At 48.2% G+C, this 127,696-nt stretch overlaps 2 protein-coding genes across 3 annotated transcripts; one reads left to right on the top strand and one right to left on the bottom strand.

Moving 5' to 3' along the window:
- The first annotated feature begins 7,437 nt into the window (after positions 1-7,437).
- Cmtr1 (cap methyltransferase 1) lies at positions 7,438-54,749 on the top strand. 2 transcript variants are annotated; one of them, XM_090355750.1, is made up of 24 exons: positions 7,438-7,617; positions 10,342-10,479; positions 21,222-21,373; positions 22,701-22,859; positions 25,624-25,716; positions 26,804-26,875; positions 28,630-28,724; positions 28,828-28,900; positions 33,046-33,244; positions 33,823-33,941; positions 36,197-36,293; positions 36,609-36,741; positions 37,352-37,531; positions 45,789-45,845; positions 46,504-46,561; positions 46,961-47,029; positions 47,818-47,949; positions 48,988-49,110; positions 49,724-49,815; positions 50,339-50,407; positions 51,424-51,471; positions 52,142-52,254; positions 52,909-53,017; positions 53,583-54,749. In XM_090355750.1, the coding sequence occupies exons 2-24, from the start codon at positions 10,347-10,349 to the stop codon at positions 53,713-53,715; spliced, it is 2,508 nt and encodes an 835-aa protein (XP_090211876.1). In that variant the 5' UTR covers positions 7,438-7,617; positions 10,342-10,346; the 3' UTR covers positions 53,716-54,749. The 2 variants fall into 2 exon arrangements, with proteins under 2 accessions (XP_090211876.1, XP_090211877.1); XM_090355751.1 differs by lacking the exon at positions 7,438-7,617 and adding an exon at positions 18,197-19,046 and having other exon boundaries at positions 10,394-10,479.
- Positions 54,750-55,787: 1,038 nt separating this feature from the next.
- Positions 55,788-69,850, bottom strand: Ccdc167 (coiled-coil domain containing 167). Its single transcript, XM_090355316.1, has 4 exons — positions 69,758-69,850; positions 56,975-57,069; positions 56,757-56,809; positions 55,788-56,107 (listed from the first exon to the last, which is right to left on the bottom strand). Exons 1-4 carry the CDS (start codon positions 69,797-69,799, stop codon positions 56,004-56,006), a joined length of 294 nt encoding a protein of 97 aa, XP_090211442.1. The 5' UTR covers positions 69,800-69,850; the 3' UTR covers positions 55,788-56,003.
- Between the last annotated feature and the right edge of the window lie 57,846 nt (positions 69,851-127,696).

Below are 127,696 nucleotides of genomic sequence, written 5' to 3'. Positions count from 1 at the left end.
GGTCTTAAGTAAACAGTTCAGTGAGTTTTGATAATGTTAGTACCTGTGTAATCACCAGGTCAATCAAGATGCAAAACATTTCCAGCTTCCAGGAAGTTCTTTCATGCTTTTTTCCTCCAGTAAATTCCTGTGTTTCTGAGCCAACCACACTATTCTGAGACAACAATAGATTAGGTTGCTGTTCTTAAGCTAGCTAGCTTGCTTGTTTTTTGCCAGTCCTGGGGCTTGAACTCAGAGCCTGGGCACTGTCCTTGGATACTTCTTACTCAAGGCTAGTGCTCTGCCACTTGAGCCACAGCTCCACTTCCAGCTTTTTCTGTTGTGTATGTGGTACCAGGAATCAAACCCAGGGCTTCATGCATGCTAGGCAAGCACTCTACCACTAGGCTATGCTCCTGGCCCATGCTTTATATTAATGAATCATAAAGTATACCCTTGTAGGCCAACCTTTTTTTTTGTACAGTATTGTATTTTTGAGGTGATTGTGAGTCAAGTTTTGTTACAAGCACTCGCATACAAGGGGTATATGTACATTCTCATTCTCATAGTGCTAGATTATTACTAAATTTGATTGGCTGTATCTTGTTTAGGATTTTTGGTTTCTGATCTGAATTCTGATCAGAATTTTTCATTAAACTCTGTTTTTAGTAGGGTAATGCTGGCTTCATAAATGTTGGAATATGTTCTTAATGCATTTTCTGGAAGAGATTGTATAGAATTGATATTATTTCTCTTTATTTGGTTGGTTAGAATTAATCAGTGAAATCATCTAGACTTCAATTTTTTTTTGCAGGGGAAGAGAGAGGGCATGCATGCATAAAAGGTCTAATTCTAGGACTTGAACTCAGGGTCTGAGTTATTTATTTTTGGTCAGTCATAGTGCTTGAACTGATTCTTAGCCCTAGACCTCAATATTTTATTTTATTTTATTTTTTTTGACAATCCTGGAGCTTGAACTCAGGGCCTGAGCACTGTCGTTGGGCTTTCTCAAGGCAAGTAGTCTGCCACTTGAGCCACAGCACCACTTCCAGCTTTTTCTATGTATGTGGTATGAGGAACTGAACCCGGGTCTTCATGCATGCTAGGCAAGCACTCTACCACTAGGCCAAACTCTCAGCCCTGAACCTCAGTATTTAAAAAAATTACTTTTAAAGTATGAATTAGCCCTATGACTGACAAAAAAAAGTATAAATTAGATTTCTTTAATAGTTGTTATCTAGTTAATCTTGGGTGATTTTTTGATTGTAGATTTTTGGGAATTGGCCCTTATCTACTTAGTCTTCCTATATATGTGGGGTTGTTCTCAGTACTCCTTTACTATCTTTCTAATATCCATAGGTACTGAGAAGATACTCCTCTTTCATTTCTGATATTGACAATTTGTATTTTTTTCTGTCACCTTGGCAAGAATTTTTTACTAATCTTTTTAGAGAACAAAACTGAGTTCTGTGTCTTATGTTTTTGTTTTTAATTCATTAATTTATGCTTATTTATTTATTTTTTTTGCCAGTCCTTGGGCCTTTTCAAGGCTAAGGCTTTACCACTTGAGTCACAGCACCACTTCCAGCTTTTTCTGTGTATGTGGTACTGAGGAATTGAACCTGAGGCTTGGTACATGCTAGGTCACACTCCCAGTTCCTATGCTTTTATTTTATTTATTTATTTATTTATTTATTTTTTGCCAGTCCTGGGCTTGAGCTCAGGGCCTGAGTAATGTCCTTGGACTTTCTCAAGGCTAGAGCTCTACCACTTGAGCCTCAGCACCACTTCCGGCTTTTTTGTATGTATGTGGTACCAAGGAATCGAACCCAGGTCTTCATGCATGCTAGGCAAGCACTTTAACCACTAGGCTAAACTCCCGGCCCTCCTATGCTTTTATTTTTATATTTCTTTCCTTCACTTGCTTTGGGTTTACTAAATCTTCCTTTACTTCTTCAACTAGAGCTGTTGTTTTGTTTTGATTTGTTTTAAATTGTTGCTGGTCCTGGGGCTTGAATTCAGCCTGTACACTGTCTCTGAGCTTTTATGCTCAAGGCCAACTAGCACACCATTGTTTACACATTGCTCCACTTATAGCTCTTTCAGTGGTTAATTGGAAATAAGAAACTCACAAAATTTCCTACCTGGGCTGGCTTTAAAGCTTGATCCTGGCCAGGAGTTTGGCCTAGTGGTTAAAGTGCTTGCCTAGCATGCATGAAGACCTAGGTTCGATTCCATGGTACCACATATAGAAAAAAAGCCAGAAGTGGTGCTGAGGCTCAAGTGGTAGAGCTCTAGCCTTGAGAAAGTCCAAGGACAGTGCTCAGGCCCTGAGCTCAAGCACAGGACTGGCAAAAAAAAAAAAAAAAAAAAAAAAAAAAGCTTGATCCTGAGATCTCAGCTTCTTGATTAGTTAGCATTACAAACTTGAACCACCAGCTCCCATCTTAGAACTGTTTTAAAGTCTTTGTCTAGTATATCTATTTTCATATCTTTTCCAGATATAGTTTGAGTGTATTTTTTTCCTTTGAATTACAACTTCCTTTGCATGTATCTCTATTGAAATTGGACCTTTGAGCTCTAGAAGGAAGTTTCTCCCCCTTCCAAACGAGCTACTGTTTACTGGTTGTTATTCTTGATGATGATCATGAAAATCAGTATCCAGATTAGCCTGAGAGGTTAAGGTCTTAACAGATCTTTTCCAATTCCTTTCTAATTTTCTCCACATAAGCAATTGCTTTTGAATTTTCTTTTTTTTTTTTTTTTTTTGCCAGGCCTGGACTTTGAAATTTGGGCCTGGGTTCTGTCCCCTAAGCTCCTTTTGCTCAAGGCTGCTGCTCTAGGCCAGCACTCTACCTCTAGGCCACACTTCCAGTAGGCTACTGCTCTAGTTTGTGCTTGAGCTACAACGTTATCTTCAGATGTCAAGTGTCCTCAGTAGCTGGATTATAGATGTTAGCCACTGACATAGGGATGAAATTTCTATTCTTTACTGTCTGGTTCCCAGAAAAGTAAATAAAAAAATGAATAAAAGTAAAAGTTGAACAGTAAATTTAAAAATGTGCTAGCCCTTGAAATCTCCTGGAAGTCACCTTTAGCCAGAGGGGAAGAGGCTTGGAACAAACTACAATGGTTGCTCTTTTTCCACACCTCTGTGATCAGAAGCACCAATCAGACGCTCTGTCAAAGCATAGACACCCTACCTGTGGAGGACAAGGCCATGTTTGCCTGCCTAGTATCCTTCAAGTTGATTACAAGCTGCCAGGAACATTATGCATAGATGTCTGCCCATAGCTGAATGCTAGAGAAGGGCTAGCTGGTACTGTGCTAAAGAGCTGTAATTAATAGATAAGCAAACAAATGAAGAAGGAAGGGAAAGAAAAAGTCACTATCTACTCCCTTTCCTGGATGGGCTGTATAGTCTCAAAAAACAGTTAGATCACACATGTTCTGTTCAGTTGTGTAGATGGGAGAGAATTCCCTGGTGTTTCTACTTGGCCATTTTTACTCTCCTTGTTTGGGGAGTTTTGATATTTTTTTCATTGTTTTTGTAAATTGTACTGTGAGAAGTGCCATTTCAAAAAACTGCTGTTCTGGAACCCCCCCCCTTTTTTTTAAATATGCTTGTATTAGTTATGAGATTTTTTTTGTTGTTGTTTTTTTTTTGCCAGTCCTGGGGCTTGAACTCAGGGCCCAAGCACTGTCCTTAGGCTTTCTCAAGGCTAGAGCTCTACCACTTGAGCCACAGCACCACTTCTGGCTTTTTTTCTATGTATGTGGTATGGAGGAATCAAACCCAGGTCTTTGTGCATGCTAGGCAAGTACTCTACCACTAGGCCAAATGCCTGGCCCTGGAATAGTTATTTTTGTTTTGTGCTGATTCTGGGGTTTGAACTCAGGGCCTGGGCACTGTTCCTCAGCTTTTATGCTCTAGGCTAGTGCTCTACCACTGGAGCCATAGCTCCACTTCTTTTTGGTGGTTAATTAGGAGAATTTCGGAGACATTCATGCCTGTGAACTGGCTTTGAATTTTGGTCTTCAGATCTCAGCCTGATTAGCTAGGATTACAGGCATGAGCCAACAGCACTTGACAGATATTTATTATTTTATTTTTTTTCAAATTCTTTTTTTTTTTGCCAGTCCTGGGCTTGAGCTCAGGACCTAAGCACTGTCCTTGGACTTTCTCAAAGCTAGAGCTCTACCACTTGAACCTCAGCACCACTTCTGGCTTTTTCTATGTATGTGGTACCAAGGAATCAAACCCAGGTCTTTGTGCATGCTAGGCAAGCACGCCACCTCTAGGCCAAACTCCTGGCCCTCAAATTCTTATTTTATGATCAGGGAAATAAATTCCTCAAGATAACCAAATATGCCCATGTCACAATCTGTTGAGAGGGGGTGTGGCTCTATAGAAGTGCATTTACCTCACATATGAGAAGCATTAGCTTCTATCCCCAGAGAACTGGTGAAATGGAAAGACACTCAGCTTTAGTGATAGAGACTAGAATTAAATGCTTATTTACTACTTTCTAGCTCTATGATTTTAGACACATCACTCAACTTACATTCATCTTCTGTATGTTATAGATTCATTAAAGTCTATTATGGGACCCACCATGTTAGCCCTTGTGGATCTAATTGAAAGAAAAAATAACATTTCAGAGTTCACAGTGAGTAAGGAGTCAAAAGGTCTTTATACAACACTTCGTTGATAGAGGAATTATGCAGGCAGGGAGATGAACCTTTAAAGAGACACAGCATGTCTGAGAAACAAAACCAGGATGAGACTTAGAAACTGGCAGTAAAAGACATGACTGCAGGGTGGGGGAGGGAAATGGGTACCAAGACATGTGAAAGGGTATCAATGTACGTGAATTAATGCACCTTCTATCTGGCAAATATCATGTAACCCTTTTACTAATTACAATAAAAAATGCAAAAAAACAATAACAAAAAGAATAGAAGGATTGAGAGTCATAGGTTGGTGGGGGGGGAGGGGAGATGATCATTTGATTTCTTCAAGTGAAAAACAAGGCCAATAAAGATCAAATTGCAATGACAAAAAAAAAAAAAAGACATGACTGCAGAAGAGGTCAAACTGAGGGTGGTACAGGCCTTCTGGAGGATATTTGCTTTACGCTAATAGTGGGAAGTCACTGACACATTTTAATTACTGATGGCTATGAAAGAATCACCTATAGCCTTGTTTCTTTTCTGTGTGTGTGTGAGTCTTGGGGACTGAGCACTGTCCTTGGGCTTTCTCAAGGCTAGATAGAACCCTACCACTTGAGCCACAGCACTACTTCTGGCTTTTCTATGTATGTAGTACCAAGGAATCAAACCTGGGTCTTCCTGCATGCTAGGCAAGCACTCTACCACTAAGCCAGACTCCCAGCCACCAGTTTTGTTGTTTCTTCTTGTCCTCCTCCTTCTCCTCCTCTTCTTCTTCTTCTTCTTCATCTTCTATCACGCTACCCCTGGGCCTGGGCGTTGTCTCTGAGCTCTTCAGCTCAAGGCTACCACCCTACCCCTGATCCATAGCCCCACTTGTGTTTTCTAGTCATTAATTGGACATAATATTCTCATAGTCTTTAGTGCCTGGGCTGGCTTTGAACCGAGATCCTCAGATCTCAGCATCCTGAGCAGCCATGCCTGGCTCAGTTTTGTTTCTTTAAATCACTTTGGCTTGTGGTAAATGTATTAGGATTACAACTGTAAACAAGCACCAAGAGTTGGAAATTACTGAGAAAAAAATCCCCGGAGATGGGGAGGAGAATAAATGGTGATGACAAGGAAGGGGACAAATGGATAGATTGGACAGACAAATGCAAGGTAAATTCAATTAACTATTGGAAGCTCCAGAGAAGAAGGGAGACTTCTTGTGATCTGGTGGAATCAGCAGGATGAACTGTGGTGCCATTCGCTTGGAACAGAATCAGACCTGTGGGAGAAAAATATAAGGTGAAACTTCAAACCACAGGATTTAAGGTGAGTCAGGTGGCTGAGACTGTCCAACAAACTTGATTAGCCTGAAAACTGCAAAAGGACTTTGGGGATGGAAAACCATCTGTGTCTTACTGGTAAAATGCTATTATAAGCAGTATTTCTTCTGTCCTCCCATTCCCTTTACATTTTTTTTTTTTTTTTTTTTTTGTGGGTCATGGGGCTTGAACTCGGCCTGTGCTATCCCTGAGCTTTTCAGCTCAAGGCCACCACCCTACCCTTGAAGCCAAGCCCCACTTCCCATTTTCTGGAGGTTAACTGAAGATAAGAATCTCAGGTCCTTTTGTGCTCTGGCTGGCTTTGAACCTTGATCCTTAGATCTCAGGCTCCTGAGTAGCTAGGATTACAGGTGTGATCCACCGCGCCTGGCTCCGTCCCCTTTCCTTCTGTCTCTTTTTCTTTTCTTTTCTTTTTTCTTTTAATGATAAATTTATTTTGTTAGTTCTTGTTTCATATATTTTTATTGTAATTAATAGAAGGGTTACATTATGGGGCCGGGAGTTTGGCCTAGTGGTTAAAGTGCTTGCCTAGCATGCATGAAGACCCGGGTTCGATTCCTCGGTACCACATACATACAAAAAAGCCGGAAGTGGTGCTGAGGCTCAAGTGGTAGAGCTCTAGCCTTGAGAAAGGCTCAGGCCCTGAGCTCAAGCCCAGGACTGGCAAAAAAAAAAAAAGAAGGGTTACATTATATTCACCAGATAGCAGGTGCAATACTTAACATACATTGATACCCTTTCTCATGTCTTGGTCCTTATTTCCCTCCTCCCACCCCACCCCTTCTTTTCTTTTTGTTAGGTGGTCCTGGGACTTGAACTCAGGGCCTGGGCGCTATTCCTGAGCTGCTTTTGCTAGTGCTCTACCACTTTTCTTTTCTCTGGCTCCTAGTTTATTGGAAATGAGTCTTAGAGACTTCCTGCCGGGGCTGGCTTCCAACTGCGATCCCCAGATCTCAGCCTTTTGAGTAGTTAGGATTACAGGCGTGAGCTGCCAGCTCCAGGCTTTCCCAGCTCATCTACCCCCCACCTCCTTTCTCTTCAGTGTGGGGATGGAATCCAGTGCCTCACACATGCTAGGCAAAGACTGGGCCACAAAGCCCCAGCCCAGGGCCCCTCAACCACGCCAAGTGTGTGGACCTGCGGGTTCCTGCCTTCAACCACTTCTATAAGAATGTTCCTCTATAAAATGATGAGGCCGAGATCTGGTGGCGTGAGGGCATCAGGTCCCTTTACCTTTGTGTCAGATTCCCTCCTCTGGCTGGGGGAAACGCTTAGTGACTGCCTTCTGCTTCTGTTCCCTGGCGGCTCTACTGCGCAGGTGCATTGGGCCCTGGGACCCGCGTGGGGCGGGCCGAAACCTGCTCAGCCTCTTCCCAGCTATTTGCCTGGGGACTGGAGGGGGCGGGGGCTGGCGCGCGCTCCTGACGTCATCACCCCGCGCGGCCCGTAAGGGCGGGACCTGAGCGCGCCGTCGCGGCCAGCGGACGGGGATCGCAGGTCTGGGAATCGAAACTTGAGGGACACGGCCGAGGCCCTGCCGGTGACCGGACCGGGCCGGGCCAGACGGTGGCGACGGCGACAGTATCGGCCTGACGCCCCCTCTTCGATCCCGGGCAGCTCGCCCTCTCCCCTCAGCGTGAGTGCGGACGCGCGGCCCGGGGGAAGCGGGCGGGCGGGCGCGCGGGTCCCGCATCCCCTCCCTCCACCGCGGCGGGGCTACCCTCGCCCTCAGGCCGAGCCTCCCCCCACGGCTGCTCCCCTCCACGGGCCTCCTGGAGCCTCAGCCGCCGCAGAAACACGTCCTTGCGCACACTCACACCCTCAGTGGTACCCCAGATGTAGAGACTGGGTCGCGGGAGGCGGGAGCCCGTGTTTTTCCCTCCATGAATACGAGGGCAGTGCGAAATCGAGGCGCAGAGGGAAAACCGCACAGGGGTTTGGAACCTCTTCGGTTGGCGGGCAGCAAGTAAAACCAGGCCTCTTGCTTTCCACTTAAGATGTTCTTGGCCAGAGCCCATCTTCAGGCATGTGCAGATCGCTTGACCAGGCACTGGTTAACTGTGGCCTTTCCCCACTGGAAAATAAGATGGATGGATGGCTTGGAAGGCCCAAATCTAAGCTGATGCTGTTTGAGGAGCATCAGCATCTCCTTTCACACCACAATTTCTTTTTCATGCACCTGTCTGGATAGAGTCCATATTGACTTTTTTATGCTTCCAGTAGTCTTAAGAATCAAAAAATCATTTTTTTGGTTTTTATTTTTGCGTTGGATGTGGACTACCAGCAGGCTCTGATGGGTTTTCCTACAGTTCAGCTTGTGGGCTTTTTTGAGGGGATTTTAGCTGGTAATTTAAAGTGACCATGGCTCAGTGTGGCCTTGCTTTCTATATGCTTTTGTTTCCTTTATATTTCCTTGGATAGGCCCGGTCTGTGGCAGTTAATTTATCTCCTGCTGGAACTTGGCTCAGGTGATAGAGAGCCTACCTAACAAGCATAAGTTCTGAGTTCAAACCCCAAAACTTGCACACAAAAAAACAAAAACCCAATCTGGAAACTCCTTCAGTATGTGATTGTGCTTTGGGTCTTTCATATTTTCAAAAATTGTGAAGTTTTGTGCAGTTGTGGGGATCAGTGGCCCCTTTGAATTTCATTGCTTTCTTGCTGTGGCTGCTTTAACCCAAGTATAAGACCACTGTTGTTAACTCCGCACCTCCTCTTCCACAGGGACAGCAGACAAGCTGTCACCCTGTTTGTGCCTATTTTGAGTTCTTTCTCTTTTTCTGGGTTCACTATAGCCCGTCCGTTGTGGATAAGCCCTTTTGTGTTCACTACTTTCCCTTAAGATTTCAGAGTCCCAGGCGATGTTGGTAAAGAGGCACTCTATTCATAAACTGCTTTGTTGAGTGAATGGCATCTCCTTTGTACAACTCCTTAAAGCATAATAAAAATATTTTTAAAGAAATTACACAAAAAAAATTTCAGAGTCTCCTAATTACTTCATTCCATCCCATGTTTTCTTCATGTTTTTCTGGCATGTACCTACATACTGTCATGGATGATAGGAACACGGTGCTTGGGTCTTTTTCATAGTGAAGGGGCTCAAACTCAAGGCTTTGTGTATGCTAGGCAAACACTGCCATTAAGCTACATCCTGGCACCTGATTTTTATATTATCTTTACATAGGCATTTATTCTTAGTCTTAAGAGGGATTTCGATTCAACATGTTGGTTTATGGGGGGGGGTTGTTTTTTCAGTCCTGGGCCTTGAACTCTGGGTCAAGGGTCTTGACACTGTACCTAAGCTTCTTTTGTTCAAGGCTAGCACTCTACCACTTGAGCCACAGCACCACTACTGGCTTTTTCTTTTTTTTTTTTTTGTTTGTTTTGTATATCTTGGACATTTTTTATTTTTATTTTTTTTATTGTAATTAGTAAAAGGGTTACATGACATTTGCCAGATAGAAGGTGCATTAATTCACATACATTGATACCCTTTCACATGTCTTGGTAATGACATAAGTCTCGTGGAATTTCCTGTCTAGGCTGGCTTTGAACTGCGATCCTCGGATTGGTTTTTTGAGACAAGATCATTATGTAGCCTAGACTGGCTCTTGCCTTTACCTCTCAAGTGCCCGGGATTACAGGTCTGTACCACCATGCCTGGCACTACCTTCTTTTGTGGAAGTGGATTCCTATTCTTAAAATTATTGTTCCTCATCAGTTCAGTGATGTAGATGCCAGCAGCACCAATATTTTTTCCTACTCTTCTTTCCTCAACCTTAATCTAACCATTGCTTCCATCCCATGCTCTGGTTAAAAACTTGACATTCTTTCATATTTTCAGACATTAGGAGGTGAACCAAAAACTCTGTACCATACTGTGTAATCACTTAATTGTTTGGTAAGCTAATGATAGAAAAATCACTGTGGAACAGTCCTGTCAACTTGTACTTACTGGTTTATAGTAAACTTCATAATTCATTTCCAGCATGTATTGTCAGGCATACCCAGTGTTGTATCAAAAATATAGAATAACTGTTACTGAAGGCCTTTTTTACTTTGTGGCTTGTGGCATTGATGCATGCATGACTTTTTAGTATCTGATACCACTGGTCAGGGACTCTAGATCTGTGATCACATCACATTTTCCAGTAAAACTAATAGCTGTTATTGAAAACCCAAGCTTGGCTAGACTTCTTCCTAGACTGCATTCTGAGGAAGAGCTATTCAAGTGCTGGCACTGGAAGATGTTTGGAGTTGCCAAATCTTGTCCCATTGATGGTTTATGCTTTGGAATCCTTCCTTCAATCCTAATGGCTTTAACCCAAGGGCAGCTGATGGTCTGGCTTTATGATTTCAGTAACAATGAAGAGGAGAACAGACCCAGAATGCACTGCTCCCATCAAGAAACAGAAAAAAAGAGTTGCAGAGTTTGCCTTGAACCTCAGCTCCACGCCTGATGATCAGCCTCCCTCCTCTGTCAATCATGCAGTGAAAGGTATGCTAGTGTGTATGGGGTGAGGCCACTGGCTTTCTGGTTATTGAATCCTGGTGCTTGAGTTAACAAGAATATAATTCATTGCCCTTTGGTCAAAATAAGGCCAATTTTAAAGAAAGAAGTTGGAGCCAGGCACAGTGGCTCACATCTAAAATCCTAGCTACTCAGGAGGCTGAGATCTGAGGATTGCAGTTCAAAGCCAGCCCAAGCACTAAAGAATCTGAGACTCTTATCTCCAATTAATTACTGGAAAAAGGGAAGTGGGGCCATGGCTCATGCGGTAGCCTTGATCTAAAGAGCTCAGGGACAGCACCCAGGTCCAGAGTTCAAGCCCCCTGACCCGCTATAGCTGCTTTCTGAGAAATTGTAGCATCTGGGAGTTTGCTTCAAAACCAAGCAAGTAAGAGTAGCTTTATTTGCATTAACTGACTTGCCAGCTGTATTTGTTTCCCAGTGCTACTATAACACATTAAAACACTGCATTGCTTAAACAACAAATATTTATTCTCTCAGTTCTGAAGGCTAGAAGTCTGAAATTAAGGTGTCAATAGGGCCATATGCTGTTGAGAAGGCTTTGAGGAAGACCCAACTTACCTCATGTAGTTACTAGTGGCTTCTGAAAATCCTTGGTGTCCTTCAGACATCTTGTTTCCAATGTCTGCCTCTGCCTTCTCTTTTTGTCTGTGCTCCCATTTCCTTCTTCTCACAAGGACATCAGTGACTGGGTCAGGACCACCTTAATCTGGCATTACCTCATCTTGAGGTAAGAAGCTATTCCTGGGTTCTTGAAGGGAAGACTATTTGACCAATTCATCAGCAGGCTTACATTTTTGCATCCTCTGCTGGATTGCTGATAAACTGGACTGGAAGGTATTAACAGCTTGGTGACAAAGTGTGAAGTTTCCTTTGAGGGTGGTAGGAATTTAGACTCTTCACAGGTGGTAGATTCATTACCTGTCACTGGGAAGCTGATCCATAGATAGGCGTGACAGGTGGCATACTTCATGGATCATTGACTCATAACTGTGTGTGAAGGATGTGTTCCTTTCAAGTCACAGCGGAGCTGGGTATGTGGTACATGCCTTGCTTCCCAGCTATTTGGGAGGTTGAGGCAGGAGAATCACTTGAGCCATGAGTTTGAGCAACAGAGCTCAAACTCTGTTGCTGGAGCAACAGATCAAGGTCCCATCAAACAAAGAAATGAACACAAAGGCAGTCATGATGGATCTCAGGGTAGGAGGTAAGAAAATTGCTATGTAAATGGCTTCTAAATTGTAAGACAAAAACATTGAGTACATTGGTTGTACATAGTGTTGAGAAAAGAGGACTTTGTTCCCCACTTGGGATTTGAGGAGCTTGGTGAAGGTGGGTGTCCTTGAGCAGGGCTCTGGTTTATGGGAACAGTAAAGCATGTCTGGGATACTGTGTGTGGCTTTTATCATGGGGAACATTCACTCTCAACATCACTCTGTGAATGAAGGTAAATATATAAGGTTAATGTCCCTTAAAGGATATAAATTTCGGTTTTTAAAAATGAATGTAAGTAGGGAGCAGTGGCTCATGCCTGTAATCCTAGCTATTCAGGAGGCTGAGATCTCAGGATCACGGTTCAAAGCCAGCCAGGGTACTAAAGAAGATGAAATTCTTATCTCCAATGAATCACTAGAAAACCTGAAGTGGCACTGTGTCTCAAAGGGTAAGGTGGTAGCCTTGTGCTGAAGAGCTCAGGGACAACACCCAGGCCCAGAGTTCAAGCCCAATGACCCACCAAAAAAAAAAAAAAAAAATGTGATTGTGAGCTGGGAGTTTGGCCTTGTTGTAGGAGTGCTTACCTAGCATGCATGAAGACTCAGGTTCAATTCCTTGCTACCACATACATAGAAAAAGCTGGAACTGGTGCTGTGGCTCAAGTAGTAGAGCTCTAGCTTCAGAAAACCCAAAGATAGTGCTCAGGTCCTGAGTTTAAGCTCCAAGACTGGCAAAATAAAATAAAGTAAGAATGTGACTGAGCCAGTTGTGACTCACACCTGTAATCCCAGCTACTTTACTCAGGAGGCTGAGACCTGAGGATCATGGTTTGAAGCCAGCCTGTGCAGAAAAGTCTATGGGACTTTTTTTTTTTTTTTTTTTTGGTTGGGCTTGAGAAAGGCCAAGGATAGTGCTCGGGTCCTGAGTTCATGCTCCAGGACAGGTGGGGAGGGTGGGGGGGAGGGGGTAGAATAGTTTTATTTCTGGAAGTAGGACCATATGATTCAGTCAAATTGCCTGTAGCTGTTGTGTGCACAGAATGGGAATTGATGGGTGGCCAGTGCCTCAGATATGTCTAACAATAGGCTATTTGGTCCCTTTTATTTGCACAAAAGGAGGTAGGGAATAGAGGCACACTGACATAGCTAGATTTCCTCAGGCTTGCTACTTTAGGAGGCGCGGCCTCACAATGGCACAAAAACTGAGGACTGGAGTTAACATGGCTATCTTTAGCTCTGGTAAATGCCCACTTAATAGTTGAGCAGAATAGATAGAAGGTAACAATAGTGTCTTCTGAGACTCTTAAAATACTTCACTTCTTTTTTTCATCTTACCTATTCCTCCTTCAGTGTGCATGTCATTTTATTAAGCACTTTGCCTTCATCTCATGTTTTATATCAGCATCTCTTAGACCCCCCTGCACAGTGGGCCTGGTAGTTTGCTGTCTTGCCGGAAACTACATGTCCTGGAGGATGTATATGTATCACTTTATTTATTTATTTTTTTGGAGAGACTATGGATTTTTATTGTGCAGGAAAATAATTTAATAAAGAAAAATTGGAAACAACCCTTATTCTGCCTTTTTTTGTTCCTCATAATGTTTTTGTATATGTATTATTTTAAAGTATGAATATTTTTGTGTGCCCCAATCTTTTGTACCTGTGGATTTTATTCAGAAATGATTGAAAAATGCTCTTTATAGGGAGGACAGTGAGAAAAGGAGAAAAACAGTAGTCACTATTTCTGTCTGGGCCTTGTTTTTTCTTTCCTTGCTAGATCATTGCAGTGACTGAGTAGATGCATTTAGTTTAATCAGTTTGTTGGTTTTACATTATTCACAACTCAACAACTTGACATTTGGCCAGAGTAAACTAAAGAAAAGGCGAGGGGTTTGGGGAGGGTGGAGGATGCTGTTATCTTAGAGACTTGGTATCATGGTTCTTTTGAGTATTCTAAGAGGAGTTTGAACGTATTTTCAAGTGGAAATTGTCAAATAACTTTTTAAAGTGAATGGCAGATGAGGCCATTTTGTTTTCGTTTTTTGTTTTTTTGGTTGTTCCTCACAAGGGAAATGGGTCTCTAGACTCAAAGAAAATTCACTTTTTTTTTTTCCCCTGGCTGTACATCCAATGTAGGCTTCTGGCTCTTGAAGCATGTTGGTCTGGAAGTTTGCAAGGCTTCCTCACTAGCATCACATTGAAAGTATCTTTTCCTCCACCAGGCTTAATTCTTCCTAAATAGGCTGTTTGCCTTGGTACACCATCCCTTTTCTGCCAGCCCAGATTCATGATCTTAATCAAAAACTCTCTCTATCAGTATCTGTTTAAATTGCTCTAATGAGTTACCATTTGTCTGGCACGAAGAAGAAATGGAGTCTTCAAACAGATAGGAGTGTATTCCTCAGCAGCAGTTGTAGGGTAGGATGGGATCTTTATTAAAGTTCCTAATTTATTTTTCACCGAGACCACGCACGGTTGGAGGCCCTTTGTGTGGTCACTGTGTTTTCAGTGTTGACATGTTTGCCCTACTGCTTTCTTGCCATCTGAACATTTTGGCCAACAACTTCCCTGTGAGGTGAACCTTCTTTTTTTTTTTTTTTTTTTTGCCAGTCCTGGGCTTGAGCTCAGGGCCTGAGCCCTGTCCTTGGGCTTTCTCAAGGCTAGAACTCTACCACTTGAGCCTTAGCACCACTTCTGGCTTTTTTTTCCTATGTATGTGGTACTGAGGAATCGAACCCGAGTCTTCGTGCATGTTAAGCAAGCACTCTACCACTAGGCCAAACTCCCAGCCGAGGTGAACCTTCTTTAAGATGACTTAATGTGGATTTCTGTCAAGTGGAGAAGAAATTTGAAATGAAAACCCTAAATAATGTTTTGGGCTCTCGTAGACTTTAGAAGGTAAACTCCTTGAGAGGTAAATGGGGATGTCACCTCGCTTTGGCAAGTTCCTAATGAAACTGATGGTTTTAGTAGCCTGGCCTTATTAGTCCTGCTAATTTATATCCTCATTACTAAATTCTCTGTTCTTGTTTGCTAAATTCTCACCGGCCTTGGGAGCAAAAGCTCCCCATTAATTCCTGTGGCAGCCATGCAGTTTTCATTTCATCTCAGCAGAGCAGGCCCAAAGGCCTAGAGGCAAAAACAAGTAGTGGCCATGGCAGTCTTGGGTCATTAAGAGTAATCTATGGAACTTTTTCTTAAATCATGTCAAACTAAGAATTGGCCTCATCTGTCACAGGAACAAATGAAAGAGGAAAAGATTTCTTTGCTTTTCTTATGTCCTTGTTGACATTACAAGGAATTGCCTAGAAGGATGATACTTTACTCCCTTCCCCTTTACTCTTAGAACTCGTACTAGACAGTGTATAGTCAAGAAGGTTGGAGCACAAAAATTGTTGTGTCTGAGCCTGGTGTCAGAGTTTCCAATCACAGTCGCCACCGATCATCTGTAACTGAACAGTGCAGTTGGAAGGCATGGACACACCTAGAGATGAGAACTGGCTCCTGGAGCACCGTTCTTTCAGCATGTGGGCACCCTGCTGCAGAGGGCAACTCCTCTGCAAGACACTAGATGAGCAGCCTGGGGGAGTCTTGAGCCACTCAGGAGGCTTTGTCCATCGGGTCTGTTGCTCTCAGAAGATATCTGTGGGAAGGAACCAATCTCAAGGCTTAGAATAATCTTCTTTATACCTGCATTTTTTTTTACTCTTAATTTCCAGATTTAATATTTCTCACAAATGTGGAAAAGTGCAAAACAGAAAATAAATATCACCTCACCTCTCAGTTTCCATGGTTACTCATTGCTAATGCTTTCTCTGAGTGGCACTCTGGCACTCACTGATGTTGGTCTCTATAAGCAAGACATGTCTTCATTAAGGGAATTGGACAGCCACCTTACCCTGAAAGGGTGGATTCTGTGCTTCTTTTGCAGGGATATTCTCAACCAAGACTCCTACCTAATTAGAAGTCAGAATTTTGGTTTGAGGTTTATTTTGATTCCCTATCTTTTATACTCTTTCTCTTTTACAGAATGTAGTATTCTTAAAATTTTCATATTGTCTTTTTTTCAATCTTATAGCCAGCCTAATTATTACTAGTATAAGAGTTTCATTGTGGTAATTCAAACAAGCTTTTTCTTTTTTCTTTTTTTTTTGGTGCCAGGTCTGGCTGCTATCCCACTGAGCTTTTTTGATCAAGTCTAGCATTCTGCCACTTGATTCAAAGCTCTACTTTCAGCTTTTTAGTAGTTCATTGGAGATAAGAATGTCACAGACTTTGCTGCTTGGACTGGCTTTGAACCTTGATCCTCAGATCTCAGTCTCCTGAGTAACTAGGATTACAGGCATGGGTCACTGGCTCCCAGCAACAAGTTTTTCAGAAACACATAGGGCTAGTTTATATTCAGTGTCATCTGAGACTGTGTCTGCCTGGCTTATTTCTTCAGTCATGATCCACAGAACTCTGAAAAGTTGTAGTAATATTCAGGTGCAAACTTGAGGCCTAGTTTCTTCAACATTGTGGGAAAAGGCTTTACATCTTGGGGCAAAAAAAACCCCAACAACCACAAAAAAAAACCAAACATTTTTAACTTAACTGTTAGATTTCTAAACTCTCTGAAAATTATTACTTTTGCATAGTACCCTATTGTGTATAGTATGGACCTTTTACGGAACAGATCTTAAATGAAAGCAGTTATCTGATCTGTTAGTTGGGCAGTATCAGCATTCTGAGCTCTGGCATACACTCATATTTTTTTTTTGCCAGTCCTGGGCTTGAGCTCAGGGCCTGAGCACTGTCCTTGGACTTTCTCAAGGCTAGAGCTCTACCACTTGAGCTTTAGCACCACTTCTGGCTTTTTTCTATGTATGTGGTACCGAGGAATCAAACCCGGGCCTCCGTGCATGCTAGGCAAGCACTCTACCACTAGGCCAAACTCCCGGCCTCACACTCCATTTATTCTGACATATACTCGAGGATGGAACTAAATCACTTCTCAAGGAGGACCCAGTTCTCTTTTAGGATATAGAGACTTTTCATCAGACTTTTGAAGAATGACATTCTTGTACTACTCGTATGAGAAAATAACTTAGAGACCTGTACAGTCATTGGGTCTTCAGAAAAGGTAGCACTTGGATGATAAATACTTAAATTCACTACAGTAAGTATTTAATGCATTAAATACAAAACCTTTATCTAGGAGTTGGGATATAAAATTGATGATGACAAAGTTCCTGCTGTCTTAGAACGACCCCATAGAGTTGGGGTAGCATGAAGCACGCATAACCTCAGAGCAACGTTTGTGAGTACATTGCTGTGGTGTGAATACTAGTGTTATTGGGGCACAGTGGACAGAGGGATCAAGTAGGCCAGAAAACTGGGAAAGGCATTCTTGTTAGCATGGTTGTGTTCTAGCAAAGAAAGAGATGGATCAGTACAAGTAGGCTTTAAAATCATGAAGTACACACACACACCTATACAAGTCTGTTTCTTTGTTGACATTCTGGTTGTTTAATAGCTTAACTATGGATTGTTTAAATTGTTTATCTGAACTATGGATTACCCCCCTCCCATATCAGAGATAGGTCATCTACTTTTAGTTTTTATGTTTTAGTAAAGGCTGTTTACTCGTATTTTCTCTTTAAAAAAATTCTTTAAGTAGTTATACAAAGGGGTTTCAGTTCCACAGGTCATATGAGTACAATGCCGTTTCAATCAGTGCCATCCCTTCTATTGTTTTCCCTTTCTGTTTTCTCTAGTGCCGTTTCATCTTTCCTTACTTTCCTTTGGAGTCATCATATCTGATCATATTTTTGTCTTCTTGCCTGACTCCGTTTATACTTTCCTGTTATCTGTAATCAGAGCTGTTCTTTTGCTCATATTTTCTGCTACCCCTGCTCCCTAATCTCTAATCCTTCCTCATTACCTACCCTAAAACAGATAAATTACCGGAACATCATTCTCTTTTTTCTTTTTTTTTTTTTTGTTTCTTGTTAGCTATTTTGAGTTTTGGTTCTTTTTTCTTTTTTGTCATTGTTGCTGCTGTGTGTGTGTTCTCTTCATTTTGTCTTTTCCCCTCAATTCAGCATTAGCTAGATTTTTTCCCTACTACTTCACTTTTCTCAGTAACCTCTTCTAGCTCCTATCCCCTTCTTCCCTATGTAACTAAGTACTTGACATTATTCCCACCATTTCTCTCCTATTAACCACTCTGGTTAACTAAGATCTTCTTAGATCACTAAGATATATCTTTGCTTCTATATTCATAGAATATGAAACTTGAAAAGATGTTGGAGTAGTAGTGGTGATTAGTCTTCATTAAGTATTGCCACAAACACAAGTTTGTGGTTTAACTCTAATAGTTTTCATAGCCAAATTTCCTCATCTGAGTGGAGAAGAGTTCTATACACGTGTCTTGAGCATTGAAATTGATTATTTGACAACTGAGATGCACCCCTCTAATCTCGTAACAGGAAAACACATCAAAATCCAGCCATTACCCAGGCATAAGTAATCTGCAAGAAATCACCAACCAAAAGGACACAGGAGATTGAAATCTCCATCAAAACTTGGTCCCAGATGCATAAATCTCAGCAGGAAAAAAAAAACAAAACACTAAATTTATGAATAAATAAGGCAACATGTTTACAACTCCACAATAAAGGACGTAAGTGAAAAGGAAGAGGAAGAAAGTTCAAAAAAAATATGAGCTCAATAAAGCCATGAAAAGAATGGTCAGTGAAATCAAGGAGGATCTGATGATTGAATATCTGAACCAATTCAAACAATACAGACAACTAGAAAATTTAAACAAACAACAAAATAAAGAAAATAATGCAGGTTATGAAAGCAATTCAGTGAAGATACAGAATTCCTGAAAGTCAAATTGAAATCTTGGAAATGGAAGAGTTCAATAGCACAAATACAAACTCAATTGAAAGTGATAGAAACAAGTTGAAAATAAGGGTGTCGGGGGTTGAAGATAAAGCAGAGGAATGTCTCAGACACTGCCAAATCACTTAGGAGAAGATGCAAATGGAATCTACACGATTACTCAAACTCCATCAATAGATCAAACCTACATATCATGGGTATAGAAGAAGAAATTCAAACCAAAGGCATTGAGAGTCAATTCAATAGAATAATAGCAGAAAACTTCTCTAACCTCAAGAAGCAATCCAGGTGGAGGAGGCCTACAGAATATGACATGTACTAGCAGAGAAGAAATACCTTTTAGACGTATATAATAGGTAAAACAATTAAACATACAGAATTAAAGAAAGAATATTGAAGGCTGCAAAAGAGAGGAGACAAGTTACAATGGTAAGCCCATTAAAATAACAGCATATTTCTCAACACAAACTAAATACAAGGAGAGTATGGAATAATTCAAGCCCTCAATAGTGACTACCCTGATTTGGTACAAGGTCGTATTATGGGGTGTCATCTGCCCCTTTTCTGAATACTTTTGAAGACAGCCAGGCTTTGAGTTAGTCTCTTCTAAGCAGCTTCCCTTCATCCTCAAAGGAATTGTGCTACATTGCAAAGTTATTTTTCATTTTTTTCTTATTTTTAAATACTATTTTGGTATTCTCTCTAAACCCCTGCATATGTGGTCATATATACTTTATCCCCCAAAGCTCATTTATAGTACAATTTGTATTTTCACTCACAAGTCAGGATATCATGCCCTATTTATGGTTTTACTTTTCTAACTTTTTTTTTTTGTCAGTCATGGGCTTTGGGCACTGTCTTTGTGTTTTTGTGCTCAAGGATAGCACTCTACTATCTGAGCCACAGCTACAGTTAGGCATAAATTTCTCACAGATTTTTCTTGCTCAGGTTGGCTTTAAACTGTGATCCTGAGTAGGTAGCTGAGTAGTTATAGGCATGAGCCACCACACTTGGCTATCTCTTTTTTAGACCGTCTGTTTTCAGATTGATCTGTTTTGAAGTAGGTAGAGGGTGTTCTTAGGCTTTGGGCTTTCTTGGCAACAAATTCTTAGTGTTGCTCTAACTTTTTTTTTTTTTTTTTACACGATGTTGATAGGTGAAAAGGAAATTTCACAATGCAAATTATTTTTAAATTCAAATGATAAGCATGTTTATCCTGCTAATATTAAAACACTCGAAAGAATGACACACAAAAAATTGAAAAAAATCATATCTTTGGAAAGCTTTACTTGCATATTAGTGAGCAGTGTGCTGTGAGTTAGTTCAGCTTCTCAAGCCTTGGAATCAAAGACCACCCCTTCCTTCTTCTACTTCATCCTGGTGTACAATTCTTCCAGTTGCAATGGGAATATGTAGAAATTGTGCATCAAACTTTTGAAATAGTCTTATTTCCAAATCCAGACTGGCTATCTGAAAAACTTCCTGAATGAAATTACATTGGGTTGGTAGGCATTGGTGGTTCATGCCTAGACTCCTAGCTACTCAACCTACTAGATTGAGATCTAAGGATCAATGATTGAAGCTACTGGGGCAGAAAATCCCATGAGACTCTTATCTCTTCAATTAGCCATCAAAATGCCAGGTGTGGAAAATGGCTCAAGTGGTAGTCCATCAGCCTTGAAGGAAAAAAGTGCAGGGAGCATGCTAAGTTAAACCCCAATACCAGCACAAAGGATTACACTGGGTTGAAGTAGCTTTCAGGTTAGTAGATTCATTTATCTACATAGAAGAGGGAAAGAGGTTGACATAGACCTAGGGACATGTGTAGCAGCTGCTGAGGTATGTCTTATTTGCTTTGTTTTTAAACTAGCTTATTGACAATGAAGACAGTACTGCTTGCTCGGGCTGCCAGCTCTTCTGGACTATTTAGCTACATCTCTTCTACTCCCTACTCCAATTGGTGGATCTTTTGGAATCTTCTGTTCTCCTGTCCTTCCTTTCCTGTATTCCTTTCTCTTTCACTGCCTTGTCTTCTTTCCTCTTCTATCTGCATGTTTCTCTCTATGAGCTAGCTTTTCTGTGCAATTGCAAGGTTCAGTCACTCTCTGGACTATATGTTTGCAGGACTATAGAGCAAAAAGAACTAATTGGGAGATCAAACAACCAGAAACCAGTAGTCTGCTGATGGAAATGTTGAAAATGAAGCTAGGAATGAATATTTAGAAACTAATGTTTAGGTAATAAACAGCATTCAAAATGACTGTATGTTCAGTAAGTCAATGATACTTGACATTCTACTTTTACAGACATTATTAAATCTTTAAACAACCCTGTTAAGTATTATCATCCCAATTTTATAATGGAGGAAGTTGAAAGATGGGGAAGAAAAACTTATTTTTGAACTCTCATCGTCAGGTGCCCTTAAGAACTCTTAGTGACATCCCTAAGGTTACATAGCCAGTAGACAGTAGATGGACCCGTGGTCATTGCCTTCATTCAGAGCAGTTCATGTACTTGAGTAAGTTGAGTAAGTGAAACTTGGACTTCTAGAGACTGTTTTGTGTTATAAACTCATCAAAGTGTTTTTCTTTTCTCTTTTCCCAGCATCTATCACAAGCCTTAGTGAGTCTGACAGTGAGACTGAAGGAAAGCAGCCCGGCTCTGCCTCTTCGGATGATGCATTCAAAGCAGACTCACTTGTGGAGGGAACGTCTTCCCGCTACTCCATGTATAATAGTTTTTCCCAGAAGCTCATGGTATGTTAGTGTTAGATTGTCCTTCTATAGCAACCCGGAGGATGAGAGAAAAGGAAAGCTAGAGCCTAGATATTTTTGTCTCTGCTTAGTAGCTGCCAAAATTTAGTAGGAAGTATATAGTTTCCTTCTTGATAGAAGTATCTGTCACAGTGGGATGATCCATGTAAAGTGCCTGTTTCTCCAGGTCTGTCCAGGAATAGATCATTTTTCGGTCTTCTTATTAAGGAATTGTTCATTCAAACATGTGAAATACTCTCCTAAGCATGGATGTGTATCGAGGCTCATGCTGTGAGATTTTGCTCTAATGACTTTTGCTATCAAAAGAAATAACTAGATTGTTCTTTCTTAAGTAAATGGGAGCAGCAGCCCTCTGTCTCAACAATCACACCCATTGATCTAGCACAAGTAGGAAAAGGAATAGGGAAAACATTCACTTTCATATCAGAATTTAGTGAGTTGGCCTAGTGGGGTGGCTCACACCTGAAATCCTAGTTACTCTTGGGGCTGAGATTTGAGGATCTCGGTTCAAAGCCAGTCCGGGCACTAAAGAATGTGAGACTCTTTTATTTCCAATTACTCACTAGAAAATGGGAAGTGGGGCTATGGCTCAAGGATAGGGTGGTAGCCTTGAGCTAAAAGCTTAGGGACAATGCCCAGGCCCAGAGTTCAAACCCCATGACCCACAAAAAAAAAAAAAAGAAGAAAAGAGTTTAGTGGTTGTGCGCTTTAGGGTCATCCAAGTTTTCTTCCATCTACTTTCCTGAATATCACAGTTGATTCCTCTATTTTCTCTTGGATTTGAGAATGTGAATTGCCACTGCCAAAGCTGTAGGTCACATACCTGCTTTGGGGTCACAAGGTTTGGGAAGGTGGTAGATGGGGAGCCTCTGAGTTGAAAGAAGGATTTATGGCTACTTATGGATCCCTTCCAACTCACAGCTGACATACAGCTGATTTCTAAGAGAATCTAGACCCTCCAGGAGGAATTAGATATCTGCATTGGAGGTCTTTGATTAAGTAAGAGTCTGTGGGATTTGAGATTTGGGTTTCATTCTTAGGTTATGTACCTGGACCCCATAATTCCAGAGTTGAGTGTGAACTTGTAGACAATTGTGACTTTTTAAAAAGTGCTGCTAGCAACTTGTGTCCATAATCCTAGCTATTCAGGAGACTGAGAGCTAAGGATCGAGGTTTGAAGTCAGTCTAGGCAGGAAAGTCAGTGAGACTCATCTGCATTTCTCATAGTTTATTGCAATGTCTAGTCTGTGGTAGAGGCTAAATAATGCTCTGTTGTATTGAACTAATTGTGTTCTGTTTTCTTTTTCAGGCCAAGATGGGCTTCAGGGAAGGCGAAGGATTGGGCAAATACAGTCAAGGTCGGAAGGACATTGTCGAGGCCTCTAATCAGAAAGGTCGAAGAGGCTTGGGTCTGACACTGCAGGGCTTTGATCAGGAACTGAATGTGGACTGGCGGGATGAGCCTGAGGTAGCTGGTGAGGCAGGGGAGATGGGAAAGCACTGGTGTATTTGGATGTGTAGCTTTATGAAAGTAATAGCCCCAGGCAGAATGAATAGGGTGATTATTGGGGGTTGGAACTGGTTCTTTAAATGGAAGGTGCTAGAAGACCAGGACATAGGCTAGGTTGTCTTTGCATTCGAGGATTCTCTTAGGTAAAAGATACTAGAAGACAGAGTTTAAGTTTAATTCCATGGAGAAGTTTAATAAATAGGTACAACTTTCCACTAATAGAATAGGAAGCTGACAAGGTGAACTCTCTGCTGAAAAGATTCAAGTGGGCCAAGTGAGCACCCACTTATTGTATTAGAAATCTTCTGAGATCTTTCTGCCTCCACAAGTTCTGTTTTGTTTTGTTTTGTTTTCCTTGGGGGGGGGAGGTGGTGAGTCAGGTGTTAGTCATAGGGCTTGAACTCGGTCTGGGCACTGTCCCTGAGCTCTTTTGTTCAAAGCTAGAGCTCTACCACATTGAGCCACAGTGCCAATTCCAGTTTTCTGATGGTCCTTTTGTGCCCAGGCTGGCTTTGAACCTTGACCCTCAGATCTCAGCCTTTTGAATAGCTAGGATTACAGGTGTGAGCCACCGCACGGCTAAAATCTTCCTTCTTAATGGGGATAAGCTATTGAAATTCATTTTTGTGGTGAGGCTGTTTCTGTTAGAAAAGATGCCTGAGAGGTCAAAGTTTGGTTCTGCCAGTAGTTGGAAGCTACTTCTTTAAGGCAGATGAGTCTGGTGGGTTGAGGTGATTGTCCACTCCTGGAATCACTGTAGGGAAAGTATTGGGTGGCTGCTTGCGCCCACAGTATTGCAGAGTTCAAGATCTGAGCCTTTGGTCAAGGTCTGCTTTGCAGGTAGCCTTAGTGAACAGCCTTTGATGGGTAGATTGAACCTGCTTTTGCTCAATAAAATAACATCTGTTGTGTATATGAATATGAACATCTTGTTTTCTACAATTTATCATTTACATTTATGCCTAATGGTGATAGATTTGGCCAGGAGAAGAAACCATGATTTACTGTCAGATTCATGGACAAAAGCCTTCAGTAATTTTTCTTTTCAACTTTTTCTTTGGTGATGGTGGATGGCTTCCCTCGAGACCTTACATTATTATACTGTTTTATTCCTTTTCGAGCATATAATATTACCTTGAATCACATTGCTTCAATTTGCAATGGTGAATCTCTTTTCTACACTTGCTCTGGAGACATTCTGTGAAGTTACCATGCAGTTTAGTCACCTGGTTAGGTTTTATAATCCATGTTTTTTTAGCCCAGTAGTACTTAGTCTGAATGTACAGTAGTCAGCTAGGGACTTTTTTTTTTTTGGTAGAGGCTGGGGGATAGGGCGGTGATGCTGGTACTGACACTTTAAATCAGGATGTGTTTGTTTTTTGGTGCTGGTTCTGGGGCTTGAAGTCTGGGCCTGGGTTCTGTCCCTGAGCCTTTGCTCAAGGCTAGCCCTCTATCACTTGAGCCAAAGCACCACTTCTAGCCTTTTCTGAGTAGTTTGTTGGCAGTAAGAGTCTCACAGCCTTGGGCTGGGAATGGGGGTTAGTGGTAGAGTACTTGTCCAGCATGCATGAAGCCCTGGGTTTAATTCCTCAGTACACATACACAGAAATAGCCAAAAGTGGTGCTGTGGCTCAAGTGATAAAGCACTAGCCTTGAATAAAAAGAAGCTCAGGGATAGCACCTACGCCCTGATTCAAGCCTCAGGACCACTGTGGGGAGGGGGAGCGGAAAAAAGAGTTTGACAGCTTTTTCTTTCCTGGGCTGGCTTTGAACCATGATCTTAGCCTCTTGAGTAGTTAGGATTTCAGGCGAGAGTCACCAGTGTCCAGCAGAGCTATATTATTTTAATTTGGTATTCTAAGCACTTACACATAGTATGTATCCATTAAATAAGTCAATGTATATACTACAAAATTAGCAAAGTGAGGGAAGATTGTATTGAAGAGATATCAAGATTGGGGAGATATCACGATGCATTGTATTCATAAACTGCTTTGTTAATTAGCAGCCCCTTTGTACAACTACTTATTGATAATATTGTAATAAGAAGAAGAAAAGATTGAAACAAATGAAAGCAATCTTAATGATTAAGGAAATTTCTAAAGAATTCAGGCATTGGAGGCTGAAATTTGAGGATTATAGTTTGAAGTCAGCCCAGGCAGAAAAATCCAGGAGACTCTTCTGATTAACCACCAGAAAGCCAGAAGTGGAGCTGTGGCTCAGATTACAGGTGGCTCACATCTGTAATCCTAGCCATTCAGAAGGCTGAGATCTGAATATTGTGATTTGAAGCCAGCTAGGGCAGGAAAGTCCATGAGACTCTTATCTCCAGTTAATCACCAGAAAACTGGGAGTAGCATTGTTGCCCAAAGTGGTAAAGCACTAGCCTTGAATAAAAAACACTCAAGGATAGTGCACAGGCCTTGAATTCAAGCCTCACAACCACTACCACCATTAACAACAAAGCAAAGGGACAGTATCCCTGGCTGTTAGTTCAAATCCTGTTACCAGCACACACATTCACAAAGGATGCAGCAGAATTGAAGCTGGTCTTCAGAAGTCATACTACAGAATTGGAGCTCTCACATCTCATGTTTGACTACAGCTTCCGCAACTAGGACACATCTCTGAGTCCCTCTTGGATTGTTTTGGGGAGGTTCTGGTGAGTTGGGGGTCCCATGGGTCTGTCCTATTTGACTTTTTTGCTTCTCTTTTTTTGTAGCCGAGTGCCTGTGAACAGGTATCATGGTTCCCAGAATGTACCACTGAAATTCCTGACACTCAAGAAATGAGCAATTGGATGATTGTGGGAGAGGTAAGATTTCAGGAAAATGTACCCCAATTTCTTGGCACTTTCTTGACTTTTCTCCTTGAGTCCAGTGTATATGTAGATTTGTAGGGGTTTGTTTTTGTTTTTGTTTGTTTGTTTTGTTTTTGCCAGTCCTGGGGCTTGAACTCGGGGGCTGAGCATTGTCCTTGGACACTTTGCTAAAGGCTCTGCTACTTGAGCCACATTGCCACTTCTGGCTTTTTCTGCATATGTGGTACTCGAGAACCAAACCCAGGTCTTCATGCACGCTAGGTGAGCACTGCACAGCTAGACTACACTCCCAGCCTAGTTTTAACAAAATGTAAAACAGACCACCGTGGAAGGAGTAGAGTTATGTCATGAGGATGTGTCAAGGGCTTTACAATTGTGCACCTGGGAGTTGTGGCAGACTGGTTTTTCCCGTAGACATCCACTTGAAAGGCAGGCAAAATCTTTAACCTCTATCTCTTCCTTATGGAGTCACTCTTCTTGGAGTGACTTATTATATATATTGTGGATATTCTGGTCATTGCTGGGCACAGTTCCAACTGAAGTAGAAGTGTGTTAAAGGAGAGTGAGCATCCTGGTCTTGAGAAACAAACAAATAAAACCCCTTAATTCTGAGAGCCCAGTGGATGGGCATTGGTTCACAGGTAATGGAGGTAGTCACGCCTGATGTAGGGCTGGATCTAACATTCCACAAGTCCCTTTGAATCCCAGTATCAAGCATTTGTACTCCTCGCAGTGGGAGGCTTCCTAGCTGAAGGACAGGCTTATGTCATTTGGGAGACGCCCATCCTTCTGCCTCCCTGCTTTCAGGGCAGACAGCTTGCAAGTCTCCTTCCTGTTTGCTTTTCCCAGGCTCAGCATTCATGAGTCTTGTTACCATATGGTGCTCTACTCAGAGCTCCCAGGGGCCTGCTTCATCTCACAGCCATCTGGAGTATAGCCAGAGGGATTTAGAATTGTCTCTTTCCCGCCCTTCAGGGATTGATGTTTCTTGGCAGGGACTCCAGCTTCTTCTTGCTCTGCTCACCCCCACCCTATACACAGTCACACTTGGACATTGTTTTCTTTTTTCTTCCCCCTGTAGAGAAAGATGATTATTGAAGATGAAACAGAGTTTTGTGGAGAAGAGCTGCTTCACAGTGTGCTGCAGTGTAAGGTGAGGCCTGTGGCTGGAGCCAGTGGTCAAACCCCTGTGCGAGATGATTAGCTGGGCTTTCCCAGCTCACCTTTTGAGTCAGTGTGATGAGGCTGAAGTTAAGGTTTTTTTGGTTTTTTGGGATTTTTTTTTTCCAGTCCTGGGCTTGAGCTCAGGGCCTGAGCACTGTCTTGGACTTTCTCAAGGCTAGAGCTCTACCACTTGAGCCTCAGCACCACTCTGGCTTTTTTCTATGTATGTGGTATGGAGTTTAACCGGGTCTTTGTGCATGCTAGGTAAGCACTCTACCACTAGGCCAAACTCCCATCCCTGAAGTTAAGTTTTTTTTGTTTGTTTGTTTTGTTTTTTTTTTTAAATCAGGGATCAGATTGGTAAATTAGAATGTATTTTTGAGATTGTGTGGTTACTTTTCCCTGATGACTATTTGGCTTTGTAATGGTATTATTATCCCCATTAAATTAGTTGTACAAGGGAAGTTTCCTTGTGGCATTTCCACACATGTGTGAACAATTGTCCTCACCAGCTCTATTACTCCCCCCTGCCTGCTCCCCTTTCTTAAACCAATTTCAGAAAGGTTCATTTTCATATATGCAACTAAACTACATGGGTCATATTCATCCTTGTTCATCCTCTTTTTTTTTTTAGCTCTCTCACCTCTCATTGGTACCCTCTATATCTGAGCCTGTTTTACCTAAATGTCTCTCTCTCTCTCTCTCTCTCTCTCTCTCTCTCTCTCTCTCTCTCTCTCTCTCTCTCTCTCTCTCTTTTTTTTTTTAATGGTCCTTAGGCTTGAACTCAGGGCCTGGGCACTGTCCCTGAGCCTTTTTGTGCTCAAGGATAGTGCTCTACTACTTGAGTCACAGCCCCACTTCTCAGGTTTCTAGTGATTAATTGGAAATAAGAGTCTCATAGTTTTTAGTGCTGAAACTGGTTTTGAACTGCGATACTCAGATTTCAGCCTCCTGAGTAGCTACGATTACAGGCGTGAGCCACTGCACCCGGCCAAAGGTTTTTTTTTTGTGCAACTTACAGCCAGTTGTTTCAGAGTCTTGGAGTTTGTTTCTGTATCTATAAAATGGGAGAAAATACTTCTGTGGATTCTGTGAGAGTTAAGGGATATAAAAGATATAGTAGCTGGATAAATATTAGCCACCCCTTGACATTTTTCTGGCCTGATTGCTAATTGTGAAACATTTTTGAGGTAGAATGAGCCAGGGAAACTGAGGAGGAAATGGATTAAGGGAGAATGAAAGCTTCACAGCAATTTTACAACACTAATTTTTGTTAGAGTTGAGACTTATCTACAAGGTGACTGGACCCCAGGTTAAGTGAGGAAGTTGGAGAAGGTTATATAGGCAGAAGGGTCTCTGTGTGTGTGCATAAGTTCACTTTAGATTCTGCTCTTGGTGTATCTCCTCTGTGTGTGAGCCTAGGTTGAGATGTCAGAACTGCATCTGCTGGAAAGTTGCTGATGGTGTGGGAAAACATTGTAAGGACTAGCAATGTCAGAAAAGGGGCTGTATGCAGCAAGGTGTGCAATGTTTTAAGTCTCTTCCTGCATGGCAGGCACCATATAGTACCAGACAGGTAAGGTAGTTGAGGATTATAGTGACTGAGCACCTTGTCTAGGGTAACATCCACTGGTCCTGAGTAGGAGCCTGACTTCTCAGAGGGCTGTGTATCTTGAAACCCCCCCATCCTGTCTCAGGTGTAGAGATAGCACTTACCTGGAAATTCTGGATCTCTTTGGGCAGAGCGTGTTTGACATCCTGGATGGAGAAGAGATGCGACGAGCTCGGACCAGGGCCAATCCCTATGAGATGATCCGAGGAGTCTTCTTTCTCAACAGGTTTGCTTGTCTTTTCCCTTCCCTCCCAGCATGCCCTGTTTCACCTTTCCTTTGGTCCTCACGTAGAACTCAAATCACACTTTTCTATCTTGCTGTGTTATAGGGCAGCGATGAAGATGGCTAACATGGATTTTGTGTTCGATCGCATGTTTACAAATCCACGGGACTCTTCTGGGGTGAGAATTTGTGGTGCTGAGTGGACTTAAGCTTCAACTCAGAAATTACAATTTGTTTGGTGTGAGAGTATTTCTCCTAGGCAGTGGAGATGTATTTTACTCTGGGCTCCCCTGATGGAGTCCCTCTGGGCTCCACATGGTCCCAAGAGTTTTCTGGTTTGCGGTTTGCTCTACAACTGGATTAGCACTAAGAATGGTAGTTTCAGTGGGGCCATGTTCCCTCTCTGAACCTCTGAATACGCTTTGTGTAGGATTATAATGTGAGCTTTTGGCCCTTTTTAAGAAGTAGTAAAGCAAAATGATCTTCTTTCTTTCTTTTTTTTTTTTTTTTGCCAGTCCTGGGCTTGAGCTCAGGGCCTGAGCACTGTCCTTGGGCTTTCTCAAGGCTAGAATTCTACCTCTTCAGCCACAGCACCACTTCTGGCTTTTTCTATGTATGTTGTGCCGAGGAATTGAGCCTGGGTCTTCATGCATGCTAGGCAAGCACTCTTCCACTAGGCCAAACTCCCTGCCCCATGATCTTCTTTCTTTAAAAATTATTATTGTTGCCATGCACAGTGACTCAGGGCTCTAATCCTAGCTACTCAGGAGGCTGAGATATGAGGATCGTGGTTCAAAGCCAGCCTGAGCACTAAAGACTGTGAGACTCTTCTCTCCAATTAACCACTAGAAAACCAGAAGTGGCGCTGTGGCTCCAGGAGTAGGGTGGTAGCCTTGAGCTGAAGAGCTCGGGGACAGTGCCCAGGCCCCAAGTTCAAGCCCTACCATGGACAAAAAGAAATGTTGTTATTTAAGTCGTTATACAAAGAGGTTTCAATCCAACAAATCAGTTCATAAGTACAATGCATCTCCGGACAGTGTCACCTCTTTTCTCATTAAGATGATTTTCTGTTCTGCTGAGTATCCAATAATGACAGCAAGCAAAAATAGAGATTTCATTCTGCAGTTCCCTTTAGAATCTCAGAGCATTTTACCTAGTTCTAGAAAGTTAGTTTTCACAGTAACAGACCGGAGCTAGCTTTTTCCCCAAACCTGTTCTGCTTTACTCACCCTCATTCCACCAGAACCTCCAATTACCTACCAGCCAAAGAAACTTGATTCCAAGTTTCTCATTGTTTCGGCTCCCTCTGTCTAGCAACTTATTCCATGCTGGCAACACTAGCATGGAGGCCCCTCCAACCGTTACTCGTTTTTATCTCCTAGGGCTCTCTCCCATTTTCCAGGACCAACACGCAGCATAAAAGGGCTTTGGAATTAGCATCTTGAGAAAATTAGGTTGATATAATGTTGATTTAATTTTCTGAGCTCCCAATGATCGTCTTTAAACCCCTGCACAGAGAGGAGCTCTGTTAAGCTGATGGGAAGTCTCGGAGTCATTTTCAGCTATTGAATGTAAATGCCTCCAGCATCTGCTATCTGGTTATTGTCTTTGGCTGTCATGAAAATGAAGTAGACATCAGGACTGTACCATTCAGGTGTCAGGGGGAGGTGGAGTTAGCTACATAGGAAAAGACAGCCATGTTTGTAATTGCCTTCTTCAGGCAGCCTCTTGACCTGAATTGATAGTGGCCATGGAGAATTGCCCTTTCAGAGGTGTTTCTCTGCACTTCCACTATAAAAAGTGATTTCTCTTGAGTCCCTGGTGTTTTCTTCTTTTTCCTCTCCATTTTCCCCTGAGGACCAGAGTGACAGCCAAGCCCAGTGTGATTTTTTTTCAGGCTAACAGAGAGAGGTGCCAGAGCAGACACCCAGCAGAGGTAGGAGTGCCCAGAGGCCTCAGCACCATTCAAACTTGGTAGGGTCTTGGAACTCTTAGATCAGGCAAATTATAGGCTAAGAAGAACTTGAAGCTTGAGATATTGTGGAGAAGGGTGTGCATGGGCACATGCATGCATGGGCATATAGGCATGTGTGTATGTAAAATAGGCCTCTGGTGCTATAGGTTACTGTGAAAAGGAGACAAGGAAAAGAAGATGAGAATGAAATTGGAAGCAACAGAGAAAAGAGAGATTTTATCTCCTTGGTATATGGAAGCATTATAAACTATCACATTATGAGAGAGATTTGTGTCCCAGGAATGTTTCTGAGGTAAGAAAACATTGTGAAGTGTAACATAGGAAAAAAACCTATAGATCTTTGTTTCAGTCCTGTCTTAGGGAAAATTGGGCAGCATGTATAGTATACTGTGTATGGAATACTATACTTGGCAAAGGAAGATATGGAGAAGACAAGGATTTGGACCCCAGGGAAGTGGATCTAGTTGACTATAATATCATCTTACATTTGTGTATATTTTCTGGTTTAAAAAGACATTCGCCATAGGATACTTTATGTAATCCTCAACAGCCTTGAGAAATAAATCCCTTTTTAGGAAGCTTGAGCTAACTGATTTAAATCAGCCAGTAAGTGACAGCATTGGCTGTCCTCTATGAACAGACTTGTAGCTACTGCTCAGGAAGGCTATCATTTTGAAATCATGCAGTATTTAGACATTGGTAGAAGAGATGAGAAGCTCTCATTCAATCACTGCCCTTCCAGGCTTCCTTAGTCTGGAGCCAGGACCCTGGCTTTCCAAGGCAAGAACATTGTTCTTCTTTGCAGTATGTGTAGGTCTTGAACTTGTGACCTCTGTTTCTGTACCACTGTGATGAAATGCCATTAGGTCTTTGTGTGTGTGCAAATTAATATAATCCAAAAGTAGGAATAATTAGTGGATTAGAATCAAAGACTGTTGAGGCGGAATGGAATAGTAAGAAAGCTGGGAAAGAACCCCAGCATACCTGGAGTGGGCTTGTCATAGGATGATTAAGTTTATTTTTAGCCACAGTCACTGTTTTGATAAAATTGAATAGCTATCATCAGAGCAAGATCCTTGTCACCTAGAAGTGACTGAATTTGAGTATGTTGTGAGTATGTCTCTTTCTTATAGCTTGAAGCTTCTTGCTCTTTATCTAGCAGTTGCAGAATTCTAGATGAGCTGTCAGTCATAGTGAGCTTCTAGAGAGGGAAGGCAGGGGCCCTGGGCATCTTCATTCTCTGTGGTCATCCACTTCTGGAGCTCACCTTCTTGTCCCAGTGCAGATGGTATGGCTTTTGTGATGAGACGGTGGAGTTCACTGTCTGGGTTCAAGAGTAAATCAGAGCAGCAGTAGCATTTGTGTTCTAGAGAAGTACAGCCTGTGGTATAGGCCGGTGCAGGGAAGGACGGGGAGATCCCAGGTGTTGTGGGGCCTTGGATCAGATTCTGCAATGGAAAAAAGATGCTAGTAAAATCTGATTTAAGTTGGAATTGTCCTGGGGCTTGAACTCTGGGCCTGGGCACTTTCCCTGAACTCTTGAGCACAAGGCTACCACTCTACCCCAGAGCCTGGGCATTGGCCTTGAGCTTTTTAGTTCAAGGTTACTGCCCTACCCCTTGAGCGCATGCATATATATATATATATATATATATATATATATATATATATATATATATATATATGGGTTTTTTATTGTTTTGGCGGGGGGAGGTTATTTTTTGGTGGGTCATGGGGTTTGAGCTCTTGGCCTGGGCCTTGTCCCTGTGTTCTTCAGCTCATGTCTACCTCCCTACCTCTTAAGCCACAGCCCCACTTCAAGTGAGCCACTGTGCCCAGCTACTTGCAGTTTTGTCCATGTATGTGGTACCAAGGAATCAAATCCAGGGCTTCATACATGCTAGGCAAGCATTCTACCACTAGGCCACATCCTGGCCTGGCCTTGAACTTTTTGTTTTCTCTTTTTTTTTTTTTTTTTTTTTTTTTTTGCTCAAGGCTAATACTCTACCTCTTCAGTTGCAGCTTTTTGGTGATTAGTTGAAGATAAGGATCTCAAAAGATTTGTCTGCCAGGGCCAGGTTTGAACTTCCATCCTCAAGTCTCAACCTCCTGAGCAGTTAAGGTTTTAGGTGTAAGCCTCCAGCTCCTGATCCTAGGAGATGTTTTTATTAATAATCTGAGCTAGGCCTAGGGATTGAGGGTTTACTAGAAGACTCAGGAGAACAGTGCTCACAGAAGATAGGTACCTGGGGTGTTGTGGCTTAATTTGTTCCCCCCTCTTTTCTCCCTCCCCCTTTATCTCCTTCCCTATCTTTCCCCCCATCCCTCTGTCTTCCACCACCCTTACAGAAACAACTGGTGAAGGACCGGGACCCTGAGCTTCTATACTTTGCTGACGTCTGTGCAGGCCCGGGAGGCTTCTCAGAGTATGTGCTGTGGAGGAAGAAGTGGCATGCAAAGGGCTTTGGGATGACTCTGAAAGGCCCTAATGACTTCAAACTGGAGGACTTCTACTCGGCCTCCAGTGAGCTCTTCGAGCCCTATTATGGTAGGAGTACTGAATAAAAGGGGGATTAGGAGGTTCAAGGGGCAGCACAGGGCAAAAGGAGTTGTTACCCAGGTACCATGTATTCCTCCCTAGGTGTCTTAGCCTGGGGCTCACAGTTTCTTCTGTGAGAGTCTTAGTTCCCTCTGGAGAAATCAGGCTAAACACTCCACTAGGCAAACTCATCAAAGCCATATTAATTCCTCCTTGCAGGAGCACTTTTCTCATGTGGTAACAACAGATAATGAAACTGGCTGATCGCTGGCTGAGAACTGGCACGGTTATTAACAAATAGCGACCACACGCCCATCCCCGTCCTGTGTGTGGGGCGTGGAATGCACTGGGGAGCAGACAGCCCAGCAGGCCAGCAGGCCCTCTGCTCTGTCTGCTTTAGCTTGATTGTTGTTATTTGGGAACAAATCTAAGCCCTGCTGTCCTTTCCCCTCCCCTTCCCCCCTCCTTCCCCCTCTCTTTTTCCTAGACTTAATGGGTATCTGCATTCACTGCCCCCAAAGGTTCATGCTCTAGCTCTTGGTGTATTTAGGGTGGGTGAATTCATGAGGAATCTTATGTCCTGCCAGGTGAGGGTGGGATCGATGGAGATGGAGATATCACCCGTCCAGAGAACATCACTGCATTTCGGAATTTTGTCCTGGATAACACAGATCGAAAGGGAGTCCACTTTCTGATGGCTGATGGGGTAGGTGACCTCTCTCCATAGAGTGGTACTTTAGGGGTTTGTTCATTAGGGTAGGGGTGGGAAATGTCCAGCCCACAGGCAATATGATACCTGTGAAATCATTTCATGCGTGGTGGGGCTCCTCATTGGCTATTTGTGGCCAACGACTTATATCAGTAATTTTGTGTGACCTGCAAATGATGTTGTAAATATTCAAGTAGGGGGCCAGGAGCATAGCCTAGTGGTCGAGTGCTCGTCACACATGCATGAAGCCCTGGGTTCGATTCCTTGGTACCACCTACACAGAAAAAGTTGGTAGTGGTGCTGTGACTCAAGTGGCAGAGAGCAAACGTGTCCAAGAACAAGTGCCGAAGCCCTGAGTTCAAGCCCCAGGACTGGGGAAAAAAAAATATCCAACTAACCCTTCACAGAAAAAAAGGCTCCCCATTCCATCTTTAGAGGTTTGAGTGTTGTTTTTGTTTGGTTTGGTTCTTAAGCAGCTGCTTGATCCACTGAAGGAGCCTGCTGTAGCTTCATCTAGCAGTTTTCATCTGCTGGTCACGTACTTTAAGCAGTCCTCACAGGAATGAGCTATGTCTGAACTATGGAGGAAGGACAGACTCTGTGGCTGTCCCCTGGGCCATGTGATTAGAGAAGAGTGTTGAGAGCTCTTTGCATGGCCTTTGAGAAGAAGGCACACCCTAGAGTGTGGTGCATGGCAGAGAACAGCGGGAGAGTGGTAGAGCGCTAGCCTTGAGATGAAGAGCTCAGGGACAGCACCCAGGCCCAGAGGTCAATCCCCACAACCGACTATATATATATATATACACACACACATATATATACATATACATATACACACACACACATATATATATATGCATATATATGTATATATATATGCGCTAAACTTTTTCTTTTTCTGCTCCTAGGGCTTAAACTCAGGGCCTGAACACTGTCCTTGAGCTTTCTCAAGGCTAGTACTCTACCACTTGACTTATAGCACCACTTCCAGCTTTTATTATGTACTTGGTACTGAGGAACTGAGCCCAGGAATTTTACCTGCTAGGCAAGCACTCTACCACTAGGCCAAACTCCCAGCTCTTTAAACATTTTTGATTCTGGGTTGTTTAGCTATTTCTTTTGTAAGACTGAGAGGGAGACATGACATGACCGGCGGGCCCAGCTTCCTTTTTATTTTATTTTTTTGCTTTCTTTTTAATTTTAAAAAATATGGAACAAAATATCATCTGAATCTTTTTTTTTTTTTTTGAGTCATTCACGGGGCTTGACCTCTGGGCGTGGGTGCTGTCCCTGAGCTCTTCACCTCAAGGCTAGCCGCTGTACCACTTGAGCCATAGCACTTCCAGTTTTCATGGACTTTCCTGCCCAAGCTGACTTTGAACCTCGATCCTCAGATCTTAGCTTTCTGAGGAGTTAGGATTACAGATGTGAGCCACTGGCACCCAACTATCCCCTGAACTATTTTTAGGTGTACAGTTCAGTAGTGTTAAATATATTTACACTGTTGTGTAGCAAATTCCCAGAACTTCTAATTTTGCAAAACTGAAACTATACCCTGTTAAATGATTTTCCTTTTCCCGCTCTCCCTGACTCCTGGCTGCCTGTTTCCTACCATAGTACAACAAAGAATAGCAATACTTGTTCTTAGAGCAGATACCCATGGGGTTGGCTCGATGGCCTTAGGACAGGGTAAGGGGGTATAGTAGAGAAATAATCCTTGGTGGAAAGTGAGAGGTCAAGAATAAAACAGAAGAAGGTGGAGGGCAAAGCAGAAGAGAAGTGATGGAAAAGAGAAAGTGGGGTGTGGGGGAGGAGAGATATTACTGTGATTATTAAAACTTTAACCTTTCTCCATTTACTAGCTGTAACCCAAGCAGAGTCTTCTTGACGCTGTGTCTCTGGGTCTTGCTAGGGTCAGGCACACTGGGCAATTTTATTTTCTGTTCATGGTTGTCTTGTAACTACCTGATACTTGAGTTTGTGTTCTGCCTTGATTTCCACGTGAGTTCACAATGTTTTGGACCATCTTGAGAAAGTGGACTTGCTCTTTTCCCCTAGGAGGGATAGAGCAGGAAGCAGCACGGGCCCAGCAGTCCGTCAGGCCCTTGTCCCTGTGCCACCTGTCACTCTTACCAAAAGAAGATGGTGGCAGGCAGTGCAGACATTTACCAAGCAGCTGATGGAGATGAGGTGGGTTGCTGCACTCATTCTTACTTCTCCGTCGCACCCCAATCCTGGTGCTCTTGTTTCAGGGTTTCTCCGTGGAGGGGCAGGAGAACCTGCAGGAGATCCTTAGCAAGCAGCTGCTGCTGTGTCAGTTCCTCATGGCACTGTCTGTTGTCCGTACAGGTGACACTTCCTCAACTATCCCCTCACCCCAAGCCCACTTAAAGACCCTAGTGGAAAAGCGAATGTACAGGGTTTGGGTGGGAAGTTTCAGTAGAACCAGCCCTTGTGTCAGGTGACAGGTAGATGAATGAGGAATTTGGGGAAGAAAAGATGGCTGGATTCCTAAGTCCCTTTAAGGGCAATTCTCCCATCCGTTGTTTCTGACTGGATGAACCTAGGTGTGGCTCCTGTCTTAACCATTTTTACTGGCCCTGAGTACCTCCCTGCCCCTAGAGGGCTCCACTGACTGCCATGGCTGTGTTCTCTCTAATCTAGGAGGCCACTTCATCTGTAAAACCTTCGACCTCTTCACACCATTCAGTGTGGGGCTCGTCTACCTGCTCTACTGCTGCTTTGAACGAGTATGTCTCTTCAAGCCCATTACGAGCCGTCCTGCCAACTCAGAACGGTGAGGCCTTTCTCGCTCTGTTATCCAGACTAGCTTGATACCATGGCTAACAATCAGAAGAGCAGATCCTAGTGGATTCCACACTGGCATGACCTCCATGCAATGACTTCGATGGCAGAGTCATGAGTAGAGCTCTAGAAGCCTTCTTCCATGTAACTGATCATGAGGTGGACTGGTTCAGTCTCTGCCTCCTTCCTGACAAGCCTTATTCTCCATGTGGTCGTTCTCAGCTTGGTCCAGGAGAGAAGACCACTAATAGGGACACTTGAAGGAACAAGAGCTGGGGACAGGCAGGAGAGCTGCTGTTCAGAGGCCCTGCTAGCAGCTCATTTGGGACAGTTCCAATCAGAATTGGCTGGTTAAAACCACAGATTTCTTCCCCTGTTCTTGGAGAGTAGTGTTTTAGAGCTGCCCATCTAGTGCAGGGCAGTTGGGAGACATCCCTTCTACCTCCCATGAAAGAGAAGGGTTTGAGGCCAACGTTTGCAGCAAAGCATAGACATAAGACCAGAAAGCTGTTCATTCAGCTTTGTGACTATGGGGGCTAGAGGGAAAAGGATGTGTGGGGAGGAAGCATTGCTCCAGGCAGTAATGGGGTCTCTCCTGTCAGGTATGTGGTGTGCAAAGGCTTGAAGGTGGGCATAGATGATGTGCGGGAATACCTCTTCTCAGTGAATATTAAACTCAACCAGCTGCGGAATACTGACTCTGATGTCAACTTTGTGGTCCCCTTAATGGTGATCAAGAGAGACCATGAATTCACTGACTACATGATCCGGTCGAACGAGAGGTAAGCCATTCAGCTGTTTGTCCTGGCACCCCTGAAGTACTAAGGAAGACCAAAGAAGGAAGGACTTGATGTCTCTTCATTGTATGGGTTTGCTCTGCTGGTTCCAGGTTCATGTCCTTCCCCAAAAGTGTCAGGATGGAGGCCTGGCTGCAGAAGCCTGAGTCTCACCACGGAACGAGATCAGCCTGTGTCTGAAGGTGGGGAGTTGATGCTGTTTGCAAAAGGCTGTCATGGCAATAGCTTGTGAAGGCTTTGAAAAATGCCAAAACTTTAGCCAGTTATGGGTGATATGTTTGCTGGCGCGCGCACATGCGCGCGCGCGCGCGCGCGCGTGTGTGTGTGTGTGTGTGTGTGTGTGTGTGTGTGTGTGTGTGTATCAATTGTAGGGCTTGAACTCTGGGCCTGGGCACTCCTTGGGCACTCCTTGAGCTCTTCAGCTCGACGCTAGTGCTCTACCACTTGAGCCACTACATCACTTCCTGTTTTCTGGTGGTTAATTGGAGATAAGAGTCTCACAGACTTTAGTGCTCAGACTGGCTTTGAACTGAGATCCTAAGGTCTTAGCCTCCTGAGTAGCTAGGATTACAGGTGTGAGCCACTGATGCCCAGCTTGTTGCTGACTTTTTTTTTTTTTTTTTTTGGCCAGTCCTGGGCCTGAGCTCAGGGCCTGGGCACTGTCCTGGACTTTCTCAAGGCTAGAGCTCTACCATCGAATCCAGGCCTTTGTGCACACTAGGCAAGCACTCTACCACTAGGCCAAACTCCCGGCCCTGTTGCTGACTCTTTTAATTTTCTCCCATAAGTCCGTAAGTAGTAATAATTTTAAGTTGTAATAGTTGGATTAGTGTTCTTAGTGGACAGGCCTTAGAAAAAAGTTTTGGGGTAGATTTGCAGGTTGTACTGTAGCAGTGATGTGGTAGAAAATACTCTCCAAGGGGCCAAACAGGTGTTAGAAAGGCTTTATTGAGTGTCCTATAGGGTATGCACCCCTGAAGAGCCATAGAAGGCATGAAGTCTTTGTCTTCAGCATAACATGTTGCTTTATCTTTCCAGTACTGCCATAATGAGCAGTCTCAGCTGGATTGTAACATTCTCTGTAAGTAGGGCAGGCACACTCCAGATGAGGCAAGAAGCCCAGAGAATCAGCAATGCAGGAGCTTTGTAATATGCTGGGCTATACCATGCTTTCCTCTGCCTGCCACCAGTGAGTGTGGATGTGGGCAGAGCTAGGTTTCTGCTCAGCACTGTCCTCAGCAGTGTGTTTAAAAAGTGTATACTTTATACATGTATGGTGAACAACCCTCCCCCCACCCGTACAATGAGTACAATGCTAGTGGCAAGGCTTGCACTTCAGCCAGGTTAGACCACCATACCCTATTAAGAAAATACCTGCAACCAGCTGACCCCCAAAATAACCATTTTTCTTTCTTTAAACTTGCTACTTCAGGTTAGGTTTGTCTGTTCTAAAACTTTGTTTAAATGGATCCATAGACTATACATTTTTGTATCAGGGTCTCTCTTCACTATCATTGAGTGAGTGAGTGTGTGTGTATGTGTGTGTTTTACTGAGATTTGAACTTAGGCTTTGTGCTTGTTATGCAAGCATTCCACCATTTGAGCCTTGCCTCCAGCCTGTGTTTTGCTTTTTACATAGGTGCTTTGTAATTTTGCCTAAGCTAGCCTTCAACTGTTGATTCTGCCTCCCTGCTGCCCAAGAATTGAGATTTCAGGCACATGACACTCTACCTGGCTTCTTCACCATTATATATATATATATTTTTTTATTTTATTTATTTTTTTATTTTTTTACTTATTGCTAGTTGTGGGGTTTGAACTCAGGGCCTGAGCACTGTCCTTGGACTTTCTCAAAGCTAGAGCTCTACCACTTGAGCCTCAGCACCATTTCCAGCTTTTTTCTATGTATGTGGTACCGAGGAATGGAATCTGGATCTTCGTGTATGCTAGGCAAGCACTCTACCATCAGGCCAAACTCCCAGCCCCTATTTATTTATTCATTTATTTATTTAGGTTGGTGGTGGGACTTGGACTCTGGGCCTAGGCACTGTTCTTGAGCTCTTCAGCCCAAGGCTACCATCCTACCCCTTGAGCCACAGCTCCACTTCCAGTTTTCTGGTGGTCAATTGAAGATAAGAGTCTCACTTACTTTAGTGCCTTTTGGCTTTGAACTGCAATCCTTAGATCTTAGACTTCTGAGTAGGTAGGATTACAAGCATTAGCCACTGTGCCCAGCTCCACCATAATATTTTTGAGGAATATTTTGAGGTTTATTGATACTGCATTAGGTTTGTTCCTTTTTACTGCTGAGTAGCATTCCGGTCTGTGAAGATTGCATGATTTATTCCTTACTACTTGAGGTATTTCCAGCTTGGGACCATTGTGAAAGGGCAATAAGATACCCTGTACAAGGATTTGGGGAGGATGAATATTTTATTTCTCCTGAATAAACAACAGTGAAAATTCTGAGTCAGTGCATTTATGTTTAACTACATAAAAATGCCATTCAAATGTGGTTGTGCCATTTTATACTCTCCAGCAAAGTCTGAAGGATGATTGCTGGGCATCTTGTTACCATTTGGTTCTGTCAGTCTTGTTATTTTAGGCATTCTAGTGGGGTGGAGTGTTAGATCATTGTGATTTTAATTTGTATTTCTGCAGTGACTACTAATGTTGAATCCTTTTTAAAATGTGTTTTTATATATCTTTTTTTATAATGTCTCCTCATTTTCCTTCCTTCTCCCCTCCATCCCTCCCCTTTCCTTCTTCTCCCTCTTTCTTTCCTCTTTTCTTGTAGTTTTAGGATTGAACCTGGGATCTCAAGCATGCTAGGCAACCCACTAGTACCTTCAATCCTTTTTCATGTCTTTTTTAAAGATGTTTATGTTTTTATGAACTTGTAATTGCATTAATTACATATTTTGGGTACAAGTTCTTTGTCACTATGTATGTTATGAATACTTTCCCCTAGGATTTTATATATTCTTTAAAATATATTTTTAGCAATACTTGGGACCTTGTGCTTACTAGACATAATGTTTTCAAGTTTTATCACGTTGCAACATGTATTATAATTTTTGGGGTTGTGAGCCTTGAACTCAAGGCCTGAGCACTGTCCCTCCCTGAGCTCTTCTGCTCAAGGTTAGTGCTTTACCAGTTTGAACCACAGCTCCACCTCCACTTTTTGAGTGGTTAATAGGAGATAAGACTCTCCTGGGGACTTTGAACTGAGACCTTCAGATCTCAGCCTCCTGAGTAGGATGACAGGCATGGGCCACTGTGCCCAGCCACAATTTCATTGTGTTTAAAGGCTGAGTATTGTTCATCGTATGCCTCTACCACACTGTGTCTGTTCCCCTGCTGAACATTACTGGGGTGGTTTCACCTTTGAGCTCTGTTGCTGCTAGTGCTGTGAGAACTGGTATGCAGGCATCAGTTGGAGTCCCTGCTTTGGGAGCTTCTGGGTTATGTGGTGTTTGTTTTGAGTAATGCTGTGCTGCAGTTTCCCCACTTTCTGGCTAGCACTCGTCATTCTCCTTTGTGGTGTTCTGATAATGGCCATCCTGATGGGCCCAGTGTGGTTTTGATTTGTCTTTCCCTAGTAACTAGTGATAGTTGAACATTTTTTCATGTGCTTATGGATTATTTTTTTGAAGAAATGTCTGCTCAAGGCCTTTGTGTACTTTTTAAGCAGTTTTCTTTTTTTATTGTTGACTTCTCACTGTGTGCTTTTGCACAGAAGTGTTTATTAATATTGCCAGGCACGGTTGCTTATGCCTGTAATCCTAGCTACTCAGGAGGCTGAGATCTGAGGATCACCATTCAAAGCCAGCCCAGGCACTAAAATCCGTAACACTTATCTCCAGTTAACCACCAGAAAACTGGAAGTGGCACTGTGACTCAAGGGGTAGGGCAGTAGCCTTGAGCTGAAAAGCTCAGAGACAATGTCCAGGCCCAGAGTTCAAGTCCCACAGCCGACAGAAGTATTTAATACTTATGAAGCTTAGTTTGCCCATTGCGTGAGCTTTTGTTGTTATATCCGGGAAATCGTTGCTAAACCCAATGTTATAAACCCCTTTCCCTCTGTTTTCCTCTAAGAGTTTTATATTTTACCCATATATTTAGGTCTTTGATTCGTTTTGAGTTTTGGGGTTTCTTTGGTACTGCTGTGGGGTTTGAATTCAAGGACTTGAGCTTTTGCTTGTGTTAGTCACTCAAGGCTAGTTGTGCTGTTTCTTGAGCCACACATCCACTTTTGACTTTTTGCTGTTTTTTTGAGGATAGAGTCTCTTAGATTTAAGTGCTAAGATGCTTGAAACCTTAATCCTCAGATCTCAGTCTACTGAATAGCTTGGATTAGAAGGTGAGCCACCAGTGTCCAGTCTAATTTTGAGTTAGTTTTATATGTAGTGGTAAAGGTCTAATTTAACTCTTTTGCAGTAGATACCCAATTTTCCCTAGCACCATTTGTTGAAAAGACTGTGCTTTGCCAATGAATTGTCTTGTTACACTTGTAAAAATCATTTGATCCATATATATGAGGATTTGTTTCTAGGCTTTCCATTCTGCCTCTGTTGGAGTGTCTGTTTTTATGCTGGTTTCACACTGTTTTTGATTACTGTTATTTTGAAAGTAAGTTTTGAAATCAAGAAGTTTGAATTTTCCAACTTTGCTTGTCATTTTCAAGATTGTTCTATGCTGGGAATAGTGGCTCGAGCTTGTAATTCTAGTTATTTGGGAGGCAGAAATTGGAGATTTTGATTCAAGGCCAGTCTGGGTACAAAGAAATTTGTGAAAATAACCAGTGTAAAAAGGATCTGGAAAGGCCGGGAGTTTGACCTAGTGGTAGAGTGCTTGCCTAGCATGCACGAAGACCAGGGTTTGATTCCTCGGTACCACATACATAGAAAAAAGCCAGAAGTGGTGCTGAGGCTTAGGTAGTAGAGCTCTAGCCTTGAGAAAGTCCAAGGACAGTGCTCAGGCCCTGAGCTCAAGCCCAAGACTGGTTTAAAAAAAAAAAAAAAAAGGGTTTGGAGCCAGGTGCCAGTGGCTCACAACTATAATCCCAGCTATTCAGGTGGCTGAGATCTGAGAATCATGGTTCGAAGTCAACCTGGGCAGAAAAGTCCCCTTGAAACTCTTATCTCCAGTTAGCCCCTCAGAAACCATAAGTGGAGCTGTGGCTTCTAGAGTGCTAGCCTTGAGCAAAAAAGCCTAGGGACAACATCTAGTGTGTGACCAGCCAGGGGGGTGAAAAAAGTCAGCTGGAGATGTCAGCAAGGCCTTGAGTTAAATTCTAGTACTTCCCTCTTTCTACCCAAAAATAGTTTTACCTACTTGGGGGGATCCTCTGAAACATCTAGGCAAGTGCTCTACTATGCAGCTACATCCCTAGCCCTAACCGGCCTTTAAAATTTTTCCCAGACTTGTCTCAAATTCCTTACCTTAGCCTCCAAACAGCTGGGACTACTGTGCTCCATGCTTGCCTTGTTTCATATGAATATTACATGTCTGCAAAAACCGCCATTGGAATTTTAACAGGGATTGCATTGAATCTGTAAATTATTTTGAGTTGTATTGCTGTCTAAATGGTCTTCCAGTCCTAGAATGTAGGTATTTCCATTTACTTTTGTCTTCTTTAATTTCTTTTAATTCAGGTTTTTGTTATCTTTAAGTAGCTGTACAAAGGAGTTTCACTTTTAACGTGTGAATTATGCAGGCACTGCATCTAGATCAGTGGCAGCCCTTTCATCATTCTCCCTCCATCCAACACAGCTCTGCCATCTCTCAAGTTATCCTGGCTCCACTGTCACATATGTACATTATTGAGTATTATTGTATTTGCCCACTATTTTTTTTTTCTTGTTTTGCCAGTCCTGAGGCTTGAACTCAGGGCTTGGGTACTGTCCTTGGGCTTTCTCATGGCTAGTGCTCTACCACTTGAGCCACAGCATCACTTCCAGTTTTCTACTGGTTAATTGGAGATTAGAGTCTCACAGTCTTTAGTGCCTGGGCTGGCTTTGAACTGTGTTCTTCAAATCTCAGCTTCCTGAGATTTGAATCTTAGCGAGGATTACAGGCATGAGCCACTATTCTTATTCTTTAATTTCTCTCTTGTATTTCTCAGGGTAAAGTCTTTACAATTTGGTTTAACTCATTAAATATTTTATTCTTTTTGATATTATTGTGTATTATTTTCTTTATTTCCTTTGTTATTATTATTTATTGTTGGTGTACAGGATACTTATGACTAATTTTTGTCATGATATTATGTCTTGAAAGTTGCCTAAGTCATTCAATAGTTACAAGTAAATCATTACTTATATTTTTGTAGAATTTTCAGGATTTTCTCATTCTTGTCACCTATGAAGTAAAATACTTTTACTTATATTTTTGTAACTTAGATACCTACAAGCTTTAATTTTGATTATGGAATTCAGTTTATCAGTTTTTCTTTTGGGTAATGATTTGTTTTTGCTCCAGAGTTTCCTTATACAAATCACATAACCTGTACTCTCCAAGTGCTGGGATTACAGGTGTGCATCACCACACTGGCCTTGTTTTTAGTATACACCGACATATTTACCACTTCAGTGTTCCTCATTCCTTCCTTCTGAGCCAGGTTTCTGTTTGTAGTCATTTCCCTTATTTCCCTTAAGCTAAGAATGTCTTTTGTAGTGCACGTCTGCTAGAGACTTAGTTCTTCATCTTTTGTTTATTAAAAATTATTATTTTCCTTCCATTTTTGAATTGTTTTATTGGATGTAGAATGTGAAGTTGACATTTCTCTAAAAAACCACATTCCATTTTTAAAGACTTTATTCTGTGTTTTCTGTTTTGTTCCTATGAGAAGTCCGTCTTATCCTTACTTTATCCTTTTTTTAAACAACTGTAGGGTTTTTTTTCCCCCTTTTGCCAGTCCTGAGGCTTGAACTCAGGGCCTCAGCACTGTCCTTGGGTTTTCTTTTCTTTTTTTTTTTTTCTTTTTTTTTGCCAGTCCTGGGCTTGAGCTCAGGGCCTGAACACTGTCGTTGGATTTTCTCAAGGCTAGAGCTCTACCACTTGAGCCTCAGCACCACTTCTGGCTTTTATCTATGTATGTGGTACCGAGGAATCGAACCTGGGTCTTCATGCATGCTAGGCAAGCACTTTAACCACTAGGCCAAACTCCCGGCCCTTGGGTTTTCTTAAGGCCAGAACTCTACCACTTGAGCCAAAGCACCACTCCTAGCTTTTTCTATATATGTGGTATCCAGGAATCAAAGGAATCAAACCCTTCGTGCATGCTGGGCAAGCACTCTACCACTAGGCCAAAGTTTTGTTTTTGTTTTTTGTCTTTTTTTGTTACCAGGGATCAAACCCAGGACATTAGACTTGCTAAGCAATCGATTTGCCACTGAGTTAATCCCATCCCTTTTTGTCCTCATTATTTCCTGGTTGTCATTTGTGTTTTGTTGATCTTGATAAAGTGTCATGTTGCTTTCTTTGTGTCTATTCTGCTTAAGGTTCACTGACCTTGGAATTATGAATGGATCTCCTTCATGATGTCATGATCTCATTTATAATCATTATCTTGTCAGTACTTGTCCCATTTTTACTACTACTACTACTACTACTATTATTATTATTATTATTATCATCATCATCATTATTTTGCCAATCCTGGAGCTTGAACTCAGGGCCTGGGTACCATCTTTGGATTTTCTCAAGGCTAGCCTTCTACCTTTTGAGCCACAGCACCACTTCAGCTTTTTCTGTGTATGTCGTACTGAGGAATCAAACCCAGGGCTTTGTGCATGCTAGGTGAGCACTCTACCACTAGCCTATATTCTGGCTCTGTCACATAAACCATGCCTCTAGTCTGGCGTTTTGCTGGTTCACTGGAAATGGGAATCTTACAGACTTTTATTTGCCTAGGCTGGCTTTAACCGCCATCCTTTAGGTCTCAGCCTCTTGAATAGCCAGGATTATGGGAATGAGCCACTAGTGCCCATCCTGTGCTTTCAGAGTCTTTTAAGGTTCAGGTGAGAATTTATTTATTTATTTATTTATTTATTTATTGGGATCTATGTGCCTGGGGATTTGACCAGTTCTGCTGTGCTCTCAGCCAGTCCTCTTTTGTCTCTCACCTTCCTCGAATATAAATGAGCACTGCTCTGTTTAGACTTCTCTGTGTTGATGCCACTTGTCTTTCTCAGCAGTCTTTCTGAATTCAACTTTTTTTTTTTTTCCTCCCTCCTAGCCACTGTAGTCTGCAGATAAAAGCCCTGGCCAAAATCCATGCCTTTGTTCAAGACTCGTGAGTATTGCCCACTTTTCAGAACTCACTTCTTTCAAAGGCAGATCTTTCAAAGGCTCCTCCCCATGTGCCTTTCATTATTTTGCTTAAACTCACTCTTGTACCTCATGCTCTGTCTCTGTGGTCTGCGAAAGATGGCAGAGAAGCCCTCCTGATGGTGCCCTCCCAGACTTGACATTGTCTGCAGCTAATGAGAGTAACTGGGAAGAAGGTACAGGGAAGTTAGGAAGTACCCAGAGGCTGTGCGTGGACCTGCACAGGTGGAACACATGTGTTGAGGTACACAGAGCAGAGAGTGAGCTAGAGAAAACACAGGACTAGCCAGGAACTCCTGAGCTGGCTTAACCCAGCCCTGGGAGATACTAGCCTAGTGACATCTGCCAGGGCAGGGTTAGCATATGCTGAATGGCTCCAACAGAGCTACACAGAGGGCCTGGCTGGGGGTGGGGGGTCTAGGATTGGGAGACAGTCTCCTTCCTTCCCATGAGTGGAAGGGGAGATAGTCTAACTGCACGAATTGTGGACATTCAGAAGAGCCATTGCACAGGCACTTGTGCATTCATTTGTGCCTGTTCCCCCACTGTGCAACCCAGGGAGCACAGGGGCCCACTGCCGGACCTTGTAGAAGTCTCATCACCTTCTGGTTTGCTTCCCTCAGGACCTTGAGTGAGCCTCGGCAAGCAGAGATCCGGAAAGAATGCCTCAGACTGTGGGATGTGAGTTTCCCCAGCCAGGGTTGCTGCAGGCAGGGAAACTGTAGCTTGTCACTTCAGTCTTCTTGCCTACCTGAAAACAACAGCGCCCAGAGTGTGTTGTATTGTTTCAGCTCTGTTGGGAACTGGCTCCTGCCCTCACTGCCAGTTTGGCCTGCAGCTGGGTCAGCAGGGGTGGTGGGCAAGATTTCACCTGGGTAACAAAAGCAATTCAAAAAGCCCCTGGGAAAAGTGGCTTTGGGGTGTGCTGCCACAGGAAGCAGCGGGTTACACGCCCCACCTCCCTTTCCAGCCCCCTTTCCTGCATGGCATGTCCTCTCCCCCAGGTTGGACCTGCCCCTCGCCCTCACACCTGGGCAGCAGGGCACTTGGAAGTCAAAGCCCTTGATTCTCTCCTTTCAGATCCCGGACCAGGCTCGAGTTGCTCCTTCTTCCTCAGACCCCAAATCCAAGTTCTTTGAGTTGATTCAGGTAACTCTGGCTTGAGCAATAAGTTGGAGGCTTGAGTGTAAAAGTGTTGGACACTCAGATGCCCAGCCTCCAGGAGGCTGTAGGCACTCTCCGCCTGGGCTCCTGAAGCGTGACACCCTACAGATTCCTGTCTGAGGTGTGCTTGTGCTGGCATTCCTTTTGAGCAGAGAGGGTTCTGACCAGCCTGCCCTGACCCTTGCAGGCCTTGTGGGATTTGCCTGTGGAGATGTGGAGTGTTGGCAGAGCGATCCAGAGGAGCCCGCTTTGGAGCTGGGCTCATCCCAGGGGTCCTGGCATGTTCTTGGTGAACTACACATCAGAGACCTTTGGCCTGCTTTTCTTTTTTACTACCAACCTCCTGCTTCTTGTGGTACTGAATTTGTGGGTGTCCGGGACAGAATGAGGCTCAAGATGGCCCTACAATAATGTTGTGCACAATTTTTGAATGGGATAGAGCGATCATGTCTCTCTGCTCCCAAACCAACTGGAGAATCCTTGCTTTCAGGCAGCATTTATATTCCAGTGACATTTCCTCATGTCTCTGGTAGATCGATTTGTAGTTGGGACTCAGTGTTCTTTTCTTTCCCAGCCTTTCCTAATAGGTCCTAGAGGAATACTCCAAACAGATGGAAATAGAGCCCATTTAGTGCTTGGCTAGGTGAAGAAGCAGGCGTAGGGGAATGTGTTTGCGAGAGCAAGTGCTCCCCGCCTGCCTGGCTGGCTCACAGGGGTGTGGACTGCCGGGCCCTCCCGTAGTCCTGTGGTGTTTCCTCTTGCCCACACTGCAGGGCACTGAGATTGACATCTTCAGCTACAAGCCCACAATGCTCACCTCCAAAACCCTGGAGAGGATCCGGCCTGTGCTTGACTACCGCTGCATGGTGTCTGGCAGTGAGCAGAAGTTCCTCCTTGGCCTGGGGGTAAGTCTGCAGTGCCCTCTCTCTGGTGTGCTGTGCTGGCACCAAGGAGCTGGGGCTTACTTTAGAGAAGCATTTCTTTTCCTTCTTTCTTTTCTTTCTTTCATTTAGCCTATTTTTATTGTTATACAGGTGCCAAACAGTAGCTCTGTTTCTGTCTCTGCATTCACCAAATAGCACTCGTTCATTTACCTCATTTATTCACATGTTTTTCAACCCTGCCTCGCTCAGGGGACTGCTGTGGTGTTTTTTGAGATGCAGAACTTTCCAGGCCAGTAGCTGGGTCAGCAGACTCATCTGGATAAACCTATGCAGCAGCCAGTTAACTTTTCTACCCTGCCACCACCCTGTGCTCTTTCCTGCTTTGCAGTGACATCCCTCTCCTTCCCTGGGCCCCTGGAAGCTAAAGGGAGGGGAGGGGAGAGCCAGGGAATGTCCTGCATCTCATCTAACTCATAGCATCACTGCTCTTTCACATGTGCAGTCTCCTTCCACAGTCACTTCTGTGTCCTCACACTCTTTTTCTCCTTTTACTTTCTCCTCTTCCTTAACATATATCAAGCTGGAATATTTTTGAGGGACCATGGACTAAGGTTGTTTGAGAAGTTCCCCTAGGTCTGTTTTTTGTTTGTTTGTTTGTTTTTGTCATAGGGCTGGAACTCTGGGCCTAGGTGTTGTTCCTGAGCTCTTCAGCTCAAGGCTAGCACTCTACCACTCGAGCTATAATGCCACTTCTGGTTTTCTGATGGTTAATTGGAGATAAGAGTCTCATGGACTTTCTGGCCTCAGGCTGCCTTTGAACCAACATCCTCAGTTCTCAGCCTCTTGAGTAGCTAGGATTACAGATGTGAGCCATCAGACCGTTTTCTACCCACAGGTCTGAGCCCAATCACCTTACTTTCTGCAGAGGCAGCAGAGAGAAGTTTAACAAACTTTCTATCCTAGACATCTGCCATTTCCCAGCTGGTAGCTGCCAAGTAAAAGCCCTTGAGAACTGGCCTCTCACCTCTAGCCCATGCTCACCCTGTGTTTTGCCTATAGAAGTCCCAGATCTATACGTGGGATGGCCGCCAGTCAGACCGCTGGGTGAAACTAGACCTGAAGACAGAGCTACCTCGGGACACCCTGCTCTCAGTGGAAATCGTGCATGAGTTGAAAGGGGAGGTCAGTGCTGCCTCCCTCTGTTTACTTGTTAGTTGTGGGGCTGGAGTGGGGACACTGGGCACTGCTGAAACCTGGCTGGCACTAGACCTCCCAGTCCAAGGCTGGGAAAGGTTTGCTGATGATTCCTTCTTGAGTAGTTGCCCTGAGCCAGGTAGGAAGAATGACTTCAGATGTGCCACAGGTGACTGTGGTCAGCTTGGTACATCCAGGGCTCTGGATGTGAGCCATTTCTAGCAGCTAGTTTAGGTGTTTTTGGTTTTTTACTATCAGAAATCCTCTGAGAAAGAAGAGGCCTGCTAGAGAGCCTGCTCTTTCCTGGGGTATTTGAGCTGTAGGGACAGCATTCAGCACATTGGGAGCAGATGGCCTGGAGTAAACAGGTGGCCTGGAGTAAAAGCCTGGTCTGGTTGGGGCAGTGTGGCAGGCAGTAGCCTGGCCGGCTTTGAGTTTCCTGGGGGTTCAAAGCTACAGATTGTCCCCTATTCAGAAGTCCAGTGTGGTGTTTAGGATCAGCCAGGAAGGAAACAAGGAAAGCTCTGCGGCTAAGGGCCCTTCCCTTCCCCATGAGCCACATGGCAGAGTAGGCAGTGTTGGCAGTGTTCTGTCCTCCTAGGGGAAGGCCCAGCGGAAGATCAGCGCCATCCACATTCTTGACGTCCTCGTGCTGAACGGCAGTGATGTTCGAGAGCAGCACTTCAACCAACGGTCTGACCCAGGCCCCAGCAGAGGAGGATGGGGTGGAGGCGGGGCTCTGGGCAGCCACTTCCTTAGGCTCTGCCCCTGGCCGCCTCTGCTGACCATGTTCTGAGTTTCCCTTCCCACACACCGGCTGATCCCAAGTACAGGATTAAAAATGGGGAGTGGGCAAATTGCCACAGCTGGTCCTCTGGAGGGCCGCTCAGTTCCTGGGTGGCCCTGTTTAAGTTGGTGCCTCTGGTACGGGGTGACAGTGAAGAGGACTCTTAAAGCTCTCGTGGAAATGACTCAATGGAAGCCACCTGGGGACATCCAGCAAGACACAGTGAAATTGGAGCCTGGGATGCAGAGAGGGGAGGGCATGTGAAGTGGCATAGAATGGGCAGGGTGGGCCTCTGGGGGACATGGTGCCACTTGGGACAGTTTTGTGCAGGTTCATGTCCCCTTACTAGGACTGTGGAAATTTCTCAGGGCCCGGGTGCTGGGAAAGGCCTCTAAGGGCTGCCTCTAAGGGACTCTGTTTGGATTCTAGAATTCAGCTTGCTGAGAAATTTGTGAAAGCTGTGTCCAAGCCCAGTCGCCCGGACATGAATCCCATCAGGTGAGTGTGTGGTCCCATGTCCTGTCCAGTCACCTCTCCCCCCTCCACCTGCTTCTCCTAACCCCAGGGGCATAGGAGAGCTCAGCAGCTTGGGTGGATCAGGCAGGCTCGGTGCTAGAAATGATGTCTTTGATGAATGATTAGTTTGGAGGTCTTACGCTTTTACCCTAGACTATGTTGTATCTGGTGTGGTGTGCAGACTTCCACAGGTAGATTCATTCTGGGGGGCAAGGTACCCCTTTAAGACGTACGTGCTTCTGAACACTCCTTCTGGTGCCCCCATTCTCACTTGTATATTGGTAGCATATCAACCTGGCCTTAGATTTTTCTTTTTTTGTCACATAAGAACAGGGAATGGGAGTTGGATTATGAGAAGAGAAGAATAGATGGGCTTCAAGCCTGGGGAGAGGCCTGGGTTTGTGGTCATTTTAGGTAGTGTGAAGGTCAGATGTGGAAGAGAGGAGGGGAGAAGAATAGCCAGGGAGAAAACAGATGGAAAACAGATTTCTACAGTTATTACTAAGAAGTAATAACTGCTAAGCCCTGCCCTGAGGCTGCATGTCACTAGAGACTGTGGTATCTATTTATACCAAAATTATTGTTATTCATTTGAATGTAAATCTACCTAAAATTAAACCCAGCATTGAGAATGTGCTTCTTAGATGTCCTGTGAAAGTCTTGAAGCAAGCTCTGTTTGCACAGGGTGATACCTGGGCCGCCTCCATTGTTGCTTGCTGGGTGGGTCTCTGAGCACCTCTCCCAGGAGCAAGTCCAGAGACAGGTTCAGATTTGGGGATCAGGCATGGAGCCAGAGCCCGATCCTTGGTCCTGGCCTTTCACCCCATCTTTAGGACCACTGCCTTGCGGCAGGCCTGAGGAGCTAGGTGACCTTGCTGGGCTGGTAGTTTCAGCGAAGACTTGAGGCTGAGGGTGAGAGCAGATAAGACACCTCCTGCCACCTGTTCCCTGGATGAATGGGTCCTCAAGAACTCATGTCTCCCCCTCTCCCTGCACAGGGTGAAGGAGGTCTACAGGCTGGAGGAGATGGAGAAGATTTTTGTCAGGTGATTTGAGGGGAAGTGGGAGGGGGCATGGCTGTCAGGGTTTACTCTTAATTCCACTGTGGTGGGGAGGAGAGTTGGCCCTGGTGCCCCCTCAACCCCCTCGCCCATGTGGCCCAGAGCCCTGGCCATAAGCTGACTCAGCATCTAACGGGAGCAGGCAAGGCAGGTGCATTGGGCAGAAATACAAGGTCATTGATGCTCTAATGGTTACGATTGTCCCTGCAAGGGGCAGAGTGGTGAGCAGCTTGAGATGCTATAAATCCAGCTCACAGTGCCAAGAGAGAAATTGAGCCTGGAGGGGGCAAAGGGGCATAAATATGGCTCTGGACTCTTTGCAGCATGGGGTGCTAAAACCAAGAGTCTTGTGTGGCCACAGCAATGCCATGGGTGATAGACTAAAGACCCAGTGACAGGCATGGTCTCAGGTATCCCCCATACCAGATTACTTTTCACTTTCTGTCTCTACTTCTTGGCTTGAGGTGTAAGCCAAGCACGGCCAGACTGTCCCTGTGTCGCTTAGAGCAATTCCCTTAAGTCTGTGCGTCCATTTCTTCTGTCAAACCAAGACAGAGCACTGTGGTCGGTAAAAATGTGACATTAGCCAGATGGTGCTGGATCTTCTCTCTCACTGTCCCTTCACTCCTGTGTGCACACTGCTTGGGGAAATCAGGTTAGAAATGAAGATCATCAAGGGCTCCAGCGGCACACCAAGGCTCAGCTACACAGGGCGGGACGACCGGCACTTCGTGCCCACAGGCCTCTACATCGTCAGGACTGTGAACGGTGGGTGATGAGTGGCTGCCTCCCATGCCCTCCCCTTCCCAGCCAGGCTGGTTGGCCCAGACCCTGCCAGAGCCAGTGCTCTCTGGGCTCTCTACTGAGGTGGGCAGAGCCAAGCTGGCACTTTCCTGAGGAGCATGTCATGGGCACTGTGTGTCTTGGGTCTCTTCTATTCTTCCCAGGGGAGGGGGTTGGTAGGGGAGGTGAGCTTGTAGGCAGAGCCTGTGTGGTGCTCTCGGCAGGCGGCAGCAGGTCCAGGAAGACAAGCTTAGTCGCTGTTCCCTGTGGCCCTCATGGGTGGAGACACTGAGGAGTCGTCCTCCTCATGGCTGTTCCCTGCCTTGCCGGGTTCCCCTTTTTTTTTTTTTTTTTTTTGCCAGTCCTGGGCTTGAGCTCAGGGCCTGAGCACTGTCCTTGGACTTTCTCAAGGTTAGAGCTCTACCACTTGAGCCTCAGCACCACTTCCGGCTTTTTCTAAGTATGTGATACCGAGGAATCGAACCAGGGTCTTCGTGCATGCTAGGCAAGCACTTTAACCACTAGGCCAAACTCCCGGCCGCCGGTTCCCTTTCTGCGGGGTGGGCTTGCCCGCTTTTTGCTCAGCCCCTGGATCGTGCGTCCTTCATCCTTCCTGAGCTCTTATCTTCCTCCTCACAGAGCCATGGACTATGGCATTCAGCAAAAGCTCCAAGAGGAAGTTCTTCTACAACAAGAAAACCAGGATATCCACCTTCGACCTCCCGGCAGACTCCATTGCCCCATTTCAGTGAGTAGCTCCCCCGAGCCAGCCCTCCTGGGTCCACCCATAGCCGAATCGGAAATCCCTGGACCTGCCTGCTAGGAAGTGTGGTGTCCTGGGCTGAAGGGCCCACAGAGCAGCCGCTGCTCATGTGACATCTGACACTGATCTGGGGGTGGGATATGTCGAGGGTCCCTGCCCTGTCCAGCTGTGTCAGGAGCAGCATCTGTTTGCCAGGTTGCTAGTCACAGGTTTTGATGGCAGCTCCAGTGTGCCTAACATGAGCCACAGACCTTTGCTGGTCACCACACTAAGGCTGCTCTGGGGTAAACGGGTGGACGGTAAACGAGGGCTCCCAGGACACATGTGTTGTCTGTTGGATGCAGTTAGCTCTAGCAGTTGGTTGGGGAATGTAGGTTCCGGGAGGAACTGGAGAAATATGGGGCTTGCACAGAAGACCCTCGTCTGCAGTCATAGACCTCCCCACCGCATACACGCACTTCAAAACATCCCTCCTGTAAGTCCCGGTTGCCAGGGGTGAGCTAACATCCATCTCTTGGTCCCAAGTGACCTCTCCTCACACTTCTTCTAGTGTCTGCTACTATGGCCGGCTCTTCTGGGAGTGGGGAGATGGCATCCGTGTGCACGACTCCCAGAAGCCCCAGGACCCAGACAAGCTGTCCAAGGAGGACGTCCTTTCCTTCATCCAGAGGCACAATGCCTGAGGCCCTGGGATCGCTGTGCCCCTGCCGAGTGCCTGGCATGGGGCCTGTGGCACTGGTTCCTTCTCGGCCTGGCCACAGGGAGGGTGGCCTCCTCCCCACACATTCCCTGGGAACCATTTCCCCACCAGGACTCAGCCTGAAGTGCTCCTAAGGCAGCTTTGAGGGCAGTGCCCAGGGCATGTGGGCTCTGGCCCATGGCAGAGGGGTAGGCTTGGGCTCTGCATTCCCTCTGGAATCCTGTAGACTCACTTTTCTGAGTTCCATGCACTGCCCCTGAGGGGGGCCAGGCCCCTGATCTGCCCAACTTGTGTTGGGCCACCCCTGCCTGAGTGGGCTGGGGCCACTGTTGTGAGCTGGCCAGGAGTAGCTGTTGTACAAATCAAGGTTTTGTCTCTTGCTGTTTTGATGCTCATTCGTGTCCTCTCCGCCCCTCCTGGGGTCCTCCTCAGCCTGGACCTCTGATAGTTCCGGCAGGCCGGGAAGGAGGCTTTCAGGCCCTCGTCAGGATCCAGGTGTGTGGTCTTTGGCACTAGGTGTGGCTAGAATCCTCCTGGGCCCACCAGACGTCAGGCAGCCCTGGGAAGGCAGGAGGCAGCCTTGAAGACCTGCCTTTTACTCCTGCGGCAGCAGTGATCCCACAAGTAAGGGGGTACCTCTGGTAGTCACATGGCCTCTGCCCTGCTCCCCTCATCTCAGCAGCCATTAGGAGATCCAGTCAGCTTGCAGACACACACCAGTCCATCTCCAGAGTGAGGAGGGAAGCTGGGCAGCGGCGGTGGGCAGGGGAGAGCACCTGTGCTTGTTTTTAATGGGAAATGCCTCAGAGATGTGGTGTCAGCTCCCCGAGGCCTCATCCGAGTCAGACTGGTTTCCATGGAGATATGGCACTGAGGCTCCTGTGGGGTTGGAATGGATTCCATATGGGGTCCTCCAGCCTGTCCCGCCCCCTGAGATGCTCCCTTTCCACCCAGTTCTGGGTATATCAGTGTCTTGCAGAATCTTGGATTATTAAAGATAAACGTATTTTTAATGCGTATGTGTCTGTGCCGGGGCTATTCTGGTGTCTCGGTGCTTTGTGATCGGGGAACTGGTGCAGATAACACGGCTTGGGCACGAGGTGAAGGAGAGGAAGCTCTGCTCAAGAGGGGAGGGAGGACGGTTGGCTTAGCAGCCTGTTCCGCCTTGGGGCCCCCAGGCCACTGCTTGTGCTGGAGTCCCAAGGTGGAAGAATGACTGATGTCAGCCCCTTGGGGGGAGGGAGGCACCTTCCCCTCCCCCAGTCTATCTCCATCACAAGGCTCGCCCCTAGTGGCGCGGAGATAGTCCAGGATCAGTTTGTGTGAATGAAATAACATGCCATACCAGTTAAGTGTCATGGACCAGGGATGAGGGAGGGGGAACATTTTGTTGGTCCTGTCAGTGACCCCTAAGACTGGGGCCCCCCCGTTCTGCCTGTGCTGGGGCTGCCCTTGTGCTGTGGGGGAAGATGTGCAGGAGCTGGCTGGGCTTCCTCCAGGCTGGACCTTTTCCACTGCCTGTACCCAGAGCCGGTTCCCCCAGTGCCTACCCTTGGCAGGCTCACTTCGGCCCCAGGCCCCCCAAGTGTTCTCTTCACTCAGCCTTTCCCCTCCCTCACCCCCACATCCGCCAGAGTTGCCCAGACACTGTTGTGTCTACTTCTCCCCCCCCACCTTTGCGGACCCACCTGATTTACTGGCCACTGTCACTGTAAGTCAGTCTGGTCATTCCCGTGGCTCTTGCTGCCTGCGGAGGCCTCCCCGCCCTGCCTGCCTCCTGAAGACAGATGAACTCTCAGCTCCCCGGGGACCCTCATGACCACTTCAAGTCCCTGAGTTGCCCTTCAGTGCACAGGCTGCATTTTTTTTCTGTATAATTACAGAGCATGGCACTGACTGGAGGGCACGCCGTGTGTTTGGCAGGCAGCATGCTGTCTGGGAAGGTCCTGGGGACCACTTTCTCTCCATTCGGAATTCTACACCAGGAACTTGTGGACATCCCAACAGCAGCTGCTTCCCTGCAGCTCCGCACCGCACTCACTCACAGACCAGAGTGACCCGTTCTTTATTGCCTCTCCCTTGGGCTCCAGCAAGAGCCAGTACCGCGTCCTTCCAGACACAGGGCCCATGGCAGGCCAGGGCCCTGGGGGCTGAGTACACGGGTCCCTTCAAGCGCTAGTCAAGGAGAAGAATGCCCCACACCTTGATCCACTGATCTGGGGCCTGAGCAGACAGCGAGGGCAAAGCTGGTGCTGGTGGAGAATTCCAGACTCACATGGTCCAGTGTGCATAGAGCAGGGTCAAGAGGATGAAGATGGCCACCGAAAGCATGGTATTCTTTCTGTTCTCATGCCGGAGCAACTTGAGCTCTTTCTCTGGGAGGAAAGGGGAGGTGGGATAGTTTGGGCTCATTGCTCATTCAAGTGCAGTGGGGTGGGTAGAGTCACCAGAAAGGCTATGCTTAAAGGTCAAAGTGTACCAGTGGTGTGACATCCAGGGGGAACTGTCGCTTTCTGAGGGCTCAGGTATCTGTCTTTCCAGGAGAAATTGAGGGCAGCAGAGACCACATGGGCCTCTCCAGTCCCTGGCTCCTTAGCCTGGTGCAACAGGACTCACGACTCAAAAAGGAGGCAGAGGCTGGGGGCATGGCCTAGTGACAGCTGAAATCCTGCAGACCATTTCCCTCCACCTCCCAGGGAAGGGCTGCTCAGTCAGGGCTCTCCTTGCTCTGCCCCTGGTACCCAGAAGATGGCAGCATCACTCCACCCACAGGAGCCTTGCCTGTGCCCACAGGGGGCTGCCCTGCTCCCGCTGCAGGGGGTTCCCCATGACAGATGGGGGCGCAGGGATGGAAGGGCAGACAGCCCCAGCGTGTGAACATGAGCTCTGGACCTGGCTGCAGCCACGCCTCCCCACCCCCCCCCCCCCCCCCATACAGAGCAGTCACAGAGCCTCCTGATCCCTTACAGCAAAGAACCAACCCTCCTCAGACCCTGGGGCTGGAAGGGAAAGGAACTTCCTTACCGAAGTTGGAGGCTTTGCTCATGAGGCTGCTCTTCTCCTTCTCCAGAGACCGCCTGTGGGAGGGCAGTGTTTTATGGCGTGAGTCCCTCAGGAGAGGTTGGGGAGGGGGTTGGTCTGAAGGTCAGGCCCGGGACCCACACATACCCTGTGCCTCAGGCACAGCCCACGCTGGGTGCCCAGGGTAGAGAGCAGGCAGGGAGGGGTGTGGAGGGTGTTACCTGTCCTCTGGGCTCAGCTCTGCCCCATCCAGCCTGGAGTTGACCACCTCTAACTCCTTCCGACACCGGGTCAGCTTCTCCTCCAGCCCATCAATCTGAAATACATGGCGGGCACTGTGCTGTGACACCTCCAAACATGTCTGCTGGGCAGCACCTCCGACTTGCCTTGCTCCCTGCATGGCAGCAGGACAGAGCGTGCTGCTCTGGGCCTCCCCATTGTCCTGGTCCTCTGGGCTGGGTGGGGGCTTGGGGTGGGGAGGACAGCACCAGTCCACCTGGCACAGTGCCCAGTCGGAACCACAACAGGGGCCTCCAGAGGCACCTGTACAGTGGGACCCACCCCATACACAGAGCCTAGAATGACACGCGTGTTGTGGGAGGCTCCGGGTACGCCATCGCGAGGTGTGGAGACATCACGAGGACACAGGCAGAGGTGTTTATACTTCTCACTGACAGGCTTCATCTTAGCAGCCCGGTGTAAGTAGTAAACATTTCATAAAAATGAGTGAAAATCATTTCCAAACCACTCCTTTTTCTAACTTGTTTCTAGTACCAAAAACATTGCTCTGGGGCTGGGGGTTTGGCCCAGGTTTGATTCCTTGGTACCACATATATAGAAAAAGCCAGAAGTGGTGCTGTGTCTCAAGAGGTAGAGCCGTAGCCTTGAGAAAGCCCAAGGACAGTGCTCAGGCCCTGGGTTCAAGCCACAGGACTGGCAGAAAACAAAACCACTGTTCTTTGCCAAGGTCTATATAACTTTTGAAGCAAAATAGCTTCATTAAGACTTAGGATGCCAAAAATATTTTTTTCATTTTTCTTTTTTTTATGCTGAAACTGGTGCTTGAACTCAAGGCCTCAGTCTCGGCTTGTTTGCTCTCCACTAGTGTCTGCCACTTAAGCCATGCCTAGTCTGGCTTTTTGCTGGCTAATAAAAATGAGAATTTCACAGAACTTTCTGCCAGAGTTGGGTTTGAATATGGTCGTCCAGGTCCTAGCCTCCTGGGAGGGCTGAGCATCTGGAGAGCTGTCTTCCAAGTGTCTGAACCTCTGCCCCAGCCCTGCCAACCCCCTAGCCACTTCTGGGCCAGTCACTGTCCTTCCTGAGCCCCAGTCCAGAGGACACAGCGCCCACCCTTCCCTGCAGCCTGGCCACTGCCAACTCCAGCTCGGTAAGCAAGGCCCTGTGGGAGGGAGCCACTGCAGAGTTTTGAGTTAATTGCCTGGGTGGTTGTGCTGTTTCTCTGCAAAAGATCACCCAAAGGAGGGTCTGTCCTGGGCAGAAACCCCAGGCAGGAGCTGGGGAGTCCACAGAAAGGCCTGAGGCCTTGCTGGAGCTACGCTTCAAGGACAGGAACACTGGAGCTGGACTTGGGGACAGCGCAAGTCTGATGCTACTGGTCCAGGCCACCATATAGCCTGCCTTTGGCACAATGCTCCCCAAACAATCCAGTCCTCAAGACTTCCTGTCATTTATGGCTGGGGATTTGGCTTAAGAGGGAGTGTTTGCACAGGAAGTATGGGGCAGTGAGTTCAATCCCCAGTACTGACACACAAAACAAGAAAGCACAAAAGAACAGAGGGAGGGAGGGAGGGAGGACAAAACCAAATTTCAGGCTGGAACCCAAGTAAAGATAAATTCATGACGTCTGCCCCCTCTCCTGCCCCGCCGCTGGCAGGAGGGGACCACTCTCCCTGGCACTTACCCTTTGGGAGGCTGAGTTGATGAGCACCTCCTACCTCCTGTGGGTATCCAAATCCCATCTTTTTGGACTGTGGCCCCACTCCACTAGTGTCTGTGACCTGCCAGGCCTCTAAGGATGCCTGAGTCTACGGCTCCCATCCTGGAGGGAAATACCACCCATCTCTTCTTGGTGTCAAGGCCTAGCAACCCAGTCTCTGCTTCTGGAATGAATGGGGGCTGGGCATGGATTGAGGACATAGTTCAGGTCTCAGGGAATGAGTGGCAGTTCGGCCCAACTATTGTGCCACACCACAGAAATTGGCAGCTGTGAGGAGGAACGGCTGTGCTTGCTAACTTAGGCATAACCCGGTCCCAACTCGGCTCTCAGTTCCCAGCCTTGTCCCCTGGGCCAGGCCCAGGTTTGCAAGTCATTCTAAAAAGGGGAGGGCACAGGCTGGGAATTTCTGCCCATCTGTAAACCCCTGGAAGGCCCCCAGCTGCCCAAACAAGTAGTAATTGCTTCAGAGCAAGTCCGGAACTCCTGCTAAGCAAAACTTTACAACTGAGCCTGGCAAACCCCAAGTGGCCAAGCCAATCTGCCATCAAGCTCCGGACAGGGCCTGAGGAACTGGCGGTGGGGGGCCTTTATCTGAACAAGCCCAATTTATTTTCAGTTCCACTGAATATCCCCACTTTCAATTGCCACTTGTTAATGAGGCTTAAATAGGCGAACACAAATCAAGGTTTTAGGGCAACTTCTAACCTCCTTGTATGAATGTACACTCCCTGCTGCCCTTTTTTTTTCCCCTGCTGACTTCTGATTCCTTTCAAAACAAGCAGGTTCCTCCGGCGAGGGAGGCTGGGGATGTGACAGGCCCATCAGGCCACAGACCCAAGCTTAGGAGATGCATCAGGGTCCCCAGCTCTGCCTGGCTGAGAAAGCATTTGAGAACTGGAGGCCACTCCCAGGGACTTGTGCTTCTTTTCATTGTTCCTGGGGTCTGAAGTGGTAGCTAGAAAAGGGGAGGGCACAGCCATGGGCTGTAAAGAAAGGGAGTTCGGTCAACTCCCCACTCCACGTACAGGGGTTACCAGATTGCAGACAGTCTGGTTCATTCTGCCCCAGGCTACAGGCAATCCAGGTCAGGACAGTCAGGCAAATGCTAGGAAGATGCTAGAAGTATAAGGTTAAGGCCTGGGCAAGCAGTTAGGAGCCCAAATGCCTGGACGCCTGGGAACATGGCTGTGCACCTGCGCCACGATCAGCGCCGTCATTCACTGGGGGTGACAGGTGAGCTCTTCCCTCCTGTACGACAGTCATGTTTCCCGTGTCAGTGTGAGGGCCACGCGGTATGGCGCGCGTACTTCACAGGGGGTTGCTAGGCTCGGGCATGCCTTTCACTGGATCTACCAGCCCATTGGTAGAAGTGGGGGTGTGGTAGGAAGTCCCTCTGGCTGGACCTGGCCATTCCCCAAGTCTATGGGGCTGGGCCTGTGGGGTGACCAGGACAGCAGCGCCTCCTGTGGTCAGCCTGCTAGTTGGCTCAGCATGTGGTGCCCAGCGGAGCTCAGATCCAGCCCAGGAGGTGGCAGTGCTGGCGAGGCTCTGGAAGGGGGTATTGTGGCTGGGTGGTCCTGCAGATGACAGGACGGGGTGGTGTGGAGGCAGAAGGCAGCTGAGACCAGGGCACCAGCGGACACCTGAGGGGATGTAGATGGACCTGCAACCAGCTTGGCAGGGGACAGTCATATGAAGTCCACAGACCAGGGCAGAAAGAGGCCCAGAGACCCTGAGCAACTCCTGGGGGAAACGAGGGGAGGAAGGGAAGGGCAGGGAGGGAAGGGAGGACTCTGAAGGCCGAGTATCTCAGGCACCTGGCTGGCGGCTGGTGGGCTCTAGTGCTGGGACTTACCCAGAGTTGGTCTTGACTGTCACAAACCATGCACAATTCAGTGCATAGCAGAGTGGTTCCCCGATGGACACCCCATCTTGTGTGTATACCATTACAAAGGGAGAAGGGCACTGCAGCCAGGGCATGGAGCCACATGTGAAGTGTGGCTGTGGTGTGCAGTGCAGCACAGGGGCCCTGAGGAATGAACTGCAAATGTGATGGTGGGGTCCCTTAGGTAACCTTCTGGGCCCCCACATGGACTGAAGCCTCAAAGGAGTACAGGGGGCTCAGGGTACCAAGCCAGGCACAGGCAGGTGAGCAGACGTGGAAATGGAGGCTCCTTTCTTCACCCAGAGCAACACTGGCTAAAAACTGCCCTGGGGACAGCTGGAGAGGAGAAGATTGGTGGGGGAGGGGAGGGAGCTGGGGTGGGAGGGGGAGGTAGAGAGGGAAAGCTGGGAAACAGGGAGAAGGCGCACCACTCAGAAAGGTGCTCAAGGGGAAGCCCTGGACAAGAGGCCCCAGGACATGTGCAGCTTCACAGAGAAGGCTCAGGAGTAAAGCAGGCAGGTGGCAGCATACGGCAGCTGCCTCTCGTCATCTGAGCAGGACTTGAACTCACAGCCAGGGCATGACTACTAGTGTGGAGCCCTGGAAATACCCAGCAGGCTGTGAGGTGGGCCAACTAGAGCCTTAGCTCCTCCCAGCAGCTGCCAGGGAAGAAAGGCATTCTTCCTGCCAGCCCTGGGGGCAGAGGCTCCTCCTGAAGTCCAGCAGAGGCTATTGGCTCCAGGCCACAGCTGGCAGTTCCATAGCCCCAGGCCAGATAAACTCAATCCCCTCTGCTGGGGAATATCACCTCACTCTCGGAGCTTTAGGCAAGTATCCCTGGGGTCCCATAGGCCATAAAACCACTGTGTTAAGAGAAACTGTAAAATTCATCTGAAATCCCCAAGAGGCATGTTTTCAATGTGGAGCCTCCAGGAATGAGGCCTGGGATGAGACTCCTTGGAGTCAGGGAACCTGGTATCACCCTCATGGAGAAAGTGGTTCACAGCTTCCCAGGGCCAGCGCTGAGGGGCCCCCGCTCCTGGTCTGGCTGCTGGTCAGGCACAGGCAGCTCCACTCCACACAGGGTGCCCAGAGCATCTAGACTCTGCCCATGGCTTCAGAGCCTCTGGGAGGGCTGGGCCTTCTGGAGAGACAAGGCTCTGGGCTCCATCCAGGAAGTCATTTCTTGTCCCCCGGGGACTTGCTCCTAGGAACTAACACAAGGCAGTGGAGGGTGCTGGAAGCTAGCTGGCCCCCAGGGTTGGGTCAAGGTCATGAGCTCTCCTGCACCTGCCTGGCCAGATCTTGCAGTCACTGACAGCATCTAATGAAGAGCCAGGTGGTGGATCCCTGAGCGCAGCTCAGCATGGGGTCTCTGGAGTCTGGATGACACAATGTGCATCAAAGCAGGCTCTGGAAACCAAAAGTCCAACCCCAACAAAAGCACATAGTAACAACGGCCAACAACCCGGCAGCATGTTCACAGAGCAGGCCCTGTTCCAGATGCTCCCAGGAGACTCAGCAGCTCACACCTAGGGGAGGAAGTGAATTGCCCAGGGCCACACAGGTCGTCTGGGCCCTTCACCATCAACCCCATTAGAAAGAGAGCAACATCAGCCCTGAACGAGTCCAAGCCCCTGCCCATGACCTGCATGCCCTCTACTCCAGGATGGGCCGGGTGTGGGCAGCTGCAGTCTGTAATCTGTCCATACACTCTGCAAGGAGGGGGCTATGGCTGCCCCCCACACACACACAGGAAACTCCACAGAAACCTAAGGTGCCAAATGATGCGCTGCCACTGAGTCCAGGTCTCTCTGCTTCTGAGTTCACCCTCCTTCCACCACACTAAGCCTTTTTTTTTTTTTTTTTTTTTTTCCAGTCCTGGCTTGGGCTCAGGGCCTGAGCACTGTCCCTGGATTTTCTCAAGGCTGGGGCTCTACCACTTGAGCCTCAGCACCACTTCTGGCTTTTTGCTACGTATGTGGTACCGAGGAATGGAACCAGGGTCTTCGTGCATGCTAGGCAAGCACTCTACCACTAGGCCAAACTCCCGGCCCCACACTAAGCCTTGTTGTCACCATCTCTCAGGCAAACATTCCTGACCAAGGAGGTTCTGGAAAGTCATTCCAACACCACAAATGAAGCCCATGAACCGCACTGGTCTGTCTCCAGCAGCTCGTCCACTCAGAATGACCTTGTGCTGAGCTTGCTTGCTCTCTGTCTACACAACAGATGTGCAATGTGCTGTCAGAGGCCTGGCCTGGCATCTGTGAGCTTTGAAACACAGGGGCCAGGAGCTGTGCATCTGTCCTCCCACTGAGCCTATGCTCCCTTCACAGGCACCCCAGGAACCCTCCTCCAAACCACCAAACTGTCAAAGCTGCTCCAAAGGCACACAAAACACATCCAGTTGGGAAAGGGAGAGCCAGGCTCAGAGCCTGATAAGCCCTCCCTCTCCCCCACACCCCCCTCAGAGGTATCAAAGCCTTCTTCTGCCTGCTAATCCACAGCACAGTGGCCTCACCGTTTCATCTCCAGCCACAGCAGCCTGGGGACCGTTGGGAGCAGGGTTTCTGGAAATGTGCTGTTTTTTCACACATCGGGAGGCCCCAGGACACTTATTATAATGGGTAAATCAGCCAGAGCACAGGCCCAGATGGTTCCTGGCAGGAGTGCTGGAGTTTTCCATCTGGGCCATCCAGGCCACATATGGGGGCGAGAGGGGCTTCAATTTTCCAGGTGATCGGCCTCAGACCCCAAAGGGCCAGTCAAAACCCCACAGGGCCCATTCCTCCGACATGTCTTGGTGTTTTTTCTGAGGAAGAGGGGCCTCAGGCTCTGCAGGCAGGAAGTTCCCAAATCAACAGGCCTCGAAAGTTTCCCTCCTGGTGCGGGGCACGGGACGTCCAGCCTCCAGAATCAGTAACCACGTGTCAAGGAAGAACAGAGCAAGCCAGCAGAGTTTATCCCTTCCTAGACGCTTGTTCCATCCAGGTCAGGGGCCACTCAAGCTCTGAGCCTCAGCCACAGACAGGAGACTTAGATGCCCTGGAAAGTTCCCCCACAAGTCAGTCCTAGCCTGAAGCCTTCAGCTACCCCTGGGCCTAAGCGTTGCTGGGGGTTTGTTTTCTCTTCATTCTCCCAATATATGTTTCTTGATAAATTAGCAAAAAGCTCCTGCATCGCTGAAAGGCTCCAAGCACTTTTCAAGAACTGGCATCTACTTCGAGCCTTATGAATTCATTAATTAAGATGCTGGCAAACTGCCACCCCACACACGCCGGCATCCAGCCGCGTTAGGTAATGAGGTTTTAGTCTCCTGACCCCCGTCAGGTGGAACAGAGCCAGACGCGGGCTGCCGGGAGAAATCACCTGCCCGCCAGCGACCTGTGGCTCTCGCCTGCAGCAGGTAAGGCTCATTTAATGGTCAGTGGGCCCTGAAGAGCCAGCACACTGCCAGCCTCTCCCCAGCGCCTGGCCTAGGCTCTAACCACCAGTTCCTTAACCTTGGCACACTCAACACCCAGCCAGAGCAGCCAGGGTGGCAGGTTCAAGGGCCTCCTCTTGCCACTCAGGCCAGCTGAGTGAACATTTAATAGCAGCCTCTAACTGGTTCTAGCCTTTGTCTGAGGAAGGTGCTAAGCCTTATGCAGAGAACCCACCTAAGGCAGAGGCTGGTGGTGATTGGGTCCCAGGCTCAACACTCCGGGTACTCCGGCTGGCTGGCTCCCTTAGCTACTACCTCTCCTCAGTTCAACTCCAGAAACACATACACCACTCCCGTTAACATGCGTGTGTGTATGCACGAGTGCACACACCAGTACTAGGGCTTGAACTCAGGGCCTTAGCTTGCTCATGCGAGGCTGGAGCCATAGCTCCTTTTCTAGCTTTTTAAAATTTTCCTTTTGGTGCTTATTTAGAGATGAAGTCTCATGGGCTTTGCTGCCTGCACAGGCTTTGAACTGTGACCCACAGACCTCAGCCTCTTGCGTAGCTGTGATGGTAACTGGCATCCAGCTTCCTGTTAACTTTTGTTGCAGATACTAGCAGTTGGCCAATGCGGCGCTGATTCCCAGCCTCTCCTCCTTTGCTCATTTCCCCTGCAGAAGCTGGAAAAGCACAACAGAGGCTTCCCCAGACTCACTGCAATGACAGCCAGACAGGCATGACCCACTTCCGACCAATGAGTGGTTCCAGAAATCAGCCAGGAGAGTCCTGGGAGGACTTAGACTCTGCTAATAAACAGAAGGACAAATAGCAGGGCCATTTCATTCTCCTTCTTGATGCAAAAAAAAAAAAAAAAATTGAATATGGCCGCTGGAACTGTGGCAGCTATCCTGTGCTTATGAGGACAGACCATGTGCAGAAACATTAAGCTTGGTACTAGGTACTAGGGGCTGGATAAGAGCTGCGCTTCTGAAGCCATGTGAACATCCATAGGGTAATCAGTATGCACTGCTGAGGCCACTTTTCTGAAACTTGTAGACAAAAGCTTCCCAAATGGACATTGTTAATACTAGGGACCAAATCCAGCCAAGTTATGCCCTTTAAGACATCGGCTAACACACCTGGAAATTTCAGATCAACTAGTCAGGGAGAACACTAAGGATACCACGTCAGTGTAGCTACAGAAGAAAAGTGCAATGGCAAAATCACAGCTCAGTACTCTCAGAGGTTAAAAAAAATGAGTTTTCTATCAACCCTGAACGTACTGTCCATTCAGACTGAATGACATTAAATAACATTAAAGTCAGGGGCAAGCCAAACCACCGGTGGCTCACAACTATATCCTAGCTACCCAGGAGGCTAAAATCTGAGGATTATAGTTCCAACCAGGTCTGAGGGGAAATGTCTGTGAGACACTCACCATCAACTAACCCGCAAAAAGCTGGAAGTAGAGCTGTGGCTCAAGTGGTGGAATGTCAGCTTTGAGTGGAAAAAAAACAAGTGAGAACTTAAGGTCCTGAGAGTTCAAACCCTAGTGCCAACACACACACACACACACACAAGGTTAGTGATTTTCCTTTGGGAAATAAATCATTCTCAGAACCTACAAGTTGCTTCCAATTCTGAGATCTCACCAGGTGGCAAATGAGTGGGAGAAAGAGGCCTCAAAAGGAGTGAGAAGTGCAGGAGGCTGGAAGGTGCCTCAGTGGTCCGAGAGCTGATTGCAGCTGGCCTGCTCAGCCTCGGGGTGAGTGCTGCCTGCTTGGTAATTGCTTCATTACAACAAGTGCAGTCTGTTTGCAGGTGCTGAGATCACTCACTTGTGGGGTTTTATTGCACTCGTCAGATTAACAAACATTTTTGATTAAATCACCACTTCATTGGCTCCGAGCACACGACTTTTAATAAGAGGACAATATCTACTGCTCCTGAGCATCAGAGCACATTCAATACTCAGCCCCGCTGGGGGTGACTGAGGAGCAAAAAGGAGACATAGCCAGATGCCAGCCTTTTCCTAAGGCACAGAGTGGCAGATTTCAAAACTGTGAGTAACCAAGCAAAAAGTACTATTAGAGACTAAGATGGCAAACATCTCTGTGTTCTATGTATTTAAAGTAGCTACAAAAACACATCAAGGAATCCTTGATGGGCACTTGTAAGCTTAGCTACTTAGGAGGCTGAGATCTTAGGATCACGGTTCATAGCCAGCCCAGGCACTAAAGTCCATGAGACTCCAATTAACCAATAGAAAATGGGAAGTGGCATTGTGGTTCAAGGGGTGGGGCAGTAGCCTTAAGCTGAAGAGCTCAGGAACAATGCCCAGACCATAGTTCATAGTTCAAGCCCCATGACCACCCCCACCCCCACCCCCACCCCCAACTACACATCAAGGAATATCAAGATTTTTAAATCTTGTTTTTAAAGAAACAAGCATTGGTGTCTCATGTCTGTGATCCTAGCTACTCAGAAGGCTGAGATCTGAGGGTCATGGTTAAAAGCTAGATCTCCAATTAACCATTAAAAAGCCAGAACTGGAGGTATGGCTTGAATGATAGAGCTCTAGCTGTGAGCAAAAAAGCAAACCCACAGCTTGAGGCCTGGAGTTCAAGCCTGGCACAAAAGAAGAGATACAGGTCCTATCAAACTCCAAACACTTGAAAAATCTAAATGGAAGTCATGCTCAATCCATATCTGGGCACAATTTGTAATCCCGAGTACAAATCCTGCCCTTCACATTGCAGATACTGAAACTAAGGCCCAAGTAAATGAGCTGACACACTCATGGGCGAAAGATGTGAAAGAATCACAAAGGTCGAGGAGAAAGACTACAGCTTCTCAGTTACCCATCCTGTATCAGGCTCACACTGAACACTTTCAACACTTTCCTCATATCTACCATCTCATTTAATGGTCACAGCCACACTGTACAAGAGGTGCTGTTTGCAACGGAGACAGCAGACTGTCTAGTCAACATACCAGCTGAGCATGTCTTCCTGACTGATGAATGGATTTTCCAGCCTCCCTTGCAGCTAAGCGTGGGTCACTGCATATTAGTTCTTGCCAAGGAAAGTGAGCAGTTTGGGTCTAGGATTCTTTTTTTTTATTATTTTTTTCAGTCCTGGGGCTTGAACTCGGGGCCTGAGCACTGTCCTTGGACTTTTCCCTCAAGGCTAGCATTCTTCCACTTGAGCCATAGCACCATTTCTGGCTTTTTCTATATATGTGGTACTGAGGAATCGAACCCAGGTCTTTGTGCATGCTAGGCAAGCACCCTACCACAAGGCCAAACTTTTGGTTCCTAGGGTCTAGGATTCTTCAGACAGTGAGTACTGCCTCTACTCTTTCCCTGCTAGGGAACATGGCAATGGATTGTGTCCTGGTTTCACTGATAAGGTGGTAACAAGCCCTAGGAGATGGCAGAGCCACAAGATGGTAAATCTCTGACAAAGTACCAGTCCCGGTACTCTAGACCAGGGGTTGGCAAACTGAGGCCTTAGGAGCCAAACATACCTACCGTCTGGTTTTCTGTTTTTTTAATGAAGTTTTTGTTTTGTTTGAGGAAGGGTCTCACTATGTAGTCCAGGCTGATTTGGAACTTAAGATCCTTCTGCCTCCCCCTCCTGAGTGTGTCACCATGCTCGCTATCAATATAGTTTTATTGGAACACCATCAGAAATACTCTCATATCACCCACGGTTGCCTTTGTGTTAATACATCTGATCTGAATGCAGGTGGCTCTTATTTGTGGTACTTACGTTTTTTCATTTGAGCTCAGGGTCTGAGCACAGTCCTTGGACTTTCTCAAGGCTAGCACTCTACCACTTGAGCCCCAGCACCACTTCATGCCTCTTCTGTGTATGTGGTCGAGGAATTGAACCCAGAGCTTTGTGTATGCTAGGCAAGCACTCTACCACTAGGCCACACTCCTGGCCCCTAATTTTTTTTTTTTTAACTGCACTTTTTGTGTTTTCCTTTTTGGTACTGGGAACAAACCCAGGACATTGCGCTTGCTAGGCAAGTGCTTTGCCTCTGAGCTACATACTAGCCCAGGTTCTTTCAAATTTGATACCAATACTGAACTAGCAAATATTGAATCGAGCTGAGTTCTCATGAAGTTCTGGTCACATTTTCATCAACAGATCCATACAAAACTTTGTTTTGTGTGTGTTTCTATATAGGTATCTTATTTCTTGTTGCTTCATTACTACCAGAACCACAGCCAATGGCACCTTACAGTACTGAGCATATCATGCCTGAAAATAAGTTTATCTAACAAGCCTATCTATCTTAATGTGGCCCAACACAGCCTTTGAACACTTGACAGCACTTCAGTGGCATGCTTAGGGGCCACTTAAAGCAGCAAAATCACCGATAAAATGCACAAAAACGCAAAAACCATGGTATTAAATAGACCATAAAAAAGACATTCGTTTACAGTATGATGGTTCAAATAAAGGCAGAGCATCAATGATTCAACCTTAGCTGGAAATGTGGAACTCGGTTGACTCCATTTTTTTTTCTTCTGCTCTTAATTTGCCTATGAATGGTCACCGAGATGATGCAAGAATTGAGTTGGGGGAAAAGAAATACATTTCAGCTAGGAAGGAAATTTTGGAACCTATGAATACGATAGTTATAGCAGAGACCACTACTCTACCCACAAGGCCCAAAGTACAGACAAGATTTATTCTAATCTGCTTGAGAGGATGATAAGCATTCTTGTTCTTGAAGATACTGAGTTTGTGGGCTTCTCTCTTCCAGTAGTTCACTGCCTTCTAATACAGGCTACAAAGTCTATCTTCTTCCTACCACAGAGAGCCGCCTCTTTCCACCACTTTGTGTGTGTGTGTGTGCAGGCACCAGTCCTACAGTTTTATTTAACTCAGGGCCTGAATGCTCTTTTTGTTCAAAACTAGTACCACCACTTGTGCCACAGCTCCACTTCTGGCTTCTTGGTGGTCAAGTGGAGATGTCTCACAGACTTTGTCCTCAGATCTCAGCCTCCCGGGTGTCTAGGATTACCGGTGTGAGTCACCAGCTCTCCGGGTGGCCCTCCGCCTTCTCGGACCCAAGAATCGCTTTCTAGGTAGTAGACTGATGAGCACCATTCCCGGAGGCACCTCTCTGGCAAGCTCTGGGAGGATGCTCCGGGGAGCTGGCCTGGGCTGCCCTCCTCCTGCCTTCGGGCTCCCTCGAGCCTGGTGGTGGGGCTTCGTCGGGAGGGCGAGCGAGGGCACAGCGCTCACTCCGTGTGCTTCCTTTGGTAACATGGCTAGTTCTGGAATTCTCGTTACCACGACCCCTAGGTTCTCCAAGTCATTTGTGAGCTGTGTAGGTGGATGGCGCAGACCCGCCCCGGGGGGCTCCCCGTCCCCGGGGGCCCCCACCTCCGCGTCCTCCCCTCGGGCGCCCCATCTCCACGCCCCGCACGCCCGGGCCTGGCCTTCTTTGGGGATCCCCTCGGACTTCCGTCGAGCACCCCCGCCCCCGGGAGCATCCGGGCCTCAGGTTCCCCGGTCCCACCCTCGGACCTCCGGGCCACGACCCTCCCCTGGCCCCACAGGCCCTCCCTCCCCCACCCTCCCTTAAACCCACGTTGCCCTCGCTTCCTTCCTGTGGCCCCTCCTCCAACATGGCAGCCGGGCCGACCCGTTACCGTGCGGCCAAAGAAGTCAACCAAGCACTCGGCCTCACCCCGACTTCTCTCCTCACCTCTTGAGCGACGCCCAGATTCTCCCGCTTCTTTTTAGTCATGTCGCTAGCCGGGATCCCCCCTCCCTCCGTCCCTGCCTCCCACCCAGTCAGGACGGGGCACGCCCACCTAGGCCTACTGCGCACGCGCCCTTCCTCGTGCTTCCTTTCATTGGCCGCCGAGGGAGGGAGGGGCGGGGCTACGCGGTCGCCATCTTGGTGAGGGGCGCGGACGCCTTGCGGCGGCCATGTTTGTGAGGGGCAGCTTCCTGGAGGTGAGGAGCAGGCGGTTTGAGGCCCATGGACGTCGCTAGGAGCGCTTTTAAAACCCCACCTTCTCCCTGTGTGCCCTTCATCCTTCAGCGAGGACCCCCCTCCTCCCATTCACACTCTGCCCATCCTTCAAGGCCGGACCTGTTCCCCGGTCCTTCCTGCAGTCCCACCTGGCGCTCCCCCTGAGCCCCGGGGGTCTTCATGGCCTTCTGTCGTTCACGTCCCTTTTGCTTTGTCCCGTGTCTGCTCTGAGTTTTTATGGTTCCGGGAAGCCTACAGTCCTCACAGAAACCATAAAAGCAGCCGCGTGTTCTGTGCTGCCGTTCCTGGCGGTTGCCCCTCCTTTCCGGGAATTCACCGGCATGGCCTCGCCACCGGCACAGGGAGTTGTTTAGATCTGCGGCCTTAGACGGTCTGACCCAACACAGACCTGCCACACCTGTAATCCCAGCTCCTCAGGTGGCTGAGATCTGGAGGATCATGGCTCAAAGCCCGCCTGGGAAGACGAGTAACCAGGAAAAGAGCAGGCTGCAAGTAGGGCTCAGGTGATAGAATGCCAGCTGAAGTCCTGAGTTCAAAACTCCAGTACAGCCAAAGAAACCACAGAAACCAAAGTGTCACAGTAAGTTTACCTTTACCACCTGATCTGTGGTGCACTGTGATGTTACTGTCGTCCTTGTTTAGTGGCAACCAGGAGTGGTGGCTCATACCTGTAGTTTCAGTTAATTCAAAGGCTGAGATGGGAGGATTACAGAAACCCATGAATTTGAGACTAGCAACAACAATGAGTTGTTGTTTTTTTTTGTTTTTTTTTGCTAGTCCTGGGTCTTGAACTTAGATCGTGGGTGCTGTGCTTGAGCTTTGTCAAGACTAACACTCTACCACTTGAGCCACAGTACCACTTCTGGCCCTTTCTGTGTATGTGGCACCAAGGAATCAAACCCAGGGCTTTGAGCATACTAGACAAGCACTCTACCAACAACAAATCTTTTTTTTTTTTTTTGGTGATGGAACTTGAACTCTGGGCCTGGGTGTTGTCCCTGAGCTCTTCAGCTCAAGGCCACTGCCCTACCCCTTGAGCCACAGTGCTACTTCTGGGTTTCTAGTGGTTAAATGGAAACAAGAGTCTCACATATGTACTTTTTAGTGCCTAGGCTGGTTTTGAACTGCGATCCTCAGATCTCAGCCTCCTGGATTATAAGCAACAAATCTTAAAAAAGAATTTTTTTTTTAAAAAGAGACCTAATAAATAGATGTTATTAATGGAGACTGAAGTACAACTTGAAATAGATGCTTTCCCATGTCTTTGAGATGATTATTGTGATCATGATATCCCATTTTTGTATTAAATATTATAGGCCAGAACCTCCAAAGCAACCATGTCTTGGGCACAGAATTTTGTTCTTCTGAGTTCTTTAATTCAGATAAATTCACAAAGTAGAATTTACCAGGTCAGAGATTGTGACACCAAAACAAAATCCCCTTGCTTCCTGACCAGTTATCCATCTTTCTGTTGGAGCTTGTGTTTCTCTATGTGAATAATAAAGTGTTTAGGGAAAACTATTTTCAGACCGATCTTCTCTTCCTGACAGAGTCTCTGAGCAATGCAGCTGGGAGGGACCTGAGGTTTCATCTTGCTTGGCCATTTGACTGCAGCCCATGGAGAGAAGGGTAGTAAATTTTGTCTGAACAGGATACAGGCTGTTGGGCAGCTGTTCAGTATCGTTCTCAGCTTCACACCCAGCACAGGGAAAACTTACTCAAGAACTTTGTTCATCAACTGTCAATCAACAACACTTATTGTCAGAACACTTTGCAGCATTGGTTCCCATCCCAGAAAAACCAGACTCTGTGCTTCCCAATTATCACAGGCACCGGCCCAGGGGAGGTGAGAAGAGGAGGAAGAACACTATGTTCTTTTAGAAGGGGGCTCCTTCTGCGCATTTTGTTTGGCACCAAGAAGAAGCTGAAAAGATCTGGGTGTGCCTCATGCCAGTCCCCTCTCTTCCTCCCATTTCCGTGAAAGGATGGGCAAGCTGTTGTCTTTCCCTAAGCAGCCAGCCTCACAGTTCTCCCAACCAAACTTTGTCCCACAGTCTGGTGCTAGAACACTTGATACGGGGCTGGCCTGAAAGGCTCTGTGCATTATAGTGAAAGGTGCACTTCCAGAGTAAGACCAGCTTGGGCTCCAGTCTCACCTCTGCCACATAGCAATTGTGTGATGCAGTGTGTGGCAGTTCAGCTCTCTGTGCCTGCCTCATTTTCCACAGGTAACAAGTGCTTATCACACCAAACGTGGAGAGTATTTGTAAGAATCACTAAGGCAGTGAGTGATCAAGGGAGAACAGAATGGATGAGTCTACCATCTTGTTACAGGGCTTTGCTGACCAATTTTGTGTTGTCTAGACACTGGTTTCTGTTGGCCTTCATGTGATTGTAGAATATCAGTTGTTAGGGCCTTGGGGCAAATCCTTGGGATGTGTTGTTCACTGCAAAAGGCTGTCCCCCCTTAAAAAAACAATATACAGACATCTTTGTGCAGAAACGAGCACCTTCTCTGTCTACTACCTTTACTAGTCCTTGAGCTGAGATCATCAAACACGGTTTCATATTTCCGGCCAATACGGAGGAGGTGACCTCCATGACACAGGGGAGCTGCAGGATCCCTGGTAGCGCACAGGGACCTTCTGTCTCCCTTGAACACGCAAAGACCATCTTTGATTCCCATGGGAACTATCTGCCAAGTCTTACACAGCCTGACCTTGCCCTAGGTCCCACGTGCTGCTCATGAGCAAATGGATTCCTGGGGGACAGTGGTCTGTGTCTGTGTGTGTTCCCCAATGAGCTATGGTCCACAACCATCTATTTGGGGCAAGGGGGCGGAAATAAGTGATGGAGTGAGGGAGCTCTGTATTGGCAGGCAGGAGACTGGAGCCATTCCTGGCCACTTCTCATTGTATGACCTTGGGCCTATCATGCTTCCTCTTGGCTCTCAATTTCTTCCCCTGTGAAATGGGCAGAGCAGAGAGAATTGGATGACTTCCATTCTCCCAAAGTCTATTTCCCATCCTTGTTTTACTTGTAAGCTGCCCAGACATAAGATACCATCATTAGCTGTATGGTAGTCATAGGAAATAAGAGCTAATCATTATCCTCAAGATATCTTTAATCTAGTTAGAGAGACAGACTGACAACATGAAATAGTGAATGCCAGACATCATATAATTAAATGCCAGTTGTCTGGTACTTACACTTGATGCATTAGGAAGTCCAAAAGCAGAGAATGCTGGTTATTGGGAGGTGGCTTTGGGGAGGCTCTGGGTGGGAGAAGACAGCTGAGACTGGGTTGGTTAGAGATGGCCCAGAGGGCATCAGAGAGGACCCAGGGGCTCCGATGCTGGCAGAGGGGTGCACAAAAGCACTCCATTCCTGGATTACCTGTTCTGGAGACAGGCTGTTTCTTTTGCCCCTTGCCTCATCCTGGGCTGGCCTAATTATGAGATGCAGCCTTAGGTACACTGCCATGCCCTGAGAGAGCATTTACAGACCATGGGTGAGGGACAGTGGCTCGGTTCACTGTCAGAAGCATTTCAGGGAGGAAATGAAGAATTTCGTAGGTGGTTAAAAAATACAGTGGGAGCTGATTTATGTTTGAATTTTGTTCCAGGGCAGCAGATTATAGCCCAAGTTCTGAGGCAAAGGCAGCGGTGTCTTTATGGCTTGCTTGGATCAGTTTTATATCTTAGCAGTTTTTATATGTTTCAGCTAAGCCAAGATGCTAGAACTTTTTTCTGTTGTTATTGTTCACATACTTTACTGGGGAAAAGTCGTATTTGCCACACCTTGTATTCAACCTCATTTTACTATAGAAAGGAAACAAAATAGATGAAAGGATTTTTGTGTGTGGGGGGGTCATGGAGCTTGAACTCTGCCTGGGCACTGTCCCTGAGCTCTTCAGCTCAAGGCTACTACCCTACCTCTGGGCCTGGGCGCTGTCCCTGAGCTCTTCAGCTCAAGGCTATCACCCTACCCTGGAGCCAAGCCCCACTTCCCATTTTCTAGAGGTTAATTGGAGATAAGAGTCTCAGGTCCTTTTGTGCCCAGGCTCACTTTGACCATTCGTCATCAGATCTCAGCCTCCTGAGTATCTAGGATTACAGGCGTGAACCACCATGCCAGTCTTGGGCTTGAGATCAGGGCCTGAGCCCTATCCTTGGACTTTCTCAAGGCTAGAACTCTACCGCTTGAGCCTCAGCATCACTTTCTGGCTTTTTTCTATATATGTGGCATGGAGGACTCAAACCCGGGTCTTCGTGCATGCTAGGCAAGCACTCTACCAGTAGGCCAAACTTCTGGCCCCAGGAATTGGTCCAGGGTCTTGAACTCATGTCCTGAACACGATGTCCCTGAGCCTTTTTGCTCAAGACTAGTGCTCTGCCACCTTGAGCCATGGAGGCACTTCTGGTTTTCTGGTGATTAACTGGACTTAAGAGTCTCACACGCTTTCCTGCCTGGGCTGGCTTCGAACCTCCATCCTCAGATCTCAGCCTTTTGTTTAATTAGTATTAGAGGTATGAGCCACTGGTGCTGGTATTGTTTTTTTGTGTGTACGTGCCCAAGCACGCAAATCCTAAGGCTTGAACTCAGAGCCTTAGTACTGTTCCTGAACTTTTTTTTTGCTCAAGGATAGTATTCTACCACTTAATTACTAATTGGTTAATTGGAGATAAGAGTCTCAGGGACTTTCCTGCCTAGGCTGGCTTTGAACCACCATCTTTAGATCTCAGCCCCTTGAAGAGTTAGTGTTACAGGAGCCAGCAGAAGGAATATTTTTAATTTACTGCTGAATTGGTGTCCATTTTCTCCTTAGATTAAACCAAATTCTAGGCAATCCAAGCAGGATGGTGAAGTAAATATGAGATGATATTGTGAAATCTGAAAGGAGAGGGATCTAAATATTGTTGAGAATGCAGATCACTTGATCCTACAGGAACCCTTGAGAAGAAGGTTCTTTCAGACATTAGTGACAAGATGGTGGTTTCTCCTGGCTTGCCGACAGGCCTTTCTTGTATAGCTTCTGTGCCTTTTATAGCAGGCCATGCTTTCTGCCGGGCTTTCTTTGTACCCAAGGACCTTGTTTCCCTCTGCCCTATCACTTTTCCTATTTTTATTCCACTGCATTGTGGGTACTTTGGTGAGCTCCCTCAAATCTATTTTTGGAGCACAATGAGAATGAATAAATCAATAGATGCATCCCGTGTTTGTAAACATGGCACTTCGTACTTTCTAAAGCAATTTTCATACTCATCAGTTCTGAAGGAAGGTGCAGCCGACTCGGTCACCTCCATCTTGAGACCCAGGAAGCTGAGGTAAGTCTGTGAGTGAAGGGCATTATAGAACAGGACATTGAGGGCCACACACACTCCTCTGAAGAAGATAACAGGAAGCTAACAGTGGGAGGGGGGGTTAAGGAGGTGAGAAATCAAGTGTGGTGTTGTCAGAAGGAGGAAATGCAAATTGTGACCCTGACATCAGTGATCCCCCAGATGTTTACCTCTCCCAAGTTTTGAAAACAAGCAGAGTAGCTAATTGTAGAACCACATGCTCCTGGCCATTGTGATTGGTTCAGATAGAGGATCACATGACCTCAGCTGACCCAATAACAACTCTTCCTTGAGATTTTTCCATCTGCACCTGGAAAATAAACTGTCATCCCTGCTTTGATCAAAACTGCCAAACTGTGATACTGAAATTGCTGGAAGATGTGTCCCCTTTTGTGCACAGCACTTACAGGGCATCGGGGATAACAAAGGAGAAGAAAGAAAGGCAAGGTAAGGTTTAAAACCTGGGTTCCAGGTGCCTGCATCTCACCTTTGCCCTTCCTAGAATACAGACAAATAAATCCTTTTTATAAGTAATACAACTTGAACTAGGGCTCTTTCATTTACTACCCAGAGATTTCATCATTCATGCAATTTTTAGAATAGGGTTGGTTTGTGGGTTTTCCCTCCTTTTTTTGGTCAGTTGTGGGGCTTGAACTCTGGCCTGGGTGTTGTCCCTGAGCTCTTCAGCTCAAGGCTACCACCCTACCCCTTGGCCTGGGTGTTGTCCCTGAGCTTTTCAGTTCAAGGCTATCACTCTACCCTGTGAGCCACAGCACTATTTCCGGTTTTCTGGTGGTTAATTGGAGATAAGAGTCTCATGGACTTTAGTGGGGGGCTGGCTTTGAACAGGGATCCTCAGATCTCAGCCTCTTGAGTAACTAGGGTTACAGGTGAGAGCATTGTACCTGGCTTTTTCCTCCTCTTCTTCTTTTCTTTTTTTTCCAACAGTTCTATGTCTCTTGAGCTCAAGAATCAGTCTCCAGACTCCACAACTCTGAAGCCTTGATGTATAGCTTTTTCCGGAGGGGTTAGGCTTTAGGAAATAATAGCCATATATCTGTGTAAGGACTATAAACAAAGGCAGTAAGACTCAGTGGTTTGGAAGGTCGCATCTGTCTCTTGTTGTTCATCAACTGTGTGATTGTGGGAAAGTTATTTGATTTCTAAGCCTCAGTTTTCTCATCTGTAAAGTGGGGATAATACCTTACAAAGGTTCATGTTAGGACTGCATCAAATAATCTGGTGCTGTGCCTGGCACCAAGTTATCACACCACAGATGTGTTCAATTATGTGAGGTGATTCTGTGCCCAAGTCCCTGAGACATTCCTGTTAATGAGGCAGGACAAATAGTCTCACATGTGTCTTTGAAAGCTGTGACATTCTGAGGGGCTGAGTGACTTACCCAGGTCACACGTGTGAGAATCTGGAGTCTGGATGTGAACGCAGGAGCCAAACCCAGGCCAAACCAAATGCTTTCCTTTTTGGACCACGTTTCCCAGATGACACTGTGCTAGCAATAGTGAGAAAGCTGATTTCACAGCTCAGAAAGGACACCATCCCTCCAGAAACAGAGTCCATCAGAGAAACCACACTGTGGCCAGAGGGCCATTTGGCCAAGACAGAGGAGGAACACTGGACAGCAGCCGAGAGCAAAGGCTGTTTAAGCTGACATCCTGGGAGCCTACAGCCAGATCTATCAGCCGTCCTTTCCTCTTCCTTTCTGCCACCTCCACATCTCACACATTAAACTTCCAGAAGACAGCGTGTCAGAACCAGAAGCTAATAAAGACAGCATGCTAGTCCACACACCACTCAACACACAGCAATTAAACACCTACTGTGTGCCTGGCATAGAAAATATACCAGGTAAATACGGATCAAATCTGTCCTTTTACAGAGGGAAGCCTGGGTGTCCCAGGGAGGAAGAAAAATGGCTTTGCTATTGGCTACAGTAAATTATTAACTTCATGAAGCACCTCCTTGGGCAGGGCGAATCTGTTGCCCTCACAATGGCCTCCCTCTCCAATCTCCTGTTCCTCACCTTCCTGATCACAAGTGATTGGACCAGAGGGAAGCCTCTGACAGAAGCTGGGCCAGCGTTTACCTTCCCGGACTTCTGTTCAGGAATGGGGTGTTAGATTTATCCCGGAGAGGGGAGAGATACAGGATGACTGCTGCATGATCCCACCATTCGTCCAGTTGTTCATCCTGTGTGCCCACCAGCGCCACACATCCTTTGTTATTCACTGCTTCTCTTTAGTAGAGTCAGCCTCTCCCTCTCCCCTCCCCCCCATCCAGCTGTGGGCTCGGGCTCAGGCCTGAGCACTGTCCTTGGGTTTTCTCAAGGCTAGCACTCTACCACTTAAGCCATAGCACCACTTCTGGCTTTTTTTTTTTTTTTCTGTGCGTATGGTACCAATGAATCAAATCTGGGTCTTCCTGCATGCTAGATGAGCACTCTGCTACCACTAGACCAAAATCCCAGCCCGGGGTGTTTTTCTCTTAGGAAAAAAAAAGTACTCTAGGTTAAGACTGTAGTCTAGATTTGATTAAAACCCAGGTTCCCCAAAATCCAAGACTTTGTTTGTCCAACACACTGACAGCAGCAATGGTCTCCCCGACCATCTCTCAGGACTCTGCCCCTTTGGTATGAGTGCAGAGACAATCCCCAAACATACTCATCAAAGGTGCTTAGCCCTTCAGGGGCAGGATCTCTGGGAGGTGCCAAGTTCTTAGGTCCCTTAAGCAGTTGCCCCAAGGGGGTGTGTGTGTGTTGATCCCAGAAAAATGGCAGAGAGGCTGGCTACATGTGCAGGCCCTGGCACTGGCATGTTCTTCCACTCACTGGGCATAGTAGGCAAGACATTTCCGGTTCTTCCTCTGCTGTCCATTCTGGAGGATTGTTGGAATGTAACTTCCAGACAGTAGTGTGAGACAAATGCTATTTGCTATGTGAGCAGCCACTGTTTGTTTGTCTTTTTAAAGATGGAACTTGCCAACAGAACCCACCTAGACCTTAGGGTTTAGCTTTCCCTCACATCTCTCTCACCACTTCAAGTCCTCTGACACCCACCCCAGACTGATCACATTTTCAGCATGAAAACAAGTTGTATTCAAAGCCCTCGTGTGTGAGCCACATGAAAAGCAATCCATCTCTGCTTTTCGACAAATCTTGATGTGTGTCGCAGCCCTTTGATGAGGCATCCTGTCTGAGTTTATGAGCTTCTGGGGCAGGGGAGCTGGCCCGCCTGATTACATTTCTCAGCAGACTTTCACTGAGTGTCCACTATGTGCTGGGCTCTAAACTAGGGCTAGGGGTGGGGGGATCAGGGGCTGTCCATACAGTGACATTCTAGCAGACCAATGCAACATGGTGTTAGAGTGAAAACAGAGGCACAAGGAGGCACAGCACATGGCAGATGGGAATCTGGGAAGAGAAACATCAGTTGGACAGAGTTGGGCAGGCAATGTAATTTCACACCCTTTAGATCATAGACATCTGCTAAAGCCAAGTGTTGACAAGGAAGCAGAGCCATGAAAACTCTGAGACATTGCAGCCAGCAGTGTAAATTGAGACACACAACTTTGGAAAACAAGCCAGTATTACAAAGCATGAATATAACTTTAATGCTCTCGTATAGTAGTTAGCCATTGCTGCAATGGTGCTGGGTAACAAATAATCCTAAAAATATTAGTGGTAGTACGATAAACATTTACTTGCACAGAGGACTGCTGGGATGTTTCTTCTCAAGTTCTTTTTGGGTCCGTATAACTCTCATTTTGTTACTCAGGTGAAAAAACAAGAACATGCCAAGAGCATGCTTTTCTCACAGAAAATGCTTCCTAGAAGTCAAGCTAAACCCATGTGAGAACATTTGAACCCTGTATTCATGGCACAGTATTTGGTTGATTTCATTCCTTTAGTCCAAACTCAAAGGTAACAGGGTGAGAAGGTCTTCTCCCACTCTTCACATCAAAGGCTGTCCAATGGATATTTGTCTTCCCAGATTCCCATCTGCCATGTGCTGTGCCTCCTTTTGCCTCTGTTTTCACTCTAACACCATGTTGCATTGGTCTGCTAGTCATAGAATAAAATTGGGAAGAATTATTTAATGGAGTTAAACATGTGCATGTCTAGAATCCCAGAACTCAGAGATAGGAGGATGGAGAGTTCCATGATAACACGAACTATATAGCAAGACTTCATCACTAATATAATCATATAAAATGGCTATTTTTTTTAATTGACTACACTGCTGATAGAAGACTAGATCAATACATTGTAACTGATTCCTCTATTATACTGCAATGGAAATGAGTAGTCTAAATCAGCAAGCTACAGCTTCTGGGCCAAGGCTTGCTCTTATTTTATGTCAAGTTTCTATGGGAGCCTGCCACACTGCTCATTTATGTATCATCTGTGTCTGCCTCCACACCACGATGACAGCGTGACAGCGTTGGGCAGTGACACTGGACTGTTGAGTCTGCACAACTTGAAATATGTATTGTCTGTCCCTTTGCAGAAGTTTACTGACCTTTGGTCTCTAGCTATGCCTACCAGTGTGGCCATATTTCACAAGCATTGTTGCAGCAATGAACAAATCAAGGATGGTGGGCTTGGAGAGGGAATGGACAGGAATGAATGAACAAGGATTTGGATGCTAGAGATGCAAGATGCTTGTGGAGGGAGAAATGGGGACGGCAGGCTAGGGGGGCTTCTGTCGAAGGCATTGGTTCTCTGTCAAGGTAGATGGGGGTTCTGGATGCTTCTTGGTAGAAGAAGCCAGATTGGTCATCACATTGGTATTTTAGGAACTGCAAGAAGCAGAGGACAGCATGAGGTGATGCAATGGAGGTGGTAGAGGGGATTGTGGGAGCTGCACTGTGGCTCATAGAGAGAGCCTAGGTAGTGTAGAGGCAGAGATCAGGAGGATTGTATTTTGAGGCCAGCCCTGGTACAATGTCTGGTTGAGACTCCTTCTCAACCAGTGGCTAAGCTCAGTGGTCCAATGTCTGCTGTCTATACAGGAAGCTGCCACAAAGGTGGTAATTCTATGCCAGCCCTGGGGACAAAAGTTTAGAGACTCCCTCTCAAATGAAATGAGCCAGGTATGGTGGCAGCCACTTGTCTCCTGAGGACACTAAGGAGAACAGAAAAGACTGGACTGTTGAGGAAGATGGAGTAGGAAAGAGAGAGACTGAGGTCATGGTTTAGGGAAGAGTTGCAGCCAGTTGTGTTTTCCAAAGATGGCTGAAATGGAATCCTCCACCTCCTGTGCTCTTGGAAGTGCAACATTGCCTCTCCACAGACAGATTGACTCTGGGCTGTGATTTGACTAGGATGTGGTAGGAAAGCTTTGCCTTTTGGTTGGAGAAGGCCTTTGGGCTCACAGGTCCTGAAGGTGTCCCTCCCACACTGTAAATGCGGGCTCCTAAAACAGTCCTCTTGGAACTAGTGCAGACTGAGCAGAGAAGCCACAGCAGGTGCTTAGGTACCAGTCCCAGCGGGCATGGTGGCCTCCGGGACCTCCCAGCCCAGGGGCCTGACCTGTAATGAGGAATCCTTTAGTGGAATCCAGGTTCTGGTCAGTGGATGGTGTCTTCCAGACTTTTGTGTCTTTTGGACTAAGAAAAGTTTCGCAAGTTTTTTTTTTCCTTTTTGTTATTGTTGATGTTTTCTTTGGAATTGTGTGGCAAAGAAAAGTCATCCTTGCTGGATTCTGTGAACAAAATAAAATGATGACTATAAGAGACACTCACTGTGTGGGAGGTTTATGATGGGTTCCCTGAGGCCGGGAGCCCAGGCCGCCAGAACAACCCAGAGATGGAGTGGGAAGACAGCAGGGGCAGGAGAGCAATGGAGGACAGCCTGACCTGAAGGTCTGTGTTCCAGAAGAGGAGCCCCCTGCAGACATTGTCCATTTACACACCAGCAAGCCTCCTTCCTCCCGAGGAGGGCTCAAGGTTCCTTCGGGGCAACAGGCCCAGCCCCGAGATGAATCGTGATTGGGGTAAGCCCATTATAACCCTCTATTCCCTCTGCCTCTGATTGGCTGGAGAGTATACACGTGACCCCATTCTAGCCAGTGACACACAAGAGCGAGTCTGCTGGGTCCAGCTGGTTATTTTCCTCCATCCTAACAGAGGGGTGTGGGGAGGAAGTCTCTCGGATTCTTTCTTCCAGATATGCATTATTATCTCTCTGCTCCCACTCATTTCAACGCAGGGAGGCATTGGGAAGGGAAGAAGAAGATCTTGTCTTTTACACATGGGGGGTCAGAAACCCAATCCATGGCCTCTATTTCTTTCAGCCAGATGAACTAGGAGTGGGATAGGCTTGGAAGAGAGACCTAAGCTAGTATGAGGGTGGGGGAAGGGTGAGGAGGTTCTCACTGGCCCTCGAGTTCATCCACTGCCAGGCCCTCTTCTCCTCTCTGACGTCTCTCCCTTTGTCTCCACCATTCCACCTCCACTCCAGCTGACCCTGAGCTGTTGTTGTAACATGCCAGGCATAGTGCCTTTACATGTGGTAGTTGCTTTCCAGGGCTGTGATAAAGTACCTGATACAAACAACCGAAGGGTGGGCAGATTTATGTGGGCGCCTGTGTTCTGCCCAATGGTGTCTGGACACCTTTGTGTGGATCTGTGACGAGGCAGAGCTCCATGGCACAGAGGTGGTGTCAAGGAACAGAACTGCTTTCCTTGAAGTGGCCAGGTAGCAGAAAGAGCGGAAGGGGCTGGGGACAAGGTCTACCTTTCACAGGTATGTCCCCTATTAACTTACCTTCTCAAACCAGGCCTTACTTCCTATTTTCCATCGCCTCCCAATAACACTATCAGGAGTGTGTGTGTGTGTGTGTGTGTGTGTGTGTGTGTGTGTGTATGCCAGGCTTTAACTCAGGGCCTGGGTGCTGTCCTTGAGCTTTTTTTGCTGATCATGGAGCTTGGACTGTGGGCCTGGGCAGTGTCCCTGAGCTCTTCAGCTCAAGGCTACCACCCTACCCCTAAAGCCACAGCATCATTTCTGCTTTTCTAGTGGTTAACTGGAGATAAGAGTCCCCATGGACTTGAATGTCCAGGCTGGCTTTGAACCTTGATCCTCAGATCTCAGTCTCCTGAATAGCTAGGATTACAGGCATGAGCCACTGTGCTCGGCACCCCTGAGTTTTTGTGTTCAAGGCTAGTGCTGTACCACTTTGAACCACAGCACCATTTCCAGCTTTTTACTGGTTAATTGAGATAAGTTTCATGACTTTTCTGCCAGGCTGGCTTTGAACTATCATCCTCAGATCTCAACCTCTCCAAGCAGCTAGGATCACAGGTGTGAGCCTGGCTGCTGTCAGATTTTGACTACGTGAATGGATCTGTCCATTATGGAGTGAGAAACCCTTGTGGTCCAATCACTTCCATGAAGTGATGAGCTTTGCTTACTCTGGGCCCAAGCCTTCCATCCATGTGCCTTTGAGAGACATTTCCCATCCAAACTGCAGCTCCTCTGTTCTCATTGCCTGGAATGCTCTCTGGATTTCTACATGGCTTCCCCGTTACCTCCTGAGTTCTTCTAATTTAAAAGCTGCCTTCTCCATGAGGCCCTCTCTGCCCAAATCTCTGAACTTCTCTTCCTTTTCCTCAGCAGTGTTTACCATGTATCTTGCGTATTTATTTTGTTGATAGTCTCCTTGCACTAGAATGTTGTTCCATTTCATTCACCGATGTAACCCTAGGGCCCAGCATGCTGGATGATGATACTAAATGTTCACTACATCTTTGCTGAATGAAGGAATGAATTTGCAGGAACTCCAGGACGGATAGGGGGGTTCCTTCCCTGCCACCTGCTACCAGTAACCCCCCAACAGCCTAAGTATGCTGCCTCGGGACTCCAAACCTTGTTCTGCATGCATCTGTACCGTCTGCAGCCCAGTTTGCCTCTGAGCCCAGCCCCTCCAAGCCACAGAGCTCACAGAAGGAGGGAGTGAGGGACAGGTGCACCATTTCCTTCAGATCCAGATCCAGATCCAGATCAAGTGCTCCTTTTGTGCTCCTGTGGGGTTCTGGTGAAATGTTGTCCTCATCTCCCCTGGGGGAGGGTCACATCTGCTTCCACACATGCTGGCACCTTCTCAGCGGCAAGAACCCTGAGGAGTGGCACGTTGTTGCTGCTTTCCAGATGAAGACAGGTGGGATCAGAGGTGTAAGAGTCTGCCTGGAGCCCTGAGACCCCAGATGCAAAGGGGCCGCCAGGTGTGACATTCCCTCCTTCCCGCCTCCCAACACTCTTGGCCAGTTCCAGCACCACCACTGCCACACCAGCCTCCATTCTTTTTTTTTTCTTTTCTTTTCTTTCTTTCTTTTTTTTTTTTTTTAATGGGTCATAGAGCTTGAACTTAGCCTGGGCGCTGTCCCTGAGCTCTTCAGCTCAAGGCTACCACCTTACCCTTGAGCCAAGCCCTACTTCCTGTTTTCTAGAGGTTAATTAGAGATAAGAATCTCAGGTCCTTTTATGTCTGGGCTGGCTTTGAACCTGGATCCTCAGATCTCAGCCTCCTGAGTAGCTAGGATTACAGGCGTGAACTGCTGGTGTGAACACCCTGGCATCAGCTTCCATTCTGTGGATAATTTGAACTCAGGACCTAGCTCTTGCTCAGCTTGCTTGCTCACAGCCAGTGCATTACCACTTAAACAATGCCTCCTGCAGGGCATTTTGCTGATTCATTGGAGGTGGAGTCTCTTGGACTTTGCTACCTGAACTGGCATCAAATCACAGTCCTCTGGATCTGGACCTCCTGAGTAGTTAGGATTACAGGCGTGGGCCTCTGGTGCCTGGCTCATACTGTGCTGTAACAGTGAGCTCCAAATGTTTTGATCACACGCCCCGTGGGCAGAACACTTGAGGCTGTCATTTTGAGGATCTGTCAGGATCCCAGCAAGCAAGCAACAGATGCCACTTTAAGTTGGGGTAATGCAAGGAAACACACAATGGATTCTATAGAGGTGTGAGTGCAGGAAGCCATGTGTGTCCACCAAGGCAGGCTGTGACGGCCCTCAGATGGGCAGACAGAGGAGGCAGAACTCATTAGGACTGGGCAGAGCTAGTCACATGGCAGATGCCTAGAAACCCTGCTACTCCCATGGGAGGATAGAGAGAGCTTGTGCCACTTGGGGCAAAATGGTTATACCTGATTTCAAAGCACAAGACGGAAAGTGGCAGGGTCTCAGGGACAAGTGCCTAGGTGACCCCATGGGGAATAGACTCCTGGGACAGTGTTTTCCTCTGCCCGCCAGTCTGATCTCAGCCATCAGTCACACCCCCAGCACCCCATCTGAGCCTCTCCTTGGGGAGTCTGCAGGGGGAGCTGGAGATGGTTTGTACTAAGCATTTTTCCTTAAGGAATTCTGAATGTGTGCACGAGGCTGATATATTATGCACACTCTAAAGTCTCCATAAAGAGAGGGGTTGAAAGGGATGAGATAAAAGAAGATCCTCTCCTGTGTCCTTGCTGTGTGCTGTGCTCCCACACTGTGTGCAAAGGTCACAGTGACAATGGGGTATGCTGGGCAGAAGGACAGAGCTGTGTTCCTAGAAGCCTTTAATTGGCTCAAGCATCCTCATATGCATGTGTACATGCTCACATGCATGTGCATACTATAGGCCTAGGCACAGTGCACATCTGTTTCCTCATCTTCTCTAAGAGACCAGTGTAGTCTGCCATCTGTCTTCTGTCACTACTGCCCAAGGGGCTAGACTTGGGTATCAACCACTCAGTAACAGCCAGTCACACAGACCCAGTTCTCAAAATGTGCTCTGAGCAGTCGACGCCATTAACAGGTATCTCACCACAACCAGTGAACACTCAGGCTGTTTTCAGTACCATTTTACATGTAAGAAAACAGAGGGGTCAAGTGACTCACCGAAGGCCCCACAACTAGCTAGTAAGGGGTAGCACTGGGGCCTGGCCTTAGGGGTTGTACTCTGACCCATAGCTAGACAGCTTCTCTCCATGGATATAGTTTGGTTTGTCCTTGGTCACTCCTTCCTCCATCCCTACAGTGGGCCCCTGCTTTTGTCTGCCCAGAGGCTCCCAGGCCTTCCAGGGACACTGAAATCTCCCTGTTCCCTCAGATCACAGCCCACCTTTGAATCTGATGAGCTCAGAGGTGTTCAGCAGGTGGCTTTGAGAGTCACAATTCTTGAAGTATTCTAGGAGCAAATGCTTGCTGAGGGCCCCATCCCCTGACCAGTGCTTCTCCCTCTGGTGGCAGGCATCATGAAGGCCCTGCAGCAGGCCTGGAGAAGGCCTAGTGTCATGGCTTGCGTGTCTCACAAGACATTTCTCTCCCACTTCCAAGTCTGTTTTCTCCTCCCTTCCTCTGTTGGGATTGAAGTCTGGTCAGCTTGACAGCCTTGGCAGACAGCCCAGAGGCCAGTGCCCCAGGCAGACACTGCCTCCACCTGGCCTTCATTTCTGTGCTGCCCAAAGCCTGGCCCCTGGCGATTGGGTGGCATTTGGGAACACAAAGGAAAGCAGTGCTGTTCACAAGGCCTCCGGGCTGGGGGGCCTTGCAAGGTCTATTTTCAGCACCAGGCATTTCTGTTCTCATCCTGACCCTGGCCTCCTGAGTGTGTGTGGGGGGGGGGCCTAGCAAGGGAGGGGGACGAGCGGGAGGTGGGTTCTGCCAGGCCTTTCTGCCTCTGGGCTGGGTGCTGGCCACCCAGGGCTGAGCTCTGGTTTTCCCAGGTGCCTCTGCTCACCTTAAAGTAGGGTGGCTGGTGATGATGGAGGGGCATCTAGTCACCACCCCAGGCTCAGGTCCCCCTCCCTCCTTCCCTCCCCCCCTCCCTCTTTCCTTCTCTCCCAGCCTTAGAGGCTCCCGCTGAGAGGTGCCCAGACCCAGTGCCCTGAGGCTAGAAGACCTGTGACAATAGGCCATGCTGTTTAATTGGTGCCTACCTGATTCTCATGCATCTTCTGTGGGCCCAGATCATAGGTCCTGACATTTGTGTAGCAAGCCCTCCTCTTGGCAGGAGACCACAGAGACAATAAAGAAGACAGTTCAAGACAGCCGCCTTTGTGCCCTGCTGCTCTGTAACTCCTACCCACATCAAGAGACACCCCTCCTTTCCACACACCCCAACCTTGTTTCCAGTCTGGGTTGGAGGAGAACTTTGAACCTTAAACTACCTGGGCTCCTGCAGGCCCTGTGGCTGGCTGGTGTTAGTGTTAAATCTATGTGCCTGGGAGGTACAGTCTAGCTCAGCAGACAGCACCATTTGCTTATTAATCTGTTCATAGATTTACTGAGTGGTGCTGGGACTTCTCCTAGGAAGAGCTCTGGGTGAGGGGGTCCAGCGCCCAGCCATCCATTCATCAGACTCAGGTCTGGGCTTCCCCCATGCCACAGCCAGTGGATGAAAACTGAGCACCATGGCCACTCCAGGGACTCCAGGCTCCTGCAGGAAGGGCCTGGAGAGCTCCACGTGCACCTGGGCTTGGGCACAGCATCTGAGGGAGAGCACCCCTCGGGGACGCCCTGGGGCTCAGCCCGGCAGCAGGCACAGAGCACTCCAAGGTCTTTAGAGCCTGAAGGCCCTTGGATTCATGTTTTAGGCCCTCAGATGTCTTCCCACCATGCTAAGATTAAGGGGGAGGGGAGGTTCTAGCCAGGATTCAGCTCTTGCATAATAATACTACAGTACATAAAAAAAAAAAAAAAACCTCGGAGGACAACAAGGAAGTCTGCGGCTTTGTCCCTATTTGAGGCATCTGCTGACTACAGATTGTGGCAGAAGGTGGGGAGGGGGAAGGGAGGCAGGGGTCTGAAGAGAATTCTGTCTCAGATGGAAAGATGCAGCCAGAGGACTAGGGAGCCCCAAGAGGCTTGGGGAGGGAGGTGTCTCCAAACATGAATGGATTCTTAGTTCCCTCATTGATAAGCTGGGCAACGTCAGGCAAGTAGCTGCTCCTCTCTGCTCTTCTCATATGTAAAATGAGGATTCATGGGAGAGGTAGAAATGAGATGTAAGAAGCACGCTGAGGGGCTGGGAGTTTGGCCTAGTGGTAGAGTGCTTGCCTAGCATGCACAAAGGCCTGGGTTCAATTCCTCGGTACCACATACATCCAAAATGCCGGACTGGTGCTGAGGCTCAAGTGGTAGAGCTCTAGCCTTGAGAAAGTCCAAGGACAATGCTCAGGACTGGCAAAAAAAAAAAAGTACGCTGATCTATAAATGGTCCTTACTTCCAAATATATGCAAATCACACCCTGGAAGGAAAACAGGAGTCTGAATAAATCCAGGGCTCCCATTTTTGGATTTGCCCCCTCCTCTCTTCTCTCTCTCTCTCTCTCTCTCTCTCTCTCTCTCTCTCTCTCTCTCTCTCTCTATCTCCCCTCTTCACTTTCTTTCTGCTGATCTTCTGAGTCTTGAACTCAGGGCCTAGGCACTGTCCCAGAGCTTCTTTTACTCAAAGATAGTGCTCTACCACTTGAGCCACAGCATCACTTCTTTTTTTTGGTTTTTGTTTTGTTTTTTTTCTTAGTGGTTTCCTGGAGATAAGAGTCTCAAGGACTTTCCTGCCTGATCTCAGCCTCGGGAGTAGCTAGGATTACAAGCATGAGCCACCAGCATCCAGCTTCGTCCTTTATTTTCACTCAAAGCTGGTACTTTACCACCTGAGCCACAGCTCCAGCTTTGAGCTTTTATTGCTGGTTATTTGGAGATAAGAGATTCAGGGACTTTCTTGCCTGGACTCCTCAGATCTCAGCCTCCTGAGTCCGGTTGACATTTTTTCTCTCCCCAACTTGATTCTTCCACTGGGCTGTTTTCCTGGACAGCAGCCTGAAGGAGACTGCTGGGCCTTGAGCCTTGCTATACCCACCGCTCTTTGACATCCTGATCCTAGAGGCAGCTTCTTCCTAAGCCAGGGGGAACTGAGGCTCCCCAGGGTACTCTGGACCCTGGTCTCACAGGGAGGGACAGTGGGGGGGGGCACTGGGAAGAGCTGTCCCTCCCCAACTCCACACCCTCTGCTGAGCTCTGGGGGAGGGGTCCCCAGAGAGCTGAAGGTACTTCTGACACTGACAGGGAGGACACTGGGCTGGATGGCTGGCAGTAGCAAGGTGGAAACAGAAGTCCTTGTGCATGGGCAGGGATAGAATATAGGAAGCTAGCCCATTTTGCAGATGGGCACATCAAGGCCCAGAAACTTAGTTAAGGGACTCCTGTCCACGAAGTGCAAACTGCATAGAGTTGTTCATGCAACTTGGGGGACACTGTCCAATGTGGGTCCTCTGGACTTTGTCACCCCCCTCAAAACACACACACACACACACACACACACACACACACACACACACACACAAACACACACACACAAAGTTGGTCTCTAAGATCCTAGGAATCCCAAATCATCTGACTGAACCTGTAGAAGACTTCAAAATATGGCTAGGAGAATTCTATGAACATTGTATCATGGTGTAGGAGGCAGGATGCCAGGAGGTTTTGCTGGGGGGCGGGTGGCAGGGGAGAGACCACAAATCATAGGGGCTCTGCCTTCTTTTAGAACCCCAGGCCTGCTTTCAGCTTTCCTAATTCCAGAAAGAACCTGGAGGGAGGGGAGAGAGAAAGATAAAGACAGACAGACACATGCCGCTCGTGCACGATTGAATTTGAATGGGGACTTGGTTGGCTGTCAGTGGTCAGGGGGGTGGAAGCTGCTCCCCAACCCCCAGTCCTAATTTAGTAAGTTTCAAGGCATCTTTCAAATGCATAGTGACCCAAAGAAACCTCATCTGTCATGATTTTCAGGGTGAAAGGGGTGCATCCATCCATCCATCACAGCTATGTGTATCTTTTTTTTTTCCTTTTCTCCAAGTATATATTGATTCTCGACAACTGCAAACAGGCCTTAAGAATGTTCTCAGGAGCTGAGCTGGCTCACATCTATAATCCTACGGACTGAACAGGTTAAAATCTGAAAGATTGGCCAGGTGTTTGGCCTAGTGGTACAGTGCTTGCCTAGCATGCACAAAGACCCGGATTCGATTCCTCAGTACCACATACAAAGAAAAAAGCTGGAAGTGGTGCTGTGGCTTAAGTGGTAGAGCTCTAGCCTTGAGAAAAGTCGAAGGACAGTGCTCAGGCCCTGAGTTCAAGCCCCACAACTGGAAAAAAAATCTGGAAGTTTGAGGTTTGAGGCCAACTGCAGGCAAAAAAAGTCCAAGAGACTCCATCTTCAAAATAACCACCTTAAAGCGAGGCTGAAAGCATGACTCACATGGTAGAACATGGTAGAGCACCAGCTGAGCAAGCAAGCTGAGAAAACACGAGGCCCTGGCTTCAAACTTCAGTTAAAAAAACAAACATAGGAAAAACAAAACAAACAGGAAAAAAAAAAAAAAAAACAAGACAAGAAGGCAGGCACCAGTGGCTCTACTCCTGTAAGCCTAGCTAGCTAGTCAGAAGGCTGAGATCTGAGGATCATGCTTCAAAAATCAGCCAAGGTAGAAGAGTCCCCATGAAACACTTTTCTCCAATTAGCCACCAGAAAACCAGAAGTGGTGCTGTGACTCAAAGTGGTAGAGCACTAGCTGTAGCAAAATTGCTTAGGGACAGAGTTCAGACCCTGAGTTTAAGCCCCACGACCAACCAAAACAAAACAAAAAGAAAAAAGAATATTCTTAAGTGTTCTACCCTCTGACCTGAACCTCATGGTTCAGATTTGTTGTTGCTGGTGTGTGTGTCTGTGTGTGTGAAAGCTGGGGGACAGCAAAGGTGGGGGTAACAGAGCTGTTCATTTAGCTGGGCATCTTGCGTGATCAAGCAGGGTGACTGTAGGGCGTCTACACTGGGAACTGCAGCCCTCACCCCCCACTATAGGCTGAAACTTTATCCCTGGCCAGAGTGGTTTGTTGGTAACTCCACTCCCTGGTGAGCGCTGGGTCCGTGAGCAGCTGAGAGATATGTTTATTTCCTTTTAATGTTGTTCAGGGTTCAATTTACCCAGTGGCATGCTAGTAAATAAATAAGAAAAGCAAACCTTTGACAGGGGGAAATATGGAATTTTTCCTCCTATATTCCTGAGTAATATCTCAAAACTTTTGTGACTCACAAGGGCCTCTACTGTGTTTGGCTAACAAAAAGGGGGGAGGGGGAAATGTGAGAGAGAGAAAGCCATCTTATTTCATATATACTTGTCAGCAGTTTTACAGCAAGTGCTATAAAGTCGAAGGACAGTGCTTAGGCCCTGAGTTCAAGCCCCACAACTGGAAAAAAAATCTGTCCATAAGTGCACTGAGTAAGTACACTTCTCTCAATGGGGACCCATTTTACAGAGCAGAAACTGAGGCCCAGAGAGGGATAGGAATGTTTCCAAGACCACCGGCTAATAAGAGGCCGAGGCGGCCGGATTAAAACCTAGGGAACCTGGTGACAGAGGAAGCCCTCCCACTGCTCAGCCTTTCTGAGGATGGTTCTGTGGTGGCCTGTGTTTCGGGGTCTTCCCAGTTTCCCAAGCCCATGCCCGGGTTCCAGCTGGCTGGGGGCGCGCATGGCAGCTGGACTGCTGTCTCTGTGTCTTAGATACTGGTGCTGACATTGGTCAGGCCATCCTCCCCCCTTAAGGCACCGCTGAACAAAGAGATCGCACATGTAGATGTGGAAAGATTGGGTGGTTCAGCCCCTCCTGCAGCTCCGTCACCACAGAGCAGCTCCACGCAGGTTTGGCAAACAGCTTGAGATTACTGAATTAATTAGAATAAAATTAATCAAAATACTCAGCACAAAGGAACCTAAGCGTGGCTAGGGTGAGGGAGGAAGCTCATAGGGAGGGCAAAATGGGCTGGACTTGTTCCTGCCAGTGCCCACCGGGCAGGCACAAAGCCCAGAATGGGTTTCATTTGACTCCTTCGCCCTGCTCACTCCCCAGCCGCAACTTTCTGCACATCTCCAAGAGGTGATGTCGCCTCTCCCCCCACTCCCATCCAAGCCGGATATTCTGGTGGAATGCTGAACTGAGCCATCACGGTGATGAATGGTAGGACGTAGGAGATTAGAGGTCAGTAGACCCAGAGCTGCCAGCATCCTTCTCCCAGCTTCTCAGGATGGATGGGTCTGACGTTATCACCTCTTAACATCCTTGTAAGTTGCCTACAATGGAGTAGGGTCGATGATCCATCAACCCTAGCAAAGAAGACAACCTGGGCGCAAAGCTTGACTTTGAGGCTGGGTATGTTAGCTCATGACTGTAATCTCAACTACTTGGGAGGTAGAGATAGGAGGATCCCAGTTTGAGGATAGCCTGGTTTCAAGAAAAATGGGAGGCCTTATCTGAGAAAGAAAATCAAAGTGAAAGGATGGCTCAGGTAAATGTAAGACTCTGAGTTTAATCCCTAATACTATAAAACAACGAACAATCATGAAACAATAAAGTTTGGCTCTGACATTTCCTAAGCACTAACCAGACATAATCTCTCTGAGCCTTAATTTCCTCCTCTAACAGGATAGTGAGGCAGTATATAGTAAGTGCTATGTGAGTGTAAGCTATTGATAACATCTAGCTAACCAACAGGTCCTGTCCATCTTCCTTCAGCTTGCCTCCATGTTTCCTTTCCTGTCCTGTTGCCACTCTCTCGGTCAGATCTTCATCACTGAATTCACTCACCTATCCATCCACCCACATATTCGTCAGCCAGCCAGCCGTGTATCCATCCATCCACCCACTCTTTCATCCATCCACTCACTCGCCCTCCATCCTTCCATTCATCTTCCTAGTCTCCCATCCATCTATCCATCCATCCACCCATTTACCCACCTATTCATCATCCATCCATTCATCCATCTATCCATCCATCCAGCCAGCCAGCTATTCAACTAGCCATTTATCTATCTACCCATCCATCCACCCACCCTCCCATCCATCCACCCACTCTCCCTCAATCACTCCATCTATTTGCCCACCCTCCCATCCATCCACCTACTCTCCCTCCCTTCTGTCTTCCCTCCCTCTCCCTCCCTTCACCCATCCACTCACTCTCCATCCATCTACCCACCTATTCATCTTTGAGCCATTCTCCCAGCCACTCATCCATGTTCCCACCTATCCACTGTTCCATTCATCATCCATCTATCTATCCATCCACCTTCCCATCCATATCTGTCCATCTACCTATCTACCCACCCATCTAGCCACTTATCCATCTATTCACTCATCCATCCATTCTCCCATTTATCCTCCCATCTACTCACACATCTATCATCTACCCACCTATCTATCCATCATCTGTCTAGTCAGTCATCCATTCACCCACCCATCCATCTACTCATTTATCCGTCCACCCACAGGGGGTGCTTTTGGGTGGAACAGTTACTTGTCCTGTGGGACCTCTTCCATGCAGGTTGGGACAATTGAGTACCTAGTAGCTAGCATCCCCACCCCAATCCCCTGACAGCAGGCATTGAAGCCACTAGAACCACTCCTTCATGTAGCCAACTCTCCCTCCACATCCCAGGGCACAGAATCATTTGAGAAGCATGCTTATGATCCTTTTTGTCTCTACCCTCTTGGACTCCTCAACCATAGGCCTACAGCATCAAGAGGACTTTGTCCTGTGGCAAACTAGATGAGCTTTGGGGCACACACCAGGAAGTAAACAAAGAAGTCATCTGGGCAGGTGTAGCCCAGGCTCTGGAGCCACACTGAGAAATTTCATATTCAGCCCATCACTTATTGGCTGTGTGACGCTAGAAAAGCTACTTAACCTCTCTGAGCTCCAACATTGAATTCATCAGTGAAGTGGGCACAGGGGAGGGTTTTAAAACATGCCACAGCATTATGGTGAAAGTCAACTGAACGTAAGAAGACATATGAATCACTTGATACAGAGCCTGGCATGTGATAAGATGCTCAAAGAAAAGTTCCTGATACAAGGAAGGAGTAGTGCCACCCTTCCAGTGATGCAGGACGAGGGCACCACTTGCCTGGCCTTCAGTGAGGTGCAGGTGCCACTCAGTGAATGCCAAGCGTGCACATCTCTGTCCCAAACATTCCCACAAGGGCCAGGCACTGTTCTCAGCCCTGCACTGGCATTAGTTTCTTGGAGTTTTTTGTTGTTTTGATCGTTCATGGGGCTTGAACTCTGGGTGTATGGGCATTGTCCCCAAGCTCTTTAGCTTTACCACCTGAGCCACAGCACCTGTTGTTATTTTAAGATTAAAGTCTCACCATGTAGGCCAGGCTGGCCTTGAACTTGCAACCCTTCTGTCCTAGCCTCATGAATGTTTGGATTATAGCATGTACCACCATGCCTGTCTCTGGCAGAGTCTTTCAAAATCACAACTGCAGGAGGCAAGAGAGAAGACAAGGGCGGGAGGGAGAGAGGGAAGAGGACCTAAGCTCAAAGTTCATTACTTGCACATTTAAAGATATCACCATGTAACCTATTATTCCTACAATTAGCATGTGCCCAATTAGCATGTGAAACCCAAAGATGTATAAACTCCAGTCCTTATGATTCTGTCTTGATTTAACCTTCAGATATATTTCCATGTGAGAAAATAACATGTGTACCAAATTTCTATCAGCAAAGATTGGAAAACACAAAGCCTCCATCCACTGGGTACAAAGTTCAATTTCAGGTCATAGACACACTGGAATACGATACAGCTGTAGAAAAGAATGATGTTCTTTCTATACCCATATAGAAAGGTCTCTGAGACACATCATTCCAGAGAGAAAGAAGAGCAGCCTGGACCAGCTGCATGGATGCAGGTGTTGGTGTGGGTGTGTAGATCCTTTCCAGTATGCACAGCACCACACACACACACACACACACACACACACACACACCACTAGAATTCAGTCTTCAGCACTGGAGAGGAATATCGGGGTGCAGGGAAGTGAAGGGGGGGCTTGTGTGAATTTGGAACTGTGTGGCTATTAAAGGCTCTTGGTAAGTATAAAGCACCAGGAATGGTAATAAGCCAGAATCAGAATGACATGGGATGATGTGAACCTTGGCTTCCCGGGCTTGGGCAGATGGCCCATTGCTATTACCAGCAGTCTATGCTTCCAGGGGACAGGACAAGTCTGTGCTGGGACCCAGCAGGTACTGAACCCCTAGAGGCAGACAGGCTCCCCAGCCCTCAGGAGGCCGCTCACTCCTGGGGCCCCCACAGACATGTTTACTACTTAAACCAGGGGCTGCCTTGCAAACACCTGATGGCTCTGCCCAGGAGTGTGCCCCAGGGGTCCTGCAGGGTCTGTGAGACTGGACAAAAAGGCGTTTTCTACATAGTGGACGCCCAGAGCCCCTTCTTCCTGCCTGTTGTTGCAAAGGAGCTGCTGCTGGGCTATGGAGGAAGGAGGTGCCAGCCCCTCTGAGGGGCTCCCTGTCAGAGCATGGGGTTCAAGTCTGTTGTAACCCAGAGAGACTGCCGAAAGGAGCCTCAGAGTGATCTGCACACAGGAACAGGGTGGGTATCCATGCCAAAGCCTCACAGCTTCAGGTGGGAGCTGCTCTGGGCCACTTCTGGCCTGCCTGGAGCTCAGGCCAGAAAGTATGGGGTGAGATGGGAGATCACAAAATCCCATTAGACTGAGAACCACAGGTGCCACCCAGTGAACGCCAAGCCTACAACAGCTCCGTTCCAACAAGTGCCAGGCATGGTTCCAAGTCCTGTACAAATATTAGCTCAAGGAACTCTTATTTTCTGACACAACAAAGTAGATGAAGACTTGGAGGGCATAGAAAGGTGGGGGTACTGCCAGAGAATAGAGCCTGGATTTTATCCAAGCAAGTCTGAGGGACTACATCTAAAGGGCCTTAGAGACCACCTGGATTAATCTGGATAAGGAAATTGAGGCCCAGAGAGAAAAAGCATTTTGTTTTTAAAGTCGCACAAGTAGCCAATGATCAGACTAGGAAATGAACTCACAGTGCCTGGTCCTGTTCTGCCGTTGCCCCCACCCACCCCTGCCACAGCCTCCCCTGTGGGTACCTGTCTCAGGCGGGGCCAGACAGCAGACACTCTCTGTAGAGCTGTGTGCTGCAGTGCGGAAGCCACAGGGCCATTCATCGGCTGGGAAGGCGGGCATGGCACGATCGGATTATGATCTTTGCGATGCATGCCTGGAATCTCAACGCGGGCAAAGGAAATCAGGACCCAGAGGGGGCGGGTGTCGCCTGTCCCTGTTTTTTTTTTTTAACCCCAGGCTGGCATCAAAGAGAAAAAGAGGAGCCGGGTTCACTAGGGTGTGAAATTTCCTTTTTGTCTCCTGGGGTGGGAAAGGAGTGATGAGAAATTGCAATGCACCCCATGTGTAATTAAAGGCTCCAGAATTTCTGGAGGATTATTTTGCTCCAAGAGGCTCAATGGGCTCTGGGTGGCTGGACCCCTGCTACCATTTACTCTGTGGAGGAAAGGAGGCTAGAAGGGATGTGTGTGTGTGTGTGTGTGTGTGTGTGTGTGTGTGTGTGTACATGCAGGTGCATTTGTGTGCATACTTGGATTGGGGGGACTGCCGTACAAGAGCAACACAGCTTCACACTTCTCAGAAAAGCCAGATCAGGCAATGGCTGACTTCTGGAGACCACCTTCTAGAAGCTTCAGCCTTGAGTTTGCTGAACTTTCCATGGTTTGCTTCAGGCAGGTTTGGGAAAGTGAGGGAGACCAGATCCAGTTCCCTGGCACCAATGCCATTTCAATGCTGGGAGTCCCACCTTCAGGGGACCCCCTCTCCTTTCAAGACAAATCCCAATGACCTCAGCTGCTACCCACCCTAGTCAAGCTGGGATCAAGAACGCCATGTGTGTGCATAAGGGCTGCGTGAGTGGAGGTCCCAGCTGAGGCAGATTCAGGCTTTCAGGCTGGTTTCCAGATCTGGCTTCATTGCTATCTTTGGATCTCCAGCTTTTAGTTGACTGCTCCCTCCAATCGGTAGGTCCTTGTCAGCCGAGGGAGGAAGGTCTATGAGTCCCAGTGGGCCTAGTAGTGGCTTTGACAGGCAGGAATGTGTCCCCCATCTGTGGAGAGTGCAGAACAGAGGCTGAAGTCAGCTCTGAATACTGTGTGACTTAGGCACATTTTTTCCCACTCTCTGGGTCTTATTATATGAAGATGTTGGACTGGGAGATATCTCTCTCTCTCTCTCTCTCTCTCTCTCTCTCTCTCTCTCTCTCTCTCTCTCTCTCTTTGGAAAGAGATTTATGTTTGTATTACAAAAGTAATGCAATTATTTGTTATTTTTTTTTCACAGTACAAAAATTTAAGAGAGGTTAAAAATCTCTTTCTCTTCCTCCCAGGAGATAACCATTGTGAGCGGTGGCCCCTCCCTCCCCTTTATCTTTCCAGACATTCTCTATGCATATGCAAACGCGGGAATATATATAGCCTTTATTTAAAATGTAACACAAATGAGATCGTACTTTACATGCTATTCTGCAACTTGCTTTTTCGGTTTCACAATGTATCCTGGACATCTTTCCTAGTCCACAGCACACATAAATCTTTCTGCTTCTCACTGTTGCAGAATATTGTGCTGTGAAAATGTGCTGTAGCTTGTTTTTAATAGAACTCCAGTCTGTTTTTACTGCCCAGGCCAAAGGGGAAGGATTGGAGTGAGTGCAGGAGGGCCCTGCTGAGGGCGAGTCCCCTGCAGCTGAGGGACACCCACAAACTGTCGACCCAGGGAAGGACGGCATTAGTCATCCCTCTTCAGGGAGAGACAGAAAGTGGCTTCAGGGTGAAACGAGAGCTTGTGGACTCCCGATAATTAGGCGTGGGGGCAGCTCCCGAGGGCACCTACACGGAGTGAACCCCCCCAAAGTGGGGCCAGACACTCCTGGCTCGCTACTGGTGCTGGGCGACAGGGCAGTGGCGCCTGACCAGGTTTTCCATTTCTTTGTCTTTCCGGAGAGAAGTTCGTGATTATCACCTTCCAGGTCACCTGGAGCAGGGCGCAGAGGGACAGCCCAGCAGAGGGACAGCGCGGCGCGGGCGCTTCCAGCTGGCTCCCATCAAGAAGTTAGAAGGGAGCCTGCAAATACATTTCCTCTTATCGTCTCTCCACTCCCGAGCGGCTCGCCCCGGCCGGGCTGGGGGAGGGGAGGCGGGCCGAGGCCCCTCCCGAGGCCTGGACAGGAATATGAATGCTGCGCCTCGCAGCGCAGGGGCGGCGCGGGCAGGTCCTGGCAGGTCCGGGGAGGGCCTGGGGGAGCGTGGCTGCGCCCGCTGGCCAGCGGGGCCATCCAAACCCTAATGAAAACCTCTGGCTGCCTGTGGGGCGCCCTGCCCCCCCCGGGACAGGCCGGCGGGGGACGGGGGAGGGGGGCGCCCCAAGCGCCCGGCTACGCACGCACTGGTAGCATCGTACTTCTCCGGGCCCGGGGTTCATCCATCTCTCTGGGTCCAGAGAGATAATCCCATCTCTCTGCCCACACCCCATTTGCTAGGAGACAGCCTAGGCTTCTGAATTTTTTATCGTCTCGCTCAGCTTGGAGGAAATCCAGAGGTCAAAGCCGGCGCCGGCGCTCCAGTCACCTTGCCTGTCCGGGGCGCGCAGCCTTTCCGAAACCAGCTCGCCCACGGGGCCCTAAATTATGGCGATTACACTGCAATTCGCGGCGCGGTATTACTTTGATACACTACCTGCTGCATCGCCGCCCGGGAGGCGTGCATTATTTACCAGGGAGGTGGCGCGCAGCTCGGCCGCCAGCGCGCCGCGGGGTCCCCGGTCCCTCCGCCCCCCCGCGCGGTGCGGGGTCTGGGGGCGGGGGCCCCCCTTTCCTGAACGCCATCTGGGCTTAGTAAAGGAACTGAGGGCGAAGGTGGCAGCCGGAGGGGTGAGAAATGCTGGCTTTGGGGACATCCCTGACCCTCCCTGGACGGCTAGTAGAGCCTTCGTTGCGCAGGCGCCCTAGAACGCACGGCCGCCCTCCCTCCCTCCGTCCCCCCCCACAGCCAGGTGGTTCACCTAGTTAACAAGCTGGGGCGGGGGCACCGGGGGGGCAAAGCAAATGAAATGGGGGTGATGGGGTTACCCCTTGGAGCCGATCCTGGAAGTTGAGTCTGAGCCTCCACAAAGGCCTGGCTTTGCCCCGGCTGGGTGTGGGGGTCGCCCTGGCACCCGACCTCTCTCGGCTCCCTGCTTCTAGCTCTGCGTCTGCATCTAGATTGCCGGTTACTTCAGCTTTTATCCAAAGCGGTCCTTAAGGGAGATGGATTTCTGATTGAAATCCAGTCAATTGGCGCGGAGGCTTGAGGGCACAGCGTGAGGCCACTTCAGGGGAAATTGCCCTGGGTCTGCCAAGAGGGGCAGGAGCCTGGCCCAGCACGGGAGCCTGGGAGCGGCTGCCTGCCCTGGCTGAAGGACTAGTTTAGTATGCCTGCGTGGTCTTCATATTCCTGGGCTCTTTGTGGGGAACCTGCCCTGCCCAGTCCAGCTCCAGGGCCCTGGTGGGGCCGCTGGGACTCCAGGGTGGACTGTCTTCAGGGGTCATGGCTTCCCATCTCAGGTTTCATCCTAGTGCTGGATCATAGCACCTGCTGGTGAGGTGTAGCTCTCTCTCTCTCTCTCTCTCTCTCTGTCTCTCTCTCTCTCTCTCTCTCTCTCTCTCTCTCTCGCTCTCTCTCTCGCGCTCTCTCTCTCTCTCTCTCTGTCTCTCTCTCTCTCTCTCTCTCTCTCTCTCTCTCTCTCTCTCTCTCTCTCTCTGTGTATGTGTGCAGGCCAATGGCCTGCTGTGTGGCCTGCCATGGTCTGTGGAATCCTTACTGTCTCATAGGCTCTGTTACGAGGAGGAGAAAGTCCCTGCAGGACACTCCTGGCAGGGGATGGTTGGAAATGACCCCCAACTCCTGCCTTCACAGGAAGTAGGCCTGTGTCTCACCTGCCTCCCTCCGAGGAAGAGGTCCCCCCACCGAGACCCCAGGCTTCTTTCCCTTTGGAGGAGGGGTGATAAGGAGCCCAGGCAGGGATTTGTGACATGGTGCTGTAGGTCTGGGAGTTTTCAGTGTAGGGGATTGCGCTTCTAGAAGGTCCTTCTCTAGCAGAGTCTGGCATAAAAGGCAAGTTCTCCTAGGAGAGCTGCAATGGCTCTTTGGAAGGAAGGAAGGTAGCCCGCTTGGGAAGGTGCAGGGTCACCACAGCCTGAGCCCCCTTCTTTCTTGCTCAGGAGTGGGGAATGTGGAGACAAGAGTGTGATAGGTTTCTTGCTATCCCAGAAACGTCAGAGGCTCCTTGCACCCTCTCTTCCCCGGCCAGCAGAGAACACATACATCATGGCTCCGTCTGCTCTGGAGCCTTGCCTGAGACAAAGACATTTTTCAAAAGGAATCCCCATTGCCTCTGGAGCAGATGGTGCTGTGGGGCATCCAAGGGCAGGGAGAGAGGACAGCGCTGGGAAGTCAGCAGCCCGGGTCCTTGTCCTGGCCATGTGACTTCCTGTGGCTTCCTTCATGAAGTATGAACTGGCTCCCTGTGGAGCTGGAGCCTGTCCCTCACTCTGCTTATCAGGAGGACAGCCTAACCTGGGTGTGGGGCTGGATGAATCCAGAACACCTGCCCTCACTGGCTAACTGAGCTGTCAATCAGTCTAGCTGTTGCCTGGCACTCCACTCCTCCCCACTCCCCAGAAGCCCCAGCTTTCTTATAGCAGGAACCTCCCTACCTCTAGGTCACCTGCTGTCTAGGAAAATTGGTCCTTTTTTAGGATTAAAGTCATGTCTCCTATGCCATCTCTCAGTCTTCTTGGGAGCTGCACAGAGGAGTGAATTCCATGCCCTTTGGGTACTTGGAGGCAGCCATCTTGTCTGTATCCCACCATCTTCTCAAGCCTTGCTTGCTTGCTTGCTTGCTTGTTTGCTGCTTCTCAGATTCCTCAGGACTCCCACTGTGACAGGAACTGATGGAGTGCCTGGTTTGGTCGCAGAGTCCCTGATCTTCAGAGAGATAGAGGGAAATTATAAATATAAATATATATAATATACTATATCTCAAGCCCCAGCTTGATGAAAATATATTTATATATTCTATGTAATATAATATAAACGTATACTTATATATGATATAATATATATTATTTTTTGCTTAGGCCATGGGGCAATTTGAATTCCTGCCTGGTGAGGCTGCTGGGTTAGTCTTGTCTTCAGAGGTGCTGTCTTCTTCCAGGGAGAGAATCTTCCAGTTCCTCAGAAAGGGCCAGCTTGCTCTTCCTCAGGAAGTGGGAGAGGGAAGCAGAGAATCGTAGGTGTGGGTGTCCTGTTCTATCAACAGTGGGCACCCTGCCCCCGGCCCCACCAGCTCTGGCACCACAGACCTAGGGTCCTGGGAAGGCCATCTGAAGGCCTTCAGTGCCACCCCCCGCCAGTGCCTCCCTTTCTTCTGACTCTCTGATACATCTCCTGCTCCTCCGGCCCAGCTCTTAATTTATGATTAACTCTGGAATTGACTTTGAAATTATGGAGGGCCTTGTTGTTTCTCTCCTCAGCATTTCTTATGGTCCCCAAGGGGAGGTGAGTAGAGCACGCCAGATACACAGATATGTGTGAAAACAAGGCAGATTTTCAGCTGCAGTAAGGGGAAGGAAACTGTGGCCTCCAAAGCACGCAAACGAGCCTGGCCCCAGCCCTGGTCATCTCAGCTTTCAGGTCCTCCGAAGGGACAGTGGCTTGCTGCCCACCCCATCCTGGGGTTGGGGGGTATGGATTATCAGTGCCCTGGGGCCAGCAAGGATGGAGGAGGAGGAGGAGGAGGGGACCACCGTTCACAAAGCTGCCCGCCCCGCCTCTCCCTGAGCCATTAGTGTAAATGGTAGTGGGAGAAGCAGGTGGGAAGAGGTTTTCATTTCCCTAGAATTCACTGGAAGGAAGAGGGTTATTAGGAAGTTTATGAGAAATGAGAGGGGTTCTTTGGCCCCCTCACACAAAAGGATCAGTAGGCGTCCAGCCTTTCCTTTTTCCTCTCCCGTGGAGAACCAAGAGCTGAAACCTTTGTGACAGCCCTGCGTCACCAGCTGCACTTAGGCAGAAAATAACGCCCGGCTGGGACTCTGGGCTGGGACTCTGGTTGTGGAAGAAGCTGGTTCTAACCCTTTAGCTGGCTAAAGACTTGGCCTGAGGGCCTTCTGAAGTCTAGAACAAAGAATAAACCCAAAAGCAGTATCAGATGTCACATTAAACATGGACTGGACTCAGCAGGTTGGGTTTCTTGATAATTGGCTGTGTCACCTCTGGCAAGTCACACAAACTCTCTGAGCTTCAAGTGTTTTATTTGTAAAAGGAGAATAGAAATGAAGATGAGTGACCAGAAGAAGTACTGGTGCTGGTGTTTTATAATGGAGTGTCACATCCCCGCTTTGAAGCCATCACTCTTCTGTCACAAGGAAGATTTCACACCCAATGGGAGAATAATGACCTTCCCCTACTCATAATGGCCTGTGTGGCTTGAACACACTGCTCTCAAAGCCACTGCTGAAGCTTTGTATTTTAAACCATCTTGGGATAGTTCATGCGTGGGTATGTGTGTGCATGCATATGTATGTGTGTGTGTATATATGCACAAGTGTGTGCCTGCCAGCACTGGGACTGTAGTGTACAAGGTGCTGTCCCTTGGCTTTTTCTGCTCTAGGCTGGCACTCTAACACCAGACCCACACCTCCAGGCTTTTTGCTGGATAAGACTCTCCCAGCTGGCTTGGATCCCAGTCCTCAGGTCTCATTTTCTGGAGCTACTAGGATTACAGGTGTGAGCCACTGTGGTGTTTTTTCCCTTCCTGGGGATACAACAGTAAACACCTCATGTTTTTACAAGACTATTGTGCCATCATGCCACTTTTCAGGTGAGGAAACCGAGGCATAGAGAAGTGAAGTAACCGCTCCCAAGCTCACAGGGCCAGAAGCTGCTTTGTGAACAGTGTGGCCGGCTGTGGGAGCTACGGGGAAGGATTTGAGCTGTCACTTGAGGAGTCACACTCCGTTAAGCATATTCTTCTTCCCATCTGACCCATTTTCTTAATATGTGTGGTAAGTGTGTGGGTTTTCTTTCATGTCAGTGAGGAGCGCTGCTTTGGGGAGGTGGAGGCTGAGGGTCCAGAATGGTTTGTACCTTTCTGAGTGGGAAAGACAGAAATCACAAGGAACACTGAAAAGGCTGTGGAGTTCCTTGGCGTGGGGATGTACTGCGTGGATTTCAGAGTCCACAGAGGGGTGGGACCACATGCCACTCATGTGCTGGCTTCCTCCTGCACATGTTGAAAAGCATGTCAGGTTCTATGAAGAGTAATCCAGCATTGTGTTCAGACACAACCTCGACCCATCCACCCAGGGACCCCACAGCTTCACCAATGGCCACAATGCCCATTTCTAACCATTTGCAACAAATCAGTGTACACCGAGCCAGTATTTTCTGTAAACAGGTTAAAAGATAACACAGTGGCCCCATTTGCAGACTAGAGCAAAGTGCTTCCATTTTGATGACACTTGCTGCAGCAAAGCCATGGTGATGCCACAGGTGTTGAGCCCTGGCTGCACAGGCACCTGGGCTTGGCCCTCACCTGCTACGTGAGGGACATGCGACACACTGTGCATGCAAACCTCCAGGCTCCGGCCCTCTGCTGGGAGGGTGGGGGAGTCTTTCCCAAAGCCCTGCACCAGTCCTGGGTGGTAAGCGATGTTGGGGGGGGGGGTATTTCTAGGAGGTTTACATGGCTATCAGAGTCTTTCTCCTGTGTGTGGTCCTGTCTCTGGGGGCTCTGTTTCTTCCATCCCAGACTGTCAAACAGTAGAGTAAACTTAGTCCTGGCCTTACCTGCTGGAGAGAAAGAACAACTCATCTGTTAACCATCCAGGAAGAGAGTAGCCCAAAGCAGTCAGCCATCAGCCACTAATGAGCATTTATGGAGCATCTGCTTGGAGCCAGCCCCCACGCTGGGCTGTGGGATTCATAGAGGAAAGGGAGCTGCCCCTTCCTCGGGGACATCCACGACTGGGTTTTTGCTTGTCAGCCACCAGCATCACTGGGAGATCCAGAACAATCCATGTCTTCCTGTTCCAGATGTTCCTGTAGAACTTGGGGTGGGGGGCAGAGCCCCAGGATTCCTGCTTCAAAAACTCCCCTGGAGGATCTAACGGATGCCAAGGTTTAGGGCTAGAGTTGGGGTTCATGTTTGAGTTCTGCAGGGGAGCAGAGAAGACTGAGCATATGGCTGGTTGGGAATGTGGATCATGGAGGCTCCAGGAGGATTTGAGAAGGTGGGAGTGAGGGCTCGGGCCAGAACGATCAGCCTGGCGCGTTTGTGATTATCCATCCAACAAACCTGAGCCTGTGGCTTCTCCAACTCAAGAAATCTGTAAAGAGCTGGGTGCCAGTGGCTCGTGTCTGTAATGCTAGCTACTCAGGAGGCTGAGATCTTTTTTGTTGCTGTTGGTGTTAGTTGGAGGGCTTGACCTCAGGGCCCTGGCACTGTTCTTGAGCCTCTTTGTGCTCAAGGCTAGCACTCTACCACTTGAGCCACAGTGCCACTTCTGGATTTTGAGGGATTTACTGGAGACAAGCATCTCACAGGGACTTTTCTGACTGGGCTGGCTTCAAACTACAAGCCTCAGATTTCAGCCTCCTGAGTAGCTAGGATTACAGGCGCGAGCCACTGTCACCTGGCCCGTGAAACTCTTATCTCCAATTTACCACCAGAAAACCAGAAGTGGTTCTGTGGCTCAAAGTGGTAGAGTGCTAATCTTGAGCTCAGGGACAGTGTCCAGGCCTGAGCTCAAGCCCTATGACCAACAAAAACAAAACAAGGTCACTGGACAGAGAGCTCAGCAGCAGAGTGGACAGGCATCAATCAGTCTGCCATGAGAGCTGCCTCCTGTCTGGAATGAGCTGTATGACTTTGGAGTATTTGGTTGATATCCCAAAACTGAGTCACCTTCTTACTACGAGGACTGTACTACAGGGAAGCCAGAGCCTGTGGTCTTGGGAGATCACATCACCCAATTCTAGGGACCCTACAGGCCCTCAGGCACCCCACAGCTGTTCCATGTTGACCCTTTTGTCTCAGTACTGGGACTTGAACTCAGGGCTTGGACACTGACCCTTACCTTTTTTACTCAAGGCTAACTCTCTGTCTGTTGAACATAGCTCCTGGTTTTCTGGTTAATTGGAGACAAGAGTCTCATAGACTTTCCTGCCCAGGCTAACTTTAACCACAATCTTCAGACCTCACCTCCTGACTAGTCAGTATTATAGATGTGAGCCCCTGGTACCCAGCTATTGTCTCATTTCATAGATGACCGTGACCCAGAAAGACAGAGTGGTTCACTCAAGGTCATCAAGTGGCAAGACCAGGGTTTGAAGCTAGGTAGTCAACCCAAGCATAGGGCAGAAGGAGGATGGGACTGTTCTGCCTGGGTGGGGGAGGAAGGAGGCTGTGGAGAAGAAAGCTTCCTCTGACCCGTGTCACAGGGCAGGGAAGAGGGTCCTCAGCGGGACGTGTCTGGATGAGGAGCTAAAGCCTGCTCCTCATCTCTCTTCCCTCTTGAGCCCACAAGCTGTGAGCCCCAGGCACGCTGGTGGCTTTGTCTCCCATAGCAGGGGTGCCAATAAGTCCAGCTTTAGGGCCAACCACTGCCACATGGAGCTGGCAAGGGCCGTCCCTTCACCTGGGATTTGCCCAGCATCTAAGAGGAGGCCTGGGCCCTCTTCATGTGTTTTTGTCACAGGGCTGAGCAGCTCTTTCGTCCTCTCCTCTCCTTGTTTTTATAGTTCCACTTCAGAAATGAAGTCCTCTCATCTCTTTTCCAATCTTTGGTGACATGTTATTAATTCCGCAGCAAGATGGAGCCGAAAAGGTCGCGTGTGGCCTGGAAAGGGAGGAGAGCTGGCTGCAAGGACAGGATCCTAGAAAGGGCGGGGCCCCACCTCCCAATCGCAAACGTTGTGGGCGGGACTTCGGGGTCGCCCCGCCCACCGAGTCTGGGCCCCGCCCCCTCGGCCGGGGGGGGGGGGGAGGCGGGGTCCGGAGAGGGGCTGCTATCCGGCCAGGAGGAAACCTGGAGAGATGGGGTGATGGGAAATCACGCCACCTCCGGGAGCCCCGCTGTCTGAGCTGTACATTGGACATGATCATAGGACAAAATGGCTTTGTCCAGGTAAAGCAACTTGGAATAAATAGTGTCTGCACAGAGGAGGCGTGCGCAGGGTTAGCTGGGATGAGGGTGATGGTGGTGGTGGTGAGGGCCTTGAGGGGAGCCTGGGGGACTGAAGTTACCCGGGTCACGTGACTGCTAAACGCACCCCAGGGTGCAGCTTCAGTCCAAACCCTTCATCCCGCAGGGGACCTGAGACTGGAGAGGGCCAGCAAGGGGCAGTGCCTCCGCCAGAGCTCCCAGCAGCACTGTCCTCCACCAGAACACTGCACAGGGGACAGATGGTGACAACTTGAGTTCCAGTCTCAGGCCCCCCGGTGGGCCCAGAAGACCACAGGGACACAGTTGCATACAGCAAAAGGAGTTTCCTGTCAGCAGGGGCTGACAAGGCCACCTCCCTCACTGAAGAGGGAGAAAGGGCACCTGTCCTTTGTTCAGGGGCTATTTTATTTTATGTATTTTGTTGGTCGCGGGGCTTGGACTCTGGGCACTGTTTCTGAGCTTTACAACTTAAGGCTACTGCCCTGCCCCTTGAGCCACAGTACCAGTTCCGGTTTTCTAGTGATTAATTGGAGATAAGAATCTCACAGTCTTTAGTGCCCAGCCTGGCTTTGAACCTTGATCCTCAAGTCTCAGCCTCCTGAGTAGCTAGGATTACAGGCGTGAGCCACAGGGCCCAGCAGACAAGGGCTATTTTAGTAAGAGCAGGAGGGGAAGTGGGAGGAAGAGCCAGGGCTGAAGGCCTGTTCCAGCCAGGCTGGATTTGGGGGAGGGGCTGAGGGCATGCTAACACACACCCTTTGCAAGACACCCTATGTGTGGAACAGGAGGCAGCATCAGGAGGCCTTGGACTTTCAGCCACCTTACATGCTATATTTGAGGGGTAGAGCCTGGATGCAGATAACAGAGGGTTATGTTTGTTTGTTTGTTTGTTTGCCAGTCCTGGGGACTGAACTCAGGATCTGAGCACTGCCCTTGGGCTTTCCTCAAGGTAAGTGCTCTACCACTTGAGCCACAGCACCAGTTCTGGCTTTTCTATATATGTGGTACCGAGGAATCGAACCCGGGTCTTCGTGCATGCTAGGCAAGCACTCTACCACTAAGCCAAACTCCCAGCCACTGTTTTTTTTGTTGTTGTTGGTTTTTTTAGTGGTACTGGGATTTGAATTCAGGACCTCAAAAACTTGCCAAACAGGCACGCTATCACTGGCGCTGCCCTATCAACCTTCCCCCTCCCCCCACCCTTGTTTTTGTTTATTTTTTAAGATAGGATGTTATAGCTTTGCCTAGGCTGGCCTCTGACCTCCATCCTCTGACCTCTGCCTCCTGAGTAGCTGGTAATACAGGTGTGTACCATTAAGCCCAGCTCCAAATCAGAGATGAATGGTAGAAGGGACCATAAATCTCAGCCAGTACAGCTCCAGGTGGCCCATTGGCCCGTTTTGTTTGGCTTGCAAAGTTTTTTTTTCTTTTTGTTTGTTTTTTGCCTGTGCTGGGACTTGGACTCAGGACCCAGGCACTGTCCCCTGACCTTTTTTGTTGTTGTTGTTGTTGTTGTTGTTCAAGCATTCTACCATTTGAGCCACAGCTCCACTTCTGGTGTTTGGGAGATTAATTGGAGATAGGAGTCTCACAGCTGTTCCTGTCCAGGCTAGTTTTGAACCACAATCCTCAGATCTCAGCCTCCTGAGTAGCTAGGAGTACAGAAGTCAGCCATCAACACATGTTTATTTTGTTTTTTGAAACAAGGTCTCTTTACTTAGTCCAGGCTGACCCCCTGTCGTAGCCTTTCTAGTACTGAATTTCAAACCCATACAATTCACATTTGAATTTGTTCACTAGGGCTAAGGTCTGTTGCTAGGTTCCCCACAGTGTCACCCACATCTTACACACTTATCTCCTCGGGCGCCAATCTGCTCTTTCAGAAATCAGTAACAATTGTGTTTGTGTGATTATGGGGACTTGAACTCATGTATTCTTGCATGGCTTTTTTTTTTCTTTTTCTCACAGCTAGAGCTCTACCATTTGAGTCACTTTGAGCTTTTGATTGGTAATTTTGGAGACAGAGTCTTGTAGGGTTTCAGGCCTTGGCTGATTTTGAACCTTGATCCTCTGGATGAGTAGAAAGGATTACAGGTCTGAGCCACTGGCGTCCAACAGGCATCATTGTGACCTTGGGGCTTAGGGGACTTCATAACGTACCCACCCCCTCAGCAGAGTGAGCCCACACACAGAGCTTCATTTGCCTAACTTGGCTAAAGCCAGTCCTTCAGATTCTTGAACTCAAGGCCTGAGCACTGTCCTGAGTCCTTGAGATTCTTTCCACGGTGAGCCTGACCAGGGTCACCTGGGACCATTCACCTTTGAGCTCTGTTCTCCACCAGGCCATCCAGGGGCTGTATCAGCCTTGCCTGGTCCAGGGCTTGCATTCAATAGCATGGGAGAGGAAGTACCACCTCTCCCACTTCCTGGAGTCAGACAAGTCCCTACCCCTGTCTCTGAGGATCTTAGGAGGATCAAAACAGCAAGTCAAAAATGAAAAGCCACAGTACTTTCTGCACACAATTCCCCTGCCTCTTGAGGAAGGCGGCATGTTTGTGGGAGCTTTCATGTTGCAGGAACAAAAAGAAGCAGCTTTGGCTTTCGTGGTGTTTCCTCTGCTTTACAGATCCTTAGAGCAGAGAGCTATTATTAGCCAGGCCTCCGTGGCTTTCAAGTAGGCTTTGCCTTCGAAGGAGAAATGAACCACACGGTTTTGTTTTTGTTTTGTGCCAATTCAGAACCTGGGCACTGTCCCTTAGTTTTTCTCTCTTAAGAATGGGTGTTCTTGGGGCCGGGAGTTTGGCCTAGTGGTTAAAGTGCTTGCCTAGCATGCATGAAGACCCGGGTTCGATTCCTCGGTACCACATACATAGAAAAAAGCCGGAAGTAGTGCTGAGGCTCAAGTGGTAGAGCTCTAGCCTTGAGAAAGTCCAAGGACAGTGCTCAGGCCCTGAGCTCAAGCCCAGGACTGGCAAAAAAAAAAAAAAAAAAAAAAAAAGAATGGGTGTTCTTGGGACCTGGAGTTTGGCCTAGTGGTAGAATGCTTGCCTAGCATGCACGAAGACCTAGGTTCGATTCCTCAGTCCCACATACATAGAAAAAAGCCAGAAGTGGTGCTGGGGCTCAAGTGGTAGAGCTCTGACTTTGAGAAATCCCAAGGACAGTGCTCATGACCTGAGCTGAAGCCCAGGACTAGCAAAAAAAAAAAGAATGGGTGTTCTAAGTCAGGCATGGTGGCTCACACCTGTAATCCTAGCTACTCAGGAGGCTGAGATCTGAGGATCAAGGTTCAAAGTCAGCCTGGGCACAAAAGGACCTGAGACTCTTATCTCCAATTAACTACTAGAAAACTGGAAGTGGTGCTGTGATGAGACAGAGAGAGAGAGAGAGAGAGAGAGAGAGAGAGAGAGAGAGAGAGAGAGAGAGAGAGGGAGAGAGAGCGAGAGGGAGGAAAGAGGCTTATTTCTAGGGTCCCTGTCCTCTATCCCTCAACTTCACCAGTAACAGCAAACCAACAGCATGAGGGATAGAGAAATAGAGAACAGAGCTAGGAAGCACTTCCTGGCAGGAAGGCCCCGGCTGCATTCCTTACTGTGCAGGTGGCCCAAAGCTCTAAGATGTGGCAGCTGTTGAAACATGGGCTGGGGAGATGGATGGCGGTGCCACAGCTCGGAGACAATGACAAGCCCTCTAGCACACTGAGAAGGAATGAGCTGTGACTATGCCAACCGCACGGACAAATCAGGCCCATATCACCAGGTCAGCTGATGGAAGCCAGACCAAGAATACATAACACGGGATTCTACTTACCTGAGGTTCAGAAGCAGGCCTAACCCAGCTGCCTCGTGGAGGGACACACCAGGCATGGCCCTGCCCCTCAGGGAAGTTGAGGGGGGGGAGGGGAGAAGGGTCCCAGCTGGACCTCCATGGAGGTTGTGGCCACTCTGGGGTTTCTTACTAAGCCATGAGTTACTGCGACATGTGTGCTCTTTTCTGGAAGTGAGGTTTACTTCACAACGGGCAAAGGTTATAGAGAGGGAGGAAGGGGAGGAGGGAGGAAGGATGGGGGCTGGGAAGACCTTCTGGTGAAGGGGGCCCATGAAGGAAGAACGGGAGAGACCTCTTCTTGCCCCTCGTAGTAGCAGGTGGGAAGTGAGTGCCTGCGGGTGCCCTGGACCTGGGCCCTCTGACCTGGGCTGACCCTGTTCAGATTCCTTCTGGTTCCTGCCTTCAGGGTCCATCTACCTAGGCAGGCAAGGGGGTGAGGTGGGAGGGAGGAGAGATGAGAAGGGGGGAGTGCAGAAGAGAGAAGGCAGGCATTGGAGGAGGGAGGAGCGGGATAAGGGACCCCAGGCCAGGCTAGCTTGATGCTTGCAGTCTGTTCTAATGACAGTTCCTCTCCATATCCTCCTCTCTTCCTCCCCCTCCCCCATCAAGCAGGGATAATGATTAGAGATAATGATCAGATAGGGGAGGGGTCATTTTTCATTAACCCTGACTTCATATCCAAGTGCCCTCCCAGGAGCTTGACTCTCCCTTTCTCCCTCCCTCCTGGGGCCCTGCTGCCAGCCTCTACCAGGGCAGTACCTGCTGGCAGGTCCCTCTAATTCCCTGGACAGTGACATTTAAGGACTCATTTATTGAGCCATAACAATTTACAAGCTGTGAGAGGAGGGTTGTCCTGGGGCCAGTGGGGGTGGGGCAGGGACAGAATTGGCTGAGGGTTTGGGGGAGGGTTTGCTCTTTCTCATCCAGCTGGGTTGAGGGGCTAAGTGATAGCCCCCTCATTAAATCCTTGCCAGCTAAATGGAGAAGCAAAACCTCTGGCAGTCCACTTGCTTTTCATGTCCCAAGCAACCTCTCAGGGTGTCTGAAAGGCCTTCAAATGTCTTATTACAGCCTCCCTGCCCCATCACCTTCCAGGCAGGAAGCCAAGAGACCGCATGCAGCTACCTAGGCCCCCTAGCTTGGCAGGATGGCTCCCCATCTCACCCCTCAGAACAGGCACCACAGAACCTCCTCTTGCTGGAGTTCCACAGAGCTTTCATCCAAGTACTGAGCCTCTCTACCCTTCAAGTATAGACACAGGCAGCATTTGAACTCAGGAGGGTGAGGCTGGGTGACTCTGAGTTTGAGGCTAGCTTGGGCTGCATAGCAAGATTTTTCTCTTAAAAAGAAAAAGAAAAGAAAAGAAAAAAGCCCAGATCTTTCCCAAGGAGAGGTCAGGCCAGCCAAGAAGGCTCACGGAAAGTGACGGGCTGGTTCCTGAGGCAGAGGCAGGGAAAGTGGAGGAGGAAGAGGGGGGGGTCAGGGGAGGAGCTCCCCCTCTGTTCTTGTCGGTATTTCTGGTTCTCCTCGCTGCTCTTTCTCATCTCAAGCTTCACTACTTGCTCAGCCTCAGTAGAAACTTGATTGTCTCTTCCTATTTCTGCCTCTCACTGCCCTCTCTCCCTGACTCACCACGTGCCACTTCCCCCAGTCTGTCTCAATTCCTGGGTCATTTTCTAGAGAAACAGCCTGGTGAGCTGGCAAGAAAAAACGAGGGGCCTTTGTGCATGAATAGTCTGCGGTTCAAGTTCAAATCCAGGTCTCACCACTTCTGGCTGGGCAGGTTGCTTGGGTATCTGTCTGGGGGCTGGGCAGAGGAGTAGATGGGGAGGAGAGGGCTCCAGATAGCAGGCACAGCGTGTGTTAAGGTCTGGAAGCTTGCTGTGAGGCCTAGGCAGGCAGGAGGGGAGGAGCACGCGGGCAGCTTTCCATTGCTCTAATAGACACCTGAGACACACCAACTTAAATGAAGGAAACGTCTATTTTGCCTAGGGTTTCAGCTCATGGTTGCTGGGCCCATTGCAGCCCAGTGTATCTTGTTAGCAGTTGCATGATAGAGGAGGCCTGATTACCTTGGGTAAGCCAGGAATCAGAAGAGACAAAAAGGCCAAAGTCCCCTTCCAGGACCACCCCTCATGACCTAACTTCCTCCCACTAGTCCTCTCCCCCTCTTCTCCTTTTAAGGTTGCCCCATCTCCGGCCAGTCTACTGGGGCTACTGGAGGACTACTATCTTGAGTGAGGCCTGATGAGATAGCTTGTCTTCCTCTGTCTCACAGTGCTCCTCTCCCTAACACCTGTGCGGGGAGCGGGGAAGGAGGGAGCTCCACTCAGTGCCTCGGGGTGTGGGTGCCCAGTACAGTAAGTAGATAACTATCCACACTGCTCTCCATGCCCTGGGGTCCGGCCTGGGCTCCATTCACCTGACCAGTCCCCTCTCTGCACACCCTGTCCCAGTACTGGGCCTTCTGTCCCTGCCTGGGTTGTGGTTCCTCCTTATCAGGAAATTCTTGGCCACAGCCAAGAAGCCCTGCACCGCGTTCTCTCTCTATACCATGCTTCCTCCGCAGTACCTAGCTCTGTTGTTGTTTGGTTTTTCGTTCGTTGTGGGATTTGAACTCAAGGCCTGGGCCCTGAGCTCTTTTGCTCAAGACTAGTGCTGTACCACTTTGAGCCACAGTACCACTTCTGTTTGTTTAGTTTTGAGTGGTTCGTTGGAGATAACAGTCTCACAGGGACTTTTCTACCTCGGCTGACTTGCTCCTCAGATCTCGGCCTCCTGTGTAGCTAAGATTCTGAGCAGTGCCTAGCTGAGCCCCAGTTTTAGGTACATAGTTGAGATGCTGTGGTCTGTCTGCTGCACCAAGTAAAAGCCACACAGGGTCCTGGACTTTTGCATCCCACAGCGTCCCTGAGCCTGGCGTGGGCAGCACTCCGGGACTGCATGTGGAAGGATCAGGATGAGTCTTTGCTCATCAGGGTCAGGAATCTGCCTCTCTTTTGCAGCCTGGCATTGCTTCACCCCTGCCCAGGGCTGCTTCTCTCATCTTAGCTCTTCCCCAGGGTCCCCGTTGGTGGGGGCCCAGTGGCTCCCTTTCTCATAGCTTAGCATGCTCTTTCCCTAGCAGTTCTAGGCCCATTCAGTAGAGGTAATAAATAATTAGCCACCGCCACCACCCCCTTCCTTTCACCTGGGATCGTCCTTGGGTGCTGAGCTGCAACCATATAAGGCAACCAGGCCCCCCTAAACCTCATAGGCCATATAAGTCACCCGGATGTCACTCCGTGGGTCAGCCGACCATCTGAGGTAGTGAAATGTCCTACATCTTGGAGGTTGTAAGAGGTCACCCAACGCAATAGCCAGGACCTTCTTCTCTGGTGTGAGAAGGGGTCATGCCGGTCTCTTTGCTGGCAATAAACCCTGTCTTTATTCTCTGTACCTGGATGTCTGCATGGTTTTCTGGTAACGTTCTCCTATTTTCTAACAGTCTGCTTGTCCCAGCCAGAGGAGGTGAGCCAGGGGCAGCCAGGGGAGGTGAGGCCAGGCAGCTGGGGGGGTGTGTGTGGTGGGGTTAGCTCCGAACACACAGCCTCCTCTGACAGAGCTGAGGCTTCACATTTGGAAATCCTTGCCTGTACCCAAGCGTTCACAGCCCTGTCCCTTCCTCCACAGTGGCCACTCCCCCGTCTTTAAAGATATCTGTGTGCCTGCTTTCAGGAGTCCATCTCAATGAAAGATAGCATAGCTTAAAAATCAGAACACACACACACCCACACACACACACCCACACCCACCCACACCCACCCCCCCCCCCACACCCACACTTCATCCCCAGCTTGAGTACAACAATCTTTTTGGTCTCTTTGCTCTTCTCCGCCGTTATCCCTCTGTCCAGGCTCTCCCTGTGTACCTATTTCTGTCAGCGTCTCTGTCACAATCCGTCTCGGTCAATCTGCATCTCTTTCCAGCTGTCTCCGTCCCTTGCTGCGTTCTCTGCTTCTCTCTAATTCACTGTTCGTCGTCTCTCTTCTGTCTCTGTCCATTTGTGCCTGTCACTTGAGCCCCGAGCCTCTTTGTTCGGGTCTGCCTTTTCCCTTGAAGTCCCTCTGGGCCTCACTTTCCTGTCTCTCCAGCGGTGCCAGCCTCCTCGCACACCAGTAGCTCACACTTAGCCAGCTCACAAGGCAAGCATGGAAAGGAAGGGAGGGGATGGGACACAGAGTCTCTGGGAACTTGCACAAGTAGCAGAAACAGACAGAGAGAGGCAGCAGCATGGATAAGCACACAGCTGTGTCTTTTATCTCTTCTTGGCAGGAGGGAGAGAGGGGAGGCTCACAAGAGTGAGCATGGAGGGGATATGGATGGGGGACCAAGAGTAAAACAGAGTTGGGAAGCAGCTGATAGGGCTTAAATCAAAAGGGGTGCAAGTTTCCATGACCTCCAAATCTGAGCTGAGGATTTTTGTTGCTGAATGCTGGGTCCAGGGAATGGATGGGTACAAAAGGATAAAGAAAAGAGGTGTGTGTGTGTGTGTGTGTGTGTGTGTGTGTGTGTGTGTTGCCCATTAGAGCTAGTTGTTAGATAGCTCTGGATCCCCGGTTTCCAAGATCAATGTGAGCCAGTGAGCACTTACAATCAAAGGAGTTTAATTACATACGCCAGACCCTTCACTAGCTGGTCTTTCCCTGTGGTCTGATGACCAGTGAGATTTGCGCCAGGGCTCACCACTAGCCTGGATTCGGGCACAACTGTCAGGAGCAGAGCCTGTGAATGAAGCCTTCATGGTCATTAAGCCATGGAGATTGTGGAGGTATTTGTTAGTGAAGAGTTCTGCCCATCCCGACTGAAATACATGACAGGAGCACATGTGTTTGTGGGGTAGGCAAGTACAAATCACTGGGCCTTTGTGATAGGAAGAAGGAAAGTCTTCTTCACCTTCTCCTCTCCTATCACACACAAAGAACACAAAGCCACATGGTCTGAGCATGGGATCTTCCCTCACTCTCTGCTCAGGCTTGGGCAGGGTTATGTCTCTGCTCTGAAATCCAATGTGAGGCCTGGCCTTGGTCCCCTTGCTTTCTTCTTTTCTCTTCTTGTGTTAACCATGAGGCTTGAACTCAGGACCTGGGAGCCGTCCATGAGCTTTATCTCTCAAGACTAGTGTTCTACCACTTGGAGCCACAGAGCCACTTCTGGATAAGAGTCTTTTCCTGCCCAGTGCCTGGCTCCTCCATCTTTGGGGTAGGCCTTCCTCCTTTTATCCAGGCTCTTCCCGGGAGTCCTCCACTCCACCTCTTCCTCTAGTGCCCACCTCCTTTTCCATGTTCCTTTCTCCATCTCTCTCTCTCTCTCTCTCTCTCTCTCTCTCTCTCTCTCTCTCTCTCTCTCTCTCTCTCTCTCTCTCTCTCTCTCTTTTTTGCCAGTCCTAGGCATGGACTCAGGGCCTGAGCACTGTCCTTGGGTTCTTTTTCTCAAGGCTACAGCTCTACCACTTGAGCCTCAGCACCATTTCTGGCTTTATTTTTCCTATGTGTGTGGTACCAAGGAATTGAACCCGGGTCTTCGTGCATGCTAGGCAAGCACTCTACCACTAGGCCAAACTCCCGGCCCCTCCTTTCTCCTTCTCTTTCAACATTGTCTACCTCACTCCTAAAAATGTTTCCTCAGGCCTCTGGCTGTGTGGCCCCATCCTTAGGACTCTGTAGGGCGGGTCCAGGTAATTTGTCCTGGGTTGTACCCCCCTCCTTACCCCCCATGGAGCTGCCCCCCACCCAAGGCCACATCTGTGGTCCAGCATTGCCTCAGTCCATATGCCTCTCTGCCCGCCCCCCTTTTACCAACCCTAGGGCTTTCCCTGAACTTGCCCACGGTGTGCCCTGGAAATGACACAGTGGAAATGTTCCCTGTGTCCTGCCAGCCTGATCATTAATAAGATACCCAGTGTCAAGGCTCCTTCATTGCTTTTCACTGGTGCTTTTGGCAATACGTTACCTGCTTCCCCCTCCCCCACCCTCCTACAGGAGCCCCACTATCCTGCCCCCCTATACCTTGCCTACTCCTCCAGACTCAAAACCCATCCAGCAATCCTGTGCCAAGCTGCATTTGTTGGCTTTAATCTCAAGGGGAATACATGCAGTGCAGACCCCCCTGCAACACACACATACTGCCTTCCCCTCCTCTGCCATCTCATGATCTGTCTTCTATGTGGCTTTCCCTGTTTTCCAGGACCCCGGTGGGCTGTGTTAGGCACCCCCCCCCCTGTGCCTCCTGAGCTGGCCTCTCTGTAGAAGATCTCTGAGTCTTGTTTGTAGGGGTTTTGGAGAGAGGTGAGGGGTTAGCCAGGGCAGCATCCTCAGTCAGTCCCTTCCAGGGGGCTACGGCCCTCACTCCACTGAGTGAGTGAAGCCATGAACTTAGACTTGAACTTTGGGCCTGGGCGTTGTCCCAGAGCTTTCTTTGCTCGAGGTTAGCATTCTACCACTTTGCACTGCAGCTCCACTTCCAGTTTTCTGGTGGCTAATTGAAGATGAGAGTCTCATGGACTTGCCTGCCCAGGCTGGCTTAGCACAATGATCCTCATATCTCAGCCACCTAAGGAGCCAGGATGACCAATGTGAGCCACCAGAGCCCAGCCGAGGTTTCGGGTTTCAGGCAGGACAAGAGGGACAGCAGAGAGAAGAGGCCGGAAAAGGGGAAATATGCGTGGGCTTCAAAGACTTGCTCCCCTGGTGGCCGAGCAGCCCAAGAGGAAATCTCTCTCCTGTCCTTCCTTAGGGACAGCTTTCAACCAGGGCCATTATTTAAGAAGGGGAGGGTGGACAGGGGTCACGTGGCCTGGTCTGAAAAGAACTAAACACCTACTTCCCTATTATCCCCCAGCCCTCTGTGCCCACCCTAGCTGTGGGCTCCCCTGCTTGGCCACCAGTGGTATATAGCACCTGCCGCCAGGCCACCACCAGGGCCAGAGAACCCAGCCAAGGCTGCAGGAGGAGGCCCTAGCACGAGGTGGGGAACGCCCCGAGCTGTTCCAGATATTTGTCATCTCTGGGCACAATGCACACAACCCGGCTTATTCATTTCACCCTCCATGTAGCCACCAAACAAGGTATGGAGGTCCTCAGGTGTCATTCCATTGATGGCACTTTCCTCTGGTACCTTGTCATGCCACTGTGTCCCCTTCTATCCAGTGTCACTGCTTGTGTCCTCAGGGATCTCCATGCAGCCCTCCAGCCGCCCCGTGCATCTGTTGTCTCCCACACCGTCTCCTCCATCCATCTCTTCGTACCCACATCTATTACCAGCCCGCTGCCTGTACATCATGCAGGCCCATTATCCATCATTTATCTGCATATGTATCATTCATGCTTTCCGCCATCTATTATCCAACACCTCTCCTGCAGCTCTTTGATGTCCTGAACTTTGCCATCGGGGGTTGGCACTGTCAGCTTGCTTTCCCTGGCCCCAGAGAACAAAGGGACCAAAGAGACATGGAAGGAACTGAGGCCACTGGGCGAGGGGGGCGGGGTGCCAGGTAGAGACCCAGATGGAGGTGTATGTGGGGGTGGGGTGGGGTCAGGCTAGTCCACTGAGATTTGTCAGTCACTGCCTCATTGTCCCAAAAGATCAAGCGGATGTGGTTTGATTTTGAAGCAGGAGCACTCTAGGCTAGACATAAGTGGGACTTGTTGGCCAAAGGGCCGTGACTTCTGGGAGAAAGGCTGCAAGCTTTATGTATTAGGGGAACAAGTGGCGATGTGACTGAGACCAAGGAGAGAGACAAACAGTGAGCCAGGCAGGCAGACAGATAGACTCGTTCTCTCTTCTGAGATCTCAGGAGTTTGAAGTGGAGAGGTTTTTCTTTGGCTGGGGAATTCTGTTTTTGGAGACTGGCTTGTGCTATGAAGTCTAGGTTAGTCTCAAACTCCTGGTCCTCTTGTTTGCGCTTCCCAAGTACTGGGATTACAGCACCCCGCCTGGCTGCCCAGATCCAGATGGGGCTCACCTTGTAGGCCTGCTCCTCTTGTGTGGGTGCTACTGTCTGAATTACCCAGCATGCTTCCAGCAGGCAGAGGGTGGCTGGTGGCTTCTCTGAGCCCCACCTTGGGTCTTCTCCCTTCTACGCGGACGGGTTTGTGTGTGTGCAGGGTGTTCTGGGCAGAGCTTGGTCCTGGACATTTCTGCATCACCCGCTCTTAGGGTAATGGGACAGTAAGAAGAGTTCTGCTGCATCCCTAAGAGACAGGATGGGACAGGTGTCACTACCTCCCACCTGCCATCCTAGCTACTCAGGAGGCAGGGAGTTGAAGGATCAACGTTCAAAGCCAGCCTGGGCAGAAAAGTCCATGAGACACCAATTCCAAACTATCCAGCAAAGGAGCCTAACGAGGCATGGCTCAAGTGGTAGAGCTCCAGCTGAGCAAACACAAATTCTTGAGTCCCCACAAGCCTTGATACCCACTCCCCAAATTAGAGATGGAGTATGGGGTGAGAGGGATGATGAGAGAGGCGCATGAGCTCTGTCAGAGCCACCTCCCTCTCAGCACACTGCCCTGGACCCTGGCCCATGGAGGTCCAGGGACACCGACACTGTCATTTTTTGTGCTATCTCCATGGTGGCTCTTGCCACAGGGCTAAGTTTCAGGGGAGGCCAAGGTGAGGGCGGGTATCCCGAAAATACTTTTCAGCCCATTATTGAGACAAGAGAACGCACTTTTCCTAATGTAGGAGAGGCAGGGGATGGCCTCTTCTCAACTGCAAGGGTTAAAAAGCACTTAGCTGCAGCACATAATGAAAGCAAATGTGAGAGAAAGAATATCCTAAGGATTTAATAAACTGCAAACAAAATTATCACGATTCTTTTCCTAGCCAGTTGAGTTCTCAGTGATTAAGAAAATACAATTTCCTGTAATTAAATCTTAACAAGAAATGTTATTAAAAAACACTCTGTCCCGGCTCCTGTAATAATTGCATGTTCCCCTAGAACAGTAAACAGAATTAGACTTTGAAGCGTACATGCTAATCCATGTGTCATTTTGATCAAATTTGTACTAATAACCTGTCTCCTTATTCTGAGACAGGAAAGGCAAGCAAGAGGCAGCCACGCCCGGAGGGCAAAGTGGAAGCTGGATGGCGACTTGCTGGCTTTGGTCTCCATGATAAGAAATGCTGCATTTGTTGGACACATGCTACCTGCTGGGTTCTGCGTTCAACCTGTTCATGAGGCTCATTTTACGTACAAACGATATGTCCATTGTGCAGACAAGAAGATCGAGTCCCAGACAGCTTGGTTAAGAATCCTTGGAGCATTGATCTAAAGCCATGTGCTGTGATCATGTGACATGGTTCCCCAGAACCATGGCTTTCGTGGGACAGATGTCCTGCCCTGTGTTTGGCTGGGGACATTCTCTCCCTGGAAAACCTGTCTAGTGGGATTTTTCAGAACGTTATTTCCTGTCTCTCCTCCCTCACCTCCCTCTCTTCCTTCCTTCTTCTTTTTTTTTTTTTTTTTTTTGGTGCCAGTAGTGGGGCTTGAACTCAGGGCCTACATGCTCTGAGCTTTTATGATCAAGGCTAGCACTCTACCACTTGAGCCACAGCTCCACTTCTGGATTTTTGGTGGTTAATTGGATACAAGAGTCTCAGGACTTTCCTGCCCAGCTGGCTTCCAACCGCAATCCTCAGAATCCAACCTCCTGTGTAGCTAGGATTGCAGGTGTGAGCCAATAGCATTCAACATATTTTCTTTTGAAAAAGCCAAGGAATGGAAGGAGGATATTGTAGAGGGGCTGGGCATAAGGGCAGAAAGCTGAGGTTGGTGTGGTGTAAGGAGCTAGTGGGCTTCATCCCTTAATGATGCTGGAGTTGAGCTGAAAAGAACCTTTTAGAAGAGCTGAGGATTGGGTGTGGAACTGGAAGGATGCACTTCCTTCAGGGCTGTGTGTGTCAGGGCAGGTGTGAGTGTGCACACGAATCTATGGTGTATGAGAGCAGGTTGCCTGCCCTGGGGACCCAGCCAGCCTGGTCCTGTTGGAAAGGCACAGTGCAGAAGACCAGCCAAAAGCCATTCCAAGCTCCCATGCGCGTGCGTGCTTCCCTGGGCCGGTGTGTGTGTGTGTGTGTGTGTGTGTGTGTGTGTGCGCGCGCACACGCGCTCTCCACTAATTAGCTCTCCTAATGAAATCCCTGCTGGATAGAGGCAGGAGCTTTCTGTTCTGTCCTCAGGGACCAGAGGATCTAGAAAGCACCCCAACTCCCCCACCTCTCCTACATTCACTGCAGCAGGAGTCCTGACTACTGCCCCCGAGGTGCCTGGACCCAGGGAAGGGGGTGAGGGAGAGGGCACCTACTGTGTGCTGGCTTTCAATGGGAAGACACAGGCATGAGAAATGGACGAGATACACCAGCATCCCCAGTTTGTGTCTCCTTCCTCCATCACAGGCTCCCAGACTTTGTGTCATCTCCTTCCTGTCACCCCCAGGTACACCCTGCTTCCTCTGCCCCACCCTGAGCTTCTGAGCTGTGGTCCACGCTGGCCACGTGGTGTGGGCATGGGGCTTCCTGATCCTGTGTATCCTACCTCCTCCCTGAACCCAGGCCTCAAGACGCCCCGGTGATGCTCTGAGAGAAAGAGAAGCCAGGACTCCTCCCACGCCTTGTGCATGCACATTCCCACACATTCCCACACATTCCCACACATTCCCACACATTCCCACACATTCCCACACATTCCCACACATTCCCTCTGGGCCTAGTTTGGCCTAGCGGTAGAGTGCTCGCCTAGCATGCACAAAGACCTGGGTTCGATTCCTTGGTACCACATACATAAAAAAAGCCAGAAATGGAGCTGAGGCTCAAGTGGTAGAGCTGTAGCCTTGAGAAAAAGAACCCAAGGACAGTGCTCAGGTCCTGAGTCCCAGCCCAGGACTGGTAAAAAAAAAAAAAAGAGTCACACAGAGTTTTTCCTTCCCAGGCTGGCTTTGAACTTAGGACTCTGTAGGGGAGGGGACACAAACAGATTTAACAGGCTGTTTGCATGCTGTATTAGTCACATCTCAGATCCTATCCTGTTTTCCTGCCTGGCTCCCTTCACCCTCACAGGCTCTGTAGTGTCCCCTAGTTGGACATCTCTGGCTTCCTGCAGCCTCCTGGGCCCTCTCACCATCCTGATCGACCCTACCTCCCAGCCTGAGGACAGGAGGTGACCACTAGCACCCAGACTAGCAGAGAACCCCAACTTAAACAGAGGCTGGTTGGTCAGGTTCCTTTCTGAGTGGCTGAAGGACAGAAAGTGAGTCTTCGCTCTGATGCAGGCTGAGAAGGGCTGGAGAAGAGACATCTCAGGCAGGCAGGAGCCAGGGGGAGGCAGAGGAACTGGAAGAGGGCAGAGCTGAGAGAGGAGATCCAGCAGTTCCGGGAGATGCTGGAAGGCATCAAGCCTCCATCAGTTCCCTGGCCAGGCCTTAGCCATCCTGGTGTCCTGAGCTCAGATGCAAGGGTACTATGAGATATCCAGAGCATCCTAGGGGGACCATGAAAGCCTGTGGCTGCTTAACTACTTAATGCCACCCCTCCTTCCTTAGTGGGAAGAAGTCTGGTTTTTGTTGAGGAGGGGCCAACATGCTCAAGAAAGTGAATCCAATCGCTGGTCCCAGGAAGTAAAACATGATTGGTCTGGATTAACCAAACTACTCCTGATTGGTCCAAGACAACCTAGTTCTAGCCAATCAGATGCTGGAGGGCTGCTATGACTAATCTTATTTCCAAGAACCAAGGAGACCTGTAGAGAAGCCTGCAAACCTTTCTTCCTTCCTTCCAGAAAGTTGTTGAGTAAGGGTGGAATGCCTGGAGGAACGGCAGTTATTTTGTGACCGTAGGCAATAAGCCAGCCATCTGAAGGACAGATAAGAGGCTGGATCCTCAAAGACTCATATTACAGAGCTGCTAAATGACCTGGGGACTGTCTGCCAAACACTTTTCATATATGACATCATTGAATGTCTTTATTTTGGAGGCCACTCTAGTAGTGTGTGTGGGGAGAGGTGGTGCACACTATATTTTCTTATTCACATAGATCCACTTTTTGTTGTTGTTTGTCATGGGTCTTGAACTCTGGGCCTAGGCACTGTCCCTGAGCTCTTTTGCTCAAGGCTCGTGGTCTAACACATTGAGCCACAGTGCCACTTCCAGTTTTCTGATGTTAATTGGAGATAAGAGTCTCACATACTTCCCTGCCTGACCTGGCTTTGAACTGCAGTCCTCAAATCTCAGCCTCCAGAGTAGCTAGGATTAAAGGTATGAACCACCAGCACCCGATTATACTGAGTTCTTAATTTCACTTATTATTATTATTATTAGTCAGTCCTGGGGCTCGAACTCAGGGCCTGGGCACTGTCCTTGGACACTTTTTTCTCAAAGATAGACTCTGCCACTTGAGCCACAGCACCACTTCTGGCTTTGTCTGTATACATGTTTCTGGGGAATCGAATCCAGGGCTTCATGCACGCTAGGCAAGCACGCTACCACTAGGCTACGCTCCTGGCCCCAATTTCACTTATTTTTAATTAGATTTAAACTTTACAGCACGCCCTAAAGATCTTTCCACTGTGTGTTGAAATATATAGATTGGTATATTGACATTTTCCTCTAGATTTTTTTTTTCTTGGTGCTGATCCTGGATCTTGAACTTGGGGCTTGGGTGCTGTCACTAAGCTTCTGTGCTCAAGACTAGCACTCTACCACTTGAACCACAGCTCCATTTCTGGATCTTTGCTGGTTAATTGGACATAGAGACTCACAGACTTTCCTGCTGTCTGGATTCAAACTGCAATCCTCAGATCCCAGTCTCCTGAGTAGCTGGGATTACAGGTGTGAGCCACCGGGGCCTGGCTTCTAGATAATATTTTAGTAGCAGCATCTCCAAACCATACAGCAATCGGGTGGCATGTGTATGGAGTGCCTGTTTTAGTCAGTGATCACTATGGGCTCTGGGGAGGAGAAATGACTTAACTGAGGAATCACAACCATACCCCGGGAGGACAGAACTCATCTCCCAGTCTGTGTGGTGCTCTAGTGAGTGTGCCAGTGACACCGTGAACACCCAGCAAAATAGCCCCCTCTGGGGGGTGGGGGCTGGAGGCTTCAGCTGCTGCACAGATCCAGCCAGACTCTGCTGGGATTTGAGACTCACTCAAGTTAGCCTGAGTCTAACGAGCCATGTCAGTGAAAACATCTTGTGGATACAAGGGGAGCCTGTTTGGTAAGATCATGACAGAAAGTGGGTGGCATACTGTGTTTTCTGTTGCTGTCCCTGAATTCCACAGACTGGGTCATTTATAAAGAAGAAAGGTTAGCTGGGCACTGGTGGCTCACACCTGCAATTCTCACTACTCTAAAAATGATGGCTCAAAGTCAGTCTGGGTGGGAAAAGTCAGAGAAACTGTTATCTCCAATGAATTACAGGAAGGGCTGGAAATGACACTGTGGCTCAAAGTGGTAGTAAAGAGCTCAGATACAGCACCTAGGCCCTGTGTTCAAGCCCTATGACTGACCAAAAACAAAAACAGAAAAAAAACCCCAACCCTCACTGGATGGATCCAAATTTGGTAGTATGCACCTGTGGTCCAGCCACACAAGAGGAAAAGGCAGAAAGAATCTGAAGCTCAGGATCTTTTGCTTGCTAAGTAGGTGCCATACCACTGAGCCGTTCCCCAAGCCCTTTTGTGCCCTTTGTTTTTTGTTTTGGTGCCCTTGCGCGCGCGCGCCTGTGTGTGTGTGTGTGTGTGTGTGTGTGTGTGTGTGCACATGCACGTGCGTGTTGGTCCTCAGGCTTAAACTCAGGACCTTGAAACTGTCCCTTTGATTTTTCACTCAAGGATGGCACTCTACCACTTGAACCACAGCTCCACTTCTGGCTTTTTGGTGGCTCGTTGGAGCTAAAAGTCTCAGGGACTTTCCTGCCCAGAATGGGTGGAGTGTGGCTCAGAACCATAGCCCGCAGATCTCAGCCTCTGGGGTGGCTAGGATTATAGACAAGAGCACTAGAACCTAGCACTTGAGCTATTACTATTACTATTATTATTATTTTCAAATACAGTTTGGACTTTTTGCCTGGGGCTGGTTTCAAATTGAGACCCTCCCACCTTTGCCTATCAGTAGCCAAGATTAAAAGTGTCTACACCCCACCTAGCTCGCCACTGCTTTTTTATTCTCTCTTAAGTACTCTGTGATGCTGTGGTCACTTACAAAACAAGCAAACAAAGAACCCAATAGCTTTATTAAGATATAACTCATATGCCATAAAATCAAGCAAATCAATGTTTTTTAGTGTGCTCAAAGAGTTGTGCAACTATCTATCAATTTTAGAACATTGCCACCATCTCTAAAACAAACTCTGTGCCTCTTCGAAGGCCTTCCCAGAGTTCCAGACACCCGGCCTGCCATACTCCAGGCATCCATCTCTCTCCATCCTACCTTTGCATCTCAAATAATCATATAATTGTTCACCTTTCGAGCTAGCTTATTTCACTTAATGTTGAATACATGCTATTTTTTCTTGTCTTTGTTTCAGGGCTGGAGCTTGAACTCGGCGTCTCCAGCTTTCTCACTGGACACGCTGACTCACTGCTGGTGCTGGAGATGAATCCTGCACTCTTTTCTGCCTGGGCTGTCTTTGAACTGCGGTCCTCAGATCTCAGCCTCCTGAGTAGCTAGGATTACAGGTGTGAGCCACCAGCATGAGGCTTGGTGCTGGTTTGAATTTCTGGCTTTCTAGCATGTCATTTTTGCTGAACAGGGTTGTGAATTTTATGGTGTGGTAGATTCACATCACCACCACCACCACCACAATCAGGGAAGTCAAGTCATGTCACCCAGAAAGGGGTCCCCTCCCTTCCCTTTGTCCAGGATCCTGACCTGCAGGAGTCGTGTGGGGAAGCCAGGCTGGGCACAAATCGGCGGGCTGGGGACCTTCCTCAGTGTCCCCCCAGCCCTTTCTTGCTTGTTGATGAGGGGGGGTGTGTGGTGTGGCATTTGTGTACGGATGGGGTTTTGTTGCTGTTGGCTCACTGAGCCTTGGCTCCGGATGTGTTGAGGCGGGACTGGGGCTGAGAAGGGGACCCCTGGGAGATGAACAGGCCAGAGATAAATGGGGATTTGGGGGGATTTTGTGGAAAGAAAATCACACCACTCATTCAGTCTTGGGGGGGGCTGCCGATGGAACCTACAGCTTGCTCCCCTCCCTTCTCTCTCCTCCCCCTCCCAGCAGCTCATTGCTCCCCTCAGCTGGGTCTTCCAGGCTCGGGTCTAGAGACAAACCCTGCTGCCTTTGGCTAGGTGGGAAATCCAGAGGAGGGGGCAAGGAGAAGGGGGGGCGTTATTCTCAACTTGGAGGCCCCCTGCAGATGAGAGCTGGGGGCGGTGAGGGCGGTGGGGAGGGGGGGCGCTGCCCAGCTCCACCTTGTGAGAGGTTGGCGGGGAAGGTTTCCATGGAAACAGCAGCTCCAGCATCTCCAGAGATTTGGGGAAAACTGGCTCGGAAAAAATCACCAATTTCTTTTCTGAGTGGGGAGGGCCAGCTGAGCTTAGAGAAGGAGAGGGGAGCGTGGCGGGAGGGGGGTGTCTATGACCCGGGAGCTACATCCCTGTCCCTCCATCAGTCCCCAAGTCCCAGGACACTCCTTCTGCTTCTGCTGGCTGGGAGTGAGGGCTGCTTCCTGTCTGCACACCCCCTCCCCTCTTCTCCCCACTCCCCCAGCCTCCAGCCCTCCCGCTGTCCCCCAATCCAGCCTGGGGGGACCGAGGAAGTCACAGGCGTGGGGACTCTTGCTGGGGAGTTAATCAAAGAGTCTACAACTTCTCCTGATCCTGTCCCCTCCCTGGGGAGAGCCGAGGGGGGGTGGGGACCAGTCTGCCTCCACCACGCCAGCCTGAGGCTTGTGCAGACATGCGATCAGCTTGAACCTTTGCTTCGAAAATGACTCTTCCAGAGCTTTTCCTCCCTGGCAGCAGTGCCCAGCCTTGCCAAGAATCTCCCGGAATTCTCCTTCCAGATTCAGAACCCATGACACAAATAGTCCTCCCTCCCTCCCTCCCTCCCTCCCTCCCTCCCTCCTTCCCTCCTTCCATCCCTCTCTCTCTTCTTCCTTTTTTCTTTCCTCCCTTCTTTCCTTCCCTCACTCATTTGACAATGATCAACTGTATTTGTTTTGTGCTAAGCAGGATTCTCTTGGCTGGAGAGAGGGATGGTGGCTTGTCGTGGAGACAAACATTCCCACCCCTTGAAGTGGAGCCTATACTTTTTTGTGTGTGTGAGTTAGAGACAGCATAAACTAAATAATAAAAATGGCAACAAAAAGAATAAGAAGTAAATGAGTCCAATGTGATGAAATGTTCTGGAAAAAAATAAAGCAGGAAGAGATAGGAGCTATGTCAGGATGAGGGGAATGATTTTAAGTAAAGCTTTTAGGAACATTTCTGAAACGCCAGGCTTGATAACGACCTGCAGGAGGTGTTAGCATGAGCTGTGCAGATTTCTGAGAAAAGAGCACTCTATGCAGAAGGAATGGGGTGTGTAAAGGCCCTGGGGTAAGGGGAATGCCTGACACATAAAGTAACAAAGATTAGTGTGACTGGACTGGAATGAGCAAAAAGAGAGCAAAACAGAGACTGAGAGGCAAGGAGTGAGTGGGAGAGACACTCTGGGCTCTCTCTGGAGTACCAAAAACCTTGTACCCTGTCACTGCATTTTGTTCCAATTCCAGGAACCTTACGCTCAGGTAGGAAGGAATAAAGGCAGCCTTCGTCTCCCCTACATGAAGGACCCACAGCCGTGGCTTTCTGCAACCCTGCTTGGTTCTGCTCTGGGTTCTGGCCGGTGTTGGGAGGTGGCTCCTGAGAGCTCAAGCTGACAGGGTCAGTAAGTACAGAGGGACCCAGCGCTGTCCCCAGGCCACGCAGGCCCCACCGGCTCCGGGGGCATCACGATGGGGCACAGCGGTGTCTGTGTAATTATGGTGATGATTTCCGACAAGCGGCTTTCCCTCTTCTTATCCCCTCCCAGTGCGAAATAAACCGTTCAATAATTAATTGACAAAGATGAAGTCGCTGTCCTCCGCCGGGCTGGGAGGCCCGGAGCCGCCACAGACAAATGATGTGAGAAGAGCTGGGACCACGATGCTGGCAAAGGCCCTTTCACGAGTCCCTGGGTGCCCGGGACAAGCCACTGCTGGGACAGACGTTGCTAATTCATCACTAATTAACGTCCCAAATTGGGCCTGTCGGCAGGAGAAACATGCAACACAGAGAGATACCAACTGAGGCTGGGGACAGAGGGACAGGAGAGGTTGAGATGATTGTTGAGGGAGGAGCCTGGGAACAGAGGTGCTGAGAGCACCCATATGACAGGAATGAGTCCCTTTTCCTCTCTGGGACTTACTGTTCCATCTTTGCAAGAGTTGGTAGCTCATGCCTGTAAATCCCAACTATTCCAGAGGCTGAGATCGGAGGATCACAGTTAAAGCCAGCCCCCAGCAGACAAACCCGTGAGAATTTTATCTCCAATTAACCAGCAAAAAGCCAAAAGTGGAGACATGGCTCTAATGGTAGAGTGACATCGTGAATAAAAGAGCCATCCAGGTGCCAGTGGCTCACACCTATAATCCTAGCTCCTCAGGAGGCTGAGAGCTGAAGATCATGGTTGGAAGCCAGCTGGGGCAGGAAAGTCTATAAGACTCTTATCTCCAATAAACTCCTCAGAAAAAGCAGGAAGTGGCTCTGAGTTCAAGCCCTGAGGCTGGCAAAAAAAGAAGAAGAGCATGAGGCCCAGAATTCAAGCTTAGTACTGGCATTAAAATAAATAAACAGATCTCCAGAGTTCCTTCTAGACTTGACTACCCTAGCAGTCCTAAATTCAAAACAGACCCAGGAGAAAAGGAGGGAGGAGGAGGGAAAAGGAGGGAGGGTGAGCAGTACGTATGGGGGTTCTGTTCTGGGTTCTCTGCAAGGGGTCAAGAAAAGCTGTCAGGACTGAGGTGGGACTGTGAAGTTGGGGGAGAGGGTGACACCTTTTGAACTCCAGGAGCACCTCAGGCCCATCCTCAGCCTCTCCTCGCTGGCCCCTCCCAGCTCCCTGTGGACCAGGCACCACTGGTGTAGGGGCGCCTTTCCCTTGTTCAGCGGGGGAGGGTGTCCACTTGTCACACCACGGGTGCCAGTTAAGTAAAATGGAGTCCGCAATAGAGAGGAAAATCAGGCAGCATTTAGCAGCTGAGATGAGAATTCTGTCGATACTCAGCTGTGTATGAAAC

The sequence above is a fragment of the Megascapheus bottae genome, chromosome 22 (assembly GCF_031878675.1).
Source record: "Megascapheus bottae isolate mThoBot1 chromosome 22, mThoBot2.hap1, whole genome shotgun sequence".
In the NCBI taxonomy this organism is placed as follows: domain Eukaryota; kingdom Metazoa; phylum Chordata; class Mammalia; order Rodentia; family Geomyidae; genus Megascapheus; species Megascapheus bottae.
This window is presented reverse-complemented; position numbering and strand designations above follow the sequence as displayed.

Excerpts from the sequence above, each read along its gene's own strand:
- Cmtr1 (XM_090355750.1), top strand. The coding sequence starts at position 10,347 with ATGAAGAGGAGAACAGACCCAGAATGCACTGCTCCCATCAAGAAACAG. Across the intron at positions 36,742-37,351 it reads CGTCCTGCCAACTCAGAACG|GTATGTGGTGTGCAAAGGCT; the intron begins GTGAGGCCTTTC and ends CTCTCCTGTCAG. Across the intron at positions 45,846-46,503 it reads CATGCCTTTGTTCAAGACTC|GACCTTGAGTGAGCCTCGGC; the intron begins GTGAGTATTGCC and ends TGCTTCCCTCAG.
- Ccdc167 (XM_090355316.1), bottom strand. The coding sequence starts at position 69,799 with ATGACTAAAAAGAAGCGGGAGAATCTGGGCGTCGCTCAAGAG. Across the intron at positions 57,070-69,757 it reads ATCTGGGCGTCGCTCAAGAG|ATTGATGGGCTGGAGGAGAA; the intron begins GTGAGGAGAGAA and ends CATGTATTTCAG. Across the intron at positions 56,108-56,756 it reads GAGCAAAGCCTCCAACTTCG|AGAAAGAGCTCAAGTTGCTC; the intron begins GTAAGGAAGTTC and ends CTTTCCTCCCAG.